Raw genomic sequence first — 144,179 nt, 5'->3', positions numbered from 1 at the left:
TTCCCGAACCACTCCTTGTCTCCATCACTTCTGTTTTTGGAATGAGTAGTGCACATTTGTCATGTGCACTGCTCTCTGCACTCTACAAATCCTATAGTCTATAGTCCATGGTCCATCTCGGGAGTGAGCAAGAGAGGATGGCTACATTCCTATATACAGTGAGACCAAGGTAGGGTGGCTTTGTTACCACATACAGTGGGACTAAGACAGGGGGGCTCCATTTCTAGATGCAGTGGGACCAAGACAGGGTATCCACATTCCAACATACAGTTGGACCAAACCAGGTGTGCTACGTTCCTACATAAATTGGGACCAAGGCAGGGTGGCTACGTTCCTACATACAATTTGACCAAAGCAGGTGGGCTACATTTCTACATACAGTTTGACCAAAGCAGGTGGGCTTCGTTCCTACATACAGTCGGACCAAGGCAGGGTGGCTATGTTCCTACATATAATGGGACCAAGGCAGGGTGGCTACGTTCATATATACAGTGGGACCAAGGCAGGGTGGCTACGTTCATATATACAGTGGGACCAAGGCAGGGTGGCTACATTCCTACATACAGTTTGACCAAAGCAGGTGGGTTAAGTTCCTACATACAGTGGGACCAAGCCAGGGTGGCTATGTACCTACATACAATGGGACCAAGAGGGGGTGGCTACATTCTTACATACAATGGAACCAAGAGGGGGTGCCTATGTTCCTACATACAGCGGGACCATGAAGAACAAATGTAGCCACCATCTAACAGGATATCAGTTCACAGCAGCAAAAACAAAAAAGGAATTTTTGGTTTTGGAGGAGGCTGAGAGCAAAAGAAGGGACTTTAATGAGTTAGGGATACAGAATGTAATAGAATTTTTTTTTTTTTTAAACCAGAGTTTAGTATCACTTTAATTTTGCCTTCCCCATTGCCTCCTGTGCAAACCTTCAGCTAAAGATCATGAATTTCAACAAAATTTCCACCTAGTGAAGTAGATTGTTGGAAGGCTGATGAGGCTGGATGATGAACTAGTATTACATACTTACGGATTTCCCCGATCTCTGTAGAAGACCTCAGCAGATCTGGTCGGTCGGATTGAATTCGCCATTTTCTATTGTTAGGATAAATGTTCCAAGTTGTCTTCAGAGAGCCCTATTATATGCTGGAGAGAGGATGGTTGTTTTATACAATTGCATCATTGCATGGAACAGTTGTGTGCTTTCCCAAATCCTTAGCAGGAAACCGAACAAAAACCAGAACAACAAAAGAGACGGCACAAGTACGTGCTTTATACTCTCCTAAACCAACAGCGTGCTCTACTGACACCATATTGAGCGCCTCTAAGACTCCTTTAGGCGTTTTGACTAAGCCTCGGCTGCCCTCGGAGGTTATTGAACATTGATGTTTGCCTTCTGCAAGAGCTGCTTGATCACAGAGAGAGCTTCCCGAAACTGGGTCAAGGGAACGCGATCTGTATTATCTGTACACAGGGTGTTATTACTTAAAGAGACCAGGTCTCCAGAACACTCAATTCAACAAAAAAACCTTCCCATAACATTATACAACAATCAGCCATAACATTCTGACCACTGGCAGGTAAAGCGAATAACACTGATTATCTCATCTGAAAATGAGTGGGATATATTAGGCAGTAAGTGAACATGTTGTCCCTGAAGTGGATGTGTTCAAAGCAGAACAAAAATAGGGAAGTGAAAGGATTTGAGGGACTTTGACAAGGAGCAAATTGTAATGTCTAGACGACTGTATCAGAGCAACTTCAAAGCTGCAGCTCTTGTGGGATGTTCCCAGTCTGCAATGGTCAGGACAGACCAAAAGTGGTCCAAGGAAGGAGAACTGGCCAACCAGTGACAGGGTCATGGAAGGCCAAGGCTCATTGATGGAGGTGGGGGAGGGAAGGTTCATTGATGGAGGTGGGGAGGGAAGGCTCATTGATGGAGGTGGGGAGGGAAGGCTCATTGATGGAGGTGGGGAGGGAAGACTCATTGATGGAGGTGAGGAGGGAAGGCTCATTGATGGAGGTGGGGGAGGGAAGACTCATTGATGGAGGTGGGGAGGGAAGGCTCATTGATGGAGGTGGGGGAGGGAAGACTCATTGATGGAGATGGGGAGGGAAGGCTCATTGATGGAGGTGAGGAGGGAAGGCTCATTGATGGAGGTGGGGAGGGAAGGCTCATTGATGGAGGTGGGGAGGGAAGACTCGTTTATTGATGTAGGGAGGGAAGAGTTATTTAGGGTAGTGTGGAGGGAATTCTTATTTATGGAGGTAGGGAGGGAAGACTCGTTGATGGAAGTGGGGAGGAAAGGCTAATTTTTTGGGTTGGGGAATGAAGGCTTATTTATGGAGGTAGGGAGGGAAGACTTATTGATGGAGATGAGGAGGGAAGTCTGGCCTGTGTAGTCTGCTCCAATAGAAGAGCTACCGAAGCTTGAATTGCTGAAAAAGTGAAGGTTAATTGTGATAGAAATATATCAGAACACACAGAGCATCGCAGTTTGCTGTGTATGGGGCCGTGTAGCTGCAGACCAGTCAGGGTGTCCAAGTTGATCTTTGTTCACAGCCAAAAGTGCCTACAAAGGAGATTTGAGCATCAGAACTAGAGCACAGAGCAATGGAAGAAGGTGGCCTGGTCTGATGAATTTAAGAATGGTTTGAGGAACACAACAGTAAGTTTAAGGTGTTGTTTTGACCTCCGAATTCTCCAGATCTCAATCCAATAGAGCATTCATGGAATGTGCTGGAAAAATTAGTCTGATCCATGGAGGCCCCACCTCCCAATTTACAGGATTTAAAGGATCTGCTACTGAGGTCTTGGTGCCAGATACCACAGCATACCTTCAGAGCTCTAGTGGAGTCTATAAAATCTCAGGTATGGGCGTGTATGCGGAGAGCTTTAAGTGTGGAGAACTAACTTCAACAACTTCAGTGCTTTTATGTGAATGATTAACTGCTCAACTGTGGCTATAACTATAGAGGTCAGGGAAGGCTTATTGTAAAACAATTTAATAATAAATAAATAAATAAACTAATACAATAAATATATAAATAAATCCATTATACTTTGAGTTCAACTCACTCTTTCTGTTAAGCCCCTCCCAATCAAATTTAACATCCACCATCTTTGTATATTCATTTAAATTTGGAAGGATAGATTGTGGTTGGGCAGTTACTAGTCATAAAGCAATAAAAATGAAGCTATCACAGGAATTGGGATGACCAGGGTGATCTCAGCCAGTTCTGCTGCAAAATTCCAAATTTCACCATTTGCAAAATAGTCCCGAGGCAGTCGGATGGATCACCTGCACCCCCCACCCCCCCGGTCGGTCACCAGCCCCGCACTTACCCCATCTGGGTCACGGGCAGCCGCTTCACCCGGGGTCTCCTCCTCTGCTTCACTGCGTCTTCCTCCCATGCATCTCCTCCTCTTCTACCCCTTCTCCTCCAATCCGAGCGCTTCTACTCTCGGCCAGTCGGGTCTCAGGTTCGGGTTCCGCCTTCTGATTGGCCAGGAGGAGAGTCAGGAAGACGATAGCTAATATTAATTCGCTATTGTCACACAAGTGCACTGCGCCCCGAGCCCACATTTTTTTAAAGCCAATTAAAGCTTTAGGCTTTAATCATTTTCTTCTAAAAAAGAAATAAAACCCCATTGGAATCCATGCATCCGGCGCCCTGCATGTAGATTAGGGGCCCAGGGCATGGATTGGGGGGGGCGTGCCGATGCACCCCATAAGGACAGGCCGCAACTACCCCTACTGCCCTGACTCACCTCTCCCCCATCGCAGCACTGCTGGCTTCTCTTCTCTCCCATGGGCACACAGGGGGATGTTTTGGGATGAGTGGGGGAGGGGACAAGTAAATATGTAATTTACTGGCCCCTTTCTGAATGAGCACAGTGAGTTATGGGAACCGTATCTTTTGAGCTTTTGAGTGCACACCTTAATGCACTAGGCTGCTCACACCTATGCTGTAACAGCAAAGTTTTCAACAGCTGTGATCACTAGTGATCTGTGATTGGCTACAGCTAATCACATGGTACAGGGTGCTGTGCATGGCCCAGGTACCATGTGATAGCTTTAGGTAACACAGCTGGTATGAATGAATTCATTCATACCAGCTTTGTTGATGTTGTGATCATGTGATCGCAAAGTGATCACATGATCACCAGACCCTAAGTACCGTGATCCGCAATCTGCAACACGGAGTAGAAGTACTGTGGCAGGTCGGCAAGTGGTTAAAATGAGGTATAACTGTGTTTATCAGGGTTTTCCAAAAATTCAGGGTGGGGGCCTCGGATGATTTCCATTTTTAATACAATAGCCTTCAAGAATGGCCATTTTTGGTACACAAACCAAAAATAATTGAAAGGAGCCTTACGAGCCACCAAAAGCCCATTGCACCCTTCAAACCCACAATTACCACCTGAATTCCACTTTAATTGACTTTAAATATTTTTTAGCCCAAAAAAAATATTTTAAATTTTTTCCAAAATCTACAGATTTTTGCTGACATTCAATAGTAGACTCTCAATTTCACTTCCACCCTAGGACCAACCAACGCCAAGGAATTCCGGTCTTCCAAAGTAGACTCTCAATTTCACTTCCACCCTAGGACCAACCAACGCTAAGGAATTCCGGTCTTCCAAAGTAGACTCTCAATTTCACTTCCACCCTAGGACCAACCAACGCTAAGGAATTCCGGTCTTCCAAAGTAGACTCTCAGTTTCACTTCCACCCTAGGACAAACCAACGCTAAGGAATTCCGGTCTTCCAAACATTGTGCCAAAGCTAGTGAAGTGGTTTGACAGTCAGGTGACCAGAATTTCTATGCGGGAGACCAGCAAAGTAATTCAGATGACAGATGGAGAAGATTTAGAAAAGGTTAAACCTTCATAGCGTTGACTATCTAATCGCACAAATTAATCTCCTGTGAAGGTTGATTGTATTCCTAATAAAGGCACAAAGTACCATTGTAAATTTCCCCCGGCCTTCCAGGCTTTCGGTGAATTATGGCTCTCTCTACGGCTCCACTAACCATTAACTGGTCATTATGTTCACCTTCATGAGGAGAATGGGCACTTACATAAAGCAACACACACGCTACATCCCAAACCCTTAATATTTAACTAGAATAAATAAATACGGGCAGACACCTCTGGGCTCCCCATCGTATTTGCTCAGCTGTTCAAGTCAATAAAATGGAAGACATTAATGCGTCAGATTAAAAATTCAGACAAAATTGATGGAATCGTAAAAATAGACTGATTACAAAGTCATTCTTGTGGTTTCCAGTAAATCTGAAGCCAAACATCTATTTGTTTCCTTTTGGCCTGCTACATAGTCACATAGTAGATAAGGTTGTAAGAAGACACAGGCCCATCATGTTCATTCTATGTGTGTATGTGTTACATAGTTACATAGTAGGTGAGATCGAAAAAAGACACAAGTCCATCAAGTCCAACCTATGTGTGTGATTATGTGTCCGTATTACATTGTATACCCCTGTATGTTGCGGTCATTCAGGTGATTATCTAATAGCTTCTTGAAACTATCGTTGCTCCCCGCTGAGACCACCGCCTGTGGAAGGGAATTCCACATCCTTGCCGCTCTTACAGTAAAGAACCCTCTACGTAGTTTAAGGTTAAACCTCTTTTCTTCTAATTTTGATGAGTGGCCACGAGTCTTGTTAAACTCCCTTCTGCGAAAAAATTTTCTCCCTATTGTGGGGTCACCAGTACGGTATTTGTACATTGAAATCATATCCCCTCTCAAGCGTCTCTTCTCCAGAGAGAATAAGTTCAGTGCTCACAACCTTTCCTCATAACTAAGATCCTCCAGACCCTTTATTAGCTTTGTTGCCCTTCTTTGTACTCGCTCCATTTCCAGTACATCCTTCCTGAGGACTGGTGCCCAGAACTGGACAGCATACTCCAGGTGCGGCCAGACCAGAGTCTTGTAGAGCGGGAGAATTATCGTTTTATCTCTGCAGTTGATCCCCTTTTTAATGCCAATATTCTGTTTGCTTTGTTAGCAGCAGCTTGGCATTGCATGTCATTGCTGAGCCTATCATCTACTAGGACCCCCAGGTCCTTTTCCATCCTAGATCCCCCCAGAGGTTCTCCCCCCCAGTCTATAGATTGCATTCAGATTTTTGCCACCCAAATGCATTATTTTACATTTTTCTACATTGAACCTCATTTGCCATGTTTTTTGCCCCTCCCCCATTCATTTGTTCAGATCTTCTTGCAAGGTTTCCACATCCTGCGGAGAAGTTATTGCCCTGCTTAGCTTAGTATCGTCTGCAAATACAGAGATTGAACTGTTTATCCCATCCTCCAGATCGTTTATGAACAAATTGAATAGGATTGGTCCCAGCACAGAACCCTGGGGGACCCCTCTACCCACCCCTGACCATTCTGAATACTCCCCATTTATCACCACCCTCTGAACTCGCCCTTGTAGACAGTTTTCAATCCATGTGCTCACCCTATGGTCCATGTCAACGGACCCTATTTTGTACAATAAACGTTTATGGGGAACTGTGTCAAATGCTTTTGCAAAATCCAGATACACCACGTCTACGGGCCTTCCCTTATCTAGATGGCAACTCACCTCCTCATAGAAGGTTAATAGATTGGTTTGGCAAGAACGATTCTTCATAAATCCATGCTGAATACTGCTAATGATACCGTTCTTATTACTAAAATCTTGTATATAGTCCCTTATCATCCCCTCCAAGAGTTTACATACTATTGATGTTAGGCTAACTGTTCTGTAATTCCCAGGGATGTATTTTGGGCCCTTTTTAAATATTGGTGCTACATTGGCTTTTCTCCAATCAGCTGGTACCATTCCAGTCAGTAAACTGTCAGTAAAAATTAGGAACAATGGTCTGGCAATTTCTTGACTGAGTTCCCTAAGTACCCTCGGGTGCAAGCCATCTGGTCCCGGTGATTTATTAATGTTAAGTTTTCCAAGTCTAATTTTAATTCTGTCCTCTGTTAACCATGGAGGTGCTTCCTGTGTTGTGTCATGAGGATAAACACTGCAGTTTTGGTTACTGAAGCCCCCTGATTCACTCGTGAAGACTGAGGAGAAGAATAAATTCAATACCTTCACCATCTCCCCATCCTTTGTAACCAGATGTCCTTCCTCATTCTTTATGGGGCCAATATGGTCTGTCCTCCCTTTCTTATAGCTTACATACTTAAAGAATTTCTTGGGATTTTTTTTTGCTTTCCTCCGCTATGTGTAAATGAATGGTCCTTGTGTGCACACTACACATACAGCCCTAATAGTGGGTGGGTGTATGTGTTCCTGACAAACAGGTACCCCTGGAGGTGCGTGGCACCTAATTGCCAGTATTAGTCGGCTTTCGTTGGGGCTCTTCTGTAAGGTGGTGCACATGAAGCTGTCCCTTTAAGAGTGTGCAATGGATTGCTGATGGGCTGGGCAGGTGGGAGATTACCCACCCTGCAGCTCAATGTATACAAATGGTTATGATGCCATCATTGACCTAAATGGCCATATTAGGTCAATGACATTGACCCAATCTGACCTTGTGCCTATACTATTTCACCAGTGCCACAAACATCCCAATGTGTATGTGTAGCTGCAGAGTGGGGAATACTCTGCCCACAGTTGATTGGAGTGGCTCTGATAGCTTCCATCTAGATTTGGGCAAACATTGGTCTCGGAGGGGGGGGCAACCTTTTACCACACAGGAAGTGAAAATCTGCATTTACTTTCTAGAATTCATCTGCCCTTAGCTTAGGCCCGCATGCAGGAGGGTAAAGGCCCTCCTTCCATGAAGACTTCTGAGATGTATGTCATAATTTTGGCCAAGGCCAGAAAACAGGAAGCAACGAAAGAAATGTAAAAAAAAAAGTTTAAAACAAGTAATTATAATATACCTTCCTATCTATTTGCTAATGCTAGCAGCATAAGGATTACACAGAGTTCACATTGAGAGAGTTTAGTTCTGCATGTAGCCCATTGTTTAACTAGAAGGAAAGGAGCAGCTAAAGGGACACTGTGCTGTCGCTGTGTGTCCAAACAAGACTGATACAGCCAGTGTTGTTTCCACCTCCAACCACCAGAGGGGGCCTGTGAACATGGAGTACAAGAGAGACTCTGATGAAAGATCATTGTGGATCGTGGAAAGTATCGTTTACAGGTGGGATTGAGCTGTACCACAGGCTGGCTGAAAGAACTACAACTCCCACGGCAGAGACATTAAACGGGAGGGATAACAAGGGGTTTCCCAGGTGAAAGGAGGCAGAACTGCAGGGAGACCAGGCTGATACACACCATAGCCCACGTCTGTGCAGTGAGAGTGGTGAGAGGGACATCCTTATCTGGAAGCAGAACAGACTCTACCTTTGAGCATTGGACTGCGACTTGGACAGGGGGGGAGCCCCGCCATGCAGCAGAGAGCCACATGCTGATGATACCACCAGGGTGAGAAAGAGAGAAACCCTTTACCAGACATATGGACTGAAAGCCTCTGTGTGTGTGCTAACCATACACTGTAGCTACTAGCAGAGAGACAGATTTGCCAGCTGGGAACACTTGACTATTGTATGCATACCCAGGGCTCCAATGTAGGGTCCTGGGCCCCAACTAGCTGGCCAGCAGAAAATATATATTTATATATATATATATATATATATATATATACACACACACACACACACACACACACACACACACACACACACACACACACACACACACTATATTACCAAAAGTATTGTGACACCTGCATTTACACGCACGTGAACTTTAATGCCATCCCAGTCTTAGTCCGTAGGGTTCAATATTGAGTTGGTCCACCCTTTGCAGCTATAACAGCTTCAACTCTTCTGTGAAGGCCATCTGCTCCAAATCATTTGGTGGAGGGGGGATTATGGTGTGGGGCTGTTTTTCAGGGGTTGAGCTTGGCCCCCTTAGTTCCAGTGAAGGGAACTCTTAAGACGTCAGCATACCAAGACATTTTGGACAATTTCATGCTCCCAACTTTGTGGGAACAGTTTGGGGACGGCCCCTTCCTGTTCCAACATGACTGTCCACCAGTGCACAAAGCAAGGTCCATAACGACATGGATGAGCGAGTTTGGGGTGCAGGAACTTGACACAAATGCACTTCTGGAAGAATGGTCAAACATTCCCATAGACACACTCCTAAACCTTGTGGATGGCCTTCCCAGAAGAGTTGAAGCTGTTATAGCTGCAAAGGGTGGGCCAACTCAATATTGAACCCTAGGGACTAAGACTGGGATGCCATTGAAGTCTGTGTGCGTGTAAAGGCAGGCATCACAATACTTTTGACAATATAGTATATATATATATATATATATATATATATATATATATGTATATATATATATATATATATATACAGTATATACAAGCATAAGTATCTGCAGCTACCTCATCAGCTCTACAAGGAGTGTCAGAGAATAGAGCTGCTTGTGGAGTCATAGGCACAACATCAGAGGACCCAACACTTCAAGTGGCTCCTTTGGGCGTAAGTTGTGGCGTCTGGTGATTTATTTTTTTGGGGTGTCTTAAAAAAATCCACCCGCCGACACAGGCACCCCCCCCACCCCACCCCCCCTCCCCTCCGGGTCGCTTTTCTAATTTTTCCCTCTATCCAACAAAAAAAAAGAGCTTAGGCTAAAAATATCCTTGAACTCGATACAATGTTACAATTTCAGTTTGGTCCATTCAAAGACGCTCATCGCGGAGCGCTCAGCACGCTTGGCGACAATCCGGAGCTGCAATCATTATTATCAATAAACAAGTTTTTGTGCGTGGCGTAAAAGCAAAGACGTTCTTTGCAAGACGGACAAAATTATACAGTAAAGGGAGCGGTAAGTGGATGATTTATAGCGGGGTTTGTACAAAGTGATTCGATGTAATGATAGTACGCCGATCAGAGGCATTTTCTCAGAGGCATGGAGTCATCTGGAAGGTAAATCACACATCTTGGATAGGACGCGGCCTTTCCTACAACTTAATAGAATAATGGCGGGGCCCCGTAATATCGGAGTGCAGAGGAGGCAATGAAGATATTATGGTGGGAGATGTAATTGTAGGCGGCTGTTAGCGATTATGTCTGATAACGGGGCAGACAAGACCTTCCTTGTTCTACAGCCTCAAGGTCCTACAGACTAGATGAAAACCTCATCATTAAAAAAAACTCTCATATGATCTTTAATAAATTAATAAAAAAGAAAATATTAAATATTTTTAAAGCGTAACTCCACTTTTGTGGGAAAAAAATAGCAAATAAAAAGAATTTCTATAAAAATTCCCTTTCCTTTTCAATCTGCAGCCGCTGTCATTTTCTATAAAATGCAATATGGCCACCTGGAGGCGCTCTGCACACAGATTTTCTGCTTGAGTGATTGGTCAGATTTTGGGCATCCCCTGCAACAAAAATGTCATTTTTGATGAGATACTCCCAAAGGTAAATCATGTCTAAAGGGATGCGGACCCTGACACTTTCCTCGTTAGAGCCCTGCAAGTGCAGCAGCTGATTGATCATTATAAAGTCACTCCCATTCACATTCATTTTGCACATGGACACAAACAGCGGCCAGTGGTGCACTTCTACCTTAGGTGGCCCCCTGATCTTTGTTCTGGCCAGGTGGCTTAAAGTAATATTACAGTTCCCTAAAACTGGCCTGTGATGTCAACAAGTGGTATATAAAAATTCTCCCGGAGGCCAGAGAATGTTCAAAAAACTTTCCTCTGGGTTATTTTTGGTGCTTTGGTATCCTTTATTGCATTCCTTTATTCCAGTGTATACACAATGTTAATATTCTAAAACATCAAAAAACCTTAATGGGATTTTTAGGGTGCAAACAATCATAGCGAGATCAACTTTATATAGAACAAAGTTTATTAGCATTGGTTAAAAAAAAGACAAAAATTGATTCAAAAAAATACATGGAAAATTTATACATATCACTCTACAGGTAGTGAGTGTCCATAACAGCGATGGTTCAGAGCAAGATGTTTGGATCCCAACATGTTTCACCAAACTTGGCTTCTTCAGGGGATATCACAGACCATCATTTTTGTCACAAAACTCTAATAAAGACAAAATCCAAAATCAGAAAAATGTTCACAAAATTATTTTGGAAAATACAGCATCAATATTCATAAATTAATTGCCCACTCTATCCAAGACCTTCCAAAAGCTTACCCACAAGATCACCAGAGAGCACTCCCGAGTGAGTCCACACTAGTCTTGGGAGAGAATCTCTGTGCGACCACAGGGGACACAAGTGGACCAAGCTATAGAATATATTAAAAGTATATATATATATTTTATATTTCTTATATCCTTGGTTGTTCTATGTTAAATTCATGGGGATGAGGTGCGGAATATTAGATTGTCACCCCAATGCCATATCAGTCTATAATGTTAATATTCTGTTTCCATTCCCCACATGTCTTTTGGATTTTTTTTGGCTGTTTGTTGGCAGCCTGAACTATGGCTGAACTCCGCCGGTCCTGATCATTGACTATTTACTGATTTGCCTATTTTATTTATAAGCCTGGTACTTTGCCTCAAAGAGGAACTTCACTCCTCCCCATCTAGCCAACCACCCCTCCCCCAAACATCCAGTCCGGCGCCACCATGTTCTTCTGACCTCATCAGGGGGGGGGCCTGGCTGTCTGTACCAGCCCCAATGGTGACATGCATGTGCCGTGCCATGTAATAATGGGACTGGCTGCAAAAAACATGGAGAAATAGTCTGCACCCCTTGATGATGCACCACGTAGTCTCCTGGAATCTTTGAGTTAGGTGTAGGTGAGGGTTAGTATGTTTTAATGTGGTAGTAGACTCAATGGTTGATTTTTACCTATAATAAGGCTTACCTATATTTACAGTAAATATCTCCTAAACATCCACTGTTACTTTGGTGGCTCACAAACCCAGAAGGAAGACCAGGTGAGGGTGGAAGCACCGTGACCCATGACAGCGTTGTTGCTGAAGGTCTTTGTTTTCAGGTAAGTCTGTCATAATGTGCTAGTATGCAGTGGACACAATGATACAATCTTATTTTACAAATTAAAATTAGATCAATAGAAATAATATAAAAGATTCTCATTGCTGGTCTGGCATTCTGTTATTCTGTCAGTATTTTCAAAGTTTGATCATACTTTACTTATTGATTGTTACTATCTGGGAATTACACCGCAGGTGCTGTTTGTCCCTTCCTCTGGAGGTGTCAAGGGTGTGGCTTTTTGCAAGCCTCTCTGGGCTGGATTCCCGTGTTGGGGAGATGTGGACGGATCATGGAGCTTTCTGAATCATCCAACTTATTTTAAAATTTCTGGTTATAGGGTTTTTCTCCTAAATTAAACCTTTCAGCAGTAAATATACTATTGTTCTTGTTGATGTTTGTGCACTATGAAATGTTTTGAATCCTGAGTTTTTTTATATATATCTTTTTAGAGGTAATAATCCCCCTGAGGAAGACCACAACTGTATGGGCCGAAACGCGTTTGGATAACTATCTATGTGGCTGGCATTCTGTAAAGTAATGTACTGCTCCACTGTGTGAATATCACTATACATGATGGAATATGCTTTGTATTGTATAACCAGAGCTCATATTTTATCCTCCCCATGATATTGAATTTTACTTTGGTACACTAAAGATTTTTTAATAAATAGTCATCTTCCCCAGATTAACCTAATTCACTGCTAAAAAAAAACCTTGGGGGATCTTTCCCATATTGCAATTTTTTCGGGGATGCGCAGCCCTATCTCTCATTTGTGTGTTTTTTCTATTTAGAATGCACACCATGATTAAAACCACCCGGGGGCCATCTTTTTTCTTTTTTTTTTATGCAGTTTACTACCGCTTTAAGGGAAGCTCCACCCCTAGGAGTGTAATGTGGGTTTGGCTGCCTCTTTCCTCTTTAAATATTTGGGCCAAGATTGTGCCAGAAGGTGGATAGGATGTGATAATCTGCTATGAGCTGCCATGTAGGTTGCAGGCCATTACAGAAGTTGACCCCTCTGGTCTAGGCCTGGCGTAGGGATAAGAGGAGGACCCATTCTAAGAAAGGAAAAGCAATAAGAGGGGATCCGGAGGAGCTGGTTGGAACCAGAAGGGACAATGTTGCAGGTGGACCAAGCATAGAGGGAGGCTATGTATAACCTAGCTGAGTAGGACGTTGTACTGTATTCATGTTTACAGTAAAGCATTCGAAAAGGCTAATGGTGTGGACAATCATTTACAGGTATTTGAAGAAACAGGCCTCAGACTGGAACTATTTGAGTAGCCAAAATGGCGGAGTTTCTCCATAACCAAGGTTGTGGTATCCCATCCCATTCCTGTCTCAGGGAGACAAAGGGAGGTGCCTTGGGCCGACATGTCTATTGCTGGTGACCAATCAGGGTCTCCAAGGAGGCTTCAATCACTGCAAATGTCATGACTAGGGTAGGTAAGAGCTTACCTGAGCTGACCCCTACCTCTGTCTGCCCCAAAATACCTGCCCCTAATTATCAGAATTAACCACGCAAAGCATAAGTGGATTTAAAATGTCCGAAAACGGCCTTTTATTAAACATACACTTTCTTTACATCACATAACCATACATAACTTATCCAGATATCAAAGATTCGAGGTCCCTGAGGGTACCATATTACCAACTTTTTGCATCTGAGGCATCAGATAGCTGACTCGGAGCCTAAACCAGCTGACCTCAGAGACACCCACCGGACTTAACACCAATATGCATTGTACCGTACACACTCGAGACCGCCATACCGTAGATGGATCCCCACCGTTTCCCCAATAACCATAAATAGACCTCCGTCAAGGACCCCGACTGCCAAATAATACATTAAGGAAAAAACAGCACAACGGTAGAAGTAATAATAATAAGGGTGGGTGGTAGGGATGCTCTTCCGACGATTTCCTCTCTGGAAGTGAGCCGGGACCTCCCCTTCTGGACAACTGAACTCCTGGCCCCTCCCCATCACATTGTCCTCTGGGCCAATAAGGTAAGTGCAAGAACTGACCATGCTACCTTACAATAGTTAACCCCTGCTGACCGGTTCCCCTTTCACCCTGTCATGTATGCCCTTTACTGACTCCATTCCTCCTCTTTACCGGGCATGTCTTTCTCACCTAGACAAAAAAACAGGAAAAACACGGAGGGGTCCTCAAGAAAGATATCACCCCCCCTCACCCCCCAAAAAAATGCCCAATTCTGTGAGAGGAACAAGGTAGAAAGTTGATGCGGAGGGTGAAGGCCCACTCTGATTATCTGCATGCACATTATTAGATGTGGTCTGTGGGTCAAACATGGGGACAGAGACCTTAGAACATTACAAATACCCTCGCAAGGGTTCCTGGTGCTGACTGTATGCTCCAGGGAAATCCATTCTACTTGATGTTAGCACAGAAGGTCCACACCAATCCATCACACAATTTCTCTTTGACTTAGGGAAATATTTAATTTATTCCTCCCATCTTAAAAAAATGTTTGTTTGTTTTTTCGGCATCTAAGTGGCTTTGGCTCGGATAACCTTCTCCTCTTCCTTCTTTGCTGAACTCCAGCCCACCCTCGAGCCCCATGAAAGGAGATTAGTTTGGAAAGCCGTGGTGTCATACACATCAAGGAAAATTGTGAGTTTGATCGTTTTAATATCTTAGCAAATCCTTCCTGCATCAGGGTCTGTAATCTCAACCGTTTTTTTTCAATGGCCGTCTAATCTCTTTTCAAACAAAGATCAAGCTATTTCCTCCTATCGTCATTTGAATCTTCATCACTTTGAGACACACTGGTTTAAAGGATGATCAGAAGGGAAGATGCGCCTTTATTGGAGATGAGAACTTGTTCCATCATCTATTATGTAAAGTGATCTTTGCTTCTCGAATGGATGTCGAAGTGTGATTCAAAGAGTCATAAAAACACAATACTTGGTAATTAAAGCAGACCTTACATGAAGAAAAAAAGATACTTTGTAAACGGCATCACCCAATGAGCTTTGGTAAGTAATTAAAGCACATAAAAAAAATTGCCTGGCTTGCCTCTTCTTGTTTTATGCAGCATATTTATTTATTTATTTTTTACTTTACATTTTTATTACATTTTAAGGTAACAGAAGCAGCATACTGTATTTATTTTGTCCTACAGTGAATGCCAAAGTGGTATGACAACCCATTTCTTTTTAGATCCTGGTCATATTATGTGACGAACACACTATATTACCAAAAGTATTGGGACGCCTGCCTTTACACGCACACATGAACTTTAATGCGTAGGGTTCAATATTGAGTTGGCCCACCCTTTGCAGCTATAACAGCTTCAACCTTTCTGGGAAGGCCGTCCACAAGGTTTAGGAGTGTGTTCTTAGGGAATGTTTGACCATTCTTCCAGAAGCGTATTTGTGAGGTCAGGCACTGATGTTGGACAAGAGGGTCTGGCTCGCAGTCTCCGCTTTCATTCACCCTAAAGGTGTTCTGTCGGGTAGAGGTCAGGACTCTGTGCAGGCCAGTCAAGTTCCTCCACCCCAAACTCGCTCATCCATGTCTTTATGGACCTTGCTTTGTGCACTGGTTCAAATCATTTGGTGGGGGGGGGGGGGGATTATGGTGTGGGGGTTGTTTTTCAGTGGTTGGGCTTTGCAACTTAATTCCAGTGAAGGGAACTCTTAAGGCGTCAGCAGACCAAGACATTTTGGACAATTTCATGCTCCCAACTTTGTGGGAACAGTTTAGGGATGGCCCCTTCCTGTTCCAACATGGCATGTTATGGGATGCCCACGTGACTTCAGAAAACTTCAGGGATAATGTCCTATATACATCTACTATATATACAGTCTCCTTCACTTTCCTCCTGCACACACTTGTTACCTCCAGCTGAATCACTCTGGAATGATCTAACTGACTCCTTGCCAGATCAACAATGGCCCATTACAGGCAGGAACTCGAAACCCCCCTTTTTTTTGTAGCCCAGATGCAGTGGAGGTTGGTGTTTTTTTTTGGGGGGGGGGGTGCAGCAGACAACCACCCCCCCGAGTAGCCGGCAGCACTTCCTCCCCGCTGTTTGCCTGTCGGTCCGGCACTTACCCAATCTAAGCGGGTAGCAGGCAGTGGCTCCGTGTCCTCTCCTCCATCGGTGGCTTCCAGAGTTCTCTTAATAGAATCAAGAAAAAAATTTTAAAAATTTAAAAAATGAAGAAAATTAAATTCAAATAATATCAAGTATTAAGAATATAAAGACACAAAGCTGCGGTTACAAGTAGGGCACACCAATACAAATATAAACCAAAACCTCCAAGTAAGGCTCAATGAGCATATTACCAACATCTTAACAGGCTTTAAGAACCATTCGGTCTCTAAACACTACCGGTTGGTACACAATAGAGATCCATCCAATACCCTATTTTTAGAGATTAACCGCTATAAACTCCACTGGCGAGGGAGTTCCATGGTACGAGAGATTTCTAAATCGGAAATGTCTTGGATCCATAGGATCAAAAGCTACACGCCCCATGGATTGAACATAGATGTGGATGTCAATGCGTTCATTGATAATTCCTGAATATTGGGGATATTTGAGGTACCTTTATGAGTGGAAAAATAAATACCTAAATTTGGAATATTCAATTATATACCCTATTTTTAGGTTTTTTCCTTATAGATATCATTTCGGTTGGGGTATATCTTTGCATTTGGGCCTTGACATGTGCTTAAAGATTAGTCCTTTTCCAATTACATCTTTCATAGACAAAACATATGGATAATATAAAACTATTGTTCCCGCCTAGTTTTGGGTGGGGCCCCTCTTTCAGACTTATAGCTTTTAGCCCTTATGGGATTTTATATATTTGTTTTTATATATTTGTTCTATATTTTTATATTTTATATATTTGTTTTATATTTTTGTATTTTGGATCACCTTCTGTACCATTGAAGGTTGGTCATACTATAAGTATGTGAGTAGGGATATGACCCACATTTATGTGGTTTCTATATTTTCCCTCACATTCAAAGGATATATTTATGCCTAATTGCACTGGTATTATCCATTTTCAATTAGCAGTAATTTTATTGAATGATTTGTTTTTGGTTTCATTTAGATGGTATTTGTGTCCATGGAGAGGCATAATGCTGGGGTAATTTGGCCAAGTCTCACACTTGGCCTTTAACCTGTGAATTTATGTCATTTTATCTCTATGTGAGCAATGTCCAGGATTGTGATCAATATGATATCCAGTCATTTGGGACATTGACACATAGAGATCTACATTTAGTCACCAGGGTCCGAGTTTCCAATAAGGATGGTTTTCAGATTAAAAGTTTAAATATTATATATTTGAAATGCCAATTACTCGTAGTCCTTGTGTGCCAAGTATATCTGTAAAGGGATGTGAGTCGGGTGGCATTTTTTGCCGCTGAATCGGCTCCATTCCCTCAATCTGTAGTTTTAATGCCCACACCAAAGATGGCGTTCTGTGCGTCACCTGACGGGTCCCAGAACGAGGCTTGGTGTGCGCATATATTGTGGTGGCTCAGCACGCTGCCCGTTCCCCATTGAGAACGTCAGCCTGTGACGAAACGCGTCTGGGAGGGACGTACTGACGTCACCACGTCGCCCTGCTGTGAACAGGAGCTGTTTGTTTGAGTGCCGGCCAGCATCGCTATTTCTCTGTTTTTACTGTAAGTGCAATTCTTTATAATAAATCTTAGTCCCATACGGTATCACACTATTGGCTGTTCTTTTTAACCATATGCACACTGAGCCCGTGACGAGATTGCCAGGACGGGGTTCCGCCAGGATTTCGGCTTGTGTTTTTTCTAATTGGCCATCTGGTAAGCAGGGACCCTAAAAGGTTCACACAAGATATATCTTCTGTCACGTTAGGATGTCAAGCCTCTTACTGGGTGAAGTTTGCGTACACCAGTTTGCCATCTGGTAAGCTGCTTCATATGTTTGTGCACTTGGTGCGATTTTTCTTGCTCTTCATTTTGGTGGTAGTTGTATGCCCACTTATCTCTGATATCTGGTAAGCAGATTTGCCTGGAGGTTCACCTATCCATCCAAGAGTACTATTTCATTGCATGTTGCACGTCACCAACCTCACATTCCTGTGTATGCTGTGCACACAGGATGTTTTTATGATATATATGTTTTTTGTTTGTTTTTGTGGGTTTTTTGAGTATTGCACCCTTTTGTTTTTTTGTGTTTATCAACATATCAGTATTACACTATGTTTTGTGCTATATATCTTTTGGGTAACCCCATGCGGACCTGAATATGCTACGCGAGTGCGACTGACCTTGTCATATTGGAATCGCTCTCTAAAGGCCCAGGCTGGGTTTAAGCCACCTGTCCGATTTTGGCTTACGTTCTGGTAAGCATTTCACCACATAGATATATCTTAATTGAATTATCATCTTTCAACATTATCACATTGAAGAGTTTCTACGTCACTTAATTTTGGACTCTTTTTTGTATTGGACTTTACACTCTCTTAATAGAATCGCCTGTCCTTTCAGCCAATCGGATGACGGGTCTCAAAACCCACTTTCTGATTGGCCAGGGGGAGGATCAGTGTTACAATATTGAATATTAATTGGCTGTTGTAACACACCTGGGTGGGCTCCTTTCGCATTCTCTGCACCCTGAGCCCACCCTATTTTGAAGCCTATTAGAGCCTCTGGCTCTAATAAGGTGCTTCAAACCCCCCCCCATTGGAATCCATGCATCCGGCATCCTGCAAGGGGCCGGAAGCATGGATGGGGGGGGAAGTGATGGATAGAGGGGGCGGCGCCTGTGTGCCCTTAATAGAAAAGCCGTCCCTGGTCAGATGTAGTGAAACAATATCTTACTTCTCCTCTGTGGTCACTGATCCCAGCTCCACCTCTTTAGGCACTGGCAAACCACCCGGCCGCAGCTGCCCCTTTCACTAGCCCTTCTTGGCTGCCTATCTACACCAGTCCACCGACTGACTCTTCACCAGCCCACCCAGTTGACTCTTCACCAGCCCACCCGACTGACTCTCAGAAGATCTCTCAGGGATGGATGAAGACTTAAGCTGGCTTCATGCGGCAGTCTCCCCCCTTTGTTAGCCCCCAACAGTGTTGTACTACTCACTAGTACTACTCACCTCTCTTGCGCCTGTGCCTCCAGGAAAGCCTTCCCCCATGTGTTTTTTGGCAGAATGCTTCCAGCACCCAAGCCCCGACCCAAGGCAGGACACCCCCCCAGACTAGGGGCACCCCTCAGGGCCACAGACGGCCCCCTCAACACTGTATCTCCATCTGCCACCTGACTGCCCCTGCTGGCATGGCCCATGTCTATTTATGGAGTTATCTCAGCCCCCTGCCTGCCTACTACTGAGGATTGGCCAAGGCTCCATATATATTCAAGGCAGCTCCTCCTAACCCCCACCCTCTAGTTCTAGAAAATTCTTCAACCTTCTAGACCAGGGATATGCAATTAGCGGACCTCCAGCTGTTGCTAAACTACAAGTCCCATCATGCCTCTGCCTCTGGGTGTCATGCTTGTGGCTCTCAGGGTCTTGCTATGCCTCATGGGAATTGTTCTGCAACAGCTGGAGGTCCGCTAATTGCATATCCCTGTTCTAGACCAAAGGGAGGCACCAGAGAGCTGCCAGGAAGTGTCACCCAGCTCTGAACTTTAATAACCCTGACCCAGTTAAGACTCACCAGCTTAAAACGTGAGTCAGAGTATGGTTTACCTACACTAGTTCTAGCACACACTAGAGGGTACTACACCATGTTAGCCTTAGGTGCCACATTTCATATTAATCTTGGATCTCACATCCCATATTAGCCTTAGATCCCACATCCCATATTAGCCTTAGATCCCACATCCCATATTAGCCTTAGATCCCACATCCCATATTAGCCTTAGATCCCACATCCCATATTAGCCTTGGATCTTACATGCCATATTAGCCTTAGCTCTCACATCCCATATTAGCCTTAGATCTCACATCCCATATTAGTCTAAGGTCCCACATCCCATATTAGCCTTAGATCTCACATCCCATATTAGTCTAAGGTCCCACATCCCATATTAGCCTTAGGTTCCATATTACATACTAGCCTCAGGTTCCACATCCCATTTTACCCTTTGGTCTCCTAATTCCATATTATCTTTAGATCCCACATCCCATATTAGCATTAGATCTTACTTTCTATGTTAGCCTTAAACCCTGCATCCCTTAGGGCCCACATTCCAGGTCCCAGGACCCTAGGTCCCATATTACATGCTAGACTTAGGTCTCACATCACGTATTAACCTTAGGTCCTTTGCCCTATATTATCCTCCGATCCCACATCCCATATTAGCCTTAGGTTACACATACAAATTAGCCTTAGATCTCAAAATCCATATTAGCATTAGATCTCACATTCTATATTAGCCTTACACCGCACATCCCATTTTTGCCTTAGGTCTCACAGTCCATGTTAGCCAAGATCCCATACCCCATGTTAACCTTTGGTCCCACACTCCATATTAGCCCTAGGTTCCCCATCCCATATTAACCTTAGATTCTCTATCCCATATTATCCACATCCCATTAGCACTAGATCCTACATTCCATATTGGTTTAGGTCTCAGATCCTATATTAATCTTAGGTCCCACATCCCATAAAAGCCTTAGGTTCTACACCCTATATACAGTATCTCACAAAAGTAAGTACACCCACTCAGTCCCATTTTTGTAAATATTTTCTTCTATCATTTCATGTGACAACACTGAAGAAATTACACTTTGCTACAATGTAAAGTAGTGAGTGTACAGCTTGTATAACAGTGTAAATTTGCTGTCCCCTCAAAATAACTCAACACACAGCCATTAATGTCTAAACTGCTGGCAACAAAAGTCAGTACACCCCTAAGTGAAAATGTCCAAATTGGGCCCAAAGTGTCAATATTTTGTGTGGTCACAATTATTTTCCAGCACTGCCTTAACCCTCTTGGGCATGGAGGTCACCAGAGCTTCACAGGTTGTCACTGGAGTCCTCTTCCACTACTCCATGAAGACATCACAGAGCTGGTAGATGTTAGAGACCTTGCGCTCCTCCACCTTCCATTTGAGGATGCCCCACAGATGCTCAATAGGGTTTAGGTGTGGAGACATGCTTGGCCAGTCCATCACCTTTACCCTCAGCTTCTTTAGCAAGGCAGTCGTCATCTTGGAGGTGTGTTTGGGGTGGTTATCATGTTGGAATACTGCCCTGCGGCCTGGTCTCCAAAGGGAGTGGATCATGCTCTGCTTCAGTATGTCACAGTACATGTTGGCATTCATGGTTCCCTCAATGATCTGTAGCCCCCCAGTGCTGGCAGCACTCATGCAGCCCCAGACCATGACACTCCCACCACCATGCTTGACTGTAGACAAGACACACTTGTCTTTGTTCTCCTCACCTGGTTGCCCCCACACACGCTTGTCACTATCTGAACCAAATAAGTTTATTTTCGTCTCATCAGACCACAGGACATGGTTCCAGTAATCCATGTCCTTGGTCTGCTTGTCTTCAGCAAATTGTTTGAGGGCTTTCTTGTGCATCATCTTTAGAAGAGGCTTCCTTCTGGGACGACAGCCATGCAGACCAATTTGATGCAGTGTGCGGCGTATGGTCTGAGCACTGACAGGCTGACCCCCCACCCCTACAACCTCTGCAGCAATGCTGGCAGCACTCATACGTCTATTTCCCAAAGACAACCCCTGGACATGACGCTGAACACGTGCACTCAACCTCGTTGGTGGACCATGGCGAGGCCTGTTCTGAGTGGAACCTGTCCTGTTAAACCGCTGTATGGTCTTGGCCACCATGCTGCAGCTCAGTTTCAGAGTGTTGGCAATCTTCTTATCTGGGAGGGGAAATGGCTAATTGGGCCCAATTTGGACATTTTCACTTAGGGGTGTACTGACTTTTGTTGCCAGCGGTTTAGACATTAATGGCTGTGTGTTGAGTTATTTTACATTGTAGCCAAGTGTCATTTCTTCAGTGTTGTCACATGAAAAGATAGAAGAAAAGATTTACACAAATGTGAGAGGTCTACTCACTTTTGTGAGATACTGTAAGCCCGGAGCCCCACATCCCATGTAAGCCTTAGGTTCCACAACCCATATAAGCCTTAGGTTCCACACCCCATATAAGCCTTAGGTTCCACAACCTATATAAGCCTTAGGTTCCACACCGTATGTAAGCCTTAGGTTCCACACCACATATAAGCCTTAGGTTCCACACCACATATAAGCCTTAGGTTCCACACCACATATAAGCCTTAGGTTCCACACTACATATAAGCCTTAGGTTCCACACCACATACAAGCCTTAGGTTCCACACCCTATATAAGCCTTAGGTTCCACACCCCAAATAAGCCTTAGGTTCCACAAAATATATAAGCCTTAGGTTCCACACCCCATATAAGCCTTAGGTTCCACCCCCTATATAAGCCTTAGGTTCCACACCCCAAATAAGCCTTAGGTTCCACAAAATATATAAGCCTTAGGTTCCACACCCCATATAAGCCTTAGCTTCCACAACCTATATAAACCTTAGGTTCCACACCACATATAAGCCCTAGGTTCCACACCACATATGAGCCTTAGGTTCCACACCCCATATAATCCTTAGGTTCCACAACCTATATAAGCCTTAGGTTCCACACCACATATAAGCCTTAGGTTCCACAACCTATATAAGCCTTAAATTCCACACCGCATATAAGCCTTAGGTTCCACACCACATATAAGCCTTAGGTTCCACAACCTATATACCCCTTAGGTTCCACACCGTATGTAAGCCTTAGGTTCTACAACCTATGTAAGCCTTAGGTTCCACACCACATATAAGCCTTAGGTTCCACACCACATATAAGCCTTAGGTTCCACACCACATATAAGCCTTAGGTTCCACACCCTATATAAGCCTTAGGTTCCACACCCCATTTAAGCCTTAGGTTCCACAAAATATATAAGCCTTAGGTTCCACACCCCATATAAGCCTTAGGCTCCACCCCCTATATAAGCCTTAGGTTCCACACCCCATATAAGCCTTAGGTTCCACAAAATATATAAGCCTTAGGTTCCACACCCCATATAAGCCTTAGGTTCCACACCCCCATATAAGCCTTAGGTTCCACAACCTATATAAGCCTTAGGTTCCACCCCTTATATAAGCCTTAGGTTCCACAACCTATATAAGCCTTAGGTTCCACACCACATATAAGCCCTAGGTTCCACACCACATATGAGCCTTAGGTTCCACACCCCATATAATCCTTAGGTTCCACAACCTATATAAGCCTTAGGTTCCACACCACATATAAGCCTTAGGTTCCACAACCTATATAAGCCTTAAATTCCACACCACATATAAGCCTTAGGTTCCACACCCCATATAAGCCTTAGGTTTCACAACCTATATACCCCTTAGGTTCCACACCACATATAAATCTTAGGTTCCACACCCCATATAAATCTTAGGTTCCACACCCCATATAAGCCTTGGACCCCACATTCCATATTAGCTCCTATAATCCAGACTTTAGTGAGAGAGCAATGTATTTTACTGGATATTTATACAGCTATTGAACGTTAATAGATGATATTTCAAATCAATGCTTTCATAGAACTCATCCAGTTCACCTGATTACTCTTCCTATCACTCCACACTATCAGCCATCTCATGTGTGGCCATTCTAAAACTCAATAACTGCTGCAGATCTACAGGGAACAATCTTCAAAATGATTACTACGCATTTTCTCCTTATGGGAAAATCTGAAATAAGTATGTTAAAATTTGTGGCTATTTTAGGAAATGGCGATAGTGAAATGATAAAGAGATGGAATTTCTCCGAAAAGTAATTCTGGGGAAGTGTATCACGCTCCATCCGAAGACCTCTAATTATCCATTTGAATTGCATGCCTCCTGGCTCCTGGGTACTTTCCTGCTATCATCCTGATACTCCAAACTAGAAAGCACTAAAATGCATCTTAAAGAGAAACTAAATTCTTCTTACAGTTGAACTTTTTTTTTTTTTTTGACGTTTCAGGTTTAGAGATTTAAAGATCTAGAAACCTACACTATGGGGTGTGTTTATAAAAATAATTGCATAGCTGCTAGTCTATTGAAGCTGCATGTAAATTAATTCTGTGTAAATGAGGCAAAATCGAATGTTCTCAAGCTATATTCTCTACAGGTCGAATGTATGAATGGAGAAAATACCACATTATGGCCACTAGATGGCACAGACTCTCACAGGAAATAAGTATGCTCCTCAGTGCCATCAAGTGGCCATAAGGTGGTATTTTTAGGATTCACGCATTTGGGAATTGAATGAAACTAAGAACAGAAGCCTGTGAGAGTTACACGGAGGATAAATGTGAGGTTCACATAAACAGATATGTGAGGGCTAGTGTTTTAGTTCTAGGAAGGGTTAGTGTTAGGGTTACATCAAGGGTCAATGTTACACTTATTTACCCTTGCAGTTGGGGGTGGTAAAACCCAACGGTTCCCCCTTTAGCTGGGAATGCGTCGTCGTGGGGAGTACACATGCTGCAGCCGCGATGCTTTGCCCACTGAACATGAAGGGGACCGTGCTGCAACCGTGCACAACTCATGCAGTTCCAGCACGGTAGTCCGCCATTTAGGGGATTACAACAGGTGGTCAGGAGGTCTTCTCACTGTCTGTCAAACGATCTCTGAAGGGCGATCTGAATAGTTCAGAGAGCAAAGCAAGTGTAAGCCAACCCTTAAGGTTACAGGGAGGGTTAGTGTTGGGGTTTAGGAAGGGTTAGCAACAGGGTTACAGGGAGGAGGGTCAGTATTTGGGTTACAGTGAAAGTCAATGTTAGGTTTATGCGGAGGGTTAGTGTTAGGGTTACAGAGAGGCTTGGCTTTGAGACTACAGGGAGAGTAAGTGTTAGGGTGACAGGGAGGGTCAGAGTTACGTTTACAGGGAGGGTCAGTGTTACGGTTACAGGGAGGGTCATTGTTAGGTTTACAGGGATGGTCAGTGTTAGGGTTCAGAGAAAGTCAGTGTTAGGGTTACAGGGAGGGTCAGTGTTAGGGTTACAGGGATGGTCAGTGTTAGGGTTACAGGGAGGGTCATTGTTAGGTTTACAAGGATGGCCAGTGTTAGGTTTACAAGGATGGCCAGTGTTAGGGTTACAGGGAGGGTCAGTGTTAGGGTTACAGGGAGGGTCAGTGTTAGGGTTACAGGGAGGGTCATTGTTAGGTTTACAAGGATGGCCAGTGTTAGGTTTACAAGGATGGCCAGTGTTAGGGTTACAGGGAGGGTCAGTGTTAGGGTTACAGGGAGAGTCAGTGTTAGGGTTACAGGGAAGGTCAGTGTTAGGGTTACAGGGAGGGTCAGTGTTAGGGTTACAGGAAGGGTCAGTGTTAGGGTTACAGGGATGGTCAGTGTTAGGGTTACAGGGAGGGTCATTGTTAGGTTTACAAGGATGGCCAGTGTTAGGGTTACAGGGATGGTCAGTGTTAGGGTTACAGGGATGGTCAGTGTTAGGGTTACAGGGAGGGTCAGTGTTAGGGTTACAGGGAAGGTCAGTGTTAGGGTTACAGGGAGGGTCAGTGTTAGGGTTACAGGAAGGGTCAGTGTTAGGGTTACAGGGATGGTCAGTGTTAGGGTTACAGGGAGGGTCAGTGTTAGGGTTACAGGGAAGGTCAGTGTTAGGGTTACAGGGAGGGTCAGTGTTAGGGTTACAGGAAGGGTCAGTGTTAGGGTTACAGGGAGGATCATTGTTAGGTTTACAAGGATGGCCAGTGTTAGGGTTACACGGATGGTCAGTGTTAGGGTTACAGGGAGGGTCAGTGTTAGGGTTACAGGGATGGTCAGTGTTAGAGTTACAGGGAGGGTCATTGTTTGGTTTACAGGGATGGTTAGTGTTAGGGTTACAGGGATCGTCAGTGTTAGGGCTACAGGGATGTCAGTGTTAGAGTTACAGGGAGGGTCATTGTTAGGTTTACAGGGATGGTCAGTGTTAGGTTTACAGGGATGGTTAGTGTTAGGGTTACAGGGAGGGTCAGTGTTAGGTTTACAAGGATGGCCAGTGTTAGGGTTACAGGGATGGTCAGTGTTAGGGTTACAGGGAGGGTCAGTGTTAGGGTTACAGGGAGGGTCAGTGTTAGGGTTACAGGGAGGGTTAGTGTTAGGGATTAGGGAGAGCTAGCATTGGGGATACAGGGAGGGTTAATGTTAGCGTTGCAGGGAGGGTCAGTGTTGGGGTTACAGGGAGGGCTAGTGTTTTTGGGGTTTAGGGAGGGTTAGCATTGAGGATACCAGGAAGGTTAATGTTAAGTTTTAGGGAGGATTAGCATAAGGGTTACAGGGAGTGTCGGTGTTGGGGTTACAGGGATGGATAGTGTTAGGGTTACAGGGAGGGTCAGTGTTAGGGTTACAGGGAGGGTCAGTGTTAGGGTTACAGGGAGGGTCAGTGTTAGGGTTACAGGGAGGGTTAGTGTTAGGGATTAGGGAGAGCTAGCATTGGGGATACAGGGAGGGTTAATGTTAGCGTTGCAGGGAGGGTCAGTGTTGGGGTTACAGGGAGGGCTAGTGTTTTTGGGGTTTAGGGAGGGTTAGCATTGAGGATACCAGGAAGGTTAATGTTAAGTTTTAGGGAGGATTAGCATAAGGGTTACAGGGAGTGTCGGTGTTGGGGTTACAGGGATGGATAGTGTTAGGGTTAAAGGGAAAGGTTAGTGTTAGGGTTTAGCAAGGGTTAACATAAGGGTTACAGGAAAGGTTAGTGTTCAGGGAGGGTTAATGTTAGGGTTATGGTAAAATTAGAATTGGGGTTACAGAGAGGGTCAGTGTTCTGTTTACTGGGAGGATTAATGTTAGGGTTCAGGGAGAGTTAGTGTTAAGGTTACAGTGAAATTAGCATTAGGGTTAAAGGAGGGTTAGCGTTGGGGATACGGGGAAAGTTGGTGTTCAGAAAGGGTTACTTTTAGGTTTACAGTGAATTAGAAATAGGGTTACAGGGTGTGCTAGTGTTTCGATTTAGGAAGGGTTAGCATTGGGGATAAAGTTGTGTTAGTGATCAGGGAGAGTTATTGTTAGGGTTACAGTGAAATTAGAATTGGGGTTACAGAGAAGGTCAGTGTTCAGTTTACTGAGAGGGTTAGTGTTAGGGTTCAGGAAGATTTAGTGTTAGGGTTACAGTGAAATTAGCATTGGGGTTCAGGGAGGGTTAGTGTTGAGATTATAGGAAGGGTTAGTGTTAGGGTTGCAGGGAGGGTTAGTATCCAGATTACAGGGAGTGTCAGTCAGGCGCCTCAGTCTTTATGTGACAACAGCCATCATACTATCTGATCCTTCGTCAAATTTTTCAATCCCGAAATAAACGTCTGCAATGTAAACAAATTATTTACATGTGAAAGCATTACAAAACACAAAAGTCCCATCAACGTGAAATTGCCGGCCTGTTGGCCGTGAGCCGCGGACTTCTCATGGGATGGAAGAGTTGCCAATTAAAGTCTCCGCTGATTTACAACGTCGGCCGCCGCTGTAGATCAGAATGAAAAGCTGTAAAAGTTTAAGACTTTTCCTACACTTGCATCAACCACATTTTTTCCCCCCCAAAGACACGGCATATAATTCACAGCAGATCATTGCTTGTCAAGCCGTACAGTAATAGAGAGTGTGGGCAGCATAGATTAATAGCTCCTTCCACTCATGGAAGGAAAAATAGCATATTACCTCTGCAAGTCTATTACCAACTATCTCTTACCTAACAATGTTTTCTCAAGTAAATTCATTTTAAATGTCACAGTTTGCGTGGCAGGTAGGGCGAGGAATGCGAAAGTTGTCCTTTCACTTTGTTGGAACATTACAGAATGGTTACAAAGGGGTAAGAACGCTTATAGCGAAACTGTGATGAAAGAACTTTATTGGACAATTTATTGCCGAAATTCCAAACATCAAATTTAGGAAAACGAGCAACACGACAGGTTCTCATGAAAGTCCATCCCCACCCACTAATACTCAATTTCAACATCTTCCCCCACTACTTCATTCCTCCGTTCCTTTCCTTGGGTACTCAGTGCTTCAAGATTTGGTTAAACTTGTAACTTTCTCCTCTTTCTCCCAGGTTGCAGTGCCCAGGCACGAGCGGCTACTCACCAGGCCCACACGGGCATTTATTAAGCCCAGGAGGCCAATCACCAAGCCCAAGCGGCAATCATTTGGCCCAAGTAGTCAATCACCAGGCCTCAACAGCCTATTACCAGGCCCAAGCAGCAATTATCAGGCCCAAAGGGCCAATTACCAGACCTCAGTGACCGGTCACCAGGCTTGAGTGGCCAATCACTAGGTCTAAACGGCCAATCACTAGGCCTAAGCAACAATTATCAGGCCTAAGAAGCCAATCACCAAGACTCAGCAGCAATCACCAGGCCCAATAGGTCAATCACCGGGTATCAGCATCCAATCACCAGGCCTGAGCGGCCAATCACCAAGCCCAAGCGACAATCATCAGGTCCAAGAGGCCAATTACTAGGCCCAAGTGGCAATCATCAGGCCTAAGGGGTCAGTGAGCAGGCCTCAGGGGCCAATCACTAGGCTCTAACAGCAATTATCAGGCCCAAGAAGCCAATCACCAAGCCTCAGAGCAATCACCAATCCCACAAGTCCACTCACTAGGCCTCAGCGACCAATCATCAGGCCCCAGCGAGTAATCTTTAGGACCCAAGCAGCAATCGTCAGTTACAAGTCACCAACCACCAGGTCCAAGCAGCAATCATCAAGCCCAAGCAGCCAGTCACCAGGCTTGAGTGACCAAGCAGAAGCAGTGGAGCAACCATTAACTCTGAGCAAGCTGGTTAAATATAAGTGAGTGTTTGGAGTGAGCTTTAAAGGGAACCCGTCACTTTACCTATTTAGGACAAATTTCCATTAGGGCTGCATTCACAATTTCGTGTTGCAGTACCCCCACATCAGACAGCCTAGATCCAGTCCTGTTGCACGTGGTTGGATGATGGAAGTCAGCAGAGCTTCACATTATTTAATAAGTGAAAATTCCCTTGCAAAGTGAAAATTCTCTTGCAGAATGGACAACTTATTTGCCTTTAGCATATCGACCCCATTAATACAACTTTGCAGAAGTCTCAGAATTTTTTAGTTTTTTTAAAGTGTTACTAAACCTACAACAGTAAAATCAGTCCGTATTTGTAGTAAAGCATGCTTGTGTAACATCCTCTACCTAGTGTAGGTGCTAGAGTGAGATTTTTCTGTAGTGCAGGTAAATTTAGGCAGGCCTACCTGTTTGTTTTGATCTGTGTGGGCTGGGAGTGGCTCAGAGTAGGCTGGTGATTCACAGATAGCATCATCTTTCGGTTACCTCCCTTCTGCTTCTAGAGGATTCTAGATGGAAGGAGGGGAAGAGAGGTGGAGCTGTCTGAGGTGTTCTTAGGAGCCCTGACCAATCCCCAACCTGGATTGACAGGGGGCAGGCCTCCTTAAATACCTAGATTTAGCCCAGCTGGGGAGGAGTTGTGGAAGAACTGGAGAAGGAGCGTTAGGCTGTTGGTGGCCTTTGAGGGAGCCCCTTACTCTGGGGGGTTGACCTTGGGTCAGGGGCTCAGAGCCTAACGGGATCCCCACAAAACTTAAGGGTGAAGGAGGAGAAAGAGTTAACATGAAACTTTAAAAATAGCTGACAGAGGAATATCTTTATCTTAGGGTCTTGTTTGTCACAATGACCACAGGATAGATAAGGTCTGGTAAGAACTGGTTTTGAAATTATGTCTTCAGTCAAAGTCAAAACGTCAGCATTAAATAGTTTAAATTATGGTTTTAGATAATATCAACCGTCAGCTAAATACTAGTTTAGAGTATGTCTGAGATGCTATATGTTTATATAGGAATTATGCCTCATGTGATAAACTCTGTCCTCCCTCCCTCCCTCCTATCTCTTTAAGTTGTGCAATATTCTTTGTCCATATCCTGTATATAACTCTGCTCACCTGCCATTAAAACTAAGCATTCATTGAACGACTCTCTTGTGTGCATTGGATGCTTCCGGAGCTCTGAAAGAATTCTTACTGATTGTCCAGGTCTAAGCAGATTTAACCCCTTACAAAGGGGTGTCCTGAACAGGAGCAGGAGAGGACAGCGGGGGATACTGCCGGGCAAGTCTCCAGGAGGGATCCATCAGGTGTCAGTGAGTGATAGGCACAGCTGGGAGAGCTGGGAGAGGCATTCTGGAGAGGACTGGGAGTGTGCAGTCTGAGATGGATGTAGAGCCAGCGGGAGAGACTGTGATGTTATTGGCAGTGAAGTCGGGCCGCTGCGGTCAGGAGGGCTGTCAGGGCATGCAAAGGACTGACTGGGATCAGTAGTCTACCGAAGAGTGCAGCTAGCACCAGAACTTTATTTTGCTACTCTACAGGGGCCCATGGTCTCTGCCTGTAATAAGATACTCTTTGCTAAAGCCTGGCTGAAACCAGAATTAGGCCCAACCATGTGCTAGCTGCGCCTTAAGAATTGCGCTGGAGGGGGAGGAAGAGATAGTCTGCAGCAAGTGTTGTGCAGGAGAAGAATATCTAAATTGTCCCAAACCATGCAAGAATCTTTTAGTCCTGGGCATCCCATGAATTCCTTAACCCCAAACAAGTTCTAATCTAATCCCTCAATAAAAATACAAAAACAATGCTGATGGACTTGTTCATTTTCTTGGAGTGTCTGGAAGTGAATGCCGGGCTAGGCAGAGTGGCAGGTGGACCACATCACTCAGCAGCCCCTACGGGGGTACTGCTACACTTGTTATACTCACTGTGGAACTTAAGGGGTTAATCCTCTGCATTGTGTAAAAAGGCTGCTTGACCTTGTATGCACAGATCCTCCCCTCCCTGCACTGTCCCCCTGGACAAGTCTGGTTAAGACAGAGTCTTTGGAGTCAAGCTGCACATGCTCAGTTGCTAGAGGGTTTTTTTTATTCTTTTCTTGGGAGAGTGCATGTGATCAGCACAGGGCTAATCAGCACTGTCCATTCATGTCCAGACAGAGGGTCAGGAGCCCTGCAGCCTCAAAGGACAGCTCAGTGCAGTATGAAAACTCCTCCTATAAGCTTCACCAGGAACTGATAGAAATCACAAGACTGCTATATACTGCTAATGAGAAAAGGTATTTATCAGTTTATATTTAGTAAAATAATTGCATCTCCATGTTCTGTGGGAGACCAGATATAGTGAATGCAGTGGCCTGGGTTTAGTAACACTTTAAACTCTCTACGGTCAGATTCTGGAGGCTTTTTTGCAGATCTTTATTACCGGTAAATAAGCCTGTGCTGTGCAACCTCCCTCATCAAGAACTACAGAGAGTTCCTCCTGGAACTGTAGAACATTTCACTCCTATTTGGCTCCAAGTTTAGCCATTAAGAAGATAACAATACTGTCAGGCACAGCGATTTAGAAGGATGGACGCCAGTACAAAATTTCAGCCATTAAGCTGTTTCCACTCTCTGGCAAAAACTTTTCACTTTATCACTAAATGAAATTCCCGACAAATAATGCTGTTAGCCACGATAGTCATTTGTATGAGTTAGAATTGTCACTACCTACCAGAAACCTAATTTTTGTTTTGCTGCAGCCAATCTGCTTTGTCAACGCGCTTCCATTTTACTTTTTTTTTTTTTTTTTTTTAAGGACCTCTGCAGTGCTTATTGAAACCTTGTAGTCAAAACATCAATCATAGCTCACAAAAAGTGCATGAGGTTTAAACAGTAGTCTAATCTTGGAGGTGGAAGGGTCTCAATTCCTGAACCCCCCCCGGGGCACAAGGGTCCTGGCAGGGGAAAGGCACTCTGGTCTACCTAGGCAAAAACCAAGGGGATCCCCCACCTGAACCTAGTCCCTCAAGTACGTGGTGTGGGGCTCTGCTGAAGAAAGGCCCCCTGGTTGGAGAGAGGATAAAGACCTGAAAACCACAGATCCTCTCCCCAACAACCTGCACCCTCCATCTCTGTGAGAAAGAAAAAAATAAACCACACCCACAGTGCTAGTCCCCCAGATACATACATTTTTTTTTTAAATGTGCAATGTGCAGTAACACAAGGCAGGCCTTCTGGCCAGTATACAAAATAGCTCTGAGCTAGCCAATAGGCCTACCCAAACAGCGTGTGCAAGAAAAGCAAAATGTGATGTGACCGAGTGCCCGTGAAACTTAATTGGGTCTCAAATCCGTAGTGTTTTTCCGCCACCCCCAGGGGGCACATTACCTCCTCACAGCACCTGGCCAGACAAATGCACCAACCACCCCTACCAGAAAGGATCTAAGGGAGAGTCCTGCCCTAAACCAGGGACAAGCCCGGAAAACCAGGCCAGATTCAACCCGGTGAGGAAAAGGATGCGTCTCATCATACCCACCTTATTACATCAGGAATTACTAACCTGTGTCCCCCGCATCTAGAGGAACCAGCGTTCTGTTCCCAAAAACTCCCATGAACAGATACTACACTTTGTCAGGGGTCAGACTCGGAGACCAGTAGCTATAGCAGTAGAGAGACTCCCACAGATCAGCAGGATATGTACACAAGCAGGTCACCCTGGTGGATAATGTGGGCTCATCTGAGGTTCGGGTCCAAACACTAACCGGTACCAGGTCGCGGTGCTCAGAATCACCCCACCAGGAGGTGAGTAAGCCAGGGTCCAGTAGCAGATACTGTATAGCAGGTAGGGATAAGCAGAAGCATAGTCAGTAACAAGCCAAAGGTCGGTAACGAGTGGTTGCAAGTTGGCATCAAGCAGAAGTGTAGTCAAGGAACATGCCAAGTTCAGTAATGAATAGTAGAAGAGATACATAAGGCAGCAGGAGTGACAAAAGTGAGATATTGGATGGAGAAAGCACAATAATCTGGCAAACAGGAAGTGCAAAGGCATGGCTTAAGCCAGGAAGTTCATGGGAGGAGTAAGGAGTTCAAAGTTCAAGACAAAGTTCAATGCAGAATTGTCCAAGGAATCGTATAGGAGCTGTCCAGCATTCCAGGTGGCTCAACAAGAAGACTGCCAGACACAACAGAGTTTGCATGTTCAGATCCGGGCCCTGACAACACTTGATCTTAGAAGAGAAGCGTCCATACTACTGGGTCACCGGAGGGTCAGGTGAGCATCCATCCCATATCATGAATGTCCCAAGGCTGCATTGCTTATTATTTGTATTATCTACATGATGGAGAGTCCATTGGGAGGAGTAACACCAACATTTGTCTTTGTACTTGCCACAGCAGTTAGAAGGAAGTTCTGGTGTCAATATCTCACCAATGAATCCCTTGAGAAGAAATCAGCATGCAATTTGATTTGGCAACAGTCAAATATGACACATCGGATTTGGGCGTAGTTGGCCTTTAATTTCATATCAGCACAAGCCTGTGTATCACCTTGTCCCTCGCATTACTCAATTCCCATGTTTTAGATGATAGCCTGGACAAACCCTTCTGATTAATGTCCAATAATCTCAATCAGGGGTTAATTCCAGGAACAGTAATTTGTGATTGACAATTAATTTTCTTTAAAAGCTAAGGTCTGAACTTTGAGAGCAGAATTGCCATGGGGCTCCTTTGAATTATGGCTTTAGATCTGCTTTATGAAAGACGAGAGATTGGAAAGCATGACATAAATTAAGCGTAGACAAATAAATTAAACCTGTGACTCTCCATATGAGAAACTTCAGGCTGTCATGGTGGGCAATCAGCTAACCAACTGGCTTTGGCTCTCCATTTACAGTATAAGGCATTTAAATGACCATGATTAAAGTAGACCTCTGCTTAGTCATAGATAGATAGATAGATAGATAGATAGATAGATAGATAGATAGATAGATAGATAGATAGATAGATAGATAGGTAGACCGTAGACTGGAATTCCCCTTTACTGCTGAACCATCGGGACCTATTCTCCTCCCATTCTCCTACCTAAAAAAGTAAATGAAAACTCTTCCAGAGATGGTGAGAACCCTTCAGAATTGTTGCAGCAATGGGTGTGATTGACGTAAAGGTGTGGATCAGCTGCATGATTATGGCCACACAGAAGGTGGTCATTGTCCATGTTTCTAAGCCTTAGACAGACTTGGGCTTAACAGTGCAGGTCATACATGAATGAGCTTGGAACCTAAAGGAGAAGGTCGGTTACTGTCTGTAGAGCAAGGTAGCCGTGGGCCTTAGACTCATAAAATTTCCCACTGCAGGACATGCTTGGGCACCGGTAGGTTCCTGGTGAAAAGTGAGTAGTCTTTGCTCAGATGATATGTATGTGGTTCAGGCTCACTACTCTACCATACTACTACTCACACTTCCTCTACAGGCATGTAGCAACTAGCAGATATAGGGCTACTGTTTGTACCCTCTCTGGGTTGTAGTGCTATTTCTAGGTTGGCCATTATTTGTCCACATAGCTTGCAGCCTACTTTTGGGAGCAGTCAAGGGAAATAAAGAAACATCTATTTGGGTTGTGGAGGAGAGAGAGAAGTTAGTGTCCGGTGGAGTGAAGTGAGGGTGGTTGCTCGCCCTAGAGGTAGAGTTTGGACTATTAGGAAAGCATGCAAAAGCTTCCCTTTGGGGGCAAGCCAGGACCATTTCCCCAAGAAGGAGTGAACCACAAGAGCTGGGGGGGCATTAGTGGAACAGGACTTATGTAAAATCATCGTACATTTAAATAGTTTTTTTTTTTTAATGTAGTTATATATCATGTGTTGTATTTTTGTCCTACCTTGTAATGTTGAGGCACACAGTGGTTGTACTTTACTGCCCCCTCCCTCAGCCTCATCCCTACAGGGCAACCCTCAGAGGTTGTACTGTACTCCCCCCTCCCTCAACTCCAACCCTACAATGCAACCCTCAGGGGTTGTACTATTCTCCTCCCTCCCTCCACCCCACCCCTACAGTACATCTCAGGGGTTGCACTGTAATCTCCCGTTCCTCCACCCGAACCCTTCCTCTACTGGGAAACCCTCAGGGGTTGTACGGTATTCTCCCCTCCCTCCACCCCAACCCTACAGTAGAATATCTCAGGGGTTGTACTGTACTCCCCTGTTCCTCCACTCCAACCCTTAACCTGCTGGGAAACCGTTAGGGGTTGTACTGTACCCTCAGGAGTTGTACTGTACTCTCCCCTCCCTCCACCCCAACCCTACAGTAGAATATCTCAGGGGTTGTACTGCACTCCCCCTCCCCTATCCTCAACCCTTCAGAGCAACCCTCAGGGGTTGTACTGTGCTCCCCTTCCTCCACTGCAACCCTACAGAACAACCCTAAGGGGTTGTACTGTACTCCCTCTTCCCTTCACTTTAACCCTACAGTACAACCCTCAAGGACTGTACAGTACTCACCCCTTCCTCTATTCCAAACCTACAGTACTGTATTTCCTCCTCCCTCCACCCCAACCCTTCTATAGGACCCTCATGGATTGTACTGTACTTCCCCCCTCCCCCTCCTTGAACCCCAACTCTACAGTGCAACCCTCAGGGCTTCATTGTCCTCTTAGCTGACCCATATATTATCAGGTGGGGGATGGCTGCCGTTCTTATGCAACAGTCCACAATGAAGGAGCCCATATCTTACAACCCATATGGACTAAATAGCAGTTGAATACATCTGTCTTGAGTTCTATTTTTTCTTAGAATAAGTTTTGTGACTCACGGATTTAATGCGGACTTGTCAGCGCATCTCTCTTTGTGTCCTCAGAGCTCTTCTCAAACGGGGATCACTGATAGAACTTTCGGAATAATACAGCTATTAATGCCGTGAATCCCATTGATTTAAATGGCAACTAAGTTATTATAATCAACTAATTACAGACGAAGGCTTCACTTATTTCCATCTGGCCCGTGGCAGTGTGTGATTAAACTTGAATTATGCTCCAGGATTTATGTTCAATAGCCCGCTATTATTCTTTAAGTTCTTACAATCAGGCCTTTCACTCCGATCTGGTGAGAGGAATGGAAAAAAATATATAGAATGTTGGTTATAGTTCCAGAACAATGTAAAAGGTTTAATATGTTTTCCCATTGTAATCATAGAGAACAATGGGCGGTGTTGTATAAGGTGACATTATCTTCTCGGCAAGGTGTGCAAGATTAAGGTGCTAATTAGATACGCGAGTCAAGCTTTCAATAAGAATGTATTGTGAATGAGAAGTATATTTAAACCCAATCACTAAAATCTCATAGAAGCTTTAATATGATGAATGCCATTTAAAAATCCATTCAAATTTTTTTTTTTTTTTTTATATTTGAAAATCTGCAGCTTTCAATAAAAATAATCCCTGATGATCCATGTGTGAAGGTCCTTGTTTGGGCACTTCCTGTTATTGGGGGGGCGCAATTGTCTGTCCCCCTTATCGGGGTGCCACCCCTCGTCCCTGACCTTTCCCCTCGTACCTGCCCTTTTCCCTCGTCCTGTTCTTTCCCCTCGACCTGTCCTTTCCATTCGTCCCTGTCCTTTCCCTTCTTACCTACCCTTTCCCCTCGTCCTGTCCTTTCTCCTCGTCCTGTCCTTTCCATTCATCCCTGTCCTTTCCCCTCATACCTGCCCTTTCCCCTCGTCCTGTCCTTTCCCTTCGTACCTACCCTTTCACCTCGTACCTGCCCTTTCCCCTTGTCCTGTCCTTTCCCTTTGTACCTACCCTTTCCCCTCGTCCTGTCCTTTCCATTCGTCCCTGTCCTTTCCCCTCATACCTGCCCTTTCCCCTCGCCCTGTCCTTTCCCTTCGTACCTACCCTTTCACCTCGTACCTGCCCTTTCCCCTTGTCCTGTCCTTTCCCTTTGTACCTACCCTTTCCCCTCGTCCTGTCCTTTCCATTCATCCCTGTCCTTTCCCCTCATACCTGCCCTTTCCCCTTGTCCTGTCCTTTCCCTTTGTACCTACCCTTTCCCCTCGTCCTGTCCTTTCCATTCATCCCTGTCCTTTCCCCTCATACCTGCCCTTTCCCCTCGTCCTGTCCTTTTCCCTCATACCTGCCCTTTCCCTTTGTCCTGTCCTTTCCCTTTGTCTATGTCCTTTCCCCTCATACCTGCCCTTTCCCCTCATCCTGGCCTGTCCCCTTGTCCTGCCCTTTTCCCTCTCCCTTGTCGTTTCCCTTCGTACCCGCCCTTTGCCTTCATCCCTGTCCTTTGCCTTTGTCCCTGTTCTTTCCTCTCATACCTGCCCTTTTTCCCTCGTCCTTTCCTTTCCCTTTGCCCCTGTCCTTTCCCCTTATACCTGCCCTTTCCTCTCGTCCCGTCCTTTCTCTTCATTCCTGCCCTTTCCCCTGGTACCTTCCCCTTTCCCCTCATCCTGTCCTTTCTCTTCGTACATACTCTTTCCCCTCGTCCTGTCCTTTCCATTCCTCCCTGTTTTTTCCCCTTGTCCTGCCCTTTCCCTTCATCCCTGTCCTTTCCCCTCATACCTGCCCTTTCCCTTTGTCCTGTCCTTTCCCTTAGACTATGTCCTTTCCCCTCATACCTGCCCTTTCCCCTCATCCTGGCCTTTCCCCTTGTCCTGCCCTTTTCCCTCGCCCCTGTCGTTTCCCTTCGTACCTACCCTTTGCCTTCGTCCCTGTCCTTTGCCTTTGTCCCTGTTCTTTCCCCTCATACCTGCCCTTTTTCCCTCATCCTTTCCTTTCCCTTCGCCCCTGTCCTTTCCCCTTATACCTGCCCTTTCCTCTCGTCCTGTCCTTTCTCTTCATTCCTGCCCTTTCCCCTGGTACCTGCCCTTTCCCCTCATCCTGTCCTTTCCCTTTGTACCTACTCTTGCCCCTCGTCCTGTCCTTTCCATTCCTCCCTGTTTTTTCCCCTTGTCCTGTCCTTTCCCTTCATCCCTGTCCTTTCCCCTCATACCTGCCCTTTCCCTTTGTCCTGTCCTTTCCCTTAGACTCTGTCCTTTCCCCTCATACCTGCCCTTTCCCCTCATCCTGGCCTTTCCCCTTGTCCTACCCTTTTCCCTCGTTCCTGTCGTTTCCATTCGTACCCGCCCTTTGCCTTCATCCCTGTCCTTTGCCTTAAAGAAAAGAACAAAATATTACAGCGCACACATGCAAAAAAGACATTTAAAATAAGCCTTGCTGGAGGTAAATGTCTTTTTTGCATGTGTGCGCTGTAATATTTTGTTCAGTTGTATGGTCTTATGGCTGCACCATCTTTAATGCATCTTTTAGGGTGTGCCCCCCCCCAAATATCTTCTTTGTCCTTTGCCTTAGTCCCTGCCCTTTCCCCTCATACCTGCCCTTTCCCCTCGTACTTTCCTTTCCCTTCCCCCACGTCCTTTCCCCTTGTACCTGCCCTTTCCTCTCGTCCTGTCCTTTCTCTTCGTTCCTGCCCTTTCTTCTGGTACCTGCTCTTTCCCCTCGTACCTGCCCTTTCCCCTTTGTATCTGCCATTTCCTCTCATCCTGCCCTTTCCATTTTTCCCTGCCTTTTCCCCTCGTCCTGCCCTTTCCCCTTGTCCTTCCCTTTCCTCACATCCTGCCCTTCCCCCTCATCCTGCCCTTTCCCCTCATCCCTGCCCTTTCCCCTGGTACCTGCCCTTTCCTCTCATCCTGCCCTTTCCTCTCATCCTGCCCTTTCCCTTAATCCCTGTCCTTTTCCCTCATCCTGCCCTTTCCTCTCGTACCTGCCCTTTTTTCTCGTCCTGCCCTTTCCCTTCATCCCTGTCCTTTCCCCTTGTACCTGCCCTTTTCCCTTGTCCTGTCCTTTACTTTTGTCTCTGTCCTTTCCCCTCGTCCTGTTCTTTCCCTTTGTCTCTGTCCTTTCCCCTCATACCTGCCCTTTCCCATCATTTGATAGCCGATAAAAGGCATCTCTAGGTAAGCATGTTTTCGGCTGTGATTGGACAAGGCTGATCCCATGGGTAAAGAGCCATGGCTCTTTACTGAGATCGGAGTCGCGCTGTGTCCCAGGGACACAGCACACCTGCGATTGCCGTGCTGCATGCCCCCCACGGGTGCATGATTGCGGTGAGACTGGGAGACGTCATATGATGTCACCCCAGAACAATCCCGCCCCCCGTCATATGTCTATACGGTGGGCGGGAGGCGGTTAGGAAACATGACGGGGGGTTGTTAATTTGTCTCCATCCATCTTCCCATCAACTCTGACCAACTTCCCTGTCCCTGCTGAAGAAAAGCATCCCCACCACATGATGCTGCCACCACCATGTTTCACGGTGGGGATGGTGTGTTCAGGGTGATGTGCAGTGTTAGTTTTCCCCCCACACATGACGTTTTGCTTTTAGGTCAATTTTGGTCTCACCTGACCAGAGCACCTTCTTCCACATGTTTGCTGTGTCCTCCACATGGCTTCTCACAAACTACAAACAGGACTTCTTATGACTTTCTTTCACCAATGTCTTTCTTCTTGTCACTCTTCCATAAAGGGCAGATTTGTGGAGAACACGACTAATAGTTGTCCTGTGGACAGATTCTCCCACCTGAGCTGTGGATCTCTGCAGCTCCTCCAGAGTTACCATGGACCTCTTGGCTCTTCTCTGATGAATGTTCTCCTTGCCCGGCCGGTCAGTTTAGGTGGACGGCCATGTCTTGGTAGGTTTGCAGTTGGTCCATACTCTTTCCATTTTCCGATGATGGATTGAACAGAGCTCCGTGAGATGTTCAAAGCTTGGGAGATTTTATTATAACCTAACCCTGCTTTATACTTCTCCACAACTTTATCCCTGACCTGTCTGGTGTGTTCCTTGGCCTTCATGATGCTGTTTGTTCACTAAGGTTCTCTAACAAACCTCTGAGGGCTTCACAGAACAGCTGTATTTATACTGAGATTAAATGACACACAGGTGGACTCTATTTACTAATTAGGTGACTTCTGAAGGCAATTGGTTCCCCTAGATATTAGTTAGGGGTATCAGAGTAAAGGGGGCTGAATACAAATCCCCCCCCCCCCACACTTTTCACATATTTATTTGTATCATTTATCATTTTCCTTCCACTTCACAATTATGTGACACTTTGTGTTGGTCTATCACATGAAATCCCAATAAAATACATTTACGTTTTTTGGTTGTAACCTGACAAAATGTGGGACATTTCAAGGGGTATTAATACTTTTTCAAGGCACGATAGATAGATAGATAGATAGATAGATAGATAGATAGATAGATAGATAGATAGATAGATAGATAGATAGATAGATAGATAGATAGATTGGTATATAATCAGTAGATAGGTAGACAGATCACATACATAGAAGTTCTATACACATACGGCATTCTTCCAGCATCTGCCAGTATCTGGAGCTCTTCGTCTTGCGGTGTCACCCGGTGATTGACAATGGTGCTGTTCTGCTCTCCATAGAACATTCCGATAACGAAGTGCCCGGCTCCGGCTGTGCGGGTGATTTGATTCTCCTCCTTTGCTGACCACGAGGTATTAGATGTGACAGGTTATTGTGATGCATCTGTTCTACACTCACCTGATAACTGGAAATTGAAACCATAAAATTTTCCCTCGCAGAAGCTTCCCAAATTTACTGTTCACCTCCCCAATAAATCTTCCGCTGCTTTCTGACGGACGGAATTTTTTTTTTTTTGTCTTTCCACAAAGTCTACAATAGAGAAAGCGAAGAATTACACTCCTCACAGCTCGTCAACTTTTATTTTTCATATCCCTTAAAGGTACAGTCTAGATGAAATTGAAAATTAGGACTAATAGGAGTCTGAGGTTACTGGTTCTAGATACAGTAAAGCCTTGGATTGAGAGTAACTTGGTTTGAGAGCATTTTGCAAGACAAGCAAAATAGTTTAATCAATTTTGACTTTATCTACAAGCGTTTTCTTGATATACAAGTAGCGTCATATCATAATTGAGTATAAAAGAGAGGAGAGGAGCCTCTAAGTGTAGCAATATGGGTTACATTTAATGAAGGTCCAACATATTGCTACACTTAGAGGCTCCTCTCTTCTCTTTTATACTCTGGAGCTCCAGCTGGATTTGCTTCTAATCCCCTTGTGGAGGCTTCCATCTGTGGATGGACATTTTATGATTACATTAAATGAAGGTTCAACATTTAGCAACATATTGCTACACTTAGAGGGGCCTCTTTTCTCTTTTATACGCTGGAGCTCCTGCTGGATTTAGCTTCTAATCCCCTTGTAGAAGGACATTTTATGGTTACACAACCGATCACATCGCTACAATCTTTTTATATGGACTATAAACTGAAGTATTTATGAATAAATGGTTGTGGAACGAATCATCTGAGTTTCCATTATTTCTTATGGGGAAATTCGCTTTGATATACGAGTGTTTTGGATTACAAGCATGTTTCCGGAATGAATTCTGCTCACAATCAAAGGTTTTACCATATTCCATTTCTCATCCAGACACCTCCCTGCTTTAAAACCCAATTTTTGTTTCTTCAAATATTACGCTGCTCCAGAAGTATTACCCACATACTGTCCGGGGCAATTTTGTAAATGATCACAAACCTCTTAAGAAAAAAAAAAACTTAGAACCCTCAAACATTTCCTGGAAGCAGAAATCCCGGAGAATAAAATGGTGGCTGTTACAATTTTTTTCAAGTCACATGATATGGACTGCAAATTTATAGAAGAAAAATGCACTAAAATGTGCCCCCCTGTGCACCTGTATAGGAGAATGGTGGGGGGGGCGGCATGTAGAAGAACCGACCCCTCTATGCAGCCGCTGAATGCCCGCTTCTCCTCCTCTCCCTCCCGCAGACACTCAGGGAAATGGAAGGCATCGGTTCCTCTATGTGCCGCTCCAGCCGCCTCCCTATTGCTGTTTGCTTCCCTGCACCCCCCCCCCATCCCCCCCAGCACTGTCGGGTTTCCCCCTCCCACCAAGCCACAGCCGGGCGCCCACAGTAAGAATGCCGGCGCTGCAGAGAGGAAGGGGAGAGGAACGGGGCTTCGTGCGCCCGCATCGCTGGACCGTGGGACGGGCGAGTGTCCAATTATTAAAAGTCAGCAGATACCCTTTTTGTAGCTTTTTTTTCTACAAATGCTGCAGCTGCTGACTTTTAAAATATGGACACTTACCTGTCCAGGGCACCCGCGGTGTCGGCACCCCGAAGCCGATCTGTCCCTCGGTTCTCGGGGTGGAAGCGCCGCCATCTTCGGTAGGGGAATTAGGAAGTGAAGCCTTGCGGCTTCACAGCCTGGTTCCCTACTGCGCATGCGCGAGTCGCGCTGCATGATCCCGCTGGTCCCTGCTGTCTTCTGGGACCTGTGTGGCTCCCAGAAGACAGCGGGGGGGGGGGGGGGAATGGAGGAGGCACCAGATATGGCATAGATAGCCGCAGTATCCGCAGATATCTATACCTGGAAGTGGGAGCAAATACCTGGATTATAATTCAATTTAATCGATTAATCGTTTCAGCCCTAGTGATTATTGCAGGGATTGTAACACATTTTGTTGTGGATTCCTACTTTTTGTAATTCTGAAGAAATAGCTGTTTGTTTCTCTGTGTCCATGTGAGTGAATGTGAATTGGAGTGACTTTATAATTATTAATCACCTGCTGCGCCTGCAGGGCTCTAATGAGTAAAGTGCATGGTCTGCATCCCTTTAGATATGATTTATCTCACCAAAAATTACATTTTTGTTGCAGGGGATGCCCAAAATCTGACTTGTATCTTACTGCAGACTTCAGGTAAAATCGGTGAGTAAATGAGGGGGGGGGGGGGGGCATTTGTGTATTGCGTTTTACAGAAAATTACAGCGGCTGCAGTTTGAAAAGGAAAGGTCATTTTTAATAATATTCAATTACAATATGACTTGTGTCATAGTTGTATATACTAGAATATTATTATTTTTTTTTCTTTTCTTTATTTGCTATTTTTTTTCCCACAAAAATTGAGTTACCCTTTAGCTACTTTAGCTCAGTGGAAGGTTTAACTCCTTCATGACCGGGCCATTTTTTCAGCACTGCGCTACTTTAACCACTTAAAGCAGATATAAACCAATTCATTAAACAGTTTCATTCCTGGAACGTGCCGGAAATGTAACACTCCCATCAGTGGCAGTCCATCCATAGGGGGCGCACGGGCGCGCCCCCCCCCCACCCCCTCCAGGCAGTCACACAAAAAAAAAAGACATGAAAAAAAAAAAAATGTTAAAACTGGCCCTTTAAAAAAAAGAATACAAAAAAAGGTCCTTAAGTGCACTGTGTTAGGATGCCAGATGCAGTGCACTATGGTAAGCGCCACGTCTATGCAAACCTTGCGGTGCTTTCCGGAGCGCCGAGTAGCTTCCGCCCGGCGCTCATAGTATCTATTACTACGGCCGGACGGTTTGATTGACATCCGAGTTTGATGTCACTTCCTGTTTTCTCTCTCCTATTGCACCCGAGATAGAGAATACCGGAAGTATGAGGAGCGGACTCCTCCATCGCCGCTGCAAGTGGAAGGAGACACCGCAGAAGAGGACAACACAGCAAGGTAACCACCGCTGTGCTCCCACTGAGAACGGGGGAGGGGGATTTGATGTGACACAGACTGGCTGCATTTGGTGGAACACAGGCTGCATTTTATGTGACACAGGCTGCATTTTGCGGGACACAGACTGTGAGGAGGAACTCCGCTGGGGGCACCTGATGCAAGAACAGACTCTGCTGGGGGCACCTGATGTAAGGACGGACTCCGCTGGGGGCACCTGATGTAAGGACGGACTCCGCTGGGGGCACCTGATGTAAGGAAGGACTCCGCTGGGGGCACCTGATGTAAGGACGGACTCCGCTGGGGGCACCTGATGTAAGGACGGACTCCACTGGGGACACCTTATGTAAGGACGGACTCCACTGGGGACACCTGATGTAAGGACGGACTCCGCTGGGGGCACCTGATGTAAGGACGGACTCCGCTGGGGACACCTGATGTAAGGACGGACTCCGCTGGGGGCACCTGATGTAAGGACGGACTCCGCTGGGGCACCTGATGTAAGGACGGACTCCGCTGGGGACACCTGCTGGCATCTGGTGGCAGGCGACGTGGCTAGTGACACGCTCAGGGCTCCCACTGATTCTGCATTATGGTGAGTTGAATGATCTCATTTTATATTACAATGTAATAATAGAAATAATGCGCTTCAATCATCCTGACACCATAACAACCATGGTGCCGGGATGATTGAAGTGCTAACACCCGGTGTTTGGAGTATCTTTATCTGCTGATTGTTAAACTTTCTAGAATGCACATATTGCTATTGTTGTGTAGGATCTGTGCCTGCTGTCCCTCCATCCCTCTCTCCCTCTCCCTCCATCTCTCATTCATCTCAGATGCTAACCACACCACCTTAGAGCCACGCCCACTATTTCGCTGAAAACACGCCCATTTTCACCAAGTGGGAGGGGTCAAAAAGGAAGGACGGGGTCTGGCGCCCCCCTTCCTAACACTTCACCAGCCGCCACTGACTCCCATTGGTTGTGCTCTCAACCAAAGTGTCAAACCATCCAATGACTGGCGTCATAACTGATCACATGTGGAGCATCATGGCATTTGTAGATTAAACAGAGGCAAAGATGGTGGCTTCCTTGGCTGAAAACGATAGGGGAGTTTACTTCCACTTTAAGGGCCAAGCCTCTTTTTGAGATCTATTGACGGCTCCGGTAGGTGGCGGAGATGACCGGAATGCAAATCCGCCATGGGGACCACTTTTATCTGAAAGCCAGTCACTCGCCATTGTTAAAAATACCCGTGTAATGGCAGCTAGCTGCTGCCATAACAACAGTATTTAGCATCAAAGTACCAACAATGATGGCGATTTGCGCTAAGAGCCCTTTCAGACTGGGGCCGGTAAAGCGGTGCTAGTTTTAGCGTCACTTTACCATCATTTTAGCCACGCTATTCAGCAGCTAGCGGGATGCTTTTAGCCCCCGTTAGCGGCCAAGGAAAGGGTTAAAAGTGCTGAAAAGCGCCGCTGCCGAAGCAGCGCTTCAGCGTGAGAGGGGTCTAATCCAAGTGTTAACTGGTAACTGCGCGTATCATGCAACGCTGTACACAAATTACATTTTGTATCATTTTTTTTCACACAAATAGAACTTTCTTTTGGTGGTATTTAATCACCACTGAGCTTTTTTTCTTTTTTTATTATATAAATGAAAAGACACAGAACATTTTCAAAAAAACAATATTTTTTGCTATAAAACATATCCAATAAAAACGAAAAAAAAATCTAATTTCTGCAGAAATTTTGGCCAAAAATGTACATGTCTTTAGTAAAAAAAATCCCAGTAATGCAGCGTACACACGACCGGACTTTCCGTCAGACTAGGTCCGCCGGTCTTCCTGACGGACTTTCGACGGAGTTACGGCGGACTTTCCGAATGAACGGACTTGCCCACACACGGACTAAAGTCCGTTCATTGTGAACATGACTCAGGTACGACGGGACTAGAAAAGGAAGTGAACGTTCGCTCGTCCCCACCCCCTTTCCTGACCGGCTGGGCTGCGTGCTAGGATCGGGTCTGGTATGTACTCATTCATATGGGGGGGGCCGGGATCTGGGGGCCCCCCTTGTTAAAGGGTGCTCCCGGATTCCAATAAGCCCCCCGCCCGCAGACCCCTACAACCAACAGCCAGGGTTGTCGGGAAGAAGCCCTTGTCCTCATCAACATGGGGACAAGGTGCTTTGGGGTGGCGGGGGCCGCAGGGCGTCCCCCTCCCCCAAAACACCCCCCCATGTTGAGGGCATGCGGCCTGGTACGGTTCAGGAGGAGGGGGGGGCGTTCGCTCGTCCCCACCCCCTTTCCTGACCGGCCGGGCTGCGTGCTCGGATCAGGGTCTGGTATGTGTTTTGGGGGGGACCCCATGCCGTTTTTCTGGCGTAGGGGGATCCCCTTAAAATCCATACCAGACCTAACAGCCTGGTATGCCCCGCGCTCGCCGCAATAGGAAAATATGTTTTTCCTATAGCAGCAAGCGCGAGATGCAGCATCCTGCCCTTGCGTCGTATCTGGTCCGTCGGACCAGCATACAGACGAACAGGCTCTCCGTCAGGAACTGAGTCCGGCGGAGTTACGACATAAAGATTTGAAGCAGGCTTCAAATCTAAAGTACATCGGATTTCCGAAAGAAACAGTCCGTCGGAAGCCCGATGCAGCCCACACACGGTCGGATTTTCCGCCAGATTCGGTCCGTCGGACCAGTCCGGTCGGAAAGTCCGCCCGTGTGCACACCCCATAAGTGTATATTGATTGGTTTGCGTGAAAGTTATAGTGTCTACAATCCACGGGATATATACTGCAATTTTTATTTATTTATTGTTTTCATACTAGTAATGGCAGCGATCAGCAACTTATAGAGGAACTGTGATAGTGCGATGGACAATCTGACACTATCTGACACTCTGTGGGAGCTGACTAACTGACATCACCACAGTGACCAGGGCCGTCTTTAATATTGATTGGACTCTGGGCAAACAATTTCTTGCCCCCCCTCAATCTAATTTCCTTCTCCACCTGCTCTGAGACATACAAAAAATAGCAGTTTACTGAATCAGATCAGGCAGCGATTTGGATTGGTTCCTAGAGGTTACAGTATATCATTACCACTCACTGTCTGGCTTGCTAGAGGTTACAGCACACATTACAGCTCACTGATTGTTTGCTAGAGGTTACAGCACATGACTTCTGCTTGTTGATTGGTTGCTAGAGATTACTGTACATCAATACTGCTCACTGATTGGTTGCTAGAGGTTACTGGACATCCTTACCACTCACTAATTAGTTGCTAGAGGTCACTGTACATTATTACTGCTCACTAATTAGTTGCTAGAGGTTACTGCATATCCTTACCACTCACTGATTGGTTGCTAGAGGTTACTGCATATCCTTACTGCTCACTGATTGGTTTCTAGAGGTTACTGAATATCCTTGCCGCTCAATGATTGGTTGCAAGAGGTCAGTGCACATCATTACTGCTCACTGATTGGTTGCTAAAGGTTACAGCACATCATCTCCTCACTGCCTGCACACCATGAACTGGGGAGGTGAGGGGACCAATCAATAGACAGAAAAATCCTAGGCAATGCTGGGGGGTGGTAATGGGATCAGTGGCAGTGTTGGGGGATGGGATTATTTAGGAGGCAGTACACTGTGGCAAATTCTGAATCATGTAGAGCAAAGAAGAAAATCTTTGGCAAGTATATAGTGGGGGATTCTACACTGACCGCCAATGTAATAGGGAATTTACACTAATCACCAATGTTAGATAGTTACATAGTTACATAGTAGGTGAGGTTGAGAAAAGACACAAGTCCATCCAGTCCACCCTATGTGTGTGATTATATGTCAGTATTACATTGTATATCCCTGTATGTTACAGTCATTCAGGTGCTTATGTAATAGTTTCTTGAAACTATCGATGCCCCCCCGCTGAGACCACCGCCTGTGGAAGGGAATTCCACATTCTTGCCGCTCTTACAGTAAAGAACCCTCTACGTAGTTTAAGGTTAAACCTCTTTTCTTCTAATTTTAATGAGTGGCCACGTGTCTTGTTAAACTTTCTTTCTCGATAAAGTTTTCTCCCTAGTGTGGGATCACCAGTTCGGTATTTGTACATTGAAATCATATCCCCTCTCAAGCGTCTCTTCTCCAGAGAGAATAAGTTCAGAGCTCACAACCTTTCCTCATAACTAAGATCCTCCAGACGCTTTACATAATTTTCGGGACACTTTTTTGGCTGTAGGCAGAGTCTTATTATAATTAGGGGGTGGGGGGATGTGTTTGTAGGTGTGGCAAAGGGAAAAAGGAAAAAAGTGGTGCGCTTCGCACGCTGCGTCGGAAAATGGGCGTTGTTTACGTGAAATAGTGGGCGTGGCTTAATTGTCGTGGCTCAAAGGGAGTGTGGTTCGAGTCTGAGATGAATGAGGGATGGAGAGGGAAAGGGGGAAAGGGGGGGAGAGGGATGGAGGGACAGCAGCCCCAGATCCTACACAACAATAGAAATATGTGTATTCTAGAACAATCAGCAGATAAAGATATTCCAAACATCTGGTGTTAGCACTTCAATCATCCCGGCACCATGGTTGTTATGGTGTCAGGATGATTGAAGAGCATTATTTCTATTATTACTTTGTAATATAGAATGAAATCATCTCACCATAATGCTGAATCAGTGGGATCCCTGAGCGTGTCACCTGCCACGTCGCTTGCCACCAGCAGAGTTGCATCAGGCGCCCCCAGCAGAGTTCGTCCTTGCATGAAGTGTCCCCAGTAGAGTCTGTTCTTGCATCAGGTGCTCCCAGCAGAATCCGTCCTTACATCAGGTACCCCCAGCAGAGTCTGTCCTTGCATCAGGTGCCCCCAGCAGAGTCCGTCCTTGCATCAAGTGTCCCCAGCAGAGTCTGTCCTTGCATCAGGTGCCCCCAGCAGAGTCCGTCCTTGTATCAGGTACCCCCAGCAGAGTCAGTCCTTACACGAATGTTCCCAGCCTCAGTCCTTACATCAGTGTCCCAGGCAGAGCCATAGTTACCCCTCTCCCCCTAGTTACCCCCCTGTACATAGTTACCCCCCTGTGCATAGTTACCCCCCTGTACATAGTAACCCCCCTGTACATAGTGCATAGTTTCCCCCGTGCATAGTTACCCCCTGTGCATAGTTACCCCCCCGTACATAGTAACCCCCCATGCATTGTTACCCCCCTGTACATAGTATTCCCCCCGTGCATAGTGCATAGTTTCCCCCGTGCATAGTTACCCCCCTGTTCATAATTACCCCCCTGTGCATAGTTACCCCCTGTGCATAGTAACCCCCCTGTACATAGTTAACCCTCTCTCCTGTACATAGTTAACCCCCCTCCTGTACATTGTTAACCCGCCTCCTGTACATAGTTAACCCCCCCCTGTACATTGTTAACCCCCCCTCCTGTACATTGTTAACCCGCCTCCTGTACATAGTTAACCCCCCCTGTACATAGTTAACCCCCCGTCCTGTACATTACAGTTACATTGCTGCCTGGGCGTCTTTACACTGAGAGGGACAAGAGAGAGTAGAAGAAACTCCACGTGCGGCTGGCGCCATGTGTTCAGTGGAGAGGGGAGGGGCCGATCTGTGCAGCTAACCCCGGCTTCAGTATTGTGAAGAGAGAAGCCGATTCCTTGGCTGCACGGATCGAGCCCCCTCCACTCTCCACTGAACACAAGGGGAACGAAATAGCGGCGGTGCCGGCGGCCATTTTGTTGGAGCCAGCTGCTGCAAAAGCAAACATTCCCGATTTCCCTGGACAAAAAAGGCAAAATTCAGAATCGGGACGGCCTCCAATTGGGACGAGGGTACCAAAATCGGGATTGTCCTGGGAAAATTTGGACTGTTGGCAACTATGGCTTTATTAGCTTTTTGCCCTTCTTTGTATTCGCTCCATTTCCAGTCCATCCTTCCTGAGGACTGGTGCCCAGAACTGGACAGCATACTCCAGGTGCGGCCGGACCAGAGTCTTGTAGAGCAGGAGAATTATCGTTTTATCTCTGGAGTTGATCCCCTTTTTAATGCCAATATTCGATTTGCTTTGTTAGCAGCAGCTTGGCATTGCATGCCATTGCTGAGCCTATCATCTACTAGGACCCCCAGGTCCTTTTCCATCCTAGATTCCCCCAGAGGTTCTCCCCCCAGTCTATAGATTGCATTCAGATTTTTGCCACCTAAATGCATTATTTTACATTTTCCTACATTGAACCTCATTTGCCATGTCGTTGCCCCTCCCCCATTAATTTGTTCAGATCATCTTGCAAGGTTTCCACATCCTGCGGAGAAGTTATTGCCCTGCTTAGCTTAGTATCGTCTGCAAATACAGAGATTGAACTGTTTATCCCATCCTCCAGATCGTTTATGAACAAATTAAATAGGATTGGTCCCAGCACAGAACCCTGGGGGACCCCACTACCCACCCCTGACCATTCCGAGTCTACGGGCCTTCCTTTATCTAGATGGCAACTCATAGATTGGTTTGGCAAGAACGATTCTTCATGAATCCATGCTGATTACTGCTAATGATACTGTTCTTATTACTAAAATCTTGTATATAGTCCCTTATCATCCTCTCCAAGAGTTTACATACTATTGATGTTAGGCTAACTGGTCTGTAATTCCCAGGGATGTATTTTGGGCCCTTTTTAAATATTGGTGCTACATTGGCGTTTCTCCAATCTGCTGGTACCATTCCAGTCAGTAGACTGTCAGTAAAAATTAGGAACAATGGTCTGGCAATTACTTGACTGAGTTCCCTAAGTACCCTCGGGTGCAAGCCATCTGGTCCCGGTGATTTATTAATGTTAAGTTTCTCAAGTCTAATTTTAATTCCGTCCTCTGTTAACCATGTAGGTGCTTCCTGTGTTGTGTCCTGAGGATAAACACTGCAGTTTTGGTTACTGAAGCCCCCCCCGATTCACTCGTGAAGACTGAGGAGAAGAATAAATTCAATACCTTCACCATCTCCCCATCCTTTGTAACCAGATGTCCTTCCTCATTCTTTATGGGGCCGATATGGTCTGTCCTCCCTTTTTTACTGTTTACATACTTAAAGAATTTCTTGGGATTTTTTTTTCTTTCCTCCGCTATGTGTCTTTCATGTTCTATCTTAGCTGTCCTAATTGCACCCTTACATTTCTTGTTGCATTCTTTATAAAGTCTGAATGCTGATGATGATCCTTCAGCCTGGTATTTTTTGAAGGCCTTCTTCTTTGCTTTTATATGCATTTTTACATTGGAGTTAAGCCATCCAGGACTTTTGTTCGCTCTTTTAAATTTAATACCCAACGGGATGCATTGGCTAATGCCCTTATTTAATATGCTCTTAAAGCAAACCCATCTCTCCTCCGCGTTCTTTGTTCCTAAGATTTTAACCCAATTTATACCTTCTAGCAAGGCTCGTAGTTTAGGGAAGTTGGCTCTTTTGAAATTCAGTGTCTTTGTATTCCCCTTAAGTTTCCTACTTGTGTGATTTATACTGAAACTAATTGACCTGTGATCGCTGTTACCTAAATTGCCCCGTATTTCCAGATCCGTGATCAGGTCTGTATTGTTGGTAATCAGTAGATCCAGTAATGTTTTATTTCTAGTTGGTGCGTCTACCATCTGACCCATAAAATTGTCCTGCAAGACATTTAGGAACTGGCGAGCCTTAGATGAATGTGCGGTTCCCTCCGCCCAGTCTATGTCTGGATAATTAAAATCCCCCATTATGATAACACTTCCCATCCTTGCTGCTAATCCAAATTGTGATAGGAGATCCGTCTCCACTTCCTCCCTCAGGTTGGGGGGCCTATAGCATACTCCCAGTATTATTTTCCCCTTAGCTTCATCCCTTTAGAGCTCTACCCATAAGGATTCCACCTCCTCCCTAGCTCCCTCAGTGATGTCATCTCTCACATTCACTTGTACATTATTCTTGATATATAGGCATACCCCTCCCCCTTTTTTACCCTCTCTATCCTTGCGGTATAGGGTATACCCTTGAATGGTTGCCAGTCAATCATGAGAGCTGTTGAACCAGGTCTCTGAAATTCCAACAAAATCCAAATCCTCCTTGTACAACAGTATCTCTAGTTCACCCATCTTGTCCGCCAGGCTCCTGGCATTAGTGAACATGCCACATAGTTTAGACCGGTCGCATATTGTCCTCGTATTGGGTGTTCCGAGGGTGCAACTAGGACTTGTTACTAATGTGAGGGGGAATTTGCACTGACCACCAATGTGAGGGGGGATTTGCACTGACCACCATTGTGAGGGGGAATTTACACTGACCACCAATGTCAGGAGGGATTTGCACTGACCACCAATGTAATGGGGATTTACACTGACCACTAATGTAATAGGAGCATTCACAGTAACCACCAATGTAAGGAGTGATTTACACTGACCACCAATGTAAGAGGGACCTTCACACCACTAGTGTGAATGAAAGGATTTTACACCAAGCCCCAATGTAATGAGAAGATTTACACTGACCACCAATGTAATGAGAAGATTTACACTGACCACCAATGTAATGAGAAGATTTACTCTGACCACCAATGTAACTGAGACATTTAGCCTGCGTTCACATTTGTGTGTGTCGGGAAAAATCGCTTTACTGACACCACAGAAACATGCTACCCTTTAGCAGATACACAGAAGTGCCATTAATTGGTAATGACACCCTCATACATCTGCTGTGATGTGCGTATTCACATGCACCCAAATGTACGGTGCTGTGGTACTATGTTATGGAATGTTGAAGAAGGGTTCCACCTACAATTTGCTCACCTTTGCAGAACAGGCTGATGTTAGGCTTAAAGCGGAGTTCCAATCGGTTTTCAGTTTATTAAGTACAAAAAGTGTAGCTGCTGACTTTTAATAAACAGACACTCACCTGTACCGTGGTCCAGCGATGCGGCCGCCCGAAGCCTCGCTCCTCTCCCCCTCCTCTCTGCAGCGCTGTCATTGCAACTGTGGGCGCCCGGCTGTGACAGCTTGCAGCTTCACAGCTAAGCATACACTGTGCATGGGGCCTTCTAGGGGGAGAGGAGCCGTCACCTAGACAGCTAAAAGACAGAAGGAGGAAGTGGAACAGGAATTACCTGTCAAAACCAGGAACCCAGGTTAATAGGAACCCACTCCCCTCCCCCCAAAAAATGACATGCCAAATGTGGCATGTAAGGGGGCGAGGAGTGCTTATGGGTGGAACTCCACTTTAATGACCACAGTTGTAGGCAGGATTTTCCAGCATGACCATTTACCTCCCCAGTGGGGAGGAGAAGTGAAGTGATGGTGGATATGACCTCAGGGGGCATAATATACATATGAATGCCGCCTCTATTTACATATCAATGACGGTTATTTACATGTAAACACAGGGTCTGCAGGTGAGTCATCTGTACATGGCAATAGGGCAGAGCTGGGAAGCATTAGTAACAGAACTTCACACTGAGATATCAGGACACAGCACGGGACTAAAACCTCAAGGGACAAAGGAATTTAAACCGGGATAATTGGCAAGTATGAGGCAGCTGCTTTGCATTCCAATGATGGGGCCCGGGGCAGCTGCCCCTTTTGCCCTGCCTTAAAGACGGCTCTACCAGTGACAATAATACAGTGATCAGTGGTAATAATATACACTGTCACTGTACTAATGACACTGACTGGGAAGGGGTTAACATCTAGGGGCAATCAAGGGGTTAACTGTGTGCCTAACAATGTGTAATGTGTGCAGGGCTACTGTTTGAAATCACGTGGCCCCATACAGCCTACCTGACAGGGCCCCGCCACCCCCACCCCCCTGGCCAAAAGTGACTGAGGACATCAGTCTGTTTCTCTGTAACCTCAGTTACACAGATGAATGAATAGGAAGCACTCTAAGGCTTCCTGCCCGTTCACAAACAGAAGCATACCAAATACAATTTACTATGCTTCAGAGATGAATAGACACAGGAGTGAGTGGTACCGATCACTCACTGTGTTCATTCAGGAAAGGAAAGGGACAGAAAATTACATATTTACCAGCCCCTTCCCCTGCACATGTTTTCTTGCACATGATTGGCTGATGGAAATCAAAAGAGCTTCAGCTCATTCACTAAGCTTTGTGAAGTTTTCCTTGCAGAATAAACAGTCTATTTGGCTTTAGTAAATCGACCCCCAAAAGGTCATTCAGTTGGGGTGCGCATTTACGTTAATGGTAAAGAGCAGTGTTTCTCAACCTTTTATGGTGAAGTACCCCTGCAGGTCTAAAAAAAATCCTAAGTACCCCGGTCTCGAGAAAGTGATTTCTATTGTTAGGGTGTCATTGTGTGTGTGTGTGTGTGTGTAATGTCAGCATGTGTTTGTGATGGTTTTTGCTCGTTTACAATATCATTGTATGTGTGCATGCTGCAATGACAAATACACCAGTGCCCATCGGTTTAGCCTCACCAATGCAGCCTCACCAGTGCCCATCAGTGCAGCCTCACCAGTGCCTATCAATACAGCCTTACCTGTACCCATCAATGCAGCCTGATCAGTGCCCATCAGCTCAGCCTCCCCAATGTCCATCAATGCAGCCTCACAAGTGCCCATCAATGCAGCCTGATCAGTGCCCATCAGTGCAGCCTTACCTGTTTCCATCAGTGCAGCCTGATTAGTACCCTCAATGCAGCCTGATCAGTGCCTATCAGCTCAGCCTTACCTGTGCCCATCAGCTCAGCCTCACCAATGCCCATAAATGCAGCCTCATCAGAGCCCATCAGCTCAGCCTTACCACTGTCCACTGTCCATCAATGCAGCCTGATCAGTGCCCATCATTGCAGCTTTATCTGTGCCCACCAATACAGCCTGATCAGTGCCCATCAGCTCAGACTTGCCAGTGCCCATCAGCGCAGCCTTGCCAGTGCCCATCAGCACAGCCTTGCCAGTCACCCATGCCCATCAGCACCTCCTTGCCCATCAATGCAGCCTAATCAGTGCCCATCAGTGCAACCTTACCTGTGCCCATCAATGCAGCTTTATCAGTGCCCATCAATGCAGCCTGATCAGTGCCCATCAGCTCAGGCTTACCTGTAGACATGTGCGCCCTCAATAAATTGTTTCGTTTCATTCCGTATCGTATTAGAATTAATTCGTATTTCGTAATTCGTGTCCAAAATTTCATACGAAATATGAATTTTTCGTAACAATTACGAATGTTCGTTATGAATTTGGATCCGAAATTCGTAAACAAAATTCCGTACAAAATTCGGAAGCATAGCAATTCGTATTTTGGATCCTCCTGAATTTTACGAATTTAAGGAAATTCGTACAAATTTTCGATTCGTACAAAACTAATCGCACATGTCTACTTACCTGTGACCATCAGCTTAGCCTCACCAGTGTCCATCAATGCAGTAGGATCAGTGCCCATCAGCTCAGCCTTACCTGTGCCCATCAGCTCACCCCCACCCCCTCTCTTTCTCTTAACCCCCCTCTCTCTCACCCCACCCCTCTCTCTCTCAACCCCCCTCTCTCTCACCCCCCACCCCTCTCTCTCTCACCCCCCCTCTCTCTCACCCCACCCCCTCTCTCTCTCAACCCCCCTCTCTCTCACCCCCCACCCCTCTCTCTCTCTCACCCCCCTCTCTCTCACCCCCACACCCTCTCTCTCTCACCCCCACCCCCTCTCTCTCTCACCCCCTCTCTCTCACCCCCCACACCCTCTCTCTCTCACCCCCACCCCCCTCTCTCTCTCACCCCCACCCCATCTCTCTATCTCACCCCCACCCCCCCTCTCTCTCTCACCCCCCTCTCTCTCACCCCCACACCCTCTCTCTCTCACCCCCACCCCCTCTCTCTCTCACCTCCTCTCTCTCACCCCCCACACCCTCTCTCTCTCACCCCCACCCCCTCTCTCTCTCTCACCCCCTCTCTCTCACCCCCACCCCATCTCTCTCTCTCACCCCCACCCCCCTCTCTCTCTCACCCCCACCCCCCTCTCTCTCTCACCCCCACCCCATCTCTCTATCTCACCCCCACCCCCCTCTCTCTCTCTCACCCCCCCTCTTTCACCCCACCCCCTCTCTCTCTCTCACCCCCTCCACCTAGAGAAGGAACTACTACATCCTCCATCAGCTCATCCTTCACAGTCATTAGCTCTTGTATCACCTGCCCCTCCCTTTAGATTGTAATCTCACCGGAGCAGGACCCCCCTACCTTGTCAACCTTGTCTTCAATTGTAACAGCCTCCCTTTATATTGTAAATGCTGCACAAACAGTTTGTGCCTTATAAATCTATAATAATAATAATAATATGATGATGATGATACTACTAGTACTACTACTTCTAATAATAATATGATGGTAATAATAATAATAATAACAATAATAATAATAATAATAATAATAATAATAATAAATGATAATCCTACAATTATCACTCTCAGCATGTTTATATAAATAGTGGATATGTTTGAATCTACATATATGTCCTTCATAAAGCATCATTTATAGTTTATTAAGCACTGAACCCCACAAACACCGGTGCAACTTGTCATGCGATTTGACAGCTTAATATTATGTGACAAGTCGCACCCTATTTGTGCCTTTGGAACCGTTCAAATCAGTGCGTCTCCAATTTGCACCATTTTTAAAAAGGTTTCTGCACCCTTTTTGGCGATTTCATGTATGACTTGCATAGATATCTGTTCATTAAGTCGCACAGATGTCGGCAAGCCGCATGTGAAATGGCACAGACTGGCAGCTTTGAAATCTCGCTAAAGTAGAGCGATTACAAAGCCTCATTCAGTGTGATCGGGGTGTGAGACTGCAAGAAAAGTAATCATTTTACTTTCTTCAGAGCAACTCATTTTTTTTTTTTTTTTTTACACACAAGGTACAACAATATATAAAACACGTTTATATTTTAAGACATTGTATCAAGTTGATGATCTTCAAAAAATAGATACAAAGTTGTCTGTAAGGACAATACAATGTTACAGATTGGTATGTTTGGGTGCCTTCCCCCCACCCGTCACTAGAGGGATCCATCGAGCTGTGTAAGGCTTCAGTGAATCTGTGAGTTTGTCTTTGTGAATCTCCTGAAATTCCAGCTCCGGGTTTTTGGGATTCTCTGGCAGTTATCACCTGGAAATACTCCGTGATGATGTCTAAAGCCGGAATACAATCTAGGAATTTTATTGTTCTGGAAAAAAGTGTTCCTGTTCATCGAGCGGAGTTGGAATCGTCCATCCAGTGTACAGCGTACACCTGGCCAAGGAGGGGGCAGAAGGGCGGTACAAGGAGGGGGCAGAAAGGCGGTACAAGGAGAGGGGGGAAAGGCGGTACAGCTGGCGGAGGGGGCAGAAGGGTGGTACAGCTGGCGGGGGGGCAGAAGGGCAGCACAGCTGGCGGAGGGGGCAGAAGGGCAGTACAAGGAGGGGGCAGAAAGGCGGTACAGCTGGCAGAGGGGGCAGAAGGGCGGTACAGCTGGCGGAGGGGGGCAGAAGGGCGGTACAGCTGGCGGAGGGGGCAGAAGGGCGATACAGTTGGCGGAGGGGGCAGAAGGGCGGCACAGCTGGTGGAGGAGGCAGAAAGGCGGTACAGCTGGCGGAGGGGGCAGAAGGGCGGTACAGCTGGCGGAGGGGGCAGAAGGGCGGTACAGCTGGCGGAGGGGGCAGAAGGGCAGCACAGCTGGCGGAGGGGGCAGAAGGGCAGTACAAGGAGGGGGCAGAAAGGCGGTACAGCTGCGGAGGGGGCAGAAGGGCGGTACAGCTGGCGGAGGGGGCAGGAGTGGGGTACAGCTGGCGGAGGGGGCAGAAGTGCGGCACAGCTGGCGGAGAGGGCAGAAGTGCGGCACAGCTGGTGGAGGAGGCAGAAGGGCTGTACAGCTGGCGGAGGGGGCAGAAGGGCGGTACAGCTGGTGGAGGGGGCAGAAGGGCGATACATTTGGCGGAGGGGGCAGAAGGGCGGCACAGCTGGTGGAGGAGGCAGAAAGGCGGTACAGCTGGCGGAGGGGGCAGAAGGGCGGTACAGCTGGTGGAGGGGGCAGAAGGGCGGTGCAGCTGGCGGAGGGGGCAGAAGGGCAGCACAGCTGGTGGAGGGGGCAGAAGGGCAGTACAAGGAGGGGGCAGAAAGGCGGTACAGCTGGTAAAGGAGACAGAAAGGCGGTACAGCTGGCGGAGGGGCAGAAGGGCGGTACAGCTGGCGGAGAGGGCAGAAGGGCGGTACAGCTGGCAGAGGAGGCAGAAAGGCGGTACAGATGGTGGAGGGGGCAGAAGGGCAGTACAGCTGGCGGAGGGGGCAGAAGGGTGGTACAGCTGGCAGAGGAGGCAGAAAGGCGATACAGCTGGCAGAGGGGGCAGAAGGGCGGTACAGCTGGCAGAGGAGGCAGAAAGGCGGTACAGATGGCAGAGGGGGCAGAAGGGCGGTACAGCTGGCGGAGGAGGCAGAAAGGCGGTACAGATGGCAGAGGGGGCAGAAAGGCGGTACAGCTGGCGGAGGGGGGCAGAAGGGTGGTACAGCTGGCAGAGGAGGCAGAAAGGCGGTACAGCTGGCGGAGGGGGTAGAAGGGTGGTACAGCTGGCGGAGGGGGCAGAAGGGCGGTACAGCTGGTGGAGGGGGCAGAAGGGCGGTACAGCTGGCAGAGGGGGCAGAAGGGTGATACAGCTGGCGGAGGGGCACTTACCTGGCAGCACAGATGTAAATGAAGCCACACTGTCCATTCACATCTGGGGGTTCTGTGAATGTGTAAAAGTGCGCATTTTTGTGCTCATTACGGTATGCATTAAAAACACATTCCGCGCTTGTGCCGCAATTCTTTGCTTAACCACTTCAGCTTCGGAAGATTTAACCCCTTTAATGACCAGGCCATTTTTTTGCGATTCGGCACTGCGTTACTTTAACTGACAATTGCGCGGTCATGCGACGCTGTACCCAAATAAAATTGATGTCCCTTTTTTCACACAAATAGAGATTGCTTTTGGTGGTATTTGATCGCCTCTGCGGTTTTAATTCTTTGTGCTATAAAAAGAGCGACAAAAAAAGAGCGACCATTTTGACAAAAAAAGCAATATTTTTAACTTTCTGCTATAAAACGTCCAATAAAAACATGTAGAAAATCTAATTTCTTTATCAATTTAGGCCAATATGTATTCTGCTACATATGTTTGATAAAAAAAAAAAAAGAAAAAAAAACAGTAAGTGTATATTGATTGGTTTGCGCAAAAGTTATAGCGTCTACAAATTATGGCATATTTTTATTTATTTATTTTTTATTTTTATTTTTTTACTAGTAATGGTAAAAAAATGGTAGTAATGGTACTATTTTATTTTGTTCTTTTATTTTCTATTCTATTTTGTTCTGCTTTACTCTATTCTTTTATTTTCTATTCTATCCCTGTCTTTTTCTATTCTATTTTATTCTGTTATTTTGTTTTACATTCTGTTCTGTTTTACCCTATTGTATTCTTTTATTTTCTATGAGATTGTTTTCTATTTTATTCTTTATTATCTATTCTATTTTATGCTTCTCGGAAATTCGAATTCAATTCAAATTAGAATTTGACTAGAAAACTCTTCAAATTTCATCCGAAATTTTAAATAGGTATTTTGGATTCGTTAAAATTCATTGCTACTATAATTCAGAAATTTGGATACATCCGAATTTCCGAATGATGAAAAATTTGTCAGAATTTAAATTCGGAACGAAATGAACCGCACATGTTTATTGCTCATGACAAGGACTTTATCCACGCTCAGCATCTTAAAGGTTTTCCAAATAAAACCAGCCTGCCCCTCCCCCCCCCCCCCGTCACTACTGTATTCAAAAAGTCGCTGCGCACACTCGGCACAGTAACTGGCGGGTACCTGGAAGCACCCAATGCATGCTTCTGATCGGGAACTTTCTGATCATGTGACCGCTGTGATGTAAACATCCGTGTGACAGCTATAGCCAGTGACAGGTACAAATTCAAACCTATAGAGAGCTCCACCACCCCTTCACATAAGGTTCAACATGTTTCGCGTATTCTGCTTCATCAGGAGCAAAAGGTGCTACCATGGCATTGCTCCAATAACATCAGTTGGAGATAATCTCCCAAGCACAGCATGCCACATGATAAATAGAATAGGGCAAAGAGGGGTCATTCACCAATGGAATATACGCTATATTACCAAAAGTATTGGGACGCCTGCCTTTACACACACATGAACTTTAATGACATCCCAGTCTTAGTCCGGAGGGTTCAATATTGAGTTGGCTCCGCCCTTTGCAGCTATAACAGCTTCAGTTCTTCTGGGAAGGCCGTCCACAAGGTTTAGGAGGGTGTCTATGGGAATGTTTGACCGTTCTTCCAGAAGAGCATTTGTGAGGTCAGGCACTGATGTTGGACTGGCCTGGTTCACAGTCTCCGCTCTAATTCATCCCAAAGGTGTTTTATTGGGTTGAGGTCAGGACTCTGTGCAGGCCAGTCAAGTTCCTCCACCCCAAACTCGCTCATCCATGTCTTTATGGACCTTGCTTTGTGCACTGGTGGGCAGTCATGTTGGAACAGGAAGGGGCCGTCCCCAAACTGTTCCCACAAAGTTGGTAGCATGAAATTGTCCAAAATGTCTTGGTCTGCTGACGCCTTAAGAGTTCCCTTCACTGGAACTAAGGGGCCAAGCCCAACCCCTGAAAAACAACCCCCACACTATAATCCCCCCTCCACCAAATGATTTGGACCAGTGCACAAAGCAAGGTCCATAACAGGGTTGCCAATCGCCAGTAAATTTACTGACAGTTTGTAAAAATCTGTGATTTTTTTTTACAACTGTCAGTAAACATCAAGGGCTGATAATTTCATGCTGTATTGACTTTTTAAGTGTAAATCAATCAAATTACTTTGTTACCAGGTATTGTCAGTGTTTCCATATCATGTTTATACTGTTTAAATATTCACAGTGTTAGTTTACAATAAGAATTCTGTAATATCTCAGGCTGCCAGTAAAAAACGCGCTCCGCCAGTAAATTTCCCATGTTTTGTCAGTAAAAAATGCTGTGGGAGTTTGGCAACCCTAGTCCATAAAGACATGGAAGAGCGAATTTGGGGTGGAGGAACTTGACTGGCTTGCACAGAGTCCTGACCTCAACCCGATAGAACACCTTTGGGATGAATTAGAGTGGAGACTGTTTATTTTTCCACTGCAATGTTACCTAAAAAAAAAATTAAAAATAAAAAAAAAATCCAGTTTATATCCCATAGTTTGTAGACAGAATAACATTTGTGCAAAACCAATCAATATACGCTTATTGGGATTTTTTTTTTTTTACCAAAAACCTGTAGCAGAATACATATTGGCCTAAATTGATGAGAAATTACATTTTTTATCTGATATGTTTTATAGCAAAAAGTAAAAAAACATTGTTTTTTTTCAAAATTGTCGCTTTTTTTGTTTTTAGCAGAAGTGATCAAATACCACCAAAAGAAAGCTCTATTTGTGGGAAAACAATTACATAAATTTTATTTGTGTACAGCGTCGCACAACCGCGCAATTGTCAGTTAAATAACGCAGTGCCGTATCACAAAAAATGACCTGGTCATTAAAGGATATGTAAAGGTTAGTTAAAGAACAATAAAAAAACAAATAAAAACAAACATGTTATACTTACCTCCTCTGTGCAGTTGGTTTTGCACAGAGTGGCCCCGATCCTCCTCTTCTGGGGCCCCTCAGCGGCGCTCCCGGCTCCTCCTCTTCTCGAGTGCCCCATTGGCTGGCTCCCGTGTCTTCTGCTGCTGCGTCCATTGACACAGACAGCAGGACTCGGCCCCGCCCCCCGGCTCCTGCGTCATTGGATTTGATTGACAGCAGCGGGAGCCAATGGCTGCTCTGCTATCAATCTATCCAATCAGGAGCCGAGACACCGGCTGGAGTTGCTGGGCTCCTCCCTGTCGATGGAAAGACAGGGTTCAGGCAAGTAAAAGGGGGGCTCTGGGTGGGGGGGGGGAAGCATCACATAAGGTTTTTCACCTTAATGCATAGAATGCAAACCTCGAGGGTTTACATCCCCATTAAGGGGGGTAAATCTTCCGGAGGTTAAGACCCTGGCTCTTGGGTTTGGTGCGCTTTTTGGGAGTGGTAGGGGTAGGGTAGGATACCGGTCTGTCAGGGACAGTGGTTGGAATCAGGGAGAGGTTCCGGAGGAGTGCCGGGACACGCCACCCACCCCGGAGGCCTCCTCCTTTGGGTGCGGAACGGCAAACACCGCATGAAACTCACAGATATTTCGAGCTTAACATTCCCTCCGCATAGTTCTCATTCACCTTCTTCCCCCCATGTGTGCGATATCGATTAAATTATTATGTAACAGGTTAACTTTAGAGACGTTTTGATTTTTTTGCTTTAATCTCTCATCTGTGAGCTCCATTAATACGTTTTAAAAGATTTGAAGCTCTTCCCAGATTTTCTCTTACGGCGCATCAAAGCGTCGCGCTGACTTGGCCTTTCCTCAAATAGCTGGAATGTGTCAATGAAGGTGTTACCCATGTTTACACATCACAGAAAAAAATAAAATTCTCATTTTTGTGTGTTTTTCAGGTCATCAGGAGGAGGAGACTGACTGTTATGTGCAAAAAAAAAAAGTTAGTCATGTTTTTTAATCACTTCTAAACCAGGCACTTCCCCCCCCTTCTTGCCCCCCCAATACTGGGCACTTTCAACCTTCCTGCCCCCCCAATACCAGGCACTTCCCCCCCTTCCTGCCCCCCTAATAACGGGCAATTTCCCCCCTTCTTGCCCCCCAATACCGGGCACCTTCTCACCTTCCTGCCCCCCCAATACCAGGCACTTCCCCCCTTCCTGCCCCCCTAATAACGGGCAATTTCCCCCCTTCTTGCCCCCCAATACCGGGCACCTTCTCACCTTCCTGCCCTCCCACTACGGTCACTTTCCCCCCTTCCTGCCCCCCCAAAACCGAGCACTTTCCCCCCTTCCTGCCCCCTCCAATACTGGGCACTTCCCCACCTTCCTGCCCCCCCAATACCGGGCACTTTCCCCCCTTTCCTGCCCCCCCAATACCGGGCACTTTCCCCCTTTCTTGCCCCACAATACTGTCACTTTCCCCCCCACTTGCCCCACCAATACTGAGCACCCCCCCCTTCCTGCCCCCCCAATACCGAGCACTTTCCCACCTTCCTGCTCCCCCAATACCAGGCACTTTCCCCCTTTCCTGCCCCCCCAATACCGGGCATTTTCCCACCTTCCTGCTCCCCCAATACCGGACACTTCCCCCCCTTCCTGCCCCCCCAATACCGGGCACTTCCCCCCATTCCTGCCCACCCAATACCGGGCATTTTCCCACCTTCCTGCCACCCCAATAGCGGCACTTTCCCCCCTTCCTGCCCCCCCAATACCAGGCACTTTCCCACCTTCCTGCCCCCCCAATACCGGCACTTTCCCCCTTCCTGCCCCCCCAATACCAGGCACTTTCCCACCTTCCTGCCCCCCCAATACCAGCACTTTCCCCCCTTCCTGCCCCCCCCAATACCAGCACTTTCTCCCCTTCCTGCCCCCCTAATACCCGGCACTCCCCCCCCCCCCCAATACCGGCACTTTCCCCCCTTCCTGCCCCCTTAATACAAGGCACTTTCCCCCCTTCCTGCCCCCAAATACCAGGCACTTTCCCCCCTTCCTGCCCACACAATACCAGGCACTTTCCCCCCCCTTCCTGCCCCCCAATACCAGGCACTTTCCCCCCTTCCTGCCCCCCAATACCAGCCACTCCCCCCCTCCTGCCCCCCAATACTGGGCACAATCCCCCCCACAATACCGGGCACTTTCCCACCTTCCTGCCCCCCCAATACCGACAGGCCAATTTTCAGCTTTCGGCGCTGTCACATTTTGAATGACAATTGCGCAGACATGTGACACTGTACACATAGGACATTTTTATCATTTTTTTCACACAAATAGAGATTTCTTTTGGTGGTATTTCATCACCACTGGGGGGGGGGGGGTTATGTTTTTGCTAAATGAAAACAAAACACGGAAAATATAAAAAAAAGTTTTCTTTGTTATAAAATGTTTTAAATAATAATTTTTCTCCTTCACTGATGTGCGCTGATGAGGATGCACTGACAGGCGGGTACTGATGGGCACTGATGAGGAAACACTGATAAGCGACACTGACAAACATCACCGATGGGCACTGAAAGGCAGCACTGTTGGACATTTATTGGCATCACTTATTGGCACTGATTGGCACCACTGGTCACTGACAAGCACCACTGATGGACACTGATTGGCATCGCTGGTGGGCACTGACAAGCATCACTGATGGGCACTGATTGGCATCACTGTTGGGCACTGATTAGCATCACTGGTGTGTCCTGACATGCATCACTGGTGGGCACTGAAAGGCATCAACTGTGGGCACTGATTGGCATCACTGGTGGGTACTGATTGGCATCACTGGTGGGCACTGACAAGCTTTGATGGGCACTGAAAGGCATCACTGATGGGCACTTTTTGGCATCACCGGTGTGCACTGATTAGCATCATTGATGGGTCCTGACATGCATCACTGGTGGGCACTGAAAGGCATCACTGATGGGCACTTATTGGTATCACTGGTGGGCACTGATTAGCATCACTGGTGGGTCCTGACATGCATCACTGGTGGACACTGAAAGGCATCACCTGTGGGCACTGATTGGCATCACCGGTGGGCACTGATTGGCATCACTGGTGGGCACTGACAAGCTTTATTGATGGGCACTGAAAGGCATCACTGATGGGCACTGATTAGCATCACTGGTGGGTCCTGACATGCATCACTGGTGGGTCCTGAAAGGCATCACTGGGGGGCACTGATTGGCATCACTGGTGGGCACTGACAAGTTTTATTGATGGGCACTGAAAGGCATCACTGATGGGCACTTATTGACATCACTGGTGGGTATTGATTAGCATCACTGGTGGGTTCTGACATGCATCACTGGTGGGCACTGATTGGCATCACTGGTGGGCACTGACATGCATTACGGTGCAGATCTCCCTTGTGAGGAAAGCCACTTATCAGCTCTCCTCTCCTCATGCGCTGTCAGTGTGAAGAGAGGAATGCTGATAACCGGCATTTCCTATCCACACTGTGATCAGCTGTGATTGGACACAGGCTCTTTACCGAGATCGGTGATGTGATGTGTCTGAGGGACACACCACACCACGGATTGCCAGGCTGCGCGTTCCTGGGGGGCGCTCATGAGGGCCTCGTTCTGAAGAACGTCATATGACGTCCAACAGGAAATCCCCCGCCCGGCCATCATTCTGCTATAGGCCGGGAGGAAGGTGTTCAGTGTATGAAGCCAAAAAAAACCCCCTATATACAACTATATAGACCAGACCAAAATGGGGGACATATGAGGAGGAAAGAGGGACAGACCCTCCATACCAGGGACAGTTGGGAGATATGCAGTAGTACACCCATGTGTGAGGCCTACATTAGAGGGCTGGCAGACTGCCAAGACTGCCAAGATTCTGTTCTCATGGAAAAAAACACACCTCCTGTATTGCAAACTTTGACAATGAATTTCTCCACGTTGCCTATAGACACAGAGATAGATGAGAACTTGTTGTAAAGTGCTTTTACTGCTTGTTCGGAATATCGAAGTACTTTAGCGTGCATGTTCTGGGCACAGGTTCACTTTAGTATATATTTATATATCACTTTTTGAATGTTGAAATCTCCAGAAGTGCAGCCTACAAGTACATCGTCTTCTACATCTGGTCCGCTGGCAGAAGGAGCGGTGCGGACGAGTGACCTCAAATGTCATATTTGTACAAGTAAAATGGGTCAGAGGGATTCTGATTACACTGAAGTGCTGAATAACAGGACTCACTTTATGGAGAAATTCTTTCTTTTTCATCTATTTACCTTGGGAAACGATAAAAGGCCGCTCCTCCGAATAGAACTCGTTATATTTACACAGCTGTTCAATTTCAATAGATTCAAAGCGAATGTTGAATCCCATTTTCAGGGCAATCGCTCAGGCCGGACAAAATATTTGACATTGCTCAGAGCCACCAGTCGGAGCACCAGCAGCAAAGTGGAACGTTTACACGGAGGGATTGTCATTTCCTTTGGAGTATTTCTGGGGATTATTTGCATAGGTAAATAGCTGGACTCAGCAAAGCCTTTAAAGTGTATTTAGAGAAGACAACAGTTATGAGCTAAAATTATTTTACTGACCTTAAAATTTACAACAGTAAATGTTAATAGAAGAAAGTTGGCACCAATGCTTCTTGGTGGAGAAATAGAAGCCAAACGCCAAGAAATGTTTTTGTTAGTTTTTGATGAAATCCGGAACTTTTGTTTTAAATAAGGTGGGGATGGGCTAGAACCTCTGTCAGGTATTACTGCCATGGCCCCTGTGAAGATTTCCCCTTACTTCCCCCCACAGTGACCGGGTCTGTTCCTTCCCATCCTGGTAACCCTCACTGGTGTCACAGAGATAAAAAGTGATGGAAAATCTCCCCAAATAGGACACGGGCAAAAAAGAAAAGCCTGATAGTTCCCTACTCTATTCAAATGTCAAATCATTTAGCTGGTGTTTAATTTTTTTTTCATTTTGTCCTTTATTCCATTTTTGTTCATTCTCCCTCCTTTCTTCCTTCCTCTATTATTTTTTTCCACCTTCCTTCTATTACTATTTCTTTCTTTCTTTCTTTCTTTCTTTCTTTCTTTCTTTCTTTCTTTCTTTCTTTCTTTCTTTCTTTCTTTCTTTCTTGTTTCTTCTTATATTCCTACTTTCATTTTCCTTTCTTTCTTTTCTCCACCCTTCCTCCCTCTGTTTTCTTTCCCTTTCTTTTCCCTTCTCTCCTCTCTTCTTTCTTCACCTACTCTCCTTCTTTCCCTCCTTCATCTACTGACTTTTCTCTTTTCTTTCTTGTTTATTATCATTCTATCCTTCATTTTTGTTATTTTTCTTCTTCTATCCTCAATTTTATTCTGTCTTACTTATTTCCTTCTTTTTCAACTTCCCTCCTTCCTTTGAACCTCGTCCCTCCTTTTTTCCCCCTTTCTTTTCTTCCTTTCACTTTTTTATTTTTTTTTCTGTCTTACTTCTTTCCTTCCTTCATTTCAACCCCCTCCCTCCTTTCTTTATCTTTCATTTTCTTCCTTCCTCTATTATTACTTTATTCTTGTTCCTTCCTTTAATTTTCCTTTACTTTTTTCCCTCTCATCATTCTACATCTTCCTTCCTTCCTTTCTTCATTCCTTGCATTCCTCCTTCTCTCCCCCACTCCTTTCTTTACAGTTACTTCCTTTATTCCTATTGATTTTCCTCTCTTCGATCCTTCTATACTCTCTCCTGCCTTCCTTACTTTCCCATTCCTTCCTCTCCTTTTTCTTCACCTTCCTTCTACTTCTTCGAATTATTCTCCTTCCTCTTTAGTTTTCCCTACTGCCTTCCTTCCCCTCCGCCTCCTTTCTTTCCAGTTTTAATTTCCATTTCTTCTTTCTTTCCATCCTCCCTCCATCCTTTCTTTCTTTCCCATTATTTTCCTTCCTTCCAATTTGTTATCTACTTCCTTTTTTCTTTCCCTCCTTCATTTGCTGATTTTTCTTTCTTTGTCCTTTCTTGTTTAAATTGTTTAAAATCTTTTAAAATAAGAATCCCTGTAAATTTGTGAACCTTCCTTCCATTTTCTTTCCCTTTCCTCCTTCCTCACCTTCCTTCAATTTTCCTTTCCCTTTCCTCCTTCCTCACATTCCTTCCATTTTCCTTTCCTCCTCCCTCACCTTCCTTCCATTTCCTTTCATCCTTCCTCACCTTCCTTCCATTCTCCTTTCCCTTTCATCCTTCCTCACCTTCCTTGCATTTTCCTTTCCCTTTCCTCCTTCATCACCTTCCTTCAATTTTCCTTTGCTCCTTCGTCATCCTTCAATTTTCCTCTCCTCCTTCCCCACCTTCCTTGCATTTTCCTTTCCATTTCAGCCTTCCACACCTTCCTTCCATTTTCCTTTCCTCCTCCCTCACCTTCCTTCCATTTTCCTTTCCTTTTCCTCCTTCCTCACCTTCCTTTCATTTTCCTTTACTCCTCCCTCACCTTCCTTCCATTTTATTTTCCCTTTCCTTCTTTCTCACCTTCTTTCCATTTTCCTTTCCTCCTCCCTCATCTTCCTTCCATTTTCTTTTCCTCCTCCCTCACCTTCCTCCCATTTCCTTTCATCCTTCCTCACCTTCCTTCCATTTTCCTTTACCTTTCATCTATCCTCACCTTCCTTCCATTTTCCTTTACTCCTCCCTCACCTTCCTTCCATTTTACTTTCCCTTTCCTCCTCCCTCACCTTCCTTCAATTTTCCTTTGCTCATTCGTCATCCTTCAATTTTCCTTTCCTCCTTCCTCACCTTCATTGCATTTTCCTTTCCCTTTCATGCTTCCACACCTTCCTTCCATTTTCCTTTCCTCCTCCCTCACTTTCCTTCCATTTTTCTTTCCTCCTTCCTCACCTTCCTTCCATTTCCTTTCCCTTTCCTCCTTCCTCACCTTCCTTCCATTTTCCTTTCCTCCTTCCTCACCTTCCTTCCATTCTCCTTTCCTCCTTCCTCACCTTCCTTCCATTTTTCTTTATTCCTCCCTCACCTTCCTTCCATTTTTCTTTCCCTTTCCTCCTTCCACACCTTCCTTCCATTTTCCTTTCCCTTTCATCCTTCCTCAATCTCCTTCCATTTTCCTTTCCCTTTCCTCCTTCCTCACCTTCCTTCCATTTTCCTTTCCTCTTTCCTCACCTTCCTTCCATTCTCCTTTCCTCCTTCCTCACCTTCCTTCCATTTTCCTTTCCTCCTTCCTCACCTTCCTTCCATTCTCCTTTCCTCCTTCCTCACCTTCCTTTCATTTTCCTTTCCTCCTCCCTCACCTTCCTTCCATTTTCCTTTCCTCCTCCCTCACCTTCCTTCCATTTTCCTTTCCCTTTCCTCTTTCCATTTTCCTTTCCTCCTTCCTCACCTTCCTTCCATTTTCCTTTCCTCACCTTCCTTCAATTTTCCTTTCCTCCTTCCTCACCTTCCTTGCATTTTCCTTTCCCTTTCATCCTTCCACACCTTCCTTGCATTTTCCTTTCCTCCTCCTTCACTTTCCTTCCATTTTTCTTTCCTCCTTCCTCACCTTTCTTCCATTTCCTTTTATCCTTACACACCTTCCTTCCATTTTCCTTTCCCTTTCATCCTTCCTCAACCTCCTTCCATTTTCCTTTCCCTTTCCTCCTTCCTCACCTTCCTTTGATTTTCCTTTCCTCCTTCCTCACCTTCCTTCCATTCTCCTTTCCTCCTTCCTCACCTTCCTTCAATTTTCCTTTCCTCCTTCCTCACCTTCATTGCATTTTCCTTTCCCTTTCATGCTTCCACACCTTCCTTCCATTTTCCTTTCCTCCTCCCTCACTTTCCTTCCATTTTTCTTTCCTCCTTCCTCACCTTCCTTCCATTTCCTTTCCCTTTCCTCCTTCCTCACCTTCCTTCCATTTTCCTTTCCTCCTTCCTCACCTTCCTTCCATTCTCCTTTCCTCCTTCCTCACCTTCCTTCCATTTTTCTTTATTCCTCCCTCACCTTCCTTCCATTTTTCTTTCCCTTTCCTCCTTCCACACCTTCCTTCCATTTTCCTTTCCCTTTCATCCTTCCTCAATCTCCTTCCATTTTCCTCTCCCTTTCCTCCTTCCTCACCTTCCTTCCATTTTCCTTTCCTCTTTCCTCACCTTCCTTCCATTCTCCTTTCCTCCTTCCTCACCTTCCTTCCATTTTCCTTTCCTCCTTCCTCACCTTCCTTCCATTCTCCTTTCCTCCTTCCTCACCTTCCTTTCATTTTCCTTTCCTCCTCCCTCACCTTCCTTCCATTTTCCTTTCCTCCTCCCTCACCTTCCTTCCATTTTCCTTTCCCTTTCCTCTTTCCATTTTCCTTTCCTCCTTCCTCACCTTCCTTCCATTTTCCTTTCCTCACCTTCCTTCAATTTTCCTTTCCTCCTTCCTCACCTTCCTTGCATTTTCCTTTCCCTTTCATCCTTCCACACCTTCCTTGCATTTTCCTTTCCTCCTCCTTCACTTTCCTTCCATTTTTCTTTCCTCCTTCCTCACCTTTCTTCCATTTCCTTTTATCCTTACACACCTTCCTTCCATTTTCCTTTCCCTTTCATCCTTCCTCAACCTCCTTCCATTTTCCTTTCCCTTTCCTCCTTCCTCACCTTCCTTTGATTTTCCTTTCCTCCTTCCTCACCTTCCTTCCATTCTCCTTTCCTCCTTCCTCACCTTCCTTCCATTTTCCTTTATTCATCGCTCACCTTCCTTCCATTTTTCTTTCCCTTTCCTCCTTCCACACCTTCCTTCCATTTTCCTTTCCCTTTCATCCTTCCTCAACCTACTTCCATTTTCCTTTCCTCCTTCCTCACATTCCTTCCATTCTCCTTTCCTCCTTCCTCACCTTCCTTCCATTTTCCTTTCCTCCTCCCTCACCTTCCTTCCATTTTCCTTTCCCTTTCCTCTTTTCATTTTCCTTTCCTCCTTCCTCACCTTCCTTCCATTCTCCTTTCCTCCTTCCTCACCTTCCTTCCATTTTCCTTTCCTCCTCCCTCACCTTCCTTCCATTTTCCTTTCCATTTCCTCTTTCCATTTTCCTTTCCTCCTTCCTCACCTTCCTTCCATTCTCCTTTCCTCACTTTCCTTCAATTTTCCTTTCCTCCTTCCTCACCTTCCTTGCATTATCCTTTCCCTTTCATCCTTCCACACCTTCCTTCCATTTTCCTTTCCTCCTCCCTCACTTTCCTTCCATTTTTCTTTCCTCCTTCCTCACCTTCCTTCCATTTCCTTTTATCCTTACACACCTTCCTTCCATTCTCCTTTCCCTTTCATCCTTCCTCAACCTCCTTCCATTTTCCTTTCCTCCTTCCTCACCTTCCTTTCATTTTCCTTTCCTCCTTCCTCACCTTCCTTCCATTCTCCTTTCCTCCTTCCTCACCTTCCTTCCATTTTCCTTTCCCTTTCCTCTTTCCATTTTCCTTTCCTCCTTCCTCACCTTCCTTCCTTTCTCCTTTCCTCCTTCCTCACCTTCCATCCATTTTCCTTTCCTCCTGCCTCACCTTCCTTCCATTTTCCTTTCCCTTTCCTCTTTCCATTTTCCTTTCCTCCTTCCTCACCCTCCTTCCATTCTCCTTTCCTCCTTCCTCACCTTCCTTCCATTTTCCTTTCCTCCTTCCTCACCTTCCTTCCATTTTCCTTTCCCTTTCCTCTTTCCATTTTCCTTTCCTCCTTCCTCACCTTCCTTCCATTCTCCTTTCCTCACTTTCCTTCAATTTTCCTTTCCTCCTTCCTCACCTTCCTTTCATTTTCCTTTCCCTTTCATCCTTCCTCAACCTCCTTCCATTTTCCTTTCCTCCTTCCTCAACTTCCTTTCATTTTCATTTCCTCCTTCCTCACCTTCCTTCCATTCTCCTTTCCTCCTTCCTCACCTTCCTTCCATTTTCCTTTATTCCTCCCTCACCTTCCTTCCATTTTTCTTTCCCTTTCCTCCTTCCACACCTTCCTTCCATTTTCCTTTCCCTTTCATCCTTCCTCAACCTCCTTCCATTTTCCTTTCCTCCTTCCTCACCTTCCTTCCATTCTCCTTTCCTCCTTCCTCACCTTCCTTCCATTTTCCTTTCCCTTTCCTCTTTCCATTTTCCTTTCCTCCTTCCTCACCTTCCTTCCTTTCTCCTTTCCTCCTTCCTCACCTTCCTTCCATTTTCCTTTCCTCCTCCCTCACCTTCCTTCCATTTTCCTTTTCCTTTCCTCTTTCCATTTTCCTTTCCTCCTTCCTCACCTTCCTTCCATTCTCCTTTTTTCACTTTCCTTCAATTTTCCTTTCCTCCTTCCTCACCTTCCTTGCATTTTCCTTTCCCTTTCATCCTTCCACACCTTCCTTCCATTTTCCTTTTCCTTTCCTCTTTCCATTTTCCTTTCCTCCTTCCTCACCTTCCTTCCATTCTCCTTTTTTCACTTTCCTTCAATTTTCCTTTCCTCCTTCCTCACCTTCCTTGCATTTTCCTTTCCCTTTCATCCTTCCACACCTTCCTTTCATTTTCCTTTCCTCCTTCCTCACCTTCCTTCCATTCTCCTTTCCTCCTTCCTCACCTTCCTTCCATTTTCCTCCCTCACCTTCCTTCCATTTTTCTTTTCCTTTCCTCCTTCCACACCTTCCTTCCATTTTCCTTTCCCTTTCATCCTTCCTCAGCCTCCTTCCATTTCCTTTCCCTTTCTTCCTTCCTCACCTTCCTTCCATTTTCCTTTCCTCCTTCCTCACCTTCCTTCCATTCTCCTTTCCTCCTTCCTCACCTTCCTTCCATTTTCTTTTCCTCCTCCCTCACCTTCCTTCCATTTTCCTTTCCTCCTCCATCACCTTCCTTCCATTTTCCTTTCTTCTTTCCGTTTTCCTTTCCTCTTTCCTCACCTTCCTTCCATTTTCCTTTCCTCCTTCCTCACCTTCCTTCCATTTTCCCTTCCTCCTTCCTCACCTTCCTTCCATTTTGCTTTCCTCCTTCCTCACCTTCCTTCCATTTTCCTTTCCTCCTTCCTCACCTTCCTTCCATTTTCCCTTCCTCCTTCCTCACCTTCCTTCCATTTTTCTTTCCCTTTCCTCCTTCCTCACCTTCCATTTTCCTTTCCCTTTCATCCTTCTTCACCTTCCTTCCATTTTCCTTTCCTCCTTTCTCACCTTCCTTGCATTTTCCTTTTCTCCTTCCTCACCTTCCTTCCATTTTTCTTTCCCTTTCCTCCTTCCTCACCTTCCTTGCATTTTCCTTTTCTCCTTCCTCACCTTCCTTCCATTTTTCTTTCCCTTTCCTCCTCAATCACCTTCATTCCATTTTTCTTTCCCTTTCCTCATTCCTCACCTTCCTTCCATTTTCCTTTCCTCCTTCCTCAACTTCCTTCCATTTTCCTTTCCTTACCTTCCTTCCATTTTCCTTTCCTCCTTCCTCACCTTCCTTTCATTTTTCTTTCCCTTTCCTCGCCTTCCTTCCATTTCCCTTTCTCTTTCCTCCTTCCTCACCTTCCTTCCATTTTCCTTTCCTCCTCCCTCACCTTCCTTCCATTTTTCTTTCCCTTTCCTCCTTCCTCAACTTCCTTCCATTTTCCTTTCCTTACCTTCCTTCCATTTTCCTTTCCTCCTTCCTCACCTTCCTTCCATTTTTCTTTCCCTTTCCTCCTTCCTCACCTTCCTTCCATTTTCCTTTCTCTTTCCTCCTTCCTCACCTTCCTTCCATTTTCCGTTCCTCCTTCCTCACCTTCCTTCCATTTTTCTTTCCCTTTCCTTCTTCCCCACCTTCCTTTCCTCCTTCCACACCTTCCTTCCATTTTCCTTTCCTCCTTCCTCACCTTCCTTCCATTTTCCTTTCTCTTTCCTCCTTCCTCGCCTTCCTTACATTCCACTTTCTGTTCCTCGGTCATTAGTATCCCTCCTTTGCTCTTTTCCCTCCCATCCCCCACTGTCCTCCTTTTCCTCCACTTTTCATGCTTCTCACCTCCATCGCTCCAGCCTTCCACCTTCACATTTCTAGAAGTTCCTTAATAAAATAAGAATTCCTTTCACCTTGTGAACCGGACTCCATCGCACCTTCTAAGTCGGCTGAAAATAATTAATCATCGTGAAAGGCGCCTCTAAAATATAATTGGAACATAATTTCTATCTACGCCTAAACCGCGGCTTCTGGCGGAGGGAAGGAAAGAAAGTAAGTTTGACAATATCACGCAGGTCAACGCTTTCCACGGGTCCTCCGCTCCACAGCCGTGTTTTTGGTTAACTGAACATAATCCATCCCCAGAGAAGTGATTCATTCCTTTAATTTTTGTACGTGCGGCGGCGTCTGACTGAGGAGGTTAGAGGAGGAGGCCATACTTCAAACCAGGAGGCCAAGGGCCCATTTATATCCGGTTGAATTATGAGCGTCTCTGGGATTCGGGGAAAACTTTGATGATGAATTGTGTAATTTTGCTCAGGCTTTCCCCCCTATCAGCTCTTATTTCTAACAGATGATGTAATTACTTACATTTCTCACCTATCCGGAGCTCATCACCCCCGGGAGGATCGGCACTCAGTTTGGTAAACGTCATCTTATTGGAAAAGCCAGATTACGACGTCCGTTCTGCCTTCATTTATAAGGATTTACGTGAAAATTAAAGCTGTTTGTATCATTAGGATGATCCATATAATGGAGTAAAAAAACATTCCTCACGTGTTATTGCGGCAAGGCGTCAGCAAATAACCCACTTTATTAATTGCTTCATTAAGATTTTATGGTTTTACTCTTTTTTTAATGTGGATAGTTCAGATTTTAGTTAATAATTTGATGTTTGAACATTTAGAAGGATAAATTAACATTCTAATAAAGGTCCAATGAATGCATCGGGAAAGGCTGATAATAGACACACAAGGAGGGGAAAATAATGATTGTCTTCCCTGCAGATTGTGTAAGTTTTGCCCACTTACAAAGAAATGAAGGGTCTATAATTTTTATCATAGGTGTATTTTATATGATAGAGACAGAATATCAACCAAGAATCCAGAAAAAAACACATGATACAAATGTTATAAATGGAGTTGCAGTTCAGTGAGTAAAATAAGTATTTGATTACCAAGCAGAACATGACTTAGTAGTTGGTGGAGAAACCCTTGTTGGCGATCACAGAGATCAGACGTTTCTTGTAGTTGGTGACCAGGTTTGCACACATCTCAGGAGAGATTTTGGTCCACTCTTCTTTACAGATCTTCTCTAAATTCTTAAGGTTTCTTGGCTGTCACTTGGCAACTCAAAGTTTCAGCTCCCTCCATAAATTTTCTATAGGATTAAGGTCTGGAGACTGGCTAGGCCACTCCATGACCTTAATGTGCTTCTTCTGGAGCCACTCCTTTGTTGCCTTGGTGGTATGTTTTGGTTCATTGTCATGCTTGATGACCCATGCATGACCCATCTTCAGTGTTCTGGCTGAGGGAAGAAGGTTCTCCTCCAAGATTTTACAATACATGGCCCCGTCCATTGGACCCTCAATGCGGCAAAGTCGGCCTGTACCTTTATCAAAGAAACAGCCCCAAAGCATCATGTTTCCTTCCACCTCCATGTGTGACTGTAGGGATGGTGTTCTTAGGATCATAGTCACCATTTTCTTCCTCCAAATATTGCTAGTCGAGTTAAGGCCAAAGAGTTCAATTTTGGTTTCATCTGACCCCAGCACTTTCCTCCATTCCTTCTCTGAATCATTTAGATGTTCTTTGGCAAACTTCAGACGTTCCTGTACATGTGTCTTCTTGAGGATTGGGACCTTGCCGGCGCTGCAGGATATCAATCCATGGCGGCATATTGTGTTACCAATGGTTTGTTTGGTGACTGTGGTCCCAACTGCCTTGAGATCATCCACAAGCTCCTCCCGTGTAGTTCTTGGCTGATCCCTCACTTTTCTCATGACCATCCTCACCCCATGAGGAGAAATCTTGTATGGAGATCCAGACCGAGGGCGATTGATGGTTATTTTGTATTTCTTTATGTTGCGAATAATCGCTCCAACAGTTGTCTCCTTCTCACCAAGCTTCTTGCTGATGGTCTTGTAGCCCATTCCAGCCTTGTGCAGGTCTACAATCTTCTCCCTGAGGTCCTCTGACAGATCTTTGGTCTTCCCCATGATGGTGAGGATTGAATGGAAGAAAGAGATTCTGTGGACAGGTGTCTTTTATACACACAACGAGTTGTCGTTAGGAGAACCTTCTTACATTGACAGGACTAATCTGTGTACCACATGAGCACCTACTGTAGTCAGTCTGTGGGGGGGCAGAATTATTGTTGGTTGGTAGGGGATCAAATACTTATTTTACTCACTGAACTCCAACTCCATTTATAACATTTGTATTGTGTGTTTTTTCTGGATTTTTGGTTGATATTCTGTCTCTATCATATAAAATACACCTATGATAAAAATTATAGACCCTTCATTTCTTTGTAAGTGGACTAAACTTACACAATCTGCAGGGGAGACAATCATTATTTTCCCCCCACTGTAGAGGGGAAAGACAATGACGACTGACCAGTTTAACTGATACCTCTTAAGACTGAGCCACCCAACCCAATATGGATTTGATGTCAGATGCAAATATAAAAATATATAAATATAAAATATATATATATATTATCAAACTGAAATGCAACTTTACTATAAAAAACTGTAACAGGTTCTATCTTGCATATCTCTGCGGGGAGACCACTGCTTCCAAACAGAGAGTGGTAGGCTTTCCTTCTCACGAGTAAAAGTACAAAACATGTTCTTGGACGCTCAAGTGTGGGACATGCGTTACGGCAGGACTTGACAAATTTGGTTTGAATCTAGGAGCCAGCTAAAAAAGTTAGGAGCCAGTTTTTTTTAACAAAGCTTGCGGGTGGAAGATGTAACATGTTCCCGAACGTTTAAAAAACTATTTTAGGCCTGAAGATTACATAAAACCCCCAAACATTATACACTATGTAGCGTTGGTAGATTTTAATCTACCGCTGATAGGTAAATCTAGTGGGTTACTTATTATAGGAAGTTAGATTTGCCTCTGTTCCAGCTTGGCTGAGTTGCGTGTAGTTCCACACTGTGCCAGTGGGTGTCGTTGTCGCCATGGGCCAGTGTTGGAAAGGCAACGCGTTGAAGCGTATGAGTGCTCCTCTGTCCCGGAGATAACTCGATGGAGGTGGTCCTCCGAGTTGCATTCTGGGAGAGGGTATTTATGGGACAGACGCCATGTTCTGGGGTTTTTTTCAGCCACCTGCTGGCCCTCCTGGCCGACAGGTATGTGTTAAGAGTACCACCTCGTGGTCCTCCGTTCCGGAGGCCCACGTCGCTGCGGCGTGTGGGTGGGCCCAGAAGCCTGTCTGGGGCTTACCACAGCAGCAGAGGAATGGTCCTGAGCTGTCTACCCAGAGTGAAGAAGCTGGACAACCGAGAAGATCCCAGGGGAGGACCCGTCATGGAAGGATCACGCAGAGTGCTGGTCTGGGGAGGGGCCTGGTGACTCGGTTGGAGGACGTATCCTGAAGTAATCTTACTGCATAGTACTGCCGGGTTGGCTTAAAGGTTCAAGTACTGTGTCTGACATTCATCACAAACCAATACCTCCTGTGGCAGAGGATAGTACGGGTTTTATTTCAAACAAGTCTGTGGCAGAGACTTTTGTTCGTGCTACGTACTGGCTGCTAGACAAGTGAGAGAGGTCTATCCAGGTGGGCAAAGATTGAATCCCACAAGGGGAGCGCATTCAACAACAAGTGTTCAATTACTAAGAATGTTCTGAAGAATACTAAGGAAAGGTATTTGAGCTTCCCTGCAGCTTTCCTTCTGCCTCTTTCCTGCTACTTCCTTTATTTGTTCATTAAAGCATTGGAAAACCTACTCAAGTGTTTGATGCTTATATCATCCAGAGGTAGACCCGGTGCCGGTGAAACAGAGGTATCGAGAGTGAAGGTAACAAGCCCGCTTTAAACCAGCAGCTCCACCGAGAGTTAGTGCTACATGTGGGGGCTCGTCCAGGATTTGTTGGCTGTCAATTCTCGCAACCTGGAGAGGTGTTTCACCGGGAGTTTACGGTGAGAGCTGGACTTTGTCAGTTTCTCAGGAAAAGAAGAGGTTTAAAGTTGCAGGACTTTGTTTCTGAGTGCGTAGGCAGTGAGCGCCAGTAAAAGCCCAGGAGGTACATGATCAGAAGAACAAGTGGGAGGAGCCTACCCTACTTGATACCGCGTGGAACGCGTGTATGTGTTTGGCGCCAGAGAAGAAGAGAGGCCTCATGATTGTGCTGAGAAGATCAGAGTGTGGCCATGTCTTTTTCAGCAATGCAGCCAATTATGGGACCAAGAATGTTCCCTGCGAGCACCGTGTCGAGTACTGTGGTGACCGGAACCCTGCTTACAGATACCGGTATTCATCTGAAGCCGCAGGGGAGGTTTGTTCTCTATACCGCCGGAGATATCGACGGGGTGGGGATGATTTGCCACAAATGTGAAGGACTGGCCGTACACCTCCGTCCATTTGTTCGCTGCCCGCAGTGTGGAGAATATCTGTTTGTGGTGGAGCAACCTACTATGTCGCTCCATGCTTATCGAGTGGATTGGGCTACAGGTATCGCCACAGTAGAAGCTGCTACTGCTGCGGAAAGAGAATGGCAGACCGTGACTTTGCTTGTCGTTGCCGAGAATGTTCCGGAGAGAGACACTGCTGTTGCCGTCTCATCATCGGACATTACCTTAATTTCCTATCCCTGTTGTACCTGTACAGAAGAAGGTGGGATATGTGAAGGCTTCCCGCGGCCGTGGTCGAGGCCTACCCCAGAGACTGCCTGGACCGGATCCAACAAAGTCCATGACAGGAACGGGTGAGCAATAGATGGGAAATGTATCTGGGACTGTAAATAAATATCTGCCAGCAGAAGAGCTGGGAGATTCGGAGATAGAATCCATGTCGGATCTCTCCGGTGATGATGACCTATTTGAGACTATGTCACAAGAGCTGTTATGGGCCCAAGGCAAAGATGTCGCCTCTGCTATGACTTTCCCTGAATGGACAGCCCTGAGTTCTGGGAAGACGTCACCCTGTGTGGAGCCACACTGCACTGTAAAGGAGACATTGTCAAAAGTTGCTAGTTCACTTCAGACACCGGCTGGGTCTATGGTGAGCAAATCATTGAATTCATGTGTGCCTCCTGGTATGGGGAAAAATAGATCCTTACCGAAACTTGCACGTTTGCAGAGAATGTTGAACAAGCGTTTAGCTGCGGAATATGGTTTGGAGTTCCCTTATGTTCCTCAGGACATAATGCAAGTGATTGAAGCTAACCGGGAGCTTTGGTACAGTGAAGCTGTTTGGGACTATTTGTCTGTGCCTAAGCCTTTCCGAAAGACTGGATGTTCTGTTAAAATGGATGAACATTACAGTGGATGTTTTATGCACTGGAATTTCGGTCGGCACATCTATGCTGACAGAGTGGTCATCTGCAGGCCCGGAAAAGATGACATTGTATATTTCATCACTACAGTGGATAAACTGGGAAAAGCAGTGACATTGCCAGATCCCCGGTTTTATTGGTAATTATGGACAAAGGAACTTTGGGATTAGTTAGTTAGTTAGTGTCAGTGTATAGAGATCTTCGTGGTCAAGATCTGAATACTCATCTCAGTGTTTCAAATCCAAGGACTTCTTTTTGCTAGCCGTATTTCTTTCATTTGAAGAAAAAAATCTATATATAGTAATGGACTCCTAAAGATTATTCTGGTGTAGATAACGGGAAGAGAGTTTCATTTTTTTCAAATGAGACTTTGCTCCTGAAATTGTATAGGTAGCATGTGTGTTTAATATGTTTTCCTTTTCAGGAACCATTTGATCTCCTATCAAGCTGTGAGGCTTTTCAGCTAAGATAGATAGTGGGGTTGTGTACAGTCATAGGATGGTTTTGTTTGCGGATGTGAACATATTGTTTTACAAATGTTAATCTTATAATGTCTTTCTACTATCTTTACTTCTTCTTTACCTAAATCCAAGTTATAAGCTCAAATACCTGCTCTCAGGCTTGGGAGATATTATTTTTGTGGCAGACGTTGAGGACAACGTCTATTGTACTGGGGGGAGTATGTAGCGCTGGTAGATTTTAATCTACCACTGATAGGTAAATCTAGTGGGTTACTTATTATAGGAAGTTATATTTGCCTCTGTTCCAGCTTGGCTGAGTTGCGTGTAGTTCCACACTGTGTCGGTGGGTTTCGTTGTCGCCATGGGCCAGTGTTGGAAAAGCAACGTGTTGAAGCGTATGAGTGCTCCTCTGTCCCGGAGATAACTCGGTGGAGGTGGTCCTCCGAGTTGCATTCTGGGAGAGGGTATTTATGGGACAGACGCCATGTTCTGGGTTTTTTTCAGCCACCTGCTGGCCCTCCTGGCCGACAGGTATGCGTTAAGAGAACCACCTCGTGGTCTTCCGTTCCAGAGGCCCATGTCGCTGCGGCGTGTGGGTGGGCCCAGAAGCCTGTCTGGGGCCTACCACAGCAGCCGAGGAATGGTCCTGAGCTGTCTATCCTGAGTGAAGAAGCTGGACAACCGAGGAGATCCCAGGGGAGGACCCATCATGGAGTGCTGGTCTGGAGAGGGGCCTGGTGACTCGGTTGGAGGACGTATCCTGAAGTAGTCTTACTGCATAGTACTGCTGGGTTGGCTTAAAGGTTCAAGTACTGTGTCTGACATTCATTGTGAACCAATACATCCTGTGGCAGAGGATCGTACGGGTTTTATTCCAAACAAGTCTGTGGCAGGGACTTTTGTTTGTGCTGCGTACTGGCTGCTAGACAAGTGAGAGAGGCTGTAGTACTGGTCTATATTTACGGGTCTATTTTCATAATTGATTTACAAAGAACTTGGTATTATGAGTTATTAACTATGATAGTTTTAGGCCTATCCAGGCGAGCAAAGATCGTGTCCCACAAGGGGAGTGCATTCAACTACAAGTGTTCAATTACAAAGAATGTTCTAAAGAATACTAAGGAAAGGTATTTGAGCTTCCCTGCAGCTTTCCTTCTGCCTCTTTCCTGCTACTTCCTTTATTTATTCATTAAAGCTTTGGAAAACCTACTCAAATGTTTGGTGTTTATATCCTCCAGAGGTAAACTCAACGGTACCCTAGACCCGGTGCCGGTGAAACAGAGGTATCGAGAGTGAAGGTAACAAGCCCACTTTAAACCAGCGAAGCAAAATGATACCCCAGCTCCACTGCCAATATGATGATCTATGAACTGTGATCCGGTGCTCTAGCCAGGACATTCAGGCCCCAAAATGCAGTACTTGAATCAGAAAAGGGCTGGCGACTCAGATGCTCTTGAATAAAAGTCCTTTATTGGGTTACATAGGTACACAGGTATAGGCTACGCTGACGCGTTTTGGCTAAGAAGCCTTCATCAAAGCATACATGTTTGATTTAAAGACTGATATTTATAACAGAGTAAGCACTCCAAATAGGGCGGGTGCATCCTAATCAGAGCAATCAAAACAATTAAAAACACATGGAGAAGAGAAAGAGAAGCACAGCAGGCATATGAGGAACATACCATGAACAAATAAAGCATAATCAAAATGGTGCAATAAATGTATCAAACAATGCGACTATGTTGAAAAAATACGATTATGTTAAAAAAAGATTTATATCCATCCTATCATTCAAACCATACGGTTTTCTAGTATTGAGGGTATGTATCCACCATACTTCACGCTTGAGCAAAATACGATGAGTGTCACCTCCTCTTGGGGGTTTTTTAACCTGTTCAGCACCAAAAAAGGAAAAAGTGTCAAGATTACCATGATGGAATTCCCGGAAATGTTTTGACACATTTGAGATATTTTTAGCGTTAGTATTTGTAGTGTCTTTCACATGTTCCGAGATTCTAACTCTCAACGGGCGTATAGTGCACCCAACGTATTGTAGACTGCAGGCACTACACTGAATAACATATACCACCGATTTAGAGCTGCGGTTTATATACTGTTTGATGGTATATGTTTTCTTGGTAGAAAAAGAAAAAACTGTGGTGCATTTTTTATGTCTATGGCATTGCCTGCAGGTGTTGTGGCCACACATGTAGGAAGCTACAGTGGAAAGCCGGGTCTGCGATTTGTTTGACTTCTGGGAGCAAAACAAGCTGGGTGACAACAAACTTCCCAGACTGGGGGCCCTTCTACTGGAAAAATGGACAACCGCCCCGGATAACAGAGTACAGATCCTTGTCAGCATGCAAAATGGGGAGATGCGCTTTAAGAATCGCAACAGATGAGATGATTCAGAATAGTCAATAATAGAAAAAGGAGGTTCCCCTAAATGGATTTTCCCGGCACGTGCACATAAGTAGAATATGTAGGAAAGTACAAACTAATATAAAGTGTAAAAGAATATTTTTTATTTAATAAAGAAATACATTAGCTAAAAACATTGTGGATATCCTAAGTAGCAAAAACATATTACATAGTTAGCATAGTTTACATAAAGCAGTAAGCAATGATATGGTGTACAGAGAAACTCTTTTTCTTCTTCGTCTTTTTATGCAATCTGCATTTAAACATATATATCCCTACCTGCTGCTACCTCTCTGTTGCTTCCTAAACTGCAATATCAGTGTCTCCTGCAAGTCAGGTTTAGCACATATTGCTAATCCAGCACTAGGTCCATTCCCTACATACCTTCCAGACCCTCTTCACCCTTTTACTATCATCTTTTTGCATATCAGTTTCATATAGTAGCAGTATCATTGTGCCAAATAAGTCAATATCAACAAAAAGGTTTTGAATATTGAATTATAAACTTTTGACAAGCTTTATAAAACTTATACTCATTGGCATATATTATGTATATTCCCTCTGCAATGAGTCTATAAAAGTATTGTTTATACATAAAAAACTCTGAATATTTATTTTATTATATGTATCTAATAACCCTCTACACTAGCCTGTCCCCTAATTTTTCTCAAGGTATATAGAATGGATCGTTTTAATACTTATGGTACCTTAACTTTTTGTCTCTAGGGTTGCCTCTCTAGGCCCCAGTATATCGCTTTGGCCTATGCGCATCTGGGTTGGGCAGGGTAGGTGAATCTGTGTACCTCCTTGTGGAGACATGTTGCTCATCAATACCTAGCTAAAATCACCCAAGAACAGCACCCGTACCCACTACAATACAGCTGCTCACCATCCCCTCTAACACATCTTGCCTTTTCATGTGGTTTTTTTAAATCCTCCTTCAGAGTAACCAATGAAACTCTTTCAGGTAGGTGATCAATTGATCATTTAACCTTCAAATGGTTATCCATTGGTAGTTCTTTACAACAACTGATTTATGTACTATATTTTTTTCAATGAATCTAGATGAACCCCTCTTTTCAATCATGCCCCTGAAGAAGGACTGAAATATTAAGTACCCCGAAACGCGTCGGGCTTGAAAAGAGTTTCTCTGTACACCATATCATTGCTTACTGCTTTATGTAAACTATGCTAACTATGTAATATGTTTTTGCTACTTAGGATATCCACAATGTTTTTAGCTAATGTATTTCTTTATTAAATAAAAAATATTCTTTTACACTTTATATTAGTTTGTACTTTCCTACATATTCTACTTATGTGCACGTGCCGGGAAAATCCATTTAGGGGAACCTCCTTTTTCTATTATTGACTATTCTGAATCATCTCATCTGTTGCGATTCTTAAAGCGCATCTCCCCATTTTGCATGCTGACAAGGATCTGTACTCTGTTATCCGGGGCGGTTGTCCATTTTTCCAGTAGAAGGGCCCCCAGTCTGGGAAGTTTGTTGTCACCCAGCTTGTTTTGCTCCCAGAAGTCAAACAAATCGCAGACCCGGCTTTCCACTGTAGCTTCCTACATGTGTGGCCACAACACCTGCAGGCAATGCCATAGACATAAAAAATGCACCACAGTTTTTTCTTTTTCTACCAAGAAAACATATACCATCAAACAGTATATAAACTGCAGCTCTAAATCGGTGGTATATGTTATTCAGTGTAGTGCCTGCAGTCTACAATACGTTGGGTGCACTATACGCCCGTTGAGAGTTAGAATCTCGGAACATGTGAAAGACACTACAAATACTAACGCTAAAAATATCTCAAATGTGTCAAAACATTTCCGGGAATTCCATCATGGTAATCTTGACACTTTTTCCTTTTTTGGTGCTGAACAGGTTAAAAAACCCCCAAGAGGAGGTGACACTCATCGTATTTTGCTCAAGCGTGAAGTATGGTGGATACATACCCTCAATACTAGAAAACCGTATGGTTTGAATGATAGGATGGATATAAATCTTTTTTTAACATAATCGTATTTTTTCAACATAGTCGCATTGTTTGATACATTTATTGCACCATTTTGATTATGCTTTATTTGTTCATGGTATGTTCCTCATATGCCTGCTGTGCTTCTCTTTCTCTTCTCCATGTGTTTTTAATTGTTTTGATTGCTCTGATTAGGATGCACCCGCCCTATTTGGAGTGCTTACTCTGTTATAAATATCAGTCTTTAAATCAAACATGTATGCTTTGATGAAGGCTTCTTAGCCAAAACGCGTCAGCATAGCCTATACCCGTGTACCTACAGTAGGTGACCGCGAGATTGTGTCAATCTCGCCGCATTTCTCGGCGAGATTTGACACCTGCGAGCCCTGTCGCAGGAGCCAGCGCCGAAATGGTTCACTCATCGTGAAAGGAAAACTTTGTTTTCCTTCCGCGATAAGTGACAGGCAGCGCTGACAGCTGTCTGGTATGAATCCTGAGGGGAGAACACCGCGCCAAATTTTAAATGAAAAAAACGGCGTGGGTTCCCCCCAAGATCCATACCAGACCCTTATCCGAGCACGCAGCCCGGCCGGTCAGGAAAGGGGGTGGGGACGAGCGAGCGCCCCCCCCTCCTGAGCCGTACCAAGACGCATGCCCTCAACATGGGGGGGTGGGTGCCTTGGGGGAGGGGGGCGCCCTGCGGGGCCCCCCCACCCCAAAGCACCTTGTCCCCATGTTGATGAGGACAAGGGCCTCTTCCCGACAACCCTGGCCGTTGGTTGTCGGGGTCTGCGGGCGGGGGGCTTATCGGAATCCGGGAGCCCCCTTTAATAAGGGGGCCCCCAGATCCCGGCCCCCCACCCTGTGTGAATGAGTTTGGGGTACATGGTACCCCTACCCATTCACCTAGGAAAAAGTGTCAATATAAAAAAAACACACTACACAGGTTTTAAGAGTAATTTATTAGTCAGCTCCGGGGTCTTCTTCCGACTTCGGGGGGTCTCCTTCCGACTTCTCCCGGTGTTCGGCCTCTTCTCCGGGCCCCGCCGCTATCTTCTTCCAGCTCTATTGCCAGCAAGGGGCCCGGTCTGCTGCCGCTGTCTTGTCGCCGCTGTCGTCTCGCCGCCGCTGTCTTGTCGCCGCTGTCTCTTCTTCCCCGATGTTGACACGATGCTCTCTCCGGCTCGAATGCTGTGTGCGAGCTGCGGAGCCATTTATATAGGCGGTGACCCCGCCCCCTTACGACATCATGGTCCCAGCATGCGCAGGGACTCTGGAGTCACGCCCCCTTATGACGCTAGAGTCCCTGCGCATGCTGGGACCATGACGTCGTAAGGGGGCGGGGTCACCGCCTATATAAATGGCTCCGCAGCTCGCACACAGCATTCGAGCCGGAGAGAGCGTCGTGTCAACATCGGTGAAGAAGAGAAGAAGAGACAGCGGCGACAAGACAGCGGCGGCGATACAGCGGCGACAAGACAGCGGCAGTAGACCGGTCCCCTCGCTGGCAATAGAGCTGGAAGAAGATAGCGGCGGGGCCCGGAGAAGAGGCCGAACACCGGGAGAAGTCGGAAGGAGACCCCCCGAAGTCGGAAGAAGACCCCGGAGCTGACTAATAAATTATTCTTAAAACCTGTGTACTGTGTTTTTTTTATACTGACACTTTTCCCTAGGTGAATGGGTAGGGGTACCATGTACCCCAAACTCATTCACACAGGGTGGGGGGCCGGGATCTGGGGGCCCCCTTATTAAAGGGGGCTCCCGGATTCCGATAAGCCCCCCGCCCGCAGACCCCGACAACCAACGGCCAGGGTTGTCGGGAAGAGGCCCTTGTCCTCATCAACATGGGGACAAGGTGCTTTGGGATGGGGGGCCCCGCAGGGCGTCCCCCTCCCCCAAGGCACCCCCCCATGTTGAGGGCATGCGGCCTGGTACGGCTCAGGAGGGGGGGGGGGGCGCTCGCTCGTCCCCACCCCCTTTCCTGGCCGGCCGGGCTGCGTGCTCGGATAAGGGTCTGGTATGGATCTTGGGGGGACCTACACGCCAATTTTTCGGCGTAGGGGGTTCCCCTTACAAGCCATGCCAGACCTAAGGGCCTGGTATGCCCCCGAGGGGGGAACCCACGCCGGTTTTTTCATTTAAAATTTGGCGCGGTGTTCCCGCCTCAGGATTCATACCAGACAGCTGTCAGCGCTGCCTGTCACTCATCGCAGAAGGAAAACAAAGTTTTCCTTTCCCGATGAGCGAGCCAGCGCGACATTCACAGTACCCTGTCGCCGAGAACCAGTGCGATGCTATCGCGCTGGAAACACAATCTCGCGGTCAGGTACTGTATGTAACCCAATAAAGGACTTTTATTCAAGAGCATCTGAGTCGCCAGCCCTTTTCTGATTCAAGCGCTTTAAACCAGCAGCTCCACCGAGATTTAGTGCTACACTATATTGTCAAAAGTATTGGGACGCCTGCCTTTACACACACATGATCTTTAATGGCGTCCCAGTCTTAGTCTGTAGGGTTCAATATTGAGTTGGCTCCACCCTTTGCAGCTATAACAGCTTCAACTCTTCTGGGAAGGCCGTCCACAAGGTTTAGGAGGGTGTCTATGGGAATGTTTGACCATTCTTCCAGAAGAGCATTTGTGAGGTCAGGCACTGATGTTGGTGAGAAGGCCTGGCTCACAGTCTCTGCTCCAATTCATCCCAAAGGTGTTCTATTAGGTTGAGGTCAGGACTCTGTGCAGGTCAGTCAAGTTCCTTCACCCCAAACTCGCTCAAGGTCTTTATGGACCTTGCTTTGTGCACTGGTCCAAATCATTTGGTGGAAGGGGGATTATGGTGGGGGGTTGTTTTTCAGGGGTTGGGTTTGGCCCCTTAGTTCCAGTGAAGGGAACTCTTAAGGCGTCAGCAGACCAAGACATTTTGGACAATTTCATGCTCCCAACTTTGTGGGAACACTTTGGGGACGGCCCCTTCCTGTTCCAACATGACTGCGCACCAGTGTAACTTTAATTTTTTACAATTAGATTTTTTTTTAACTTAACTTTTTTTATTTCCATCACATAGGAGGACACAAAATCCCCTATGTGATGATTTTTTAGGTGACAGGTTCTCTTTAATGAGACATTCAGGGTCTAAAAGACCTCCGTTATATTCTTTCCAAGCCTTGATGGTTGGGAAAACTGTCAGCGGGGACCCGGAAGTGATGTCTCTTCCGGGTCAACACCCGCTATGCTGGTCCCGGATCTGCAGATCGGCAAACAGAGCCCGGCATACATGGTGGTGGGGGCCTGCGTGGGATGTGTGTAGCATTCGGGCACCCAGGTGCCAGGAGGAAATTTCTTGTTTCGGTGATCGATGAACACTACCTTACAAGGAAGAACAAAATGAGGGTGTCACCTACCTGGTCGGTGGCCAAAGTGAGGAGGGGGCTCCCTTTGCGGCTGAGTGCAGGGCACCCCTGCAGGTGGTAACAGGGAGTGCTATGCCCAAAGAAGCAGGGGTTGCCAGCTGTGACAGGCTGAAGTGATGAGGAGATGTCTGCTGGATGACGCTGGACAAACAGGATGCACTGCTGGGCAGGGGTCCCTCCAGTGGCGGTGCGTCCATAAGGGCACACGGGCACCGCCCCCTCTCTCCTGCCACCCCCTCTAGCACCAATAGATAGATTAGTGCACTGCATGAATCTATCTATGGCCGCCATTGCCGCCCCCTATTCAGGCACCCGGCCCCTTTTCGGGTGCCTGAATTACAGCAGCGGGGGGTGTTTTTGAAGCACCTGATTGGAGCCATAGACTTTAATAGGCGTCAAAAAAGGTGACCTGTAAACGCCATGCTGGACGCTCGCAGGTCACTCAGCTGTGTTAGAAAAGTGAATGAATATTCACTTTCCTAACACTAAACCACCTCTCCGCCAATTAGGTGCTCGGATCTGTTACCCGTCACCTGATTGGCTGAAACGACAGGCACTGTGATTGGACGCCTATCAGGTGTCCAATCATAGCAGAGGACAGGAAGAGAGGATGGGAGAACACATCGAGGAGCTGTCCCACCAAGGCAGGGTAAGTGCAGACACTGGGTGGGGGGCACACTGGCAGCATTTGGTATGGCACAGTGGCAGCATTTGATGGTACAGTGGCAGCAACTGATGGGCACAGTGGCTGCGTTTGATGGGCACAGTGGCTGCATTTGATGGTACAGTGAGGTTGCAATTGATGGTTTTTTTTTTCAGAATTTTTCAGTTTGTTTGCTCCCCCCCCCCCCAAAAAAAATGTTGAGCACCAGCCGCCACTGGGTCCCTCAGATGTACCAGATGAGACTTGGCAGAAGGGAGAGCCAGAAGCAGAGTCAGGAGCCAGGCCAGTGGTCATGCACAGGATATCAGCCAGGAGTAAGGTAGCAAGCTGAGTCAGGAGGAAGCCGGGGTCATACACTGGTAATCAGACAGTAGCGGAGTCAGAAGAGCAATCCAGAGGTCATACAGGGATCAGCAGAGAGAAGCGGAGTCACTGGAACAAGCCGGGGGGGGTCAAAGCCAGGAAAGGAGACAAGACAGGTCAAAGGCACGCCGAGTCAGTAACAGGTAATCCAATAAGATCAGGAACAGGAACTCAGGAACACATGGGGGAGCTAAAGATCATCCACCAACTTGTGGATCAGACTGCTGGCTTTAAATAGGGCACTGGGCACCAAGATCTGTCGCGCAATAAGAGCGCAGTAGCGCACACCCTTGCGTGATTGCTCATCAATATTTGCGACCGCTCGTGGCCAGGCGCACATTCACACTGGAAAACGCCTGAGTGCCTATAATCTGCGAACCTGCTGGTTATTAACAGATGTGCCCATTCTTCTGCGAACCATTCTCTGACAAGCGGGCACACCAGCCCAGTGCGTTATGGAAAACACCATTTATTCAAAGAATAAAAGTGGATAATTATACTCACAATCCAAACACCAGAAAAGGCTCATCAGGAGCCGACACATTTCTAGGCTGTCCCCTCTTCCTCACGGCTTCTTCGTGGAGTAAACGACCAGGACTGTTGTTCATGCCCCCCGGATGGGCTGGGATGTTGCTGCAAGGGCTTGCAGACACTGACGCGTTTTGAGGTGGTCCCCTCTTCCTCAGAGCCGTGAGAAGGAGGAGACCCCCCTCGAAACGCGTCAGTTTCTGCTGAACCTTTTCTAGTGTTTCGTTTGTGAGTATAATTATTATCCACTTTTATAAATGGCGGTATAGAGAACACACTAGGCTGGTGCACCCTCTCTGTAAGATTTTGCACCTCTTTTATTTGGAGGCGCCTGGAATTTATTTTTCGCTGAATTAAAATGAAAGTTCACTTCGGCTTTAAAGAAATACAGAAGTACAATCGAGTTTTCTTTATATCTGCTGGAGTCCGGTTTGCTATTGGTAGACCTGCGCCGTCATCGGTGTGGAGCGCGGCGCTCCGGCTAGGAATGAAATGACAGACGCCTGAACTCCGGACATCACCCCGCCTCCGCCCCATGATGGACGCCATTAATGGACGCGTTCTTCTAGACGCCTTCAGTATTCATGAGGAGGAGACAACCGGTCAATCACCATGAATGAGAGCGTCATAAAAGAAGAGACGTGCTGATCACCATCTCCCAGGTCATTGATTGGCTGAGTTCTAATAAATATTCAGTGGAATCTAATATTGGTTCAGGCCTTAAAAAGTCATTTCCAAAGAGAGCAATAAAAAATAAAAAAAAAAACCACGAACAGATAAAAAGACAAATAATTCTATTTTGGTCTAGGTTCACATCTATGCATTTTTTAGTGCGTTTTGCAGTTAGTAGAAATACACAACAGTCCGTTAAACACTTCACCCTCTTAACGACCAGGCCATTTTTTGTGATACGACACGGCGTCGCTTTAACTGACAATTGGCGCGGTCGTGCGACGTTGTACCCAAACAAAATCCTTTTTTCCCCACAAATAGAGCTTTTTTTTTTTTTGGTGGTATTTGATCACCTCTGCGGTTTTTATTTTTTGTGCTATAAACAAAAAAAAAGACCGACAATTTAAAAAAAAAAAAAAAAAAAACAATATTTTTTACTTTTTTGCTATAATAAATATCCCAATTTAAAAAAAACAAAAAATGAATTTCTTCTTCAGTTTAGGCCGATATGTATTCTTCTGCAAATTTTTGGAAAAAAAAAAATTGCAATAAGTGTATATTGATTGGTTTGCGCAAAAGTTATAGTGTCTACAAAATAGGGGATAGATTTATGGCATTTTTATTCTAAATTTTTTTTATACTATTAATGGGGGCGATTAGCGATTTTAAGTGGGACTGTGACATTGACACTTTTTTGGGACCAGTGACATTTATACAGTGATATATAAAAATGCACTGATTACTGTATAAACGACACTGGCAGGGAAGGGGTTAACACTAGGGGGGCGATCAAGGGGTTAAATGTGTTCGCTGGGAGGTGTTTCTAACCGTGGGGGGGAGGGGACTAACTAGGGTTGCCACCTTTTCTTCAAGCCAAATCCGAACACTTTAGCTGCCTGGGACACTCCAATGAGAGTAGTTAATTGGGTGCGCATAGCAAACAGTGGGTGTGGCCAAATTGCTGGCGACATCACCCTGCCCCCCAGGGATGCCGAAACTGCTCCCAGACAGCAACAGATTTGTGTGCGACTATCTTGGTTATATGGGAAGCCAAAGCCCAGTCTGAAAAATGTGTCCGGGTTTCAGGCCGCCTGAAACCCGGACACATGTTTCAAAACCCGGACTGTCTGGGTGAATCCCGGACAGGTGGCAACCCTAGGACTGACAGGAGGAGGAGAGAGATCGCTGTTCCTGATCGCTAGGAACAGCAGATCACTCTCTACTCCCCTGACAGAACGGGGATCTGTTTGTTTACAATGACACATTCCTGTTCTGGCTCTCTGTGGAGCGATCGTGGGTGGCCGGTGGACATCGCGGCCGCCAGCAATGCACATCAGCTCCCCCACCGTGCAGCGGGCGCGTGTGCGCGCGCCTCTGCTATAGCTGTTAAAGAGACCGATGTACAGCTACACACTGTGTATTGCAGGTTGTTAAGGAGCAGGCCGGCCGCGTGTCCTTTACAACCGACGAGTCATCAGCTGTCAGCGGGCTTCCTCGTTGACAGCTGAATGTGAATTTCCGGCAATAAAAAAAATGCGGCAAAAAAATGGCGTGGGGGTCCCCCCCCCCAATCCGAAGTGCCTGCTATGGATTTCGAGGGGAACCCCATGGCAAAATATGTTTAACCACTTGCCGACCGCCGCACACAGATGTATGTCAGCAGAATGGCACAGGCAGGGAAATGGACGTACAGGTACGTCACTTTAAATTTGCCACATTTCGTGCGCGCGCGAGCCCACCACACGCCGCGGGAGCGTGCCCGAGGGTCCCGGGAACTCGATGTTCTCCGGTAAACAAGGCATTTCCATGTTCTGCCTCGTGACATGAAGGAGATCTACTGCTCCCTGTGATCGCTGTCATGTCCTAGGTAGCCCCCCCCCCCCACAGTTAGAGTCACTCCCTAGGACACACTTAACCCCTTCATCGCCCCCTAGTGTTTAATCCCTTCCCTGCCAGTGTCATTTACACATTAATCAGTGTATTTTTAATAGCACTGATCGCTGTATAAATAACAATGGTCCCAAAATAATGTCAAAAGTGTCCGATGTGTCCGCCGCAATGTCGCAGTCACGATAAAAATCGCTGATCGCCGCCATTACTAATATAAAACAAAATTATCAATTAAAATGCCATAAAACTACCAACTACTTGTTGGCTGTTAAGGAAACGGAAGCCCGCTCCTTAACAACGAGCTATTCACAGTTTGTTAAGGGGGAATATAAAAAAAGCAAAACGGCATGAAAACTGAATGCAAAAACGCATCAAAAATGCAGGTTTAAAAACACAAAACGCACGGAAAATTGAGCCAAAGAGCCGCATCAACCACCGCATAGATGTGAACCTCGGGGAAGAGACGGGTGCTAGCTCAGCAGATGACACGCCCGTCTCTTACATCTGTCTATGAGAAGTCTGGTGGCCATAATGAGAACGTCTCAGTCTCCCTGTTGGAGTTTCTTTTGAGCTATAAAGGATTTACTTTTTCATCTTGGATAGTGTAAGAAAGGGTTATAACCCCTGTCAGTTTTTTTTTTTTCTTGCTTGCCATCAGTGTCTTATAGGGGAGAATATCTTTCACTTCCTGTACCAAAGCCAAACAGGAAGTGATAGGAAGTCACTGCAAATGAAGGGAATCCCCCCCCCCCCGATCACCCGAACTAGTGTCCCCATTGGAAGATTTCCCCTCTAATACTTTTCTGGGGACAACCCAAAATGTGGGATTTTCTTTTACTTTCAATGATAATGGTAAACAGGAGAAATAGAGAGGATGAATCTCCCTAACGGGGACACGGCAATAAAAACTGACAGGTGTTCTAATCCATCTCCACTCCCTAGCTTTATTGTACTGGGAATTCAGCAGGAAGAGTGAGACTTCTTTACTTGGCTTTATTATATCCTCAGGAACAGGAGGCACAACTGGCTAGTTACTTTGATAACACGGTGCATTTAAAGTAGATGTAGATCCATTTAGGCTAAGTGTAGATGTGTGGTTGGGGAAGGGGGGGGGGGAATAAAAATGAGCAGTTGAGCTGCATTTTTAGCACCCCCCAACCTCCTCCCTTAAGCTGTGAAGGGTGCACACATGCCATGGTCACGATACTTTGCAACTACGGCAAAAGTTCTTTCCAACATATTGTGATTGTTAGCCTTAAAGTCAGGTCAGGACAGGCAGCAAGCATGAGACCAGTCAGGTCCAGGCAGGGTTCAGGGCAGGCTGCAAGCAAGAGAGTAGTCAGGTTCAGGCAGGTAGAAAGCAAGGCAGTAGTCAGGTCCAGGCAGGGGTCAGGGCAGGCAGAAAGAAAGAGAGTACTCAGGTTCAGGCAGGCAGCAAACAAGAGTGTAGTCACGTTCAGGCAGGGGTCAAGGCAGGCAACAAGCAAGAGAGTAATCAAGCTCAGGCAGGGATCAAGCCAGGCAGCAAGCAAGAGAGTAGTCAGGTCCAGGCAGGAGTCAAGGCAGGCAACAAGCAAGAGAGTACTCAGGTCCAGGCAGGCAGCAAACAAGAGAGTAGTCAGGTCCAGGCAGGGGTCATATCAGGCAGCAAGAATGAGAGTATTAGTCAGGTCCAGGCAGGAGCCAAGGCAGGCAGCAAACAAGAGAGTAGTCAGATCCGGGCAGGCAGCAAACAAGAGAGTAGTCAGGTCCAGGCAGGGCAGGCAGCAAACAAGAGAGTAGTCAGGTCCAGGCAGGCAGCAAACAAGAGAGTAGTCAGATCCGGGCAGGGGTCAAGGCAGGCAGCAAACAAGAGAGTAGTCAGATCCGGGCAGGGGTCAAGGCAGGCAGCAAACAAGAGAATAGTCAGGTCCAGGCAGGGCAGGCAGCAAGCAAGAGAGTAGTCAGGTCCAGGCAGGCAGCAAACAAGAGAGTAGTCAGGTCCAGGCAGGCAGCAAACAAGAGAGTAGTCAGATCCGGGCAGGGGTCAAGGCAGGCAGCAAACAAGAGAGTAGTCAGATCCGGGCAGGGGTCAAGGCAGACAGCAAGCAAGAGATTAGTCAGGTCCAGGCAGGGGTTAAGGCAGACAGCCAGAAAGCAATAGAGTAGTCAGGTTCAGACAAGCACTTTGGCAGGTGGATAATGAGAGCGTAGTCCTCAGGTTCAGGCAGGCAGCAATCAAGAGGGCAGTCAAGTACAGTAAATCCAGGTTGGCAATGGTCAGGCAGTAGAACTAAAACAGGGATTTTGTTTGGTTCTATTACCTTTATTGGTGATGTGGTGTCTGGGTGTAAACTTGTCAGCTCAACTTTTTTTATAATGGTCAGGTAATCCCACAGGTCAGTATTAGGCCTCATGAACACTGGGCTTAAAAAAAGCCGCTTTTACTGGCATTTCTTAAACGAGAGAATCTGGATGCCGCACACCGGATGAAGTTGAAAAAATGTCTTTATTATAAAAATTGGATCATCAAAAATACATGCGTATCATCAAAAATGACGCGTTTCGCACTCCTGGTTGAGTGCTTACTCAGTAAGCACTCAACCAGGAGTGCGAAACGCGTCAGTTGAGTCTGTACATTCTGCCAGATTGTCTTGTATTTTTCATGATCCAATTTTTATAATAAAGACATTTTTTCAACTTCATCCGGTGTGCGGCATCCAGATTCTCTCGTTTAAGCTTTGCTCTTCCTTGCATTTAGCCAGCACCTGGGACTCTTCACCTCTGAAGGATTCACATTAATCACACACCTGGGTCTGGATCTACCTGAGCGGTGAAACACTTTCTTTTACTGGCATTTGGCATTTTTTTTCAGCCTGTAAAAGCACCTGTATGCTAGCCTAGGCACACCTAGGTGTCTACAGGCATATTAGAAGAGGAGCATTTACAGACAGAAAAAATCGCACGTTCGGGAGAGGAGCTAAAGAGCAGGAAAATGCTGAACACTCAAACACGTCTAAAGACGTCTATACGTTAGACGCATGTAGGCGCGTTTGAAAAATAATACTTTTTATAATAATAATATTCTGGCCAGTGGAATCCACTAATGAATGAAGCACACTCCTGAACACTATACTCTGTAAGTACCCCCCTTTTAAACTCTGCACTCTGTACATATCGCACTCTTGAACTCTGCACTCTTTACATAGCACACTCCTGAACTATACACTCTATACACAATACACTCCTGAACCATACACTCTATACACAGTGCACTCCTGAACCATACACTCAGTACATAGCACACTCCTGAACCATACACTCTATACACAGTGCACTCCTGAACCATACACTCAGTACATAGCACACTCCTGAACCATACACTCTATACACAGTGCACTCTTAAATTCTGTGTATAGAGTGTATGGTTCAGGAGTGCACTCTCTATACATAGCACACTCCTAAACCATACAATCTGTACATAGTGCACTCCTAAACTCTGCACTCAGTATGTAGCACATTCCTGAACCATACACTCTGTACATAGTTCATTTCTGAACTCTGTGTGTAGAACACTCCTGAACTCGGTGCATAGTGCACTCTTGAACTCTGCACTCTTTACAGAGCACACTGAACTCTGTGTGTAGAACACTCCTGAACTCGGTGTATAGTGCACTCTTGAACTCTGCACTCTTTACAGAGCACACTCCTAAACCATACACTCAGTACATAGCGCACTCCTGAACCATACATTCTGTACATAGTGCACTCCTAAACTCTGCTCTCTGTACATAGTGCACTCTTGCACTCCATGGATTTTTTTCTGACGGATGTTTGCTCAAACTTGTCTTGCATACACACGGTCACACAAATCTTGTCGGAAATTCCGAACGTCAAGAACGCGGTGACGTACAACACGTACGCCAAGCCAAGAAAAATGAAGTTCAATAGCCAGTGCGGCTCCTTCTGCTTGATTCCGAGCATGCGTGGAACTTTGTGCGTCGGAATTGTGTACACACAATTGGAATTTCTGACAACAAACTCCCATCGAACATTTTCAGTCGGAAAATCCGACCGTGTGTACGCGGCATTAGCGTCATTTGGCCACACTGACCATTTGTCAGTTTTGCAGGCGGAACTGATCAGAAGGTGCAAGCCGGTGTAAATGGACCTGTGTCTGTTTACACCCATCTACCTCCGGGTCAAATCTGGTCCCCTAATAAAAGCAGAAGTGGATCCGCCCCCTTTTCGTTTAGGTGTAAACAGACAGCGGAGTCCGTTTACTCCTGTCCAATGTCCCAGATCAGAATCTGCCCCAGGTGAAAGGGACCTTGGTCTACATTCATATACAGTATACAGGGGTGCAAGAGTGCATATAAAACGCTCACTAGACATGTGCAATTTTTTTTGTTCCGAATTCCGTTTTTTAACAATTTATCAATTTCCGAAATTTTGAATTTCGGAAATTCGGAAATTCAAAAATTCAAAAATTTGAAAATCCAAAAAAAAGAATGAAAATTTGAAAATTCAAAAGAATGAAAGTCCGAAAATTCAAAAACCTGAAAATCTGAAATAACTAACTAATAATAACTATTAAATTCTAGGTATTGGAATTTCCTTTCAAATTTGGCTGTTAGTGAACGTAACAAATACGAATTTATCCGAAGTTACGAATTATCTGAAATAATGAATGCCGCATCTAAACGAATGATTTAATAATAATAAATAATAATAATAATAATAATAATACAGCCTTTTTATTATTATTTATTATTCATTTGTTCCGTTCCATTTGTTTAGATGCGGCATTCATTATTTCGGATAATTCGTAACTTCGGATAAATTCGTATTCGTTACGTTCACTAACAGCCAAATTTGAAAGGAAATTCCAATACCTATAATTTAATAGTTATTTATTATTAGTTAGTGACGCTCACACTTCCGCACTCACATGCAGCGGCACACAAAGTGCAGCGCTCCACGGAAAACATGTGGGGGCGCCAATACTCTCAATGTCACCCCCATACACAGAAATCGCTCGGTCCAAAAGCTTTTGTGATTTCCATGCGGCTGCATTTTTAAAAAAAGTGCGGGGATCATTTCCCACTCATTGTAAACACGGCACGGAGCGCCGCATACATGTGAGATGGACCTTATGATTCCGTAGGTCATGTGACCCCCCCCTGCGCCCCGGAATCTGTCTCCGGATCATTTTACAGTGTTCCTCTTTTTTTTTTTTTCCTCTACAAATGATCTCGGCACCCGGTGAGAAAGCAGACGGGAACAAACGATCGGACTTGGAAAGGTCTTTTCTCGGAAACATTCAATTAAGGAAAACATGGTGTTTGGTAAATGGAGCGCACAGTCGGGGCGCTCTTTGGCTGTGCAGGGGCGCGATGCTTGTCAATATGGAGGCCGCTGTCAGATATATTACTCGCTCTGAACGATCTCGCTTCCTGCGTTTAGTAACTGAGCTCTTCCACTCTTGTCATCAGGTTACTCGCCCCCCCGCACAGGTGTGGGCAACGTCTTCTCCGAATAATTCACCCAACATCTCCGTTCTATTCAAAGGAGAACTACGATCGTTTATACCTTCTCCATCATCTCATCATCAGTCCTTCTACACATTGTGTGTAATGGGCTCCAAACTGCGACCTGTGGGCCAAATGTGGCACTTTACTTGTCTTTATCCAGCCAATAGAGAACTATTCCTCCCACTGATACCAATGACGGGGCACTATTCCTCCCACTGACACCAATGATGGGGCACTATTCCTCCCACTGATACCAATGACGGGGCACTATTCCTCCCACTGACACCAATGATGGGGCACTATTCCTCCCACTGATACCAATGATGGGGCACTATTCCTTCCACTGACACCAATGATGGGGCACTATTCCTCCCACTGACACCAATGATGGGGCACTATTCCTCCCACTGACACCAATGATGGGGCACTATTCCCCCCACTGACACCAATGATGGGGCACTATTCCCCCCACTGACACCAATGATGGGACACTATTCCTCCCACTGACACCAATGATGGGGCACTATTCCCCCCACTGACACCAATGATGGGACACTATTCCTCCCACTGACACCAATGACGGGGCACTATTCCTCCCACTGACACCAATGATGGGGCACTATTCCTCCCACTGACACCAATGATGGGACACTATTCCTCCCACTGATACCAATGACGGGGCACTATTCCTCCCACTGACACCAATGATGGGGCACTATTCCTCCCACTGATACCAATGACGGGGCACTATTCCTCCCACTGACACCAATGATGGGGCACTATTCCCCCCACTGACACCAATGATGGGACACTATTCCTCCCACTGATACCAATGACGGGGCACTATTCCTCCCACTGACACCAATGATGGGGCACTATTCCTCCCACTGATACCAATGACGGGGCACTATTCCTCCCACTGACACCAATGATGGGGCACTATTCCTCCCACTGATACCAATGATGGGGCACTATTCCTCCCACTGACACCAATGATGGGGCACTATTCCTCCCACTGACACCAATGATGGGGCACTATTCCCCCCACTGACACCAATGATGGGGCACTATTCCCCCCACTGACACCAATGATGGGACACTATTCCTCCCACTGATACCAATGATGGGGCACTATTCCTCCCACTGATACCAATGATGGGGCACTATTCCTCCCACTGATACCAATGATGGGACACTATTCCCCCACTGATACCAATGATGGGACACTATTCCCCCCACTGATACCAATGATGGGGCACTATTCCTCCCACTGATACCAATGATGGGGCACTATTCCTCCCACTGATACCAATGATGGGGCACTATTCCTCCCACTGATACCAATGATGGGGCACTATTCCTCCCACTGATACCAATGATGGGACACTATTCCTCCCACTGATACCAATGATGGGACACTATTCCCCCACTGACACCAATGATGGGGCACTATTCCTCCCACTGACACCAATGATGGGGCACTATTCCCCCCACTGACACCAATGATGGGACACTATTCCTCCCACTGATACCAATGATGGGGCACTATTCCTCCCACTGATACCAATGATGGGGCACTATTCCTCCCACTGATACCAATGATGGGACACTATTCCCCCACTGATACCAATGATGGGGCACTATTCCTCCCACTGATACCAATGATGGGGCACTATTCCTCCCACTGACACCAATGATGGGGCACTATTCCCCCACTGATACCAATGATGGGGCACTATTCCTCCCACTGATACCAATGATGGGGCACTATTCCTCCCACTGACACCAATGATGGGACACTATTCCTCCCACTGATACCAATGATGGGGCACTATTCCTCCCACTGATACCAATGATGGGGCACTATCCCTCCTACTGACACCAATGATGGGACACTATTCCTCCCACTGATACCAATGATGGGGCACTATTCCTCCCACTGACACCAATGATGGGGCACTATTCCTCCCACTGACACCAATGATGGGGCACTATTCCCCCCACTGACACCAATGATGGGACACTATTCCTCCCACTGACACCAATGATGGGACACTATTCCTCCCACTGACACCAATGATGGGGCACTATTCCTCCCACTGACACCAATGATGGGACACTATTCCTCCCACTGATACCAATGATGGGGCACTATTCCTCCCACTGATACCAATGATGGGGCACTATTCCTCCCACTGATACCAATGATGGGACACTATTCCCCCACTGATACCAATGATGGGGCACTATTCCTCCCACTGACACCAATGATGGGGCACTATTCCTCCCACTGACACCAATGATGGGACACTATTCCTCCCACTGATACCAATGATGGGGCACTATTCCTCCCACTGATACCAATGATGGGGCACTATCCCTCCTACTGACACCAATGATGGGACACTATTCCTCCCACTGATACCAATGATGGGGCACTATTCCTCCCACTGACACCAATGATGGGGCACTATTCCTCCCACTGACACCAATGATGGGGCACTATTCCCCCCACTGATACCAATGATGGGGCACTATTCCTCCCACTGACACCAATGATGGGGCACTATTCCTCCCACTGATACCAATGATGGGGCACTATTCCCCCCACTGACACCAATGATGGGGCACTATTCCTCCCACTGATACCAATGATGGGGCACTATTCCCCCCACTGACACCAATGATGGGGCACTATTCCTCACACTGACACCAATGATGGGGCACTATTCCTCCAACTGATACCAATGATGGGGCACTATTCCTCCTCTCACTGACACCAATGATGGGGCACTATTCCTTCCAATGACAGCAATGATGGGGCACTATTCCTCCTCCCGATGATCACAGGTCTTTTGTAATTTATTTGCTCTCACTGATGCTGAGGAATTTTCTTCTTCCACTGGCCCCAGTCCCTCCCCTCTTGGCCCATAGTTGTGATGTCACTGCTATCCCCACCCCTTTACTTATAAGGGGGAGGGATTCCCTGGGACCTCCATGGTTCTGAGGGACGCTTCCAGTGACAGCGGGAAGCACCACTCCAGATAAAAAGGGGGCCAAATGGGTAAATGTTCGGAACTTTCTGACTTCAGCACAGCTGCAGTACTTACTGTATATCATTAGTGAATTCCGTCTGGTTTTTGGTCAATTTTTAATAAATTTTTTGTTTTATTGGTGATTGCTAGTCCATAAACTCCTCATTTTATATCACCGAACAAAGAAGAAGATCCAATTCTCCTCTCTCTATAAAACTGAAAACCCTCTTGATCCGTACAAGCTGGAAATAAGAGATGTACTAAAGGATGGGGGGGGGGGGGGGGGCATTATATACCTGATTTTATTGTAAAGAGATCTGAATAGAAGAAGCTCGATTTACAAAGACTATTCACACCAAGATAGCAAATGAGCTAATAGAATGGAAGGGCAACAACCTTGAGCAGGCCAACTGCTGCGTGCGAATCAACAATTCTTCATATTTACCCGACTGTGAAAAAAAGGGAACATTTGAGAAATAAAAAAATTATTTTTAAACACTCAGTAATCAAAAAAATAATACATAAAAAAATGTTTTGGCTAAAAATTTATATATATATATATATATATATATACACACATACACACACACATATATATATATATATTATCAATAACATTATTATTATTAATATTATTATTATTATTATTATTATTAATGCACCAATACCATTTTTTTTTTACAACGAGTACAAGTACCAATACTTTTTTTTTTTTTAGTACTCGCCGATACCAATTACCGATACCCACCGCAACTGTTTTGTTTACACTTCAACTGTCAGCAATGGTACAAAGCATTAAACTGTTATTTACAAATGAAATATATCATTTTTAAAAATCTTGCTCTTTTTTTCAATGTGAAACATGTAAATATACGTTAAAGGTGTAAAAATATTAAACGAACAAAGCAAAGAATAAAAACTTTTTCATCAATAATAGGTTATAAAACAGAAGTGAACAAAAAAAATAAAAAAATCAGCAGGAAAATAATAATTAGAAGAAGGTGAATAAGGAGTTAATGATGGGTAAGTAGAGTAAATTAAGGGTTAATAACGGGCTAAACAGAGGAACATTTAATAAAAAAAAACAAAAAATAAATAAATAAAAAATGTTTTTACTTGACAGGTTGCTTTAACCACCTCAATACAGGGCACTTTCACCCCCTTCCTGCCCAAGCCATTTTTCAGTTTTCAGCGCTGTCGCACTTTGAATGACAATTGCGCGGTCATGTTACACTGCACCCTAATGAAATTTTTATCATTTTTTCCCCACAAATAGAGCTTTCTTTTGGTGGTATTTGATCACCTCTGCGGTTTTTATTTATTGCGCTATAAACAAAAGAATAGGGACAATTTTGAAAAAACACAATATTTTTTACTTTTTGCTATAATAAATATCCAATTTTTTTTTTTTTTTTAACACATTTTTTCCTCAGTTTAGGCCGATACGTATTCTTCTACATATTTTTGGTAAAAAAAAATTGCGCTAAGCGTATATTGATTGGTTTGCGCAAAAGTTATAGCGTCTACAAAATAGGGGATAGATTTATAGCATTTTTATTATTTATTTATTTTTTACTAGTAATGGCGGCGATCTGCAATTTTTATTGTGACTGCGATATTGCGGCGGACATATCGGACACTTTTGACACATTTTTGGGACCATTCACATTTATACAGCGATCAATGCTATAAAATTGCATTGATTACTGTGTAAATGTGACTGGCAGGGAAGGGGTTAACACTAGGGGGCGCTCGAGGGGTTAATGTATTACCTAAGGAGGTGATTCTAACTGTGGGGGGAGGGGACTGACTGGGGGAGGTGACCGATCGCTGTCCCTATGTACAAGGGACACGCCATCGGTCTCCTCTCCTCTCTGACAGGACGTGGATCTGTGTTTACATGCACAGATCCACGCTCCTGCTCTGTTACCCGGCAATCGCGGGTGCCCGGCGGACATCGCGGCCGCCGGGCACGCGCACCGGGTCCCGAGCGACGCAGCGGGCACGCGCGCGCGCCGCCGGCGGCGCGCGCGCGCCCCCTAGTGGCTCGGAAGGCAAGGACGTCATATGACGTCCTCCCAGAACAATAGAAGCCTCGTCCAGCCGTCATATGACGGTGGGCGGTGGCTTAGCGGTTAAACTGACTAAATCTGCAGATTGAAGTTCATTCCTTTGATCTGTAGATGAAGAAACAGAAAGATACAAAATGAAACAGAGGGGGTTTATTTACTAAAGGAAAATCCACTTTGCACTACAAGTGCACTTGGAAGTGCAATCGCTGTAGACACACAAGTGGAATAAAAACCAGCATTTTTGCCTGTACATGATTGGATGATAAAATCAGCAGAGCTTCCCCTGATTGCAGAGCTTCCCTTCAGATCTACAGCGACGGGAGATACCATTTCATGGGCACAACTGAAAGCTATGCATAGAGCGGAGGGACACCGTAGTTGTCAGATCGTGCCTCGCAGTAAACCCGCGGCGCAACAGCGAGGCACAATATGAGAAATACAGCGTCCCTCCGCTCCGCTCTTTGCATGACATTAAATTGTGCCCGAGAAATGGTATCTCCCGTTGAAAAAACCCTCCTACAGTGTGCGCATGCGCTATGGTGACGTCTCTCAAGCTGATTGGGAAATCTGTGCATGCGCGGACACTTTTCGACGCCGGGCGCATATCGCCAGAACACCGGGACTTGGTTTACACTTCAGCTGTCAACAGGGGGACCCCACTGATAGGTGAATGAGTCATCGGTTGTTAAGGACGCGGTGGGCCCCGCTCCTTAACAACCGATAATTGGCAGCTTTTTTCTTTGTACATTTCAGCTGTCAGTGGGGGAATCCCGCTGACAGAGGAAAGAATCGAGTCTGGAAAGTATCAGTATCAGGCAGGGCCGGACTGGGGATAAAAACCAGGCCTGGAAAAATTGTCATACGAGCCCCACAGCATTATTATACCAACATCATAACCATCATAACGTCATTATTTCCTTGTTCATGAAAGGGAAACCATGCATTTTAAAGCACATTTGAAGAGTGTATTATATATATATATATAAGCAAATTCCAGTTAAAAGTGGTAAAGTTGGTCCATCGTCAAGGGGCACCCCAGTAACATGGGAATGGTGGGGGGTACTGATATAAAGGGGAAACCTTTATATCAGTGCCCCCTTATATTATTGTATTCACTCCCCCCTCAAACTTGCCTGGCGGCGCTGTCACTGACCTCCTCTCAGGTGCACCGTGCAGGACTCAGTTAGACGGCTCCATGTTGGTGACTCTGGTTTTATCCCATAGTCTCCTCTCCACAGTCCACACACGTTTTACTTCTCCTATGACCCCCATCCTGGCGGCACTCCCACTCTTGACTCCTCTCCAGACTCCCCATCAGAGACTGCAGACATGCTATAAGACTAGAGATGGTCAGAGGGTGCGAACATGGTACAAGAGATGGATAGAGACTGAGGACATGGTACAAGAGATGGATAGAGACTGAGGACATGGTACAAGAGATGTCAGAGGCTGCAGACATGATACAGTACATTAGGTGTCAGAGGCTGCGGGCATGGTACAGGAAATGGTTGGAGACTGAGGACATCATACTAAGGATGGTCAGAGACTGCAGACATGGTACAAGAGATCAATGCAGCCTCATTAGTGCCCATCAAATGCAGCCTCACTGTGCCCATCATTTCAGCCTCACTGTGCCCATCAAATGCAGCTTTATGGTGCCCATCAAATGCAGCTTTATGGTGTCTATCAATGCAGCCTCACTGTGCCCATCATTAAAGCCTCACTGTGCCCATAATTGCAGCCTCACTGTGCCCATAATTGCAGCCTCACCATGCCCACCAATGCAGCCTCACTGTACACACCAATGCAGTCTTATGGTGCCCATCATTGCAGCCTCACTGTGCCCACCAATTGCAGCCTCTGTGTGCCCACCAATTGCAGCCTCTGTGCCCACCACTGCAGCCTCTCTGTGCCCACCACTGCAGCCTCTCTGTGCCCACCAATTGCAGCCTCTGTGTGCCCACCAATGCAGCCTCTCTGTGCCACCCAATTTCAGCCTCTGTGTGCCCACCATTGCAGCCTCTGTGCCCACTGATATTAGCCTCTGTGTGGCCACAATTGAAGCCTCTGTGTGCCCACCACTGCAGCCCCTGTGTGCCCACAATTGCAGCCTCTGTGTGCCCACCATTGCAGCCTCTGTGTGGCCACAATTGCAGCCTCTGTGTGCCAGCCATTGCAGCCTCTGTGTGCCAGCTACTGCAGCCTGTTTGCCCACTATTACAGCCTCTGTTTGCCAGCCATTGCAGCCTCTGTGTGCCCACCATTACAGCCTCTGTGTGCCAGCCATTTCAGCCTCTGTGTGCCCACCATTACAGCCTCTGTGTGCCCACCATTGCCGACTCTGTGTGCCAGCCATTGCAGCCTCTGTGTGCCCACCATTGCAGCCTCTGTGTGCCCACCATTACAGCCTCTGTGTGCCAGCCATTGCAGCCTCTGTGTGCCCACCATTACAGCCTCTGTGTGCCCACCATTGCAGCCCCTGTGTTCCAGCCATTGCAGCCTCTGTGTGCCCACCATTGCAGCCTCTGTGTGCCCACCATTACAGCCTCTGTGTGCCAGCCATTGCAGCCTCTGTGTTCCAGCCATTGCAGCCTCTGTGTGCCCACCATTACAGCCTCTGTGTGCCAGCCATTGCAGCCTCTGTGTTCCAGCCATTGCAGCCTCTGTGTGCCCACCATTGCAGCCTCTGTGTGCCCACCATTACAGCCTCTGTGTGCCAGTCATTGCAGCCTCTGTGTGCCCACCATTGCAGCCTCTGTGTGCCCACCATTACAGCCTCTGTGTGCCAGCCATTGCAGCCTCTGTGTGCCAGCCATTGCAGCCTCTGTGTGCCCACCATTACAGCCTCTGTGTGCCAGCCATTGCAGCCTCTGTGTGCCCACCATTGCAGCCTCTGTGTGCCCACCATTGCAGCCACTGTGTGCCAGTCATTGCAGCCTCTGTGTGCCCACCATTGCAGCCTCTGTGTGCCCACCATTACAGCCTCTGTGTTCCAGCCATTGCAGCCTCTGTGTGCCAGCCATTGCAGCCTCTGTGTGCCCACCATTACAGCCTCTGTGTGCCAGCCATTGCAGCCTCTGTGTGCCCACCATTGCAGCCTCTGTGTGCCCACCATTGCAGCCACTGTGTGCCCACCATTGCAGCCTCTGTGTGCCCACCATTACAGCCACTGTGTGCCCACCATTGCAGCCTCTGTGTTCCAGCCATTGCTGCCTCTGTGCCTACCAATTGCAGCCTCACCATTTCCTGGATCACACTTAGCGGTCGATGTATGGCACGGAGCTGAGTCTGTGTGTGTAAGGCGGCGCTGTAACAAGGTTCCGCCCCCCTATACTGGCTTGTGTGATAGGCGGAACACTGATTCAATCAGTGTTCCATCTAGAAGACTATCACACGAGCCGATCTAGGGGGGCGGAACCTTGTTACAGCACCGCCTTACACACACAGACCCAGCTCTGTGCCATGCAAGAGGAGGAGCCAGAGGACAGAGGGAGGGAGGGGAGCACTGCAGTGGCGTCACAAGGGTTGGTGTCACCCGGTGCCAAAAAAATTGGCACTAACTACAGACCCCCTTCCATCAATATAGACCCCCCCACTAAGTACAGACTCCCCTCCCTCAGTACAGACCCCCTCCATCAGTACAGACCCCCGCTCAGTGCAGACCCCCTTTCCTCAGTATAGACCCCCCACTAAGTACTGACCCCCTCCCTCAGTACAGACCTCCCCTCAGTACAGAAACCCTCCCTCAGTACAGACCTCCCCTCAGTACAGAAACCCTCCCTCAGTACAGAGTCTGCAGACCCCCCTCCATCAGTATCAACCTCCCACCTCAGTGCAGACCGCCCCATCAGTACATACACCCCCCCCAGTGTTGACCCCCATCAGTATAGAATCCCCCGTCAGTGCAGACTCCCCCATCAGTATAAAATCCCCCCCTCAGTGCAGAGCCCCCCATTAGTATAGAATCCCCCCTCAGTGCAGACCCCCCATTAGTATAGATTCCCCCCTCAGTGCAGAGCCCCCCATTTGTATAGAATCCCCCTCAGTGCAGAGCCCCCATTAGTATAGACATCCCCCTTAGTGCAGAGCCCCCCATTAGTATAGAATCCCCTTCAGTACAGAGCCCCCCATTAGTATAGAATCCCCCTCAGTGCAGAGCCCCCCATTAGTATAGAATCCCCATCAGTGCAGCGCCCCCCATTAGTATATAATCCCCCTCAGTGCAGAGCCCCCCATTAGTATAGAATCCCCCTCAGTGCAGAGCCCCCATTAGTATAGAATCCCCCTCAGTGCAGAGCCCCCCATTTGTATAGAATCCCCCTCAGTGCAGAGCCCCCCATTAGTATAGAATCCCCCCAGTGCAGAGCCCCCATTAGTATAGAATCCCCCAGTGCAGAGCCCCCATTAGTATAGAATCCCCTCAGTGCAGCGCCCCCCATTAGTATAGAATCCCCCCCAGTGCAGCGCCCCCCATTAGTATAGAATCCCCCTCAGTGCAGAGCCCCCATTAGTATAGAATCCCCCTCAGTGCAGCGCCCCCCATTAGTATAGAATCCCCCTCAGTGCAGCGCCCCCATTAGTATAGAATCCCCCTCAGTGCAGCGCCCCTCATTAGTATAGAATCCCCCTCAGTGCAGAGCCCCCCATTAGTATAGAATCCCCCTCAGTGCAGCGCCCCCCATTAGTATAGAATCCCCCTCAGTGCAGAGCCCCCCATTAGTATAGAATCCCCCTCAGTGCAGAGCCCCCATTAGTATAGAATCCCCCTCAGTGCAGAGCCCCCCATTTGTATAGAATCCCCCTCAGTGCAGAGCCCCCCATTAGTATAGAATCCCCCCAGTGCAGAGCCCCCATTAGTATAGAATCCCCCAGTGCAGAGCCCCCATTAGTATAGAATCCCCCAGTGCAGCGCCCCCCATTAGTATAGAATCCCCCTGCACATGATGTCCACCCACATACTGTATGTAATGCATAAAGTTTACAGACCTCAGAACAGCGCGGACAGATGCACACAGCCGTGTGTGTCCCTCGGGCTCCTCCTCCTCCTGTGTGAAGTAAACAGAGAGGAGGGGGAGGCGGCTTCAGTCCGCTGTGCTGAGGGACACAGCACAAGCCGCAGCGGGCAGTGTAGCGGTGTGTGCCACTACCTACGGGTGTCACCCCTCTGGCGGGTGTCACCCGGTGCGGCCCGCACCCCCCGCACCCACCTAACAACGCCACTGGAGCACTGCAGCCACTGCTCAAAGCGGTCCCCAGGGCAGCCGGTCTACCGGGAAATTTCCCAGCCCTGGTTTCAGGTATCGGAGAATTGGCACGAGTACCGATACTCCAGCAAATGCTTAGTATCGGCACAGATACCGGTATCGGTGCAACCCTAATTGTTATTATTAATAATAATAATACTACGTATGTTATTATTAATCTTAATATAATTATAATATTATTATCATGCAATCATAATTTAGAATTTGTACTTATTGAAAATACAATATAGTTTCAGTTTAAAAGAGGATACATTTTGGGAGCTATTGAAAAACGTTTGCCGTGTGAATGTCTTAGTAAATAATCCCTGTAATGTGCCTAATATGAGTACTTCCTACAATTGCCAGCTCCATCTAGTGGCCATAATGCATATTTTTATTCCCAATCGCGATATCTCAGGAAGATACCACATTATGGCCACTAGATGGAGCGGAGGATTATAGGAAATACGGAAATTAGACACATTATGGGGATTATTTGCAGAGGCTGAGACCTTCGCACAGCGAATTTGTTATAAATAGACCCCAAAATGAATTCCATTTAAATTGAAACAATATTGTATGTTCAGTAAGTAAAGATTCGAAGGTATTATCTTAAACGGAAATTCAAGTCAAGATCAGAATGTTATTATATTGCATCTTATCGGTCCTTAGATGTGGTGGCTGCATTTTTTTTTCAGCTCTTTTTTACTTTTTTTTCCCTTTACTTTTACCTGGTGATCCTGCCAGTAACACACTTCCTGTCCTAGGGTGACAACACTTACTCAGTGTACTGTATCAGTGGAGAAGCAGTGTTGTTACCTTATGCCAGGAAGTGTGTTAAAACTACAGAACATCCCCACCTCACCTCATTTCAATAACGTGTGTGTGTGTGGGGGGAGGGGGCAGTTCTGTAGTCTAAAGAGAGAACTGGCAATGGTGCCAATATCCTGTGTCCTGTGCTTGTGTATATTATTATCATCTCACTAGAATACTGGCAAAATCTACAGGGATTTTGTTGCACTTTTTGAACAGATAGAACACAGTATTTTCAGCTGTATATTTAACAGATTATCAGCTCCATCTAGTGGCCATAATGTGTTTTTTTTTTCCTCATTAGGGCGTATCAGGAAAATACTGCATTATGGCCACTAGATGGAGCCGACGATCCTAGGAAATACACATATTAGACACATTACTTGGATAATTCATGATGACTGTTTGAACGCTGAGATAAATGAACACAGCAAATTTGTTACAAATAGAAACCCAAAATGAATTCCCATTAAATTAAAATTATATTGTATTTTCAGCAAGTACAGATTCTAAATTATTATTATTTTTTGTGTTATATTTAACAGGCCAAAAGGGAGCAAATAAGAGACGTCCATTGTTGTGGTTTATATATTTCACTTTGTTTTATTCACTTGCATTTCTGTTATTAAATGTAATTTTTGTAAACAATGTGATTCCTATTTATTCCGCATTGTTACATTCATTTGGTAATTAATTCTTTTAAAAACTACAGAGATCAATTTATTTATTGTGGCAATAAGAAAAGCGAAATGGTGACTGAAAGTCAATACTTTCCTAATAAAAAAATGTAATTAACTAAGAGCCCTCGGAGGGCGCGATGATGCGGAGTGCGCAGTCTGTAGGTTCATAAAGAGGGAACTCGGGAATGGCTCCCTTTTGTAACATTTAAAGCTGTTTCTTTTTTTTTTATTATTATATTCTAACTTTATTAGCTAACAAAGTCTCCGGACTTTGATTATTAGCTGAAGACTTAATGCCGCTATAGAGTCTAATCACTCCTAGCTTATTGGCTTCAGCCTATTAGTGGGCAATTGAAGATTGGCTTTGCGTAAAATAAAAAAAAAAAAAGAACGCGGAGAAAAAGGGAAAAGCAATTTCGTTTATAGGAACTTGATGGAATCGTAAATGAGAGCTCCGCTCAAAACCCAATGAGCTGTTTTAAAGGAAAACTCCACTTCTATTACAAACCTGATATAAGGTGTAATTACTGAGCAAATCATTTGTGTTTCGAGGCTTTGAAAATGTTTTATTTTTTTTTTTTTTTGTTTTTATTTCAATCTGCAATCAGCTGCACTTAAAATACTAAATTAGAATTTCAGTTCCTGGCAACCAGGGCAAAAGTACTTTACAGCAGCTCACTTTACTGAATTGCCATTTCTCCGCTCAGTTTATTTCAATGTAACATTTACTTACTTATCAGCTGTATTATTGTATCCCATAATAACATTTACAATATCTACTATCATTTATTTATTTATTTATTTTTACATTTTTAGTTATGGTATTTTTTAACCCCGACGAAGGACTATTTGTGCACACAAAGCGTGTTGCCTTTTCCTAAGAACCTTGCAATTATTAAACTATTTCTGAATATGTAAAATGTTGTGGCGCCCTCATTTCATAGAAAAAGTGTGACAGCACACAAACGAATAAAAAAAAAAAAAAAGAAAAAAGAAAAAACAAATAAATGATCAAATAAATAAATAAATAAATATATATATCTATATATATATAGATATATATCTATATATATCTATATATATATAGATATATATATCTATATATAATTTTTTTGTTTTATATATATAAAAGGAGGGAGTTTGACTAAGTAAGAGTGAGTGAGCCGGGAGGCTGAACTTTTTCTGTTATACAATGATGGTGGAACCCCCTGCGAGGGAAGACCTTTCTGTGAAGTTTGCTTCATTTAAATAAAATTGGATTGCCACGCCCTTAAAAAATAGAGTCCGGACTGACCGGTGTTAATAAAAACGCATACACCATATGTATACTTTTTTTTGTTTTTGTATATATATATATATATATATATATATATATATATATATATATTATACACATATACATCTATCTATCTATCTATCTATCTATCTATTTATCTATCTATCTATCTATCTATCTATCTATCTATCTATCTATCTATCTATCTATCTAGATATATATCTATATACAGTTGTCATAGGTGTGCACCCCAAAGCTCAAACACATATGTGCGTGTATGTATATATGTATGTATGTGTATATGTATATTACATACACACACACTCTTATGGCAGAGCCGATGCCGTAAAAGAGAAGTATCGTAGCACTTTATTAATGGCAGAACTGGTCAGAGGGAGATATTTCCCATCTCCCCGCCGGCACACAGAGTGACAATGCTAATGCGCTTGGGGTGATTAGGGTGTGCCCAGGCACACCTGGCACACCCGCTGCGCACGCCTATGACAGTTGTGCTTATAAGTTTACATACCCTGGCAGAATTTATGATTTCTTGGCCATTTTTCAGAGAATATGAATGATAACACAAAAACTTTTCTTTCACTCATGGTTAGTGTTTGGCTGAAGCCATTTATAATCAATCAGCTGTGTTTACTCTTTTTATATCATAATGACAACAGAAACTACCCAAATGACCCTGATCAAAAGTTTACATACCCCCGTGATTTTGGCCTGATAACATGCACACAAGTTGACACAAATGGGGTTTGAATGGCTATTAAAGGGAACCATCCTCACCTGTGATCTGTTTGCTTGTAATTAGTGTATAAAAGGTCAATGAGTTTCTGGACTCCTGACAGACCCTTGCATCTTTCATTCAGTGCTGCACTGATGTTTCTGGATTCTGAGTCATGGGGAAAGCAAAAGAATTGTCAAAGGATCTGTGGGAAAAGGTAGTTGAACTGTATAAAACAGGAAAAGGATATAAAAAGATATCCAAGGAATTGAGAATGCCAATCAGCAGTGTTCAAACTCTAATCAAGAAGTGGAAAATGAGGGGTTCTGTTGAAACCAAACCACGGTCAGGTAGACCAACTAAAATTTCAGCCACAACCGCCAGGAAAATTGTTCGGGATGCAAAGAAAAACCCACAAATAACTTCAGTTGAAATACAGGACTCTCTGAAAACATGTGGTGTGGCTGTTTCAAGATGCACAATAAGGAGGCACTTGAAGAAAGATGGGCTGCATGGTCGAGTCGCCAGAAGAAAGCCATTACTACGCAAATACCACAAAGTATCCCACTTACAATACACCAAACAGCACAGAGACAAGCCTCAAACCTTCTGGCACAAAGTCATTTGGAGTGATGAGACCAAAATTGAGCTTTTTGGCCACAACCATAAACGCTACATTTGGAGAGAAGACTACAAGGCCTATGATGAAAGGTTCACCATCCCTACTGTGAAACACGGAGGTGAATCGCTGATGTTTTGGGGGATGTGTGAGCTACAAAGACACAGGGAATTTGGTCAAAATTGATGGCAAGATGAATGCAGTATGTTATCAAAAAATACTGGAGGAACATTTGCATTCATCATCCAGGAAGCTGCTCATGGGACGTACTTGGACATTCCAACAGGACAATGATCCAAAACACAAGGCCAAGTCGGCCTGTCATTGGCTACAGCAGAATAAAATGAAGGTTCTGGAGTGGCTATTTCAGTCACCTGACTAGGGATGGGCCGAACGGACCCCTGTTCGGTTCGCACCAGAACTTTTGAACACCGTGAAAGTTCGGACCCGAATAACGAACCCCATTAAAGTCAATGGGACCCTAATGTCAAAAATCAAAAGTGCCCATTTTGAAGGCTTATCTGCAAGTCATTGGTCATACAATGGTTATAGGGGTCCGGTCCTGCCCTGGGGGACATGTATCAAGAAAAACAAAAGTTTGTGAAAAACTTCATTTTTAAATGAGCAGTGATTTTTTTTGATTTTTAAAGTGAAAGCAAAAAAATGTAAAATTCCTTCCAATATAGTGCCTGGGGGGTCCCCTTATGCCGCGTACACACGGTCGGACTTTCCGGCATACTTGGTCCGGCGGACCAGAGTGTGCCGGACAATCCGCCCGTGTGTAGGCACCGGCGGACTTTTCCGGCGGACTTTTTCCCAAAACATCACTGGGTGATGTTGACCACGCCCCCTAAAACGTCACAGTCCCAGCATGCCCAGGGACTGTGACATCAAAAGGGGGCGGGGTCTCCGCCTATATAAGTCACAACGCAGCCCTCGGAGAGCAGTCCAGCCGGAGAGAGCGTCGTGTCAACATCTGGAGAAGAGAAGAGAAGAAGCCCAGAAGCCCAGAAGCCCAGAAGCCCAGAAGTCCGGACCTCTGCTGGCAAGAGAGCTACCTGAAGACAGCAGAGGAGCCGGCCGAAGAACTGGAACACCGGGAGAAGAACCAACCGGACGCCGGGAGAAGATGAAGCGGAGGGACCCCCGAAGCCGGAAGAAGACCCCCGAAGCCGGAGGAAGATCCCCCCCCCGGAGCTGTTTAATAAAATATTTTAAAAACCTGTGTAGTGTGTTTTATTACTTACACTTTTTTCCTAGGTAAATGGGTAGGGGTACCATGTACCCCATACTCATTTACATAGGGTGGGGGGCCGGGATCTGGGGGCCCCCTTATTAAAGGGGGCTCCCAGATTCCGATAAGCCCCCGCCCGCAGACCCCGACAACCAACGGCCAGGGTTGTCGGGAAGAGGCCCTTGTCCTCATCAACATGGGGACAAGGTGCTTTGGGGGGGGGGGGGGCGCAGGGCGCCCCCCTCCCCCAAAGCACCCACCCCCATGTTGAGGGCATGCGGCCTGGTACGGTTCAGGAGGGGGGGGGGGCGCTCGCTCGTCCCCACCCCCTTTCCTGACCGGCCAGGCTGCGTGCTCGGATCGGGGTCTGGTATGGATTTTAGGGGGACCCCACGCCGTTTTTTCGGCGTAGCGGGGTTCCCCTTTATAATCCATACCAGACCTAAGGGCCTGGTATGCCCCGCGACGGGGCTAGTAAGGTGTCAATCTCGCCGATAAAAGCGGCAAGATTGACATCCTTTTCTAGTCCCGTCGCACCTGAGTCACGTTCAAAATGAACGGACTTGTCCGTGTGTGGGCAAGTCCGTTCATTCTGAAAGTCCGCCGGAACTCCGGCGAAAGTCCGTCGGAAAGACGGGCGGACTTAGCCCGCCGGAAAGTCCCGGCGTGTGTGGGCAAGTCCGTCCGTTTTAAAGTCCGGCGCACCTGGCGGACAAAGTCCGTCGGAAAGTGTGCCGGACCAAGTAGGATAGAAAGTCCGCTCGTGTGTACGCGGCATGAGTCTACCTGTAAAGTGGCCGATCTGTACCATGTCTAGAATCTGCTGCAGCAATAATTGCATTTATAAAGCCAAATTTTTTTTTTAATTTTCCCTGCAAGCTGCCTTTATTTTGCTCAGAGCCAGTGTGTATGATGAGGCCACAATGTAGTGCACTGGGAACAAGATTAGAGATTTTTTGGATACATTCTGGTGTCACCTTGACTTTGGATAGAAGTAACGAGTGCGTAAAAATTGCTCTTTGGGTGTCGGTGGTGCCTTCCCACCATAACCCTATAGAGGTACTCTTGATGAAAGCAAGAATTGGCCTTGCTGTAAAAAATTGTAATGATATTCACATTTCAAACAGGTGCAGATAAATTACTCTTTGGGTGTTGATGGCGCCTTCCCACCATAACCGGAAATGTTGCTAAGATGGATTATCCTGCAGTGGCTTGGGCTGGGGACACCATCGTTAAAGTTGGGAAGAAATCTGGGACAAATTCTTTTTAACCTGGAATAAAATTGGGGACATTTTTTTTTTCACAGGGACGCCCCCCTAAAAACAGGGACTGTCCCTGCAATCCGGGATGGCTGGTTTCTCTACCTATGACTCTGTATTCCAGCAGGCACGTCAAGCTGTCTGTACCTACTCTATGGCTTTCGCCACCATCTGCCCAGCTGCTACCACCAAACCCTGGTCAGCCACTCTGCCCCCTAGTGGGAGTGGGTTCCAAACCCGTGACAACCGATCTTGCACTGATATTTCAATGATGGCCACCGTCCATCACACTACCGATGTCCCGGACATTACAAAATATCTTAATATTTTCTTTTCTTTATGAACAGGTTCTAAACCTCCCAGTCCTGCCGGGTCAATATAATCCTCCACCATTTAGGAGGAAAATCAAAACATCAGCAACCTTTTATAAAACATGCGCTTGATTCATGCTTTCCAATAAAGGCGGCTGAGACGGCCGATGGTGAAGGAAGGCGCTGACAGGACGTGCCTATCTTCTGGGGATTTGTCTGATTTAGATGTATTGCTTTTCGTCTGCTGGACCATCAAGCAAGCGTTCGGTAAAGGTTTAATGGAGATTGATGCATCTATTGGGTGACATTTAAACTTTTCGGAAACTACTCTGAAAGGATTTGCTTTTGATCCTTTACTTTAATAAAGAAATATATTTGAAAAAAAAGAAAATGTGCTTATGTGTCAATGCGGAGATTTCCTTCTCCCTCGGGCTGAGCGATAGCGGGGTAATTAAAGGGGCAGCGTACTGGTGATATTTCTCTTCTCAAAAAATCTTGCCTGCTAATAGTGAATGATGGGACTGATCTGTCTCGGTGACAAACTCACTGACGTACACATGGCCTGCCATGGTTAAAATGATTGTAAACCCCTGAAATGAAAAATGAACAAAGCAAATCCTTCTCTAGTGTGCACTTGCCTCAATCCTAAGCACCTAGTGTGATTTCTGTCTGCTCCCCTATTCCTCTGCTATCTGCATGCAGGGCTGCTGTTAGAAACCACGGGGCCTTATACAGAAAACCTGGCTTGGGTCCCCATACAGACAACCTGACACAGAGAACCTGACACAGGGTTCCATACAGACAACCTGACACGGGGCCCTATACAGCCAATTCTTCAGTTATGAATGAACACAGTGAGTGATCGGTACTGAATATGACATATTTACCAGATTCTTCCCCCACTCTCAATCTTGAAGGATCCTATTGTGTGCTTGCAGCTGCCGGTGGGAAGAAGAGGAGGAAAGCCAGTAGCGCTGCGGGGATAGGGGAGCTTGGGCTGCAGGGGAAACGTATGGTGCACAGGGAGGGTGATCGGTAAACTCCCAAGTGGAAAAAACTTGGTAAACTCCCGGGTGGACAGGAACTCGGTAAACACCCAGGTAATCAGGAACTTGGCAAACTCTTAGGTGGACAGGAACTCGGTAGACTCCCAGGTGAACAGAAACTCAGTAATCACCCAGGTGGACAGGAACTCGGTAAACTCCCAGTTGGAAAGGAACTCGGTAAACTCCCAGGTGAACAGGAACTCGGTAACCTCCCAGGTGGACAGGAACCTGGTAAACTTCCAGGTGGACAGGAACTCAGTAACCTTCCAGGTGATGGGGGGAACTCTAATATGTTGTGGGTACTCTGTAGAGAGGGAACTCTAATAAAGGGGGTGCTCTGTAATGGGGGACTGGTGTAATGGAGGGGCTCTGGTAAATTTGGTAAGCTCCCAAGTTAAGAGGAACTCAGTAAACACCCAGGTGAAAAGAACTCGGTAAACTCCCAGGCGGACAGGAAATTGGTAAACTCGCAGGTGGACCAGAACTCCGTAAAGTCCCAGGTGGACAGTAACTCTTTGAACTTCCAGGTGGACATCTACTCTGTAAACTCCCAGGTGGACAGGAATTCTGTAAACTTATATATGGACAGGAACTCCGTGAACTTCCAGGTGGACAGGAACTCAATGATGGGGGCACTCTGATATGCTGCGGGTATTTTGTAGAGAGGAATCTCTAATAAAGGGGGAGATCTGTGATGGGGGACTGGTAAACGCGGTAAATTCCCAAGTGGACAGGAAGCTGGCAAACTCCCAGGTGGAAGGAACTTGGTAAAGTAAACTCCCAGGTGGACAGGAACTTGGTAAACTCCCAGGTGGACAGGAACTCTGTGAACTCCCAGGTGGACAGGAACTATTAACTCTCTGATGATGGCACTCTGATATGTTGCGGGTACTCTGTAGAGAGGGAACTCTGATGTAAATTTGGTAAGCTCCCAAGTGGACAGAAACTGGGTACACACCCAGGTAAAAAGAATTTGGTAAACTCCCAGGTGCACAGGAACTTGGTAAACTCGCAGGTGGACCAGAACTCCCTGAATTCCCAGCTGGATAGTAACTCTGTGAACTTCCAGGTGGACAGCAACTCGGTTAACTCCCAGGTGGACAGGAATTCTGTGAACTCACAGGTGCATAGGAACTTGATAAACTCCCAGGTGGACAGGAACTCTGTAAACACCAAGGTGGACAGGATCTCAGTAAACACCCAAGTGGACGGGAACTCTGTGAACTCCAAGGTGGAAAGGAACTCTGTGAACTCCTAGGTGGACAGGAACTTGGTACATTATCAGGTGGACAGCAACTCTGTAAACTCCTAGGTGGATAGGAACTCGGTGATCTCCCAGGTAAAAAGGAACTCTGTGAACTCTCAGGTTGACAGGAACTCTGTGAACTCTCAGGTTGACAGGAACTCTGTGAACTCTCAGGTTGACAGGAACTCAGTGAATTCCCAGGTGGACAGGAACTTGGTAAACTCCCATGTGGACAGGAACTCGGAAAACTCCAATGTGGACAGGAACTTAGTAGACTCCCAGGCGGACAGGAACTCTGTGAACTCTCAGGTGGACAGGAACTCAGTAAACTCCAAGGTAGACAGGAACTCTGTGAACTTCCAGGTGGACAGGAACTTGGTGAACTCCCAGGTGGACAGAAACTCTGTGAACTTCCAGGTGGAAGGACCTTGGTAAAGGAAACTCCCAGGTGGACAGGAACTCGGTAAACACCCAGGTGGACAGGAACTTGGTAAACTCCCAGGTGGACAAGAACTTGGTAAACACCTAAGTGGACAGGAACTCGGTAAACACCCAAGTGGACAGGAACTCGGTAAACACCCAAGTGGACAGGAACTCTGTGAACCCCCAAGTGTACAGGAACTCGGTGAACTCCCAGGTGGACAGGAACTTGGGGAACTCCCGGGTGGACAGGAACTCCGTGAACTCCCAAGTGGACAGGAACTCCGTGAACTCCCAGGTGGACAGGAACTCCGTGAACTCCCAGGTGGACAGGAACTCCGTGAACTCCCAGGTGGACAGGAACTCGGTAAACACCCAAGTGGACAGGAACTCGGTAAACACCCAAGTGGACAGGAACTCGGTAAACACCCAAGTGGACAGGAACTCGGTAAACACCCAAGTGGACAGGAACTCTGTGAACTCTCAAGTAGACAGGAACTCTGTGAACCCCCAAGTGGACAGGAACTCGGTGAACTCCCGGGTGGACAGGAACTCCGTGAACTCCCAGGTGGACAGGAACTCCGTGAACTCCCAGGTGGACAGGAACTCCGTGAACTCCCAGGTGGACAGGAACTCCGTGAACTCCCAGGTGGACAGGAACTCGGTAAACTCCCAGGTGGACAGGAACTTGGTGAACTCCCAGGTGGACAGGAACTTGGTGAACTCCCAGGTGGACAGGAACTCTGTGAACCCCAAGTGGACAGGAACTCTGTGAACTCCCAGGTGGACAGGAACTTGGTGAACTCCCAGGTGGACAGGAACTCGGGGAACTCCCAGGTGGACAGGAACTCGGTGAACTCCCAGGTGGACAGGAACTTTGTGAACTCCCAGGTGGAGAGGAACTCCATAAACTCCCAGGTGGACAGGTACTCAGTAGACTCCCAGGCAGTGGCGGCCGGTGGTAATTTTTTTGGGGGGCAGCACCCAGAGCCCACCCTATTTTGAAGCCTATTAGAGCCTTTCGCTCTAATCAGGTGTTTAAAGAAAAAACCCTGCCGCTGTAATTCATGCGCCCGGCGTCCTGAAAGGGACCGGACACATGAATAGGCAGTGGTGGCCGTGGATAGAGGGGGCGGCGCCTAGGCGCCCCTAATGAAGGGGCCGCCACTGCTCCCAGGGGGACAGGAACTCCGTAAACTCTCAGGTGGACAGGAACTCAGTGGATTCTCAGGTAGACAGGAACAGGGTTGGAAATCTGGCAGACAGATATGAGCCCTTCTCCACCCATCACTAAAGTATCATTTTGCGTCTGAGAACCGGCCCTTTTATAGTAAAGTTTTTGCCACAAAAATGTCTTTTTTCACAAACTTCTGAGCAGATTGTTCCATTAAACACATCCTTCGGATTCTATCATTTGTATGACATTAAATCTGAAGATAGCGGAGACAAGGAATCGTATTGACAAAGCAAATCACAAATTCTCTTCCGTGTTCAGACACTGCTATGAATTTTAGCGATTCTTCAAATATGTCAGACATCAGTGGGGAAGTTGCCGGTGGGCATTATTTAGAGACGGCACCGCGCTGCTGAAATCCTAACTTTCTCTTCGCTAAACACATGACATGAATATTTCCTTTAAAGAGTTTGGAAACTAATCCCAGCGGCTCGAGAGTTTGGAGACAAGTTTATAAGTTTGGAGTAAAGATGGCTGAAATACAGACCTGGAATAGGACTTTTTAAAGTTGTTGTGTCAGATTCATTTAGGTGCTCCTGCTCCTCATTCCACCATCCGAGTGTTGGCTGTTGCCTTCCCCTGTCTGTTTTCATCTGGAAGGTGATTGATCTGGTCAGTCACCAGATATAAGCAAACCGAACACTCTATTCCTTGCTTGTGATAGAGACAGTACACCTGCATTGTTCCTGATCAAGTCTCCTGTTTGTCTGCCCTGCTTTACTGTTGGATCCCCTTGTGTATGACCTAGATCGGATATTGGACTATTCCCTGAACTTAGCCTGCCTATTACCTGGACTGTCATAGAACCACGCTATCTGTCTGCTAAACTGCAAGTATCTGTTTGCTTTGCTCAGTCCACATCTGCCTTGGCGTGGTGGCCAGACACTATAGCATTGTGTATAAGTCCTGGGGGCAACCAAGTACCGGTAGGCCTGCTTGTCTTAAGGTAAAGGGGGCTGCTATAGGTGAAGCACACAGCAGCTAGCTATAGTGTCTGACCACCTGCATTGAGGTAGACGTGACATTCGTGACAGTTGTAAACCCTCCATATCCCCAGTGACGTGACTGGCCTCAGGTGATACCCACAGAAGAAACAAATTCTCCCACAATAGTTGTACCTGTTAATCTGTAGCCCTCTCTCCTCTACATCCATTCAAAGTCCAGAATTTATAAAGCTTGTGTGAGCTGTCAGAAAAAAAAGGGGAGGAGAGCTGAAGTTACACTCTGCAGAGCTCAGTGAGAAGAGCTCTGAGAGCTCATTGGAGGGAAAGGACACACCCCTCTTCCCGCAGCACACAGGAACAGAGCTGAAGCTGTCAATCAGCTGGAGCTCCCTCCCCTGTCACCATTTATCTCTTGGTGTCAGGAAAACTTGTCAGAAGTGACTGATGCTGATAGCAGAGGAAGGAGGCAGCGGACAGAAATTACACTTAGTACTCTGGACTGAGACAAGTACACATTATATAGGAATATGCTTTGTTCATATTTCATTTCTGTGGTTTACAGCCACTTTAAGGAACTATTTACTTGCGCAGTGCGTTAAAGCTTGTGTGTTAATACCCACTTATGATCATCTTATGTCACGCATTAAAAAGTTGCATCAAAGTGCAAGATTGGAATAATCGTCTGTTCTCCAAAGGTCCGGCACCCACAAGGTTCCTTGTCAGCAACGGTTTTCAAATGGAAGCTGGTCTTTGGCTGTCTTGATTGGCTGGTGCAGGATGACGTTACCCGTGTGCATGCATGGGAGTCATTCATCTTGGGATACTGGCACTGTGCTGTAGGCGGAGCTACACATTCACTGCTCTCCGTTTTGCAGAAGATTGCGAACCGGCAGGTAAATGTATTTTATTGCAGAAGAGACATTCCATGATGCAGCCAACTATGTTAAGACCATAGGCGTGCGCACAGGGTGTGGAAGGTGTGCCTGGGCACACCCTAATCGCCTTGTGTGTTGCATATTCCCCCCTGTTCAGACCACTGATATTTCATCCCCCAAAAAAATTTTACAAAATAAAATAATTATATAATATTTAAAAATAAAATAAAACTAATGACACTGTCCACTGCCCTACTGACACCATCAGTACATTTACACATGCATATGTATTTGAGCTTTGGGGTGCACACCCTAATGCAAGAGGCTGCGCACACCTATGGTTAAGACAATACAAGGCATATAGGGGTTCATCTTTTATTATATTCATTAAAAATTATGAAAACTGAACTCAGGGCACCAAAACTTGATCTTTTGCTTTAAAAGAGAAAAAAAAATTCTGTCCAGTCCTCCAAAACCATAGAGGCGATCAGAGACGATCTGGTCTCTGGTAACCTCTATAGACAGCCACGTAAACCGTCGGATTTTTCCCACGAAAGTGGAGTCACCCTTTAAGGTCCACATGCTCTACCGCCACATACAGTGGGGAAAATAGGTATTTGATCCCCTGCAGATTGTGTAGATTTGCCCACTTACAAAGAGATGAAGGGTCTATAATTTTTATCAAAGGTGTACAGATTATCAGAATATCAACCAAAAATCCAGAAAAAAACACACAATACAAATGTTATAAATGGAGTTGCAGTTCAGTAAGTAAAATAAGTATTTGACCCCCTACCAACCAACAATAATTTTGCCCCCCACAGACTGGCTACAGTAGGCGCTCATGTGGTACACAGATTAGTCCTGTCAATGTAAGAAGGTTCTCCTAATGACAACTCATTATGTGTATAAAAGACACCTGTCCACAGAATCTCTTCCATTCAATCCTCACCATCATGGGGAAGACCAAAGATCTGTCAGAGGACTTCAGGGAGAAGATTGTAGACCTGCACAAGGCTGGGATGGTCTACAGGGCCATCAGCAAGAAGCTTGGTGAGAAGGAGACAACTGTTAGAACAATTATTCAAAAATAGAAATACAAAATAACCATCAATTGTCCTCAGTCTGGAGCTCCATGCAAGATTTCTCCTCATGGGGTGAGGATGGTCATGAGAAAAGTGAGAGATCAGCCCAGAACTACACGGGAGGAGATTGTGAAGGATCTCAAGGCAGTTGGGACCACAGTCACCAAACAAACCATTCGTAACACAATACACCGCCATGGATTGAAATCCTGCAGCCCCCGCAAGGTCCTCCTCCTCAAGAAAACACATGTACAGTCATGCCAATGAACATCTAAATGATTCAGAGAAGGATTGGGAGAAAGTGCTGTGGTCAGATGAGACCAAAATTTATCTCTTTGGCATTAACTTGACTCGCCTTGTTTAGAGGAAGAAAAATGCTGACTATGACCCTAAGAACACCATCCCTACAGTCACATCATCCTTACAGTCACACCCCATCCCTACAGTCACACACGGAGGTAGAAACATGATGCTTTGGGGCTGTTTCTCTGATAAAGGTGCAGGCCGACTTTGCCGCATTGAGGGGCCAATGGACGGGACCATGTATTGTAAAATCTTGGATGAGAACCTTCTTCCCTCAGCCAGAACACTGAAGATGGGTTGGAGCATGACAATGACCCAAAACATACCGCCAAGCCAACAAGGGAGTAACTCAGAAGAAGCACATTAAGGTCATGGAGTGGCCTAGCCAGTCTCCAGACCTTAATCCTATAGAAAATTTATGGAGGAGCTGAAACTTTGAGTTGCCAAGCGACAGCCAAGAAACCTTAAGGATTTAGAGAAGATCTGTGAAGAAGAGTGGACCAAAATCCCTCCTGAGATGTGTGAAAATCTGGTCACCACCAACTACAAGAAACGTCTGACCTCTGTGATCGCCAACAAGGATTTCTCCACCAACTACTAAGTCATGTTCTGCTTGGGGATCAAATACTTATTTTACTCACTGAACTGCAACTCCATTTATAACATTTGTATTGTGTGTTTTTTCTGTATTTTTGGTTGATATTCTGTCTCTATCATATAAAATACACCTATGATAAAAATCATAGACCCTTCATTTCTTTATAAGGGGGCAAAACTTACACAATCTGCAGGGGAGACGATCGTTATTTTCCCCGCACACAAAGGGGTTAAACAGCATTTTTTTCTATTTTACATCCGCCTTGAATTCAGATTTAACTCCCAATAAACACATCTAAAAAGTTACGTCTTTGTGATAGAAAGCGACTCACCTTCAACGCATAAAAATCATCAGACAATAAAAAGCGTCCTCCACCTTGTTAGCATTTTACGGCATGAAAGATAAACGCGCCGCGACAAAAATAGAACTTTAATAAACACTTAAAACAATTTTCGGTCCAGGTGATCCAATATTCTTTTGAATACGGAAAATGGCTGATCGAGCGCTTCAGAGATATTCCGCAGGCCACGCTCCGATGTGCAATATACAAAACTTTGTGCTGAGTTGGGACTTTGCGATCTATATTTAAACCTTTCTATTTTCTCCCCACTTGCGATGGAAGCTCTTCACAGCCGCCGTGCCTTTTTTTTTTTTTAAAGATATTTCCTTGCTGTCTCTGTATGTCGTTCGCCGCACCGCCGCCGTTTCCCAGAATCCTCTCGGCGCTGGTTTTGACGAAGCAAACACAAGCATAATGAGGAAATTAGCGAGTACGTCGGATATGAATGGCTCTTAATGAAAAGCGCCATGAAACATGTAATTATCCAAATTCCAGTCAAAAGATCTTTTTTTGAAGGTTTTGATTATTGGCGGTGTCTACGTCCCTCCTCTGACCCCGTACTTAACACCACCTTGTCGGAGCCGCTGCCGGGGACGTAATGAGCCGTATTGCTGTCTACACTTTAATTATGTTTGCCTATATTGCCGATGTTGTGTAACTTCTCATGTCTTTTTTTTTTTTTTTTTTGTAGGAACAGAAAAAGAAGCGGAAAGCGACGAGGTAACGCGATCGGAATAATGACGTTCTTTGTGCCACAGTCGCTTCTGATTATACTTCTCCAAGCTGCACCACCGCTAAACTATTCATTCTGTAAGTTCACTTGTTTTTTTCAGTGCCTACAAATCATTTATGACTGTCAATAAAAAAGGAAAAGAATAAGAAATGGGAAATTTATAACAGTGATTGTAATGATCCCAGAGCCTGGGAATGGGATTTTTACTCCTTTGCTTCCCAAAGTAAAATCAATTATGTTGTAGGCAGGTGCAGTTAGCCACCCAGCCTGTAGGTGGCTCTGTGATATTATTGCATGGGAAGGGGAGTCTCATGAAGGAATGGATCCCTTAGAGCTGGGGTCGGCAACCCGTTGATTGAGATCTACCTGTTGAGTGTGGAAGCCAACGAGTAGATCACAAATACGTTCCTAATTTGCCCGTCCTTCCCCCCCAGCCTCCAACACTCTCCTCTTCACTACAGAGCAGAGAGTGGGATGCCGCACAGTACTGGATGGAGGGTGGCAAAGGCAGTACAGTACTGAATGGAGGGTGGGAGAGGGAGCACAGTACTGGATGGAGGGCAGAAAAGGAAGCACAGTACTGGACGTAGGGTGGGAAAGGCAGTACAGTACTGAATGGAGGGTGGGAGAGGGAGCACAGTACTGGATGGAGGGCGGGAGAGGAAGCACAGTACTGGGCGTAGGGTGGGAAAGGCAGTACAGTACTGAATGGAGGGTGGGAGAGGGAGCACAGTACTGGATGGAGGGCGGGAGAGGAAGCACAGTCCTGGACGGAGGGTGGGAGAGGCAGCACAGTACTGGACGGAGGGTGGGAGAGGCAGCACAGTACTGGATGGAGGGTGGGAGAGGGAGCACAGTACTGGACAGAGGGTGGGAGAGGCAGCACAGTACTGGATGGAGGGTGGGAGAGGGAGCACAGTACTGGACAGAGGGTGGGAGAGGCAGCACAGTACTGGACTGAGGGTGGGAGAGGCAGCACAGTACTGGACGGAGGGTGGGAGAGGCAGCACAGTAGAGGATGGAGGGCAGGAGAGGCAGCACAGTACTGAACGTAGGGTGGGAGAGGCAGCACAGTACTGGACGGAGGATGGGAGAGGCAGCACAGTACTGGATGGAGGGTGGGGGAGGCAGCACAGTACTGGACGCAGGGTGGTAGAGGCAGCACAGTACTGGACGGCGGGTGGGAGAGGCAGCACAGTACTGGATGGAGGGTGGGAGAGGCAGCACAGTAGTGGATGGAGGGCAGGAGAGGCAGCACAGTACTGAACGTAGGGCGGGAGAGGCAGCACAGTACTGAACGTAGGGCGGGAGAGGCAGCACAGTACTGGACGGAGGGTGGGAGAGGCAGCACAGTACTGGACGGAGGGTGGGAGAGGCAGCACAGTACTGGACGGAGGGTGGGAGAGACAGCACAGTACTGGACGGAGGGTGGGAGAGGCAGCACAGTACTGGACGGAGGGTGGGAGAGGCAACACAGAACTGGACAGAGGGCGGAAGGGGCAGCATAGTACTGGACAGAGAGAGCAGGACACTACTGTGTGTAGAGGAGAGAGGACACTACTGTGTGTGGGGGGGACACTACTGTGTGTAGGGGCAGAGGACACTACTGTGTGTAGGGGGCAGAGGACACTACTGTTTGTAGGGGGCAGAGGACACTACTGTCTGTAGGGGGCAGAGGACACTACTGTTTGTAGGGGGCAGAGGACACTACTGTGTGTAGGGGGGCAGAGGACACTACTGTGTGTAGGGGGGGCAGAGGACACTACTGTGTGTTGGGAGCAGAGGACACTACTGTTTGTAGGGGGCAGAGGACACTACTGCGTGAAGGGGGCAGAGGACACTACTGTGTGTAGGGGGCAGAGGACACTACTGTGTGTGGGGGGGGGGGGATGACACTACTGTGTGTAGGGGGCTGAGGACACTACTGAGTGTGTGTGGGGGGGGGGGACAGAGGACACTACTGTGTGTAGGGGGGCAGAGGACACTACTGTGTGTAGGGGGGCAGAGGACACTACTGTGTGTTGGGAGCAGAGGACACTACTGTTTGTAGGGGGCAGAGGACACTACTGTGTGTAGGGGGGGGCAGAGGACACTACTGTGTGTGTTGGGAGCAGAGGACACTACTGTTTGTAGGGGGCAGAGGACACTACTGTGTGTGGGGGGGGGGGCAGAGGACACTACTGTGTGTAGGGGGCAGAGGACACTACTGTGTGTGGGGGGGGGCAGAGGACACTACTGTGTGAAGGGGGCAGAGGACACTTCTGTGTGTGGGGGGGGGGGCAGAGGACACTACTGTGTGTAGGGGGCAGAGGACACTACTGTGTGTGGGGGGGGGGATGACACTACTGTGTGTAGGGGGGCAGAGGACACTACTGTGTGTGGGGGGGGGGGGGTTAAACTACTGTGTGTAGGGGGCTGAGGACACTACTGAGTGTGTGTGGGGGGGGGACAGAGGACACTACTGTGTGGAGGGGCAAAGGACACTACTGTGTGTGTGTGTGTGGGGGGGACAGAGGACACTACTGTGTGGGGGGGACAGAGGACACTACTGTGTGTGTGTGTGTGTGTGGGGGGGGGGGGAGGGGTAGAGGACACCGTTTATCTTTAAAAATAGATAAAAAATGTAGAGAGCAAGCATAGCGTACCCTTGCTTGCTCTCTACATTGCTCTTTTATCTATTTTTACAGATTTTGTGATGACTAGTATTTGTACTCATTGATTTGATGTACCCTCTTTTTAAATAAATGCCTTCTGGGTTTTTTTGACCTACACCATATGGAGTCCTTCCATTTTCTCTTGCTTTCATCCCGGTTCGATTGAGTCCTTTTGTGTGCAACAACTACCTCCAGACGGCTCCCCTGTGTGGTGGAAGTCCTTTACCACGTTGGAGAACAATAAGGAAACAAGAGCCTGAACCATCATGGACGAGGAGTGGCGCCATCCCTTATAGAGTGACCGCTTTCCAGCCAACTCTATTGCCCCGTACACACGGTCGGATTTTCCGATGGAAAATGTCCGATCGGAGCGTGTTGTCGGAAATTCCGACCGTGTGTGGGCTCCATCGGACATTTTCCATCGGATTTTCTGACACACAAAGTTGGAGAGCAGGAGATAAAATTTTCCGACAACAAAATCCGTTGTTGGAAATTCCGATCGTGTGTACACAAATCTGACGCACAAAGTGCCACACATGCTCAGAATAAATAAAGAGATGAAAGCTATTGGCCACTGCCCCGTTTATAGTCCCGACGTATGTGTTTTACGTCACCGCGTTCAGAACGATCGGATTTTCCGACAACTTTGTGTGACCGTGTGTATGCAAGACAAGTTTGAGCCAACATCCGTCGGAAAAAATCCTAGGATTTTGTTGTCGGAATGTCCGAACAAAGTCCGACCGTGTGTACGGGGCATAACCCTGTGGCACTGGGCAATGGTAGGTGGGTCCACCATATCTGGTAAGAGTATCCAATGTACTCTTTTTTCGGAGGATCTCTTCACAATTGCACAGTTATTTTCACGCTGTTTGTATTGTCCGTGTCCAATAGAAGATTTGCTATCAAGCATGGGATGGACATATTGTTGGAATTTTCATTCATCTCTCAGTCCCCTTCAGTGAACTTTGGACTTTTCATGTGTTTATTGATCACTACTTTATAGGACACCACAGTCCGTTGTTTCTTCTTTTGTAGCGCTACTTTTTATTTTATTTTTATTTCGTTTGCACTTTGTTTGATTGTTAGCTGCTTCTTGTTTTTAGTGGTTTAGCGCAGTAATTTCCCCTTTATTTGCGAATTAGCAAAGCATACATTTATTTGAGTAAGCGCGGCCCCATTGCGTTTTACGCTTTGCCATCTGCATTCGTCACATGACGAAGATTGAGGCCGGGGACAAATCCGGTGGGCGAGGGTGGGAGCGCGTTCCTGGAAAAAGAAAACTGAAATGGGAATTCCTCGCAGCTGGAAAATAAAGTCTGCAGCCGGTTGTCAATGGTGACCGGGATTAATAAATAGAACTTGTAACAAAAGAAGAAGAAATCACTGAGATCTGGAGGAGAAGATTCTGAAGGTCCCTCCTGTGTGTTCCTTCATTAACCCCTCGCCTACCGGGGCAATTTTTTACATTTCCTACGCACGAGCTAAAATCTGCATTTTTTGGCTGGAAATGACTAAAAACTCCCTAAGAAAGTATATATTTTCTGAAAGCAGAGACCCCAGAGAATGAAATGGTGGTAGTTGCAATTTTGCTGCATGATGTTTTCAGTTATTTATCAGACAAATTTTTTGCTAATCACAGATCGGGGTAAAGGGCCAATCACAGCAGCCCTTTACCATGTGATCAGTTGTGTCCAATCACAGGCGGTCACATATATACAGACTTGCTAGTTATCTGCATTAATTTCCTCACATGCTGTGTTTGTGTGAGTAAAGGAGAGCTGATAACCGGCAAGTCTGACAGGGCACAGTGCGTTCACTGTTTACATTTATTATCAGTGCAACTTATCAGTGCCTCCTCATCTGTGTACATCAGTGCAGCATCATCAATGCCCATCAGTGCAGCCTCATCAGTGCCCATCAGTGCAGCCTCATCAGTATACATCAGTGCAGCCTCATCAGTATACATCAGTGCAGCCTCATCAGTGCACATCAGTGCAGCCTCATCAGTGCACATCAGTGCTGCCTCATCAGTGCCCATCAGTGCAGCCTCATCAGTGCCCATTGGTGCCACCTCGTCAGTGCCTATCAGTGCAGCCTCCTCAGTGCCTATCAGTGCAGCCTTGTCAGTGTCCATCAGTGCAGCCTCATCAGTGCACATCAGTGCAGCCTCATCAGTGCACATCAGTGCAGCCTCATCAGTGCCCATTGGTGTCGCCTCATCAGTGTACATCAATACAGCCTCATTAGTGGATATCAGTGCAGAATCATCGGTGTACCTCAGTGCAGCCTCATCAGTGTCCATCAGTGCAGCCTCATAAGTGCACATTAGTGCAGCCTCATCAGTGCCAACTCATTAGTGCACATCAGTGAAGCCCATCAGTGTCTATCAGTGCACATCATGCAGCCTCATCAGTGTCTATTAGTGCAGCCTCATCAGTGCCCATCAGTGCAACCTCATCAGTGTACATCGATGCAGGCTCATCAGTGTCTATTAGTGCACATCATGCAGCCTCATTAGTGCACATCATGCAGCCCCATCAGTGTCCATCAGTGAAGAAGAAAAATTACTTACAGTATTTGCTAAATTTTATAACAGAAACTAAGAAAAACATTTTTCAGTGGTGATTAAATACCACCAAAAGAAATCTCTATTTGTGTGAATAAAATGATAAAAACATAATCTATGTACAATGTTACATGACTGAATAATTGTCATTCAAAGTGTGACAGCACTGAAAGCTGAACATTGGCCTGGGCAGGAAGGGGGGGGGGGGTCCCCGGTATTGAAGGGGTTAACCTGATTGGAGGTTTGCTGCAGATAACTGATATATAATGGAGAACTTTGATGCGCTCCTCTTATATAATAACACATTCTATATCCTCGATTTGTACAGAACGATCGTCTGTATTTCAGGACTCGGCAGTCACACTCCTCGCACTCCCAGCTCTCCCTCTTCATGTCTATTATTTAGAGGATTTGCTTTGACATTTATGCATTTTCTGTTCGGTACACAAAATAAAATCGTCACATAAATAATTCTGACTTACAAGTTTACTGCCATCCACAAATGGGCACGTTATGTATCTCTACAATTTACAGGAAGATATAAAAGAAAGTTTATAAGGAAGCTTATAACTGACTCAAGTATGATTAAAAAGAGAAAGTCCCGTCATCGTCACCCGGGGTCGTCACGGTTAAAGTGGAACTCCGGGGAAATGACAAAACCACTTCCCCTCACACTGCAAGGGTTAAATGCACCACTCTTTGTCTATCATACCTTAACCTCCCGCCAACCGCTTACAATAAATTTACTGCGAGCGGGCGGGAGGTACAGGCGCAGTCACTTATATGTACAGGACCGGCCTTCTTCCGGGTTTGGGGGTGTGCATGCACATGCAGCACTGATGGGAAGGCACTGATAAGCAGCACTGATGAGCACTGATAGGTGGTACTGAAGGGCATTGATAGGGGGCACTTATAGGCTTGGTTAGGTGGCACGGGTAGGTGGCACTCATGAGCACTGATTGGTGGAAATGATGGACACTGATTGGTGGAACTGATGGGCACTGATTGGTGGAACTGATGGACACTGATTGGTGAAACTTATAGGCACTGATTGGTGGAACTGATGGGCACTGATTGGTGGAACTTATGGGCACTGATTGATGGAACTGATGGGCACTGATTGCTGGAACTGATGGGCACTGATTGCTGGAACTGATGGGTACTGATTGGTAGAACTGATGGGCACTGATTGGTGGAACTGATGGGCACTAATTGATGGAACTGATGGGCACTGATTGGTGGAACTGATGGGCACTGATTGGTGGAACTGATGGGCACTGATTGATGGAACTGTAGGGGAACTGATTGGTGGAACTGATGGGCATTGATTGGTGGAACTGATGGGCATTGATTGGTGGAACTGATGGACACTGATTGGTGGAACTGATGGGCACTGATTGGTGGAACTGATGGGCACTGATTGGTGGAACTGATGGGCATTGATTGGTGGAACTGATGGGCACTGATTGGTGGAACTGATGGACACTGATTGGTGGAACTGATTGGCATTGATTGGTGGAACTGATGGACACTGATTGGTGGAACTGATGTGCATTGATTGGTGGAACTGATGGGCACTGATTGGTGGAACTTATGGGCACTGATTGATGGAACTGATGGGCACTGATTGGTGGAACTGATGGGCACTGATTGATGGAACTGTAGGGGAACTGATTGGTGGAACTGATGGGCACTGATTGATGGAACTGATGGGCACTGATTGGTGGAACTGATGGACACTGATTGGTGGAACTGATGGGCATTGATTGGTAGAACTGATGGGCATTGATTGGTGGAACTAATGGGCACTGATTGATGGAACTGATGGGCACTGATTGGTGGAACTGATGGGCACTGATTGATGGAACTGTAGGGGAACTGATTGGTGGAACTGATGGGCACTGATTGATGGAACTGATGGGCACTGATTGGTGGAACTGATGGACACTGATTGGTGGAACTGATGGGCATTGATTGGTAGAACTGATGGGCATTGATTGGTGGAACTAATGGGCACTGATTGGTGGAACTGATGGGCATTGATTGGTGGAACTGATGGACACTGATTGGTGGAACTGATGGGCACCGATTGGTGGAACTGATGGGCATTGATTGGTGGAACTGATGGGCACTGATTGGTGGAACTGATGGGCACTGATTGATGGAACTGATGGGCACTGATTGGTGGAACTGATGGGCACCGATTGGTGGAACTGATGGGCACCGATTGGTGGAACTGATGGGCATTGATTGGTGGAACTGATGGGCACTGATTGGGGGAACTGATGGGCACTGATTGATGGAACTGATGGGCACTGATTGGTGGAACTGATGGGCACTGATTGGTGGAACTGATAGGCATTGATTGGTGGAACTGATAGGCATTGATTGGTGGAACTGATGGACACTGATTGGTGGAACTGATGGGCATTGATTGATAGAACTGATGGGCATTGATTGGTGGAACTAATGGGCACCGATTGGTGGAACTGATGGGCACTGATTGATGGAACTGTAGGGGAACTGATTGGTGGAACTGATGGGCACTGATTGATGGAACTGATGGGCACTGATTGGTGGAACTGATGGGCATTGATTGGTAGAACTGATCGGCATTGATTGGTGGAACTGATGGGCACCGATTGGTGGAACTGATGGGCATTGATTGGTGGAACTGATGGACACTGATTGGTGGAACTGATGGGCATTGATTGGTGGAACTGATGGGCAACGATTGGTGGAACTGATGGGCATTGATTGGTGGAACTGATGGGCACTGATTGATGGAACTGATGGGCACTGATTGGTGGAACTGATGGGCACTGATTGGTGGAACTGATGGGCATTGATTGGTGGAACTGATGGACACTGATTGGTGGAACTGATGGGCATTGATTGATAGAACTGATGGGCATTGATTGGTGGAACTGATGGGCACCGATTGGTGGAACTGATGGGCATTGATTGGTGGAACTGATGGACACTAATTGGTGGAACTGATGGGCATTGATTGGTGGAACTGATGGGCATTGATTGGTGGAACTGATGGGCACTGATTGGTGGAACTTATAGGCACTGATTGGTGGAACTGATGGGCACTGATTGGTGGAACTTATGGGCACTGATTGATGGAACTGATGGGCACTGATTGGTGGAACTGATGGGCACTGATTGATGGAGCTGATGGGCACTGATTGCTGGAACTGATGGGTACTGATTGGTAGAACTGATGGGCACTGATTGGTGGAACTGATGGGCACTAATTGATGGAACTGATGGGCACTGATTGGTGGAACTGATGGGCACTGATTGGTGGAACTGATGGGCACTGATTGATGGAACTGTAGGGGAACTGATTGGTGGAACTGATGGGCATTGATTGGTGGAACTGATGGGCATTGATTGGTGGAACTGATGGACACTGATTGGTGGAACTGATGGGCACTGATTGGTGGAACTGATGGACACTGATTGGTGGAACTGATTGGCATTGATTGGTGGAACTGATGGACACTGATTGGTGGAACTGATGGGCATTGATTGGTGGAACTGATGGGCACCGATTGGTGGAACTGATGGGCATTGATTGGTGGAACTGATGGGCATTGATTGGTGGAACTGATGGGCACTGATTGGTGGAACTTATGGGCACTGATTGATGGAACTGATGGGCACTGATTGGTGGAACTGATGGGCACTGATTGATGGAACTGTAGGGGAACTGATTGGTGGAACTGATGGGCATTGATTGGTGGAACTGATGGGCACCGATTGGTGGAACCGATGGGCATTGATTGGTGGAACTGATGGGCATTGATTGGTGGAACTGATGGGCACTGATTGGTGGAACTTATGGGCACTGATTGATGGAACTGATGGGCACTGATTGGTGGAACTGATGGGCACTGATTGATGGAACTGTAGGGGAACTGATTGGTGGAACTGATGGGCATTGATTGGTGGAACTGATGGGCACCGATTGGTGGAACTGATGGGCACTGATTGATGGAACTGATGGGCACTGATTGGTGGAACTGATGGGCATTGATTGATGGAACTGTAGGGGAACTGATTGGTGGAACTGATGGGCATTGATTGGTGGAACTGATGGGCACCGATTGGTGGAACTGATGGGCATTGATTGGTGGAACTGATGGGCATTGATTGGTGGAACTGATGGGCACTGATTGGTGGAACTTATGGGCACTGATTGATGGAACTGATGGGCACTGATTGGTGGAACTGATGGGCACTGATTGATGGAACTGTAGGGGAACTGATTGGTGGAACTGATGGGCACTGATTGATGGAACTGATGGGCACTGATTGGTGGAACTGATGGACACTGATTGGTGGAACTGATGGGCATTGATTGGTAGAACTGATGGGCATTGATTGGTGGAACTGATGGGCACCGATTGGTGGAACTGATGGGCATTGATTGGTGGAACTGATGGACACTGATTGGTGGAACTGATGGGCACCGATTGGTGGAACTGATGGGCATTGATTGGTGGAACTGATGGGCACTGATTGGTGGAACTGATGGGCACTGATTGATGGAACTGATGGGCACTGATTGGTGGAACTGATGGGCACCGATTGGTGGAACTGATGGGCATTGATTGGTGGAACTGATGGGCACCGATTGGTGGAACTGATGGGCATTGATTGGTGGAACTGATGGGCACTGATTGGTGGAACTGATGGGCACTGATTGATGGAACTGATGGGCACTGATTGGTGGAACTGATGGGCACTGATTGGTGGAACTGATGGGCATTGATTGGTGGAACTGATGGACACTGATTGGTGGAACTGATGGGCATTGATTGATAGAACTGATGGGCATTGATTGGTGGAACTGATGGGCACCGATTGGTGGAACTGATGGACACTGATTGGTGGAACTGATGGGCATTGATTGGTAGAACTGATGGACATTGATTGGTGGAACTGATGGGCACCGATTGGTGGAACTGATGGGCATTGATTGGTGGAACTGATGGGCACTGATTGGTGGAACTGATGGGCACCGATTGATGGAACTGATGGGCACTGATTGGTGGAACTGATGGGCACCGATTGGTGGAACTGATGGGCATTGATTGGTGGAACTGATGGGCATTGATTGGTGGAACTGATGGGCACCGATTGGTGGAACTGATGGGCATTGATTGGTGGAACTGATGGGCACTGATTGGTGGAACTGATGGGCACCGATTGATGGAACTGATGGGCACTGATTGTTGGAACTGATGGGCACTGATTGGTGGAACTGATGGGCATTGATTGGTGGAACTGATGGACACTGATTGGTGGAACTGATGGGCATTGATTGATAGAACTGATGGGCATTGATTGGTGGAACTGATGGGCACCGATTGGTGGAACTGATGGGCACTGATTGATGGAACTGTAGGGGAACTGATTGGTGGAACTGATGGGCACTGATTGATGGAACTGATGGGCATTGATTGGTGGAACTGATGGACACTGATTGGTGGAACTGATGGGCATTGATTGGTGGAACTGATGGGCACCGATTGGTGGAACTGATGGGCATTGATTGGTGGAACTGATGGGCATTGATTGGTGGAACTGATGGGCACTGATTGGTGGAACTTATGGGCACTGATTTATGGAACTGATGGGCACTGATTGGTGGAACTGATGGGCACTGATTGATGGAACTGTAGGGGAACTGATTGGTGGAACTATTGGGCATTGATTGGTGGAACTGATGGGCACCGATTGGTGGAACTGATGGGCACTGATTGGTGGAACTTATGGGCACTGATTGATGGAACTGATGGGCACTGATTGGTGGAACTGATGGGCACTGATTGATGGAACTGATGGGCATTGATTGGTGGAACTGATGGGCACTGATTGATGGAACTGTAGGGGAACTGATTGGTGGAACTGATGGGCATTGATTGGTGGAACTGATGGGCACTGATTGGTGGAACTGATGGGCACTGATTGATGGAACTGATGGGCACTGATTGGTGGAACTGATGGGCACTGATTGGTGGAACTGATGGGCATTGATTGGTGGAACTGATGGACACTGATTGGTGGAACTGATGGGCATTGATTGATAGAACTGATGGGCATTGATTGGTGGAACTGATGGGCACCGATTGGTGGAACTGATGGGCACTGATTGATGGAACTGTAGGGGAACTGATTGGTGGAACTGATGGGCACTGATTGATGGAACTGATGGGCATTGATTGGTGGAACTGATGGGCACCGATTGGTGGAACTGATGGGCATTGATTGGTGGAACTGATGGGCATTGATTGGTGGAACTGATGGGCACTGATTGGTGGAACTTATGGGCACTGATTGATGGAACTGATGGGCACTGATTGGTGGAACTGATGGGCACTGATTGATGGAACTGTAGGGGAACTGATTGGTGGAACTGATGGGCATTGATTGGTTGAACTGATGGGCACCGATTGGTGGAACTGATGGGCATTGATTGGTGGAACTGATGGGCATTGATTGGTGGAACTGATGGGCACTGATTGGTGGAACTTATGGGCACTGATTGATGGAACTGATGGGCACTGATTGGTGGAACTGATGGGCACTGATTGATGGAACTGTAGGGGAACTGATTGGTGGAACTGATGGGCATTGATTGGTGGAACTGATGGGCACCGATTGGTGGAACTGATGGGCACTGATTGATGGAACTGATGGGCACTGATTGGTGGAACTGATGGGCACTGATTGATGGAACTGTAGGGGAACTGATTGGTGGAACTGATGGGCATTGATTGGTGGAACTGATGGGCACCGATTGGTGGAACTGATGGGCATTGATTGGTGGAACTGATGGGCATTGATTGGTGGAACTGATGGGCACTGATTGGTGGAACTTATGGGCACTGATTGATGGAACTGATGGGCACTGATTGGTGGAACTGATGGGCACTGATTGATGGAACTGTAGGGGAACTGATTGGTGGAACTGATGGGCACTGATTGATGGAACTGATGGGCACTGATTGGTGGAACTGATGGACACTGATTGGTGGAACTGATGGGCATTGATTGGTAGAACTGATGGGCATTGATTGGTAGAACTGATGGGCATTGATTGGTGGAACTGATGGGCACCGATTGGTGGAACTGATGGGCATTGATTGGTGGAACTGATGGACACTGATTGGTGGAACTGATGGGCACTGATTGGTGGAACTGATGGGCATTGATTGGTGGAACTGATGGGCACTGATTGGTGGAACTGATGGGCACTGATTGATGGAACTGATGGGCACTGATTGGTGGAACTGATGGGCACCGATTGGTGGAACTGATGGGCATTGATTGGTGGAACTGATGGGCATTGATTGGTGGAACTGATGGGCACCGATTGGTGGAACTGATGGGCATTGATTGGTGGAACTGATGGGCACTGATTGGTGGAACTGATGGGCACTGATTGATGGAACTGATGGGCACTGATTGGTGGAACTGATGGGCACTGATTGGTGGAACTGATGGGCATTGATTGGTGGAACTGATGGACACTGATTGGTGGAACTGATGGGCATTGATTTATAGAACTGATGGGCATTGATTGGTTTAACTGATGGGCACCGATTGGTGGAACTGATGGGCACTGATTGATGGAACTGTAGGGGAACTGATTGGTGGAACTGATGGGCACTGATTGATGGAACTGATGGGCACTGATTGGTGGAACTGATGGACACTGATTGGTGGAACTGATGGGCATTGATTGGTAGAACTGATGGGCATTGATTGGTGGAACTGATGGGCACCGATTGGTGGAACTGATGGGCATTGATTGGTGGAACTGATGGACACTGATTGGTGGAACTGATGGGCATTGATTGGTGGAACTGATGGGCAACGATTGGTGGAACTGATGGGCATTGATTGGTGGAACTGATGGGCACTGATTGGTGGAACTGATGGGTACTGATTGATGGAACTGATGGGCTCTGATTGGTGGAACTGATGGGCACTGATTGGTGGAACTGATGGGCATTGATTGGTGGAACTGATGGACACTGATTGGTGGAACTGATGGGCATTGATTGATAGAACTGATGGGCATTGATTGGTGGAACTGATGGGCACCGATTGGTGGAACTGATGGGCATTGATTGGTGGAACTGATGGACACTGATTGGTGGAACTGATGGGCATTGATTGGTGGAACTGATGGGCAATGATTGGTGGAACTGATGGGCATTGATTGGTGGAACTGATGGGCACTGATTGGTGGAACTGATGGGTACTGATTGATGGAACTGATGGGCTCTGATTGGTGGAACTGATGGGCACTGATTGGTGGAACTGATGGGCATTGATTGATAGAACTGATGGGCATTGATTGGTGGAACTGATGGGCACCGATTGGTGGAACTGATGGGCATTGATTGGTGGAACTGATGGGCACCGATTGGTGGAACTGATGGGCATTGATTGGTGGAACTGATGGGCTTTGATTGGTGGAACTGATGGGCACCGATTGGTGGAACTGATGGGCATTGATTGGTGGAACTGATGGGCACTGATTGGTGGAACTGATGGGCACTGATTGATGGAACTGATGGGCACTGATTGGTGGAACTGATGGGCACTGATTGGTGGAACTGATGGGCATTGATTGGTGGAACTGATGGACACTGATTGGTGGAACTGATGGGCATTGATTGATAGAACTGATGGGCATTGATTGGTGGAACTGATGGGCACCGATTGGTGGAACTGATGGGCACTGATTGATGGAACTGTAGGGGAACTGATTGGTGGAACTGATGGGCACTGATTGATGGAACTGATGGGCACTGATTGGTGGAACTGATGGACACTGATTGGTGGAACTGATGGGCATTGATTGGTAGAACTGATGGGCATTGATTGGTGGAACTGATGGGCACCGATTGGTGGAACTGATGGGCATTGATTGGTGGAACTGATGGACACTGATTGGTGGAACTGATGGGCATTGATTGGTGGAACTGATGGGCAACGATTGGTGGAACTGATGGGCATTGATTGGTGGAACTGATGGGCACTGATTGGTGGAACTGATGGGCACTGATTGATGGAACTGATGGGCACTGATTGGTGGAACTGATGGGCACTGATTGGTGGAACTGATGGGCATTGATTGGTGGAACTGATGGACACTGATTGGTGGAACTGATGGGCATTGATTGATAGAACTGATGAGCATTGATTGGTGGAACTGATGGGCACCGATTGGTGGAACTGATGAGCATTGATTGGTGGAACTGATGGACACTAATTGGTGGAACTGATGGGCATTGATTGGTGGAATTGATGGGCACTGATTGGTGGAACTGATGGGCACTGATTGATGGAACTGATGGGCACTGATTGGTGGAACTGATGGGCATTGATTGGTGGAACTGATGGGCACCGATTGGTGGAACTGATGGGCATTGATTGGTGGAACTGATGGACACTAATTGGTGGAACTGATGGGCATTGATTGGTGGAACTGATGGGCACTGATTGGTGGAACTGATGGGCATTGATTGGTGGAACTGATGGGCACTGATTGGTGGAACTGATGGGCACTGATTGATGGAACTGATGGGCACTGATTGGTGGAACTGATGGGCATTGATTGGTGGAACTGATGGACACTAATTGGTGGAACTGATGGGCATTGATTGGTGGAACTGATGGGCACTGATTGGTGGAACTGATGGGCACTGATTGTTGGAACTGATGGGCACTGATTGGTGGAACTGATGGGCACTGATTGGTGGAACTGATGGTCACTTATCTAGTGAAACCCACCCACCTGGGTGGAGAGAAAGTGCTGCTAGCCCAAAATATGATTCATTAGAAAAAATGCTCTCAAGGGCCTATAGGCAGCTAGAAAAAATTGGGCTGAATAGAATAGATCAAAAAAGTTCTTTATTGCGTACAGATATGTGAAAAAAAAACACACAAATTAAAAACTACATGAGCTCTGGTATGCATGGTATCCAAACATGAGACGTCAATGTTACAAATGCAAATAGTAAAAAAGAGTTTCTTAACACTAATAGCTGTTGCTCAGGGAAGAGCCCCAACGTGTTTCGATCGTATATTGTTCTGATCTTCCTCAGGGGGATGAAGACATCTTCAAATTTAAATATTGTACTTGACCAGAGTCGATTAAAAACATAAGGGGCAGGGGGGGGTAGTTTCCAAGTGGTAATCTGTCCAAGGAGTACGGAACGGGCCCACACTATCCCATGGGAAGTCACACAGACTAAATGTGAGACAAAGGGAAAGGGAGCACAGACATACCCATAAGTGGCCTTAGATGGTAACATTCAAATCACAGCTGACACTGATGGGAGTTCTTTCAACAGTATATACTGTATGTATGAATGTATATATATATATATATATATATATATATATATATATATATCCCACTTGATTGTATAATAAATTCAAATCCAATGTAGTTTGTCTCTACAGGTCCTCTGTTTGCAGGGACATATATATATATAATAACCAAGTTTAAAGAGTCAGGGATTTATGCGAGGAATACTGGGAATTCCTCACATATCCAGGTAGGTGCAAGTATTATTGTCTTGCAGCCATTCCCATCCTGCAACCGATCACTCACTGCAAGGAATAAGGTGTGTCAGTGTAGAGATTGATGGGCACTGATGGGCACTGATGGGCACTGATGAGAAGCACACTTGGAAGCGCGGTTCTTTTCGTGTGAAACGCGCCAACTGATCATCATTGCAATTTTGTCTGGCTCATGACAATAAAGACATTTCTGCAGCATCTTTTGGATTCAAGTGTGCAATCAATCTTTTCTTCTCTTCTTGATATTGCCTACGGTGATGATCTGGGATAAGCACCTTGGATCGGGTGTGTCCATTTTTTTGCCTGAAGCAGTGTGTGCGCCCTTGATGAGCAGGCACTGATGGGCACTGAAAGGCAGCACTGAATGGCATCAGTGATGGGCACTTCATTGGTGGAACTGATGGGCACTGATAAGCATTCACTGATGGGCACTGAAAGGCAGCACTGACTGGCATCACTGATTGGCACTGATTGGCATCACTGCAGGGCCCTGATTATCTGTGCAGATCTCCTCTGTGAGGAAATGGCGCTGTCAATGTGAGGAGAGGAATGCCGATAACTGGCATTTCCTTGCTTACATATGATTGGCTGTGATTGGCACAGCTGATCACATGGATAAAGAGCTGTGCCATCGGTTCTTTACCGAGATTGGTGATGCGCCGTGTCCCAGGGACAGAGCACAACACCGATTGCCATGCAACGCCCCCCTCCCCCCCCGAGAGAGCGGCCTGCCTGTCAATTGACAATGCAGCGGCCGGGAGGTGATTAAATGGAATCCTGTATACCCCGCAGATTATTCTACTTGTACTCCTCTCCTCCACATCACAGCATCAAAAGAGAAAAAAAACAAACACTCCATAGCGCCTCACCTTTATTCACAGAGAATATCACACACTTTATCTAATGCATTCAGCACACTCACATATACAAGCATCAAAAGAAAACACAGTGCCCGTATTCAGCTCCGGTTGGCTATATTAGATACCGAGCTTCCTGGACTTGCCATGCGTGGTAATGTCATCCAATTAACCCCGCCCCTACGCATTTCGTCAGCAGGACTTCCTCAGGGGGAATTTGCAGCATTACCAGGGGAATGTGAAGTGTGAAAAACAAAAAAACCTAAGAAAAAACGAATGCAGCTGCCTCGTGTGAAGACTGGTAGACTGCAATATATGACATTTTTTGCTTTGGGGGTTCAAATAGGTTTTAACCACTTGACCTCTGGAAGATTTACCCCCCCCCCTTATGACCAGGCCATTTTTTGCGATACAGCACTGCGTTAATTTAACTGACAATTGCACGGTCGTGCGACGTTGTACACAAACAAAAAATTGACGTCCTTTTTTTCCCCACAAATAGAGCTTTTTTTTGGTGGTATTTGATCACCTCTGCAGTTTTTATCTTTTTGCTCTAAAAAATGACTGACAATTTTGAAAAAAAAAACAATATTTTTTACTTTCTAAAATAAAACATATCCAAAAAAAACATTTTGAAAAAACAAATTTCATAAATTTAGACCAATATGTATTCTGCTACATATTTCGGTGAAATAAAAATCACACAAAGCGTCTATTGATAGGTTTGTTCTAAAGTTATTGCGTCTACAAACTATGGGATATATACTGGAATTTGTATTATTTAAAAAAAACGTTTACGTTAGTAATAAATCAGTGACTTATAGCAGGGCTGTGATATTGCCGTGGATAATTGGACACTAACTGACACTTTTTACACTTTTTTGGGGACCAGAGACACTAACACAGTGATCACTGCTAAAAATATGCACTGTCACTGTACTAATGACACTGGCTGGGAAGGGGTTAAACATCTAGGGGCGATCAACGGGTTAAATGTGTGCCTGGCCAGTGTTTATGTGTACTGTGAGGGAGTTGCTTATACTAAGGAAAGTGATGGATTTCATTCCCGGAGCTCTGTTCTGTGTCTCTGCTCGCCGATCAGTCAGTGCCAGTGGACATCCATTGCCTGGCACCCGCCCATCGGTTTCTGCTGGGTGTAATCACAGCAGAGGCGTTGCGCCGGCGTCACGCCGGTGTCGCGCCGGCGGCACCTGCGCGTGCGCCCCTTAGGCAAGGATGCAGAATCACACATATATATATATATATTCATGCACAGAACGCTCGCCCTGTAGCAGTAAATCTGCTATGGGGCGGTCAGGAAGGGGTTAATATGTCTGCAGCACGCGACTCTTCACCAAACCAACAACATTCTGTAAGCAAATCTCCCGTTCTGCTCTCTAAACACGGTAAAGGCCGACATATGGACGGGGATTAAAGGAAGTTAAAACAGTTTCAGGAAATTAAGCAGATAAACTTGAATGGAAGTAGAAAAAATCCTGCAAAATGTTTAAAAAAAAAAGGGCTTTTGTGTCATCAAGCAGAAAATACAATCTCAGGGCAATATTAGCGGCTTAATTAAGTTTTTAGGTCCAGGCTCGCAGGAAGCTCCGGAATATGGCTCAGCCGTCGTTGCGGTTCAGTCGTTTTGCTTCCTAAGATTCGTTGACTCTCGGCACTCACCGGCAGCCAAAATAAGAGATCAGAAATGGCCAATGTTCAGCCAACAGGAGAAAAAAAATTGGTGGGGAAGCAAAGGGAAGGGAAGTAGAAGCTTGTAGGCAGGTGCACTTAGCTATTTTGCCACTTGGTGGCTCTGTGCCAGAATAGTACCGGTGTCTTGCCGAATAAGTTCCTGCGCAGTACGTACTACTGTCGGCCGCCGGAGATAGCCGAAGCTCAAAAGCTTCAATCAGCTGTACACGGCGCCTGCGCTCTGGGTCCAGGTTCCTTCCCCTCTATCCAAGTGGACCTAGAGGGGGAATCTAAAAGTGCCGAGCGTAGCGAGGCCGTGCCCGAAGCGTGGCGAGCGAAGCGAGCCCGCGAGGGGCCCTCTTACAGGCGCCGTGTACAGCTGATTTTCAGCTGTTCCGCTTCGGCTATTTCCGCCGGCTTCTACTGCGCATGCGCAGTAGAGGGGGGAACCAATCCGCCGAGCGGAACTTTCTCGGCAGAACACCGGGTTACAGTAAGTAGGGTCATCAGGTGCTAGGGCCCCTTTTAGGTAGAGTCCTCCTCCAGTGATGTCAAGGTTGAGTCAGTGCCCTCTTATACGCCAGGTTGGGAGGAGCTCTAGGGCAGATGGGGCATGGGAGTGCAGTTAGCTGTTTTGCCACTTGGTGACTTTGTACCAGAATAATGCCAGGTAAGTAGGGTCATCGGGTGCTAGGGCCCCCTTTTAGGTAGAGTCCTCCTCCATTGATGTCATGGGTGAGTCAGTACCCTGTTACAAGCCAGGTTGAAAGGAGCTCTAGGGCAGATGGGGCATGGGGGTCAAACACCAGCACAGATGTAATCGAGGTGTGTAGGTCCCGGACAGGGCAGGAGGCTGGTAGGTGGGCCTCTAGTCAGGAGGAGCTGGCTGTAGTCTTTCTGTCCCTTATGGAGGTGGGGGCTAGGGGCAGGGCCGGCCCTACCATGGGACCCAGTGGGCCCATGGTTCCAGGCGGCATTTTAAGAGGGGTGGCAGCCGGCAGAGACAAGTTGTACCCATACGGTCACCTGTGCCGGCTGTCTCCCCAGATCTGCCTGTGAGACTGCATCAAATAAGTGTGCAGTCTGTACTGCCTGTGAGACAGTTTCACACGGAGCAGATCGTTCTGCTTGTAGAGTCGCTCAGTGTTACTATTATACAATGTAACTGCATGCAGAGAGAGACCAGCTGTCAGAATTCAGCGGTGATTTCGGGGTGGGCGGGACCCAGAAGCTATCAAACACCATCCAATGGGATGTGATCTGGGCGAACCGCTATGTGTATGTGGCCCCGCCCCCCTTTCTTAAGCAGCCCAATCATTGGCTGGTGTTTGATATCTACTGGGTCCCGCCCACCCCCAGGTCACGCCCACCCCGACATCAACGCTGAATTTTGACAGCTGGTCTCTCTCTGATTGCAGTTACATTACATGTCAGTTTCACACACAGTTTCACTCAGCGTCAATATCGGCACAGTGTGAAACTCTCTCTCCTCTATCAGTGCCACCTGTCAGTGCCAATCAGTGCCACCTGCCAGTGCCAATTAGTGCCACCTGCCAGTACAAATCAGTGCCATATGCCAGTGCCAATCAGTGCCACCTGCCAGTGCCACCTGCCAGCGCCAATCAGTGCTACCTGTTAGTGCCAATCAGTGCTTCCAATCAGTGCCAATCAATGTTTCCAATCAGTGCCACCTATCAGTGCCAACCAATGCCATCTATCAGTGCCAGTGTTTCCAATCAGTGCCACCTACCAGTGCCAATCAGTGCCGTCAATCAGTGCCAGTGCTTCCAATCAGTGCTCACTGATGCCACCTATCAGTGCCCATCAGTGCTGCCAATCAATGCCCATGAGTGCCACCTATCAACGCCCATCAGTGCTGACTATCAGTTCCCATCAGTGCTGCCAATTAGTGCCCATCAGTGCTGCCAATCAGTGCCACTAAATGCTGCCAAATAGTGCTGCCTATCAGTGCCAATCAGTGCTGCATATCAGTGCCATTAGTGCTGTGAATCAGTGCCACCTATAAGTGCCAATCAGTGCTGCCAATCAGTGCTTTCTATTTGTGCCAATCAGTGCCAATCATTGCTGCCTGTCAGTGCTGCCAATCAGTGCCAATCAGTGCACTGAGTGCAGGGATGGGGCGATGAACTCAGCAGCCAGGTACATTGTTCATGGGGGGGGCCGGCCTGGTGGGGCACAACTGAAATCTCTTGATGTTTATTAATTCCACATGCCGATCTTTAGTATAATAAGTAATCACCACACTGCTATTTACAATAAACACTGGAACTAAGAGACCAAACCCAGACCTGCACAGAGTCCTGACCTCAACCCCATAGAACACCTTTATGGACCTTGCTTTGTGCACTGGTCCAAATCATTTGGTGGAGGGGGGATTATGGTGTGGGGGGGGGGAGAGATTATGGTGTGGTGGTCGTTTTTCTGGGGTTGGGCTTGGCCCCTTAGTTCCAGTGAGGGGAACTCTTTTTTTGTAATTCCTTTATGTATAAAAGTCATAGTCATACATAAACATCAACAACATAGAAAGATATGCCTAATACATTGTCAATATAACCTTCAACATATGAATAGCTAACAAAGAAAAACAGTCCAATAGCAATCCCGGTGAAAGTGAACATTAGGGTAATACTATATCGTGACGGTAGTATATAGACTCAGGGGAAGGGGAGAGGAAGGGTGAAGAAGTAGTCCACCCACTCCCGAGGTAGAGGAGAGGAAGGGATTCTTCACTGATCGGTTGACCTCTCGGCAAGGTAGGTGTCAGTAAACATGAAATGATTCCATGGCCTCCAGGTTTTCCTACACACCTCCTCCGTGTTACGTAACGTGGCTATGAGTTCCTCCCATGCACCGTATGATATAAACTTTAGCAAACCGCAGAGCCTTCGTAGGGGGGCCAGCATCTCTCCAGCACAGAGGAATACAAACCTTCGTAGCGTTTAGAAGATGCATTGTGAGAGGAGATTTGTATTTTTTAATTGGTTGATCCGTCAAATGCAGAAAACAAGCCGCAGGATTGGCATGTAGACCGACGGCTGTAAGTTGTTTGATTATAGCGGTCTGTTGAGTTTTGGGACATTCCCTGAAAATGTGGACCATAGTCCCCTCCCCTTCGGCACCACAACGCCAACACGAGTCTGGAACCTGGGGAAACATGCGATGGAGCTGGGAGGGGACCCTGAACCATCTAGTGAGGATCTTATAGATGGTCTTCTGTACCCTCGTGGTCATGGAGGACTTTTGGGCAAAATGAAGAATCTTTAGTTTTTGGGCAGGGGTGAGGTTCAGAGCCAGGTCCGTCTCCCAGTTAGTCAGAAACTGGGGGATAAAATCTTCACCAGGGTGGATCAGGGAGGAATATAGCAACAAGAGGGAATGACGTTTCGGTTCG

Source organism: Aquarana catesbeiana, linkage group LG10 (assembly GCF_042186555.1).
Source record: "Aquarana catesbeiana isolate 2022-GZ linkage group LG10, ASM4218655v1, whole genome shotgun sequence".
In the NCBI taxonomy this organism is placed as follows: Eukaryota; Metazoa; Chordata; class Amphibia; order Anura; family Ranidae; genus Aquarana; species Aquarana catesbeiana.
The sequence above is the reverse complement of the archived record's forward strand: the minus strand, read 5'-3'. Positions refer to the sequence as shown.